The following is a 144,179-nucleotide window of genomic DNA, read 5'->3' as shown; positions in this document are numbered from 1 at the left end:
GAGTTGATCTGGGGGTGACCAGCAAAGGTCGGGGGTGGGGGTGGGGGGCGGTAAAAGGAAGGAGGGCCTCGTCCTCAGCGGGAGCGAGGCGCCCTAGTCCAGACCAACCCAAACCCACCAGCCTCCCCGCAAAGTGCTCGGCACACCCACCGCACCCCGGGGCCCACGCGGACACAGACACAATGATCTGCGGATGCCGAGCGGCACGGGGAAGTTCTCGCAGCCGGCCCCGGGAAAGGGACGGGAGAGCCGTGGGCAGGCAGCACCCCCAGGAGACCGACACCAAGTCGGGAGAGACGCGGCTTGCGGGGCGCGGGGCCGCGGGGCGCGCTCCTTACCCGGCCGGGCGGCGGCCGCGGTCCCTCGCGGGTCCCGGGCGCAGCGCAACTTGCTGTCTTTTTCTCCCCCGGGCGGGGACGGCGCGGCACCGAAGACCGTCCTTCTCGCCTCCGCCACTCTCCCGGAGGAGGTCGCGGCGACTGTGGGGAGTCGGGATGGAGGAGGAGGAGGAGGAGGAGGACGACCCGCCCGGAGAGTCCGCCGGCTATGGCCGTGCGGCCCGGGAGCGCCAGGGATGCCGGCTCCAGCTTTGGCAGGCGAGGCACGCGCCGCCTCCTCCCCGCCCTCCCCTCCCCGCCGTCCCCTCCCCTCGGCCCCGCCGCGCAGTCCCGGACGCGCGAGAGTGGGGGCGGCAGGCAGACGGAGAATTCCGGGAGAAAGTTGTTCGCCTCCTCCGTGGCTCCCCCGGGGGCGTCGAGGCCACGCCCGACCCCCGTTTGCTTTTCTGGGTCAAGCATTGGGGGGTCTGGGAGCGGCGGGGTTCGCGCAGGCTTTATGAGGACGGCGGCGGCGAGAAGTAGCCTCGCAGACGGGCGGGGTGATGTCTGGGAGCACTAAGGGGCTCTTGAGAAGTCGTCACTTTGGAGGACAGAGACCATGACGGGTGTGGACGTAGGGATGAGAAAGGCCGGGCACGCTCCGCGAGGCTGCTGGATTCAGGGAGGGCAACGCCAGGGAGAAGGCAGACGGATCCTCCAGCCAGCCTCTCGCTACAGCTGCAAACCTTTGGGAACCTCTTACAAGACATTTCTCTTCCTCTTCCCTGTGTTTCTCCACTCCCTCCCCCACTCCTCTCTCCTCTTTTCTCTACCCCCCTTTCTCTCTCCCCCAATGAAGGAGACCCTGCCTCTTACCCCCTCCACTCCCCAACCTATGAGCAGTCTTAAAATCTACACAACCTTTGGGTTTTCTCCCTGAAAATCAGCTCTTAGGAACCTGCCCCTTCCGAGCATTTAACCCTTCTGTGCTCTGTCAGGGCTGTGTTCTGCTGGTGACTGGCTGACCCCTGGAGTCTCCGCTGAGGAGAGTTATTTTAGGAAGCCACCATCTGGGAACCACAACTGTTGAAGCACATACTTTCCTAGATACAGTTTTTGTGATGTTCCTTTCCAAAGCAGTTGGAAGTCATAAATGCGTAGGAATATATTTCGTAATAAAAGTTCAAGAGCGCCATTTAATTGGGCAACACCAGCAAGAGACCGTTTGTTTCAAGATTGTTTGAACGGTTTTAAGTGATTGATGCCACGCTTTTCCTTTAACATGAATACAATATGGGTGATGAGTCTCCCAGGAAACAGTGCAATACACCTTAAACTTATCAGAATATTCTTGAGAAAGGAAGAGACTTTTGGCAGAGTCTGGAGAGGTTTTTGGTAAGCATGACGCATGACCGGGAAGGCCAGCTAGTCCACAAAGTGAGGGTCTGCTCAATAAATAAACAGGGCACACCCAGAGTGAGCTAGCTGGAAGTGTGAACAAGGCCAAGGCCAGGAAGGTGTGTTTCAGAATGTCACACGGTTCAAGCTGACCCACGAATCTCCGGTTTAGAGGTCTAGATTTGGAGTTGTCCTTTGTTAATTATGTTTTAATTCTTCTTGCGCAAATCAGCAGTTACTGAGTGTGGTGGCTATGTAATGACTGCTCTGACTTCTAGCTAAGTACCACTGCCTGGCTATCACAGATCTCATATCTGTGTAATGTGGAGGTAGCCGATACCAGCATAGACAAAATTATATAGTGGCAGCCAGACCCACCCACGCACATACACTCAAACCCTGCCCACTGGAGAACAGTTCCAGGACACTTTCTCAAGCCTGGAGCAGCTTTAGGTCGTGACATGGATTGTCAAGGAGGCACTAGCAGTGACCATGCCACCTGCAGATTCTTCCATGACTGTGTGCCAGTATACTAAGTTTATGAATGGATGGTTTTCGCTAATTCTTCAAAAAAAGGGAAGGGGGAAAAAACACATGAAGGTAATTACTCTCTTACAGAGAAACAGGTGATTTACCTGAAAGCATATGGTTAAAACATAGACTTATTTCTTTAAAGTCTCACTGTTTGCATTCTATTAAGTAATGTAAATGTTATCAGAGAGGCTTGGTTATTACGAAAAGAGAAGAAAAGAAGAAGTAAAGAACTTTGAATCCTAGCAGAATGAAATATTAATTATGTGTGGAATCATGGCTGCTGCACTTCCTGGGACTGGACATTCCAACTCAAATGAGTCTGTTACTTCCTTGTAAAACAGCTTGAAACCAATTACGTTTGTTTCTGAACTTCAGACTGTCAGTATGATGACAATATGGGTACTCCTACCCAAGAGGAGGGAGTTAGGGGTCTTCTAATCTTGTTCAAGTACCTGACTTCACAGACTCCTTCCCGTATCTCACTCAAAGGAGATACAGAATGAGCACATCTCATTCCTTTTTCAGTCCACCATATAATTATTTTCCCAAACTATAATATCTTCTGAATTACCCTCTGTATTCAGGCATGCATACTTTACAAGCACATGCATTATAATATCTTTTAAAACCTTTGCATTTGATTTACATCTTCAAAGGATTTTTAAGTTACTTCACAGCCAGGAGTTCCTACACAGCAGATGTTGCTGTACCTCCATTCCAGATTCTGGAGCAGAACGTTTGGCTAGCAGGCCTCCTGAGTGGGGAATGAGATCATGAAGGTGTGGAAGACTGTAGGCATATGGCAGACTGCAGGAATTCGTGACAACACTTTCAGTTAGCTACTCACTATTAACTCCCAATCCCACCCCCTTTGTTCAGCAGATGCTTGTCTCTGTGTCCCTTAAACTTGTTACTTGACTCCCTTGCAGCTAATGAGTCTACTAGGGAGGCCTTGGGAAAACTATTTTTTGCTCAAGCAGGAAAGCTTGTGAGAACATCTCTCCCACCTTCCTGGCTGTCTTTGCTTGGGTTCTTACACATGAAGTGTTTGGCATTACAACAACCATCTTGAATTCCATGAGGACGGGAAGGCCACAGAGAAGTGACATAGCATCTTCACGTTGTCAGCTCTTTACCTCCTTTTGAATTTTCTTTCTGCTGGAGTTATGGGTATGGGCCACCATGCCCAGCCCCTTGTGAATATTTTTAAGCAAACAACAAAAGCATTAATATGGTTTAAGTCACCGGAAGCTGAGAGGTAATTTTTTTTTCTGATAATTGTATCTCCAATTAAGCACTGTGCACTACATATGTTCAATGACAAGAAATACACATTAGTCAACTTGGTACTGTGGTGCTTGGCATTGTGGGTAGAGCAGAGCCTCAATAACTGAACATGAACGGAAGAATTAATAAGTAAATCAACATCATGTGATTGCTATACTTGCTGTAGTGCAAGCAGAGTTCCCTTTAAACAAGTAAGGTATGCTATGTGATGTCACTGATGTAGTGGTGACACAGGAAAGAGAATGAAGCGCTTCTGGCCACTAAGGAGGGAAACAAGAGATCACCATTCTCTAGCAGGTTCATCTTCACTTCCTGTTCCCTCTTTCCTATCTTAAGGGAGCAGCAGAGGCTAACATTTCCATTTCCTGCATTTCAGTCATGGGATGCCAGGTATGATGAGAAATTTCAATATGGTAGGAATGAGGACACCGGATATGGGAAGGAATCTTGATGCCTTCACTAGACCACTGGATTATGTCTGACTCTCTGGCAGACTTCAGTAAGTTTTTCCTGGCCCAGTAACTTTTACTTTGTTCTTTGAGGCAAGCAGTTGGCATTACAGTAAAGTGGGTTAGGCAGAGCACTAAGACAGAGAGAGGATGGAGCAGGGTAGGGAGTCATTTCTCAAGCAAATGGTGAAGGAGAATGGTAGATAGTCATTGTCCGCAGCACGTATTTGAAACACGCTTTTCTCGAAGCATTGCAATAGGAACAAGAACAGCCTTAAAAACATTTTATAAAAGTCAGACCTTCGAATAATGCCAAAAGGGAAGTTCTCGGTATTGTAAATTTATCTGATATAAAAAGTTTCCCTTGAAGTGCCGACAGAAAGACAGTAGGTACCAAAGAAAACTGTAGATGAGAGGTGCTGACAGGACCAAGGAAAAGAGGTCTTCATGGCTACTCGCTGCTCTAGTGCCCATCAGCTCTTCATCAGTGAGAAAACACACGTCTTCATTCCAGAGCTGTGCTGTGGGACCCCTCAGATGCTCCGCAGCTGCGCAACTGCAGCCATAGTTTCCAGTACTGCCACAGTGAACTGCCCCTTCTCCCTCATCCTGGACCAATCCTTCTGCTTCCCACATCCCATCTTGAGGCTGATTTGAAAAGCCACCGCGAAGGTATCCTGCTTTATTTTGTCAGTCTTGTACACAGGGAACAAGGTTTCTGTTTGAAATCATGTGGGAAATACTAATATGTCATGACTACCCTTACCATAGCTATTCTAACTGGGGTTGCCTGTCCCATTTCCCGTGACTTTCCTTTAACGTGTTTGTAGACCCAAGTTGCCTGACCCCACCGGAGTTGTATTTGTCTAGTTATGTACAATTTCTAGATATGGCAATTTGTATGACTGTATTCCCTAGACACTCACAGAAAGAATATGTATGCTGCCTCTGACCTGCTCCCAGCGGTGCTGTCTGCATTATTCATTTAAAGTTTGCAAATTACCTTGGAAATGTAAAATGTCATGTCATTTCTATGTATTATTCCTTTATACGTTGAAGTAGCACACAAATTTTAAATCAATAATTTATTCATAAGCTGGAACACATGAAGTATTAAATCACATTTAATATACTAAGGGCTTCACACTGAGCCATCAAAATGGGAAATGACCACAATACATAGTTCAGCTACTTGGCCAGTATGCACTGTACCTAGTTAGGTTTTTAATGAATTAGGGTTCTTGTACTACTTTAAAATTACTATTTTCTTTCCTTTTTTTTAACCATCATCTCAGCAGTTGTCTGTGTTTTCTGGTTTTGTTTCTTTTTTTCAGTATGTAAAGAGATGCATTTTGTGATGACAATTGCCAGTAGGTAAGAATTGTGGTTATATTTTGTGGGGTTTTAAGGCAGTGTATTGCTAAACTGAAAGGCTGGCTTTCAGTTCATGGCAGTTCTCCTGCCTCAGCCTGCCGGGTGCTGAGGTAACAGGGATATACCATCATTCCTTGAAAGAATTAATTTTTATGCAAAATAATATAGACTATCAATCAGTTGTAACTTCTGAGGATTTTGAAATCTCAGTTCTCCCAACAGTAAAGGACATTTTGTGGACTGATATGTTAATAGACTGATCTAACGAGAGAAAGTCACAGTTGAAACTTGATAGCATAATTTCCCAAAGGAAATGGTTTCCTATTTTAGCTGTAGTGAAATGGAAGGCTTCTCCCCAGCTCTCTGCTTTTCTACGAACCCTGGCCCCCACCCTCAAGCCAGTCGCCTGGACAACCTGAAGAGTCAGGAGAGGCAGGGACACAGCGACTCTCTCACACCAGCAGGAGACTCCAAACTGAGGAGTCCGAGTCCAGCTCTGATCACACAGCAGAGACCAAGAAGAGTGGCTATTCCTGCTGCTCTCAGGGTTCAAGTCAAAAGACATGTTTGCCCCTTACAGAGTGACGGCCTCGATTTGCTACCAGCAGTGAGATGGCAAGACTCTGGGCTCTCCCTGTGACTATATTTCCTCTCAATTTGTTCAGATTTCAGATGAAGAAGATTACTACTTGCTGTCCCCCTTCAGAGGCCGAGTGAGAGTGATCACACAATGAACATTAGCAAGTTCATTTAACTGTTACGTTTTGGTGACCAGTTTGCTGGAAGCTCCAGAGCAGGGCCAGGAAGACACACAGAAAACGATGAAACCAATTTTCCAAGTTGACATTGCGCTGAACTGCCAAAGATTTTATCTTAAATGCTATACTTGGTTGACTTGCCAACTAGAGTGAGCGAGTGAATGGAAATGGAATGGCATTTGGCTAGTTATGTCTCAGAAGATCAATATCTCTGCATGGTAAAAGCTAAAGAGTGTAGGCAATGTGACAAGAGCAGAAGACACAAGGATAAAAATAGAGTTAGGAGCAGGAAATAGCACTGAATGTGTCAGCAGCCAGACACAGGGTGGGCAAGAGGAAGCACAGACACACACATACACAGTCACACACACACACAGAGAGCAGATACCAAGAAGATGGACAAGAAAACAGAGGGGGCTGAGCAGTCCCCACAATCTTTTTTTCTGCCTGAATACATTTAGGACTCAGAGGGCTCAAAGGCCTAACTTCAAGAAAATTTATCTGAACCTCATACCTTTAGTGAGGGAGGTGCCTACACTGCTCTTTCTTGGAGGAAAACTCCCCCTGGGCTGTGAGTCTCAGATTTGTCTCATCCTGACTCACACTGACTCCAAAACGGGAAAAGAGTTCCTGGTCACAGGACCACAGAAGCCAATCATTTTACAAAATGACAAGGGTGAACTTCACACTTCATAACTTCAATACAGCTCCCTCAAAAGGAAGCCCAGGTCTCAGGAGCCTACAGCCCCACCTGCAGAATGTCCGTAGGGTCACCTAATTAGTGAGCTCTGCTGCCTTTGTAAATAGTCAGGCTGGTCGTCTTCCCAGACTCTCCTTTATCTTGTCCCTCTTGTCCAGCCCTTGGAAGCTAAGTCTATTCTCTGGTTATTTTCAGCTTTCCCCACTTTTATCACTGTTGTTCACTCTCATCCTTGGGGGAGAAGAGCATGGACCAAGGCACCATAAAAGTCTCTTCCCCTGCCACATCCCAAATAAGGAAACATTTCTTATGATAAGAGATGTGAATGTACTTTTTTCAAATATTAACTGACCCCAGGTTTATTTTCAGAATCATAAAATAGAGGCTGGAGAGATGGCTCAGTGGTTAAGAACACTGGCTGTCCTTCCAGAGGACACTGGTTCCATTCCCAGCACCCGCTTGGTGGCTCAACCATCTCTAACTCTGGTCCCAGGAGGTCTGATACCTGTGCTGCACAGACACGAATGCAAGTAAAACACCCTATATGTTAATTAGTTAATTAATTATGATACGAAATAAATGCGTTGAAATGCATTGCTAGACTCTATTCTAGGCTAGAAAAAAAGTGGCTTATTAGGTAAAGTGCTTACTGAGCAAGCTTGAGGACCTGTGTTCATATCCCTAGTGCCCGCTTAAAAGAGCAGTAAGCCAGGGCTTGGTGCTGTGTGGAGGCAGGGAGATTTCTAGAGCTTGTTGGCTGTAGTGCAGCCCCCAAAATAATGAGCTCCGAGTTGAGTAGGAGACCCTGTCTGAAAATGTTAGAGATGTAGAAAAAGACACCAAGCATTGACCTCTGATGCATGTACACTCACGCGCGCACACACACACACACAAATGACTATATTCCAAAGGATACTTCTTGGAAAGCAGTGCCTTTTCATCTATTTAGCATGCATCTTATCTCATCTTAGATATCTCGAGCAACATATTAAAAATAGGAAGTCCACATAATGGCATTTAAAGACAGAATGCATAGATCTGTTCTTTCCGAAAAGAACCGGAACCAGCTTCTGGCCACTGTAAGCGAAATGCATAGCGTTTGGGGAAAGAATATCCCATGGGGGGTCAAGACGAAGGGTCTGGACCTTAAACAAGCTGAAACGACTCAAAAGCTGGTTGTGATTTATTTATCTATGCTCTGGCCAGCACCTTTATGTCAGCACGTGTTTTCACTTGCCCAAGGAGAGATGGTCGAATCCTTGGTTAGTGATAAGGGCTTGAATGAATGCGGGCACTGGGATTGCACTGAGTTTCCTGCAAGGGTTTGTGCTTGGTTTTTGATACTAGAAGCCCCCTAGTGTCCAAAGAGCAGCAAAGGGGGATTGTCTTCCATAATCTTTCCTCTAGGGATGATAGCGCTTATTAGGCTGCAGCTAAACTGACTTTTCTGGTGATGATGGACCAGCTTCCTAACGCCCCTCTACTCAGAACACTTATTTGAGAGCATGTGTGGTTTAGTATAGATGTGTTGAAATACCAATAAACCAGTGAGCCTCAAATGCCATCTCTGCTATAAATGATTTTTTTTTTTTCAGAAAGTTTTCCTCTATGTAGCCCTGGCTGTCCCAGATCTCTTTACGTGGACCAGGCTGGCCGTGAACTCACAGATCCATCTGCCTATGCCTTCAGAATGCTGGGGTTAAAGGTGTGTGCCACCATACCAGTCTTACAAATGCACTGTTATTATTTTTGTCCTAATTTTTTTTCAGCCTTGCTGAGCTATTCTTTTAGAATTGTGATTTGCAGCCAGAAATCACACATATTATGCTTACTGGTAATTGTTACATTCTTTCATACAAGCTGCTGGGTTGTTTGGAAACCATAATGGGTCATATTTTAATATGGGTGTAGTTCAGAAAAGAATTGTGACACAGTGAGGGATAGAACCTGATTGTCTTGAATGACAAAGACATTGAATCTGGTGAAATGGAAGAGATGGAGGATGAGCATCTGCGGCTTGAGTGATGCCCTCTACCTTGCATTCTTAAGTGTAAAACATAAAAGAGGGAGACACAAAAACAAAACACACACACACACACACACAAAAAAAAAAAACAACTTGTAAGATTTAGGCATAGTTAGAAGGCAGGAACACCCAGTTCTGGACTTGATTTAGTTGCCAAATTGCTGTCTGACCTTGGACAAATAACACTGAAAAACAAGAAATCAGATTCTTCTGTTTCCTACTCCAAACACTTCAGCACGGCAACCTGAGATCCACTGCAGTGACAAAAATCTAAGACTCCTCAGGATGGCTTATCAGCAACTGAAATGTCTTTCTCATAGTTTTGTGAAGTTCTTCAGAAGATTCCATCTCTGCTGAGGCCAGCTTCATGGCTTATTGACAGCCTCCATCTTACCTCTCTCCAGATCACCTTATCTGGCAGAGGAGAGGAGCTCCCTAGCTCTATCTTCTTTCTCCTTCCTTCTATCCCTCCCCCCTTTGTGTGTGTGTGTGTACAAAGGGTAGAGAAGGCAAGGTTAGTTCTCTTGCCTTTTATTTTTTTTTAAAGCCCTAAATATAAAAGTACTTGCTTCATATTTGTTCATCTCCTAAACAACCCAAATGCCAGTGGGTCCAGGACAATCAGACTGTGTAATAAGACAGACAAGGTCATCACCAATGGCCAATCAGGCTAATATCAGAAGATTTCTTGCCATGGCATGTCAGTAAAATCACATTCCCTTAGAGTCATTTGTTAACAAATAACACAGCACATCCAAATCTATCTAATCTATCCTTGTAAGATGCATTGCTGTGTAGAATTAGTGATCATCCAATAATCTACTGTTTCCAGGATTAATTTTTTAATTATAATATTTATTGATGTTATGTGTGCATATGTGTGTGTGCATGTGAAACATGACATACCACCATGTGTGGAGAGTAGAGAAGAACTCACAGGGGTCAGCTCTCTCCTTCCCTCCTGTGGGTCCTGGGGACCAAACTTAGGCAGTCAGATTGGAAGCAAGTGCTTTTCCAGGCTGAGACATCTCACTGGCCAGCCAGGGTTTAAGAGAGACACATTCAGGCAGGGGACAGAGCTCCTTCAGTAGATTTCATGCAGAGGCCTGGATGTGATTTCCAGTACCACACAAACCAGGAATGATTGTGCACACCTGTAACCCCAATCTGAGGAAGATAAAGGCAATTTGACGGTGTGATCAGAAATTCAAGGGAAGCCTGGGATATTTGAGATCCTTTTCTAAATACTAAATAAATTCCAGCCACATGAATAATCAGAATGCATCCTAATTCTAATGTATTATTGAGTTTGCAGTACTCAAATAATGATCAGGGGGGAAAAAGATCCCTGTAATTGCTCTTTGATGACCTGGTATATCTTAAAGATTATTGGGTGTGGGAAGTGGTAGGAATAAATGTTTGCCCTGAGCTCATGAAGTCTGAACGTGAAAGCTTCAGAAGGCTGTCCTCTAATGAGGCTTTCATTTCTCCCACACTATCTCTGAACCCATCTTGTCAATCCAGTTTAGCAGCCACCTAAAGCATCCTCCTTTGTAATGTGAGAACCAGATGGTCCTGAAATAGCCTAGAAATGTGCACTTTGGGTCCACAAAGAAAACACTCATTATGATCTGCAAAGTCCTTATTAAATGGTACTAGGTCAAAAACACAATGCCCCTTACCTATTTTTATCAATTCTCATGATAATTCTTGAAAATTATTGCTAGGTCAGATACAAAAATTGTCTGCACAAAGTATCCATGATCTTCAAATCCTTTGGTTTTTTTTTATATATAATTTTAAAATTTACTATAAAAGAATTATAAAAGCCCACACACTGAAATTAATCAGACCCAGTACCATAAACTCAACGGACTTCTACGTATTTAGAGAAGACATTCAGAACAAAAGCTGTGAAGCTTCACATTATATTTTGTAATTTCACCATCAAATATATTTTATGCACTTACCATTTTATTGTCCACTTTTACTATTTCAAGAGTAGAGACAGATCTGAATACTAAACAGGAGGAAGCCTGCTAAAACAATATTAACTTTGAAATTGGTATAGAAACACACATACACCACTTCGTGTTGATCATGTTTGAGAAACTGAATGTTTGGGTTTTTTTTTTTTCGTATTTACTTATAAAAGAAATCATTCCTGGAAGGATAATGGATAAGGTACTTTCTGTTGAAGAGTTCTCAGCACTGACACCTGCTGGGGCTGGAGGGGGATAGTTTGGCATTTTGAGGAGCTCCTCTGACCGGCTTGGCTGGAGGGAATGAACTCCAAGTCTCACCTGCCTTCTGCTTGAGATTTAAAGGTTACATTTCTCATTATTACAAAAAATATGAGGAAAATATAAGAAAACAGAAAGAAGAAACTCAAATCCATCAACCTTCTTCCCATTATCTGATGGCTTTAAAATATACGAATTGAAGAATTCCAATTACAAACAAACACCTACAGCTGTGTGTTCTCTTCTCTTCCCCCTGGGTATAACGTTATCCCTCTGGTCCTTGAAGATGGGCTGGACTGAGTGTATGGAAAGGAAAACAGAATAACTGCAGTGGAGAAGAATACAGATATGACCTCACCTAGGTGAACAAGTGAACATCGTCATTGATCTTGTATAGGTAAAAGGTACCCTCGATGCCCTCATGTCACCTCAAACCAAGGCTAACCACGGTGGATCAACGAAGACTGGGGCCCAATTTACTAACTACCTGCAAAAGTCTGCACCCGTCAATCCAGGAAAAGTAAAAGGAAATTGAGAGAAATGGGCTGTGCTGGCTAGTTTCCCTGGAGTCATCAGACAGGAGGGAACCTCAACAAAGAAAACGCCTCCCTAAGATCAGGCCTGTAGGCAAGGCAGTAGGGCATTTTCTGAACTAGTGATTGACAGGGGAGGGCCCAGCCCACTGTGGGGTTGGTGCGCTCAGCTGGCAGTCCCAGGGTCTATAGGAAACAGGCTGAGCAAAGCATGGGAGCAAGCCAGGAGTAAGAAGGCAGCCCAGGGCCCAACCACAGGCTTCTTGCACGTCATCAAGAGTTGTGCTCTACCCTCAGGGATCTTACGGGTCATCACTATAAGATCTTCTGCAGTCACAGGGCTCCTACCCGTCAGCATGAGTTCTAGCAGAAGCGATTGTACTGGAAAAGTCCGACCCTGCCACGGGCCCGCTGGATTTCATGGACCTTCATGACTTCACTTCTTCATGTGAGGATTCAAGTGCTGAAAAGAGAATGGATGTCGAGAGAGAAAAACATGAAACGGAAAAAAAAAGTCGAATCTTGAGCATTTATTCTCAGACTTCACCGTGAAATCATCGAGTTCTCCCTGGCAAGGAAAAAAAAAGTCTCCCCCATTCTTCTAAGCCAAATTGAAATGTCTTCGTGAGTTTTTCCTCCCTGTTCAGATAGCATCCCTCCATCTCTGCATGTCCGTAGCAGTTTTGAGTCATTTATTCCCATGAGTCATGGAAGTAAAGACTGAACATAAACAAGTCATCTTTAATTGCATATAAAATTCCTCTCCTTAACAATTGCTTTTTCTATTCAAATTTAAATCTAATTTTCAAACATATTTCAGCACAAATGTCTCGGGGTGAATGAGTGTGTTAAATTACTTAGACGAGATTGGGAGCACTCAGGGCACTATGGCTGTACACATTACATTTCTTAGGAGGCTCAAATTATAGTGCTCTCCTAGACCAGCTAAGGGGCGCGTAAAGGAGCCCCAAGCACAGGGAAGTCAAGATGTCTCCTTTGTCTTGCTTTCTCAATTCCAGAATCATGACATTTTCAGATCATAAGAACTGGACTTTTTTTTTACTACTATGGGTAAAGACAGGGACAGGTGACAATGGCCTTGATGTTTGTCCTTTCTGCGTGGGCAGCATATTCAGTGATTTCTGTTGGCTAACAGGAGCATAGGCAGATTGCCTGGGATAGCCTCACAGCAGCACATCCTCAGGGCACAGGGCCAGCAGGCCAGTGTGGGTGGACTGACCCTGACTACTCCGGGGACAATCTGAGCATTAAAAGAGCACATCGTAGGTGCTCCACTTCCCTGGTACACCCCATACCCTAGTTCTGCAGCTTGCACCATTTCCTGGGACCCACCCTGATCTGCAGCCCAGGACACCAGCAAAGATCAGGGAGCAGCAGGAAAGCTAGAGAGCTGCTGCCATCAGAGACCACCAGCTGTACCACAACCCCAGAGACCTACTATCATCAGAGACTGAGACCCAGGCCTGCTAATATCAGAGTCAACCAGATGGCTAGAAGTCAGGGTAATAACACCAGCAACAAACCAGGGCCGTATGACACCACTGAAACCCAACTATCTACCACAGCAAGCCCTGAGGATACTATCACACCCGAAGCACAAGAAAACGCTCTTAATTCTGAGATTATGAAAGTGATAGAGGCCTTAAAAGAGGAAAATAAATCCCTTAAAGTAATGCAGGAAAATACACTCAAACAGGTGAAGGAATTGAACACATCCATTTAAAAAATACAGGAAAATATAATCAAACAGGAGAAGAAAATGAATACAACTGTTCAAGACCTAAAAATGGAAATGGAAGCAATAAAGAAAACACAATCTAAGGCAATCTTGGAGATGGAAAACCTAGGAAAAAGAACAGGTACCACAGACAAAAGCATCACCAAGATACAAGAATACAAGAAATGCAAGAAAGCATCTCGGGTGTAGAAGATACAATTGAGGAAACGAATACATCAGTCAAAGAAAATGTTAAATCTAAAAAAGTTCCTGAGACAAAACAGCCAAGAAATATGAGACAATATAAAAGATCAAACCTAAGAGGAATAGGGATAGAAGACTCCAAGCTCCAAGGCCCAGAAAATATTTTCAACAAAATTATAGAAGAAAACCTCTCCAACCTAAAGAGATGCATACAAGAAGCCTACAGAACACCAAATAGATTAGACGAGAAAACAAAATCCTCCCATCACATAATACTCAAAACACTAAATGTACAGAACAAAGAAAGAATATTAAAAGATACAAGGAAAAAAGATGAAGCCACATATAAAGGCAGACCTATCAGAATTAAACATAACTTCTCACCAAAAACTTTAAAAGCAAGAAGGACTTGGGGAGATATCTTACAGACACTAAGAGACATAGATGTCAGCCCTGACAACTATACCCAGCAAAAAAAATTTAATCATCATAGATGGAGAAAACAAGATATTTCATGAGAAAAACTAATTTAAACAATATATATCCACAAACCAAGACTTACAGAAGATACTAGAGGGGAAAATTACAACCCCAGGGGGGTAATCACTCCCAGGATAACACAGGAAATAGATAACCCCACAACAGCAAAACCAAAAGAACGGAGGCACACAGCTCATGCATGCATGCGCATGCACACACACACACACACACACACACACACACACGCACACACACACACACACACACAAACACCAAAACATAAAAATAACAGGAATTAACAACCACTGATCATTAATAGCTCTCAATACCAATGGCCTCAACTCCCCAATAAAAAGACACAGACTAACAGAATGGATGCATGAACAGGACCCATCATTCTGTTGCACACAAGAAACACACCTTAGCAACAATGATAGATACCTCAGAATAAAGGGCTAGAAAAAGATTTTCCAAACAAATGGATACAAGAAGCAAGCTGGAGTAGCTATTCTACTACCTAATAAAATAGACTTTCAACCAAAATTAATCAAAAGTGATGGGGAAGGGCTCTTCATACTCATCAAAGGAAAAATCAACCAAGATGATATCTCAATTCTGAACATATATACTCCAAATGTGAGGACGCCCACATTTGTAAAAGAAACATTACTAAACTTTAAATCATACATCAAAGTCCACATGTTAATAGTAAGGGACTTCAATACACCTCTCTCATGAATGGACAGATCAAGACAGAAACTAAATAGAGAAATAATGAAACTAACAGTGTTAGGAGTCACTTGGACCTAACAGATACCTACAGAACATTTCATCCAAACACAGGAGAATATACATTCTTCTCAGCACCTCATAGAACTTTTTCCAAATTTGACCACATATGCAGACACAAAACAATCCCCAACAAACACAAGAAAATTGAAATAACACTTTGTATTCTATCGGACCGCTATAGTTTAAAGCTAGACTTTAACAACAACAGAAACAACAGAATGCCTACAAACTCATGGAAACTGAACAACTCTACTTAAGGACCACTGGGTCACGTAGAAAATAAAAAGAGACATTAAATACTTTCTAGAATTCGATGAAAATAAAGGCACAACATACCCAAACTTATGGGACACAATGAAAGCAGTGCTAAGAGGAAAGTTCATAGTACTGAGCACCTTCATAAAGAAATTAGAGAGAGCTCATACTGGTAACTTAACAGCTCACCTGAAAACTCTAGGAAAAAAAAAGGTAGCAAACACACCAAGAATAGTTGATGGCAGGAAATAACCAAACTCAGGGCTGAAATCAATAACTTAGAAACAAAGGAAACAATACAAAAAAATCAACAAAACCAAGAGCTGGTTCCTTGAGAAAATCAACAAGATAGACAAATCCTTAGTCAAAATAACTAAAAGACAGAGGGAGAGTATCTGAATTAATAAAATCAGAAATGAAAAGGGAGATATAACAACAGACTTTGAAGAAATCCAAAGAATGATTAGATTGTACTTCAAAAACATGTATGCCACAAAATTGGAAATTCTAAATTAAATGGATGGTTTTCCTGATAGATATCACTAACCAAAGTTAAATGAAGATCAGGTTAATACAATTTAAATAGGTCTATAACCCCTAAGGAAATACAAATAGATATCAAAAGCTTCCCAACCAAAAGGAGCCCTGGGCCAGATGGTTTTAGCATAAAATTCTACCAGACTTTCAAAGAAGAACTTATACATCAATACTCTTCAAACTATTCCACAAAATAGAAATAAAGGGAACATTGCCAAACTCATTCTATGAGGCCACAGTTACCCTGATACCTAAACCACACAAAGACTCAACAAAGAAAGAGAATTTCAGACCAATCTCCCTTATGAACATTAATGCAAAAATACTCAATAAAATACTAGCAAACTGAATCCAGGAACAAATCAAAAATAAACCCACACTCCTAAAGGCACTTGTTTTTTGACAAAAAAGCCAAAACCATACAATGCAAAAAAAAAGAAAGAGTCTTCAATCAGTGGTGCTGGTCTAACTGGGTGTCTGAATGTAAAAAAAATGCAAATAGATCTGTATTTATCACCCTGCAGAAAACTCAAGTTCAAATGGATTAAAGACCTTGACATAAAACCTGGTACTCTAATTCTATTAGAAGACAAAGTGTGGGGAAAGTCTGGAAATCATTAGTGTAGGCTTAGATTTTTCACTAAAGGTACTTTATTTAGGGTTCTTAAACACCTTTACCTCTCTTCCACCCCCTCCCCTACCTTAGATAGGAGATTAGTAGGGAAAGGGGCTATAGACCTCTATTATCTACTTCCTGCTGATTAGGGTCAATAAGTCTTTAGGAGATTTCAAAACTCAGTCATCAGGATACCAGCAGTCCAGTCCAAAGGCCACCACCAAGCAGCAACATGAATCAGCACAAGCCAGAGAAAGCCTCAAGATTCAGTTGGATTGCTCCAAGATGTTCTTTGGAATGTTTCTCTCTGTGAAGTCAAGTGTCAGAGTACAAAGATCAGCACGGTGATGTCAATCCAAAAAGCAAAGCCTCACTGTGTGTGGGCTTCTATATCTCCTCTCCTCAAAGTCCACAAACAGCTGTTCTCAACTGGCCAAAGTGATGACCCTCACAAGAAAGAGCTCACAGCAACACATCACATGCCCTCTCACAAGCCAGGTTCCAACAAAACATCACATGACAAAACTGAGTCTTCAAAGAAACCAGAAACTTCCACTTCACATTGGCATAGAAGACAACTTCTTGACAGAACACCAACAGCTCAGGCTCTGAGATCAGCAATTAATAAACGGGATCTCATGAAACTGAAAAGCTTCTGTAAGTCAAAGGAAACTGGCAATAGAACAAAACAACAGCCTACAAATTGGGAAAAGATCTTCACCTACATCAGACAGAGGGTTAATATTCAAAATGTACAAAGAACTTAAATTAAATGCCAACAAGCCAAATAAGCTGACAATTCACAACAGAGGAATCTTGAATAGCTGAGAAGCACTCAAAGAACTTCTCAGTGTCCTTAGTCATCAGAGAAATGCAAGTCAACATGACTCTAAGATTCCATCTTACACCAGTCAGAATGGTTAAGATCAAAAACTCCAGTGACAGCATATGTGGGCAAGGATGTGGAGAAGGGGAACCCTCCTCCATTGCTGGTGGGAGTGTAAAGGTGTACAGCCTCTCTGGAAATCAATCTGGCGCTTTCTCAGAAAATTGGGAATAGTTCTATCACAAGATGCAGCTCTACTACTCCTATGCATATACCCATTCTACCATACAAGGACATTTGCTCAACTATGTTCATAGCAGCTTTATTCATAATATCCAGAAACTGGAAACAACCTAGATGTCCCTCAACCGAAGAATAGATAAAGAAATTTATCCATTTACACAATGGAGTATTACTCACCTATTAAAAACAAGGAAATCATGAAATTTGTGGGCAAATGGATAGAACTAGAAAATATCCTGAGTGAGATAACCCAGACTCAGAAAGCCACACATGGTATGCACTCACTTATAAGCAGATATTAGACTTATAGTACAGGATAACCATACTACAATCCAGAGACACAAAGAAGTAAAGTAACAAGGAGGGCCCAAGCAAGGGTGCTGCAATGTTACTTAGAAGAGAGGGACATGGACAGGAGAGGGAATGGGTATGGAAATGAGGTGGAGATCAGATGTGGGGAGAAGGGGGTTAGGAGATGAGATGGCTAGAAACAAGAACAGAAACTGAATAGGGGTACATCGCTTTGATAATTTAGAGCCCTTCCACAGGGTAGGCTCCTTGGAGGATATGGGTGTGACTCAGCTGAGACTCCTAGTTGGCTGGGGTGAGGGTGGGGGCGGGAACATGGAGACTGAAGTGGCCACCTCCAAGCCAGGCAGGACTCATGGAGGGAGGGGAACAACAACCCACCCACAAAACCTTTGATCCAAAAATTACCCTGCCTACAAAAAGTGCAAGATAAAGAAGGAACCGAGATTGAGGGAATGTCCAACCAATGATTGGTCCAACCTGAGACCTACCCATGGCAGAGAGCCAGCCCCTGACACTATTAATGATGCACTTGCTATGCTTGCAGACAGGAGCCTAACTTGACTGTCCTCTGGAAGGCTCCACACAGCAGGGGATGAAGACAGATGCTGGGACTTGCAGCCAAGCATGAGGCAGAGCTCTGGGTGTCTTGTGGAAATGTTGGGGGAAAGATGGAAGGACCTGGAGGTGACAGAAACCCCACAAGAAGACCAACAGAGACAACTAACCCAGACCCACAGGGGCTCATAGAGACTGAGACATCCACTAAGGAGCATGCATGGTTGGAACCTAGGCCCCCTGCACATATATGGCTGATGGGCAGCTTGGTCTTCATGTGGGTCACCTGAGGGTGCGGGGGGCGGGGGCGATGTTTCTAAGATGGACTTTATTGCCTGCTTTTGGATCACTTCCTCCTGGCAGGGCTGCCTTGCCTAGCCTTTGGAGATGAGATATGCTCAGTCCTGATGTGGCTTGATGTGCTGAGGAGAGTTGATGTGCTGAGGAGAGTGGAGGAATAAGGGGTGGGGAGGGCACTCCCTTTTCTGAAAAGAAAGGGAGAAGGGAAGGGGAGACAGGAGGGAGAAGAGGACTGGGTGGAGAGGAGGGAGGGGGCACCCTTTGATGTAAAGTAAATAAATTTAAATAAAATTTTAAAAAATTAAAAAAAGTGCACTGTAGAAGACTGTGAGATGCCAATAAAGCAGAGATCCACAAATCCCAAATGATGTAACCTAGAGGGTACATAAAAACAGGCTATTACATAGTTTCAAATTACCTGCATATGTAATGCAAAGGGTGAACTTCATCAAATCAAAGAGAACTGCGTGTGTGTGGTGCCACACAGTGGATGTGAGCACTCCTCCAGCTGAAGCACAACCTTAAAAGGCTCTAAGCCTTGTTCCACCCCTAGCTGTGGAGCTATACATAGGCAGTTGATAGCCTATATATAGGTTGTCCGGATATGTATATATATCCGATGTCCTCTGCTGGGCACACCTTCAGCTCTGACTGATGGAATTCTTACTTTAACCCCTGTGCATTTCCAACCTTCATGTGGCTTTCCACTGGAGTGATCTGGACCTACCAGGGACAGCACATTTAAAGAAACCTACTCCCTCTCCCAGCAGCTATCAACTGCCTATATATAGCTCCATAGCTAGGGGTGGAAGAAGGATGCAGAGCCTTCTAAGGCTGTTGCTATTAAGTCTTTATCTAACAAGTCTGTGATCACAGACACTTGTGGGCTGCCACGTGAGTGTAGGGAATCAGACCTGGGCCTTCCAGAAAAGCAGCCAGCGCTCTTAACCACTAAGCCATCTCTCCAGCTGTATTTTGAAATTTGTTTGCTAACTAGTGGGTCTCTGTATTAGCCTGGATTCTCTAGAGGAACAGAACTGATAGGATGACTCCATACATAAAATAAGACTTAAGGGCTGTAGAGATGACTCAGCTATTAAAGGCTAGGCTCACAACCATAAATAAAAGAGGATTTATTAGAGTAGATTACAGGCTGTGGTCCAGCTAGTCCAACAATGGCTTCCTCTGTGGAAAGTCTGAGAATCCAGTAGATGTTCTGTCCAAGAGGCTGACTGTCTCAGCTGGTCTTCAGAAAATGCCGGAATCCCAAAGAGAAGTACTAACTTCAGTGAATCAAGGGTGAAGACAATCAGGCAAAGAACAAAGCTGCTTTCTTCCTTGTCCTTTCTGTAGGCCACCCTGAGAAGGTGTGGCCCAGATTTGGGGTGGGTCTTCTGACCAAAATCCCTCACAGGGATTTTTTTTTTTTTTATTTAATTCCAGATGTAGTTAAGTTGACAACCAAGAATAGACATCGTTTCCATAAGTTTTTTTTTTTTCTTTTAGTAGGTCTTTAGTTTTGGTTAATCCACTCACTACCTCCTCCTCTCTCTCCCATTCCCTTATCCCACCCCTACTCAGTCCTTTAGCCCTGTTTTCACACTTCATCTTTCATTTCACCTGTGATCTACTAGCCTTCCACTGTTTAAGTGTTGGGCTGGGAGACAGTGGTTTTCTGTATCTTCTTCCTTTGGGTTCACCATCCCTTCACCCAGACCTTCACCACCAGATTTTCACCTAACTACTTTTGTTTTACCTACTATGTATTACTCCCCTTCACATAACCACCAAAGGCCCTTTCTAGTCTACTGGCTTCCACTTGGCCTCTAACTTAAACATACAAAACAAAACAAAAAATCAAAGGTATCTGAGACAGAACACCAAAGGGTTGTGTTTCTGAGTTACATTTTCCTCCTCCCAGATACACCTACTTACATACATCAAACTGCATGATTTCACTTCCCCCACAGCTGATCCTTGTGTATCCTGTTGTTACTATCCAGTTATCTATTGATGGACACTTAGGTTGACTCCATATCCTAACTGGTGAGTGGAGCAATAGAAAACATGGCTGTGTAAGTGTCTCTGTGTTAAGAGATAAAGTCCATAGGTACATGCTGTATTAGTCAGGGTTCTCCAAAGGAACAGAGCGTGTGTGTGTGTGTGTGTGTGTGTGTGTTATGATTTATTAGAATGGTTTATAGGAAGTGGAACAGGTAGACCAACACTACATGTCCCACAACAGAGAGGCTGATAATACAGTAGTTGTCCAGTCCATGAGGCTGGTATGGCTGCAGTCCTGTTCTGGTATATGGACTGAGAATTCCCAGAGAGCTGCTGGTTTCCCTCTATAACCTTTTAGTCTAAAATCTGAAGAAGCAGTGAAGACTATCAGCAAAGAAATGCTACAGCATCAGGAAGGACTTACTAGCAAGAATGAGGGCAAGTGGGCAAAACACCGTTTCCTTCTTTTGTATCCTTATTCTGTGGGCTGCCCTCAGGAGATGTGGCCTGGATTTAGGGTGGGCATGACTAACTCAGATAATCTGATTAAGACAATTCTTCCTGGGTTTCCAGGGGCTTGGGCTTCCCTTGATTCAGGTGTAGTCAGGTTTACAATCAAGATCAATCATCACATAGCTTAGACGTTACAGCATAGCTATGTCATAAGGCATTTCTAGTTCTAGTTTTTGAGGAACTGATTTCTCCAGTGTCTGCACTTGTTTACATTTCTGCCAACAGTATATAAGAGCTGCATTTTGACCCAGCCACACCAGTATGAGTTGTCATTTGTATTCTTGATGCTGGCCATTCTGGCTGAGATGAGAGAAAATATTACAGTGGTTTTAATCTGCGTTCTCTAAGGATGTTGAGAACTCTTTCAAGCATTTCCTTGCTACAGCTAGGGAGCTGGTCCAGATCACAAACCATGGACAAAAGCAGGATCTTTGTTCTTCGTGTTTCTAAGACACAGAGAGCTTTGGAATCTTCTCATATTGCTTAAAATCACTCTCCTACATTTGGAGAAAAGCAAATGTCCTCTACTACAGTGTTAGATAACTTGGTTTCACTCTGTGTGCTCTAGAGAGTAGGCCTGTCCTTGGCAACATGCAGTGTCTCTTTGATCCCACCTCTCAGGAGGCTCACAAAGGCTGTCCATCTATGGTTACTCTTTTCCTAGACTCTTCCCTGTGCCCATCTCTCTACCAGCTGGATTGAGTGACTGTGCTCATGGCCCAAAGACTGAATTGATTACCCATAATGTACAAGTCGTTCTTAGACTTAGACCGAGCAGTTTTTAAGCAGACTGGTCCCAGACTGCAAACCAAATGAGCCCAGAATTAGCTACTTACAATTCGTGGGTAAATCCTTCACTGTTACCTAAAGTGACTGGCATTTGCTAACCAGTCACTGTTGAAGCTTTGCTCTCAAATCTGAGAGTCTCAATAGACTTAGGTCTTGCTGTTTCTGGACAATTATTTCCTTAAGCTGACAGAATTGTACCACATTAATATTTAAAATTAAAATCAATGATTGCTCTAGCACAGTGACAGAATGCTGCTGTTGAATGTCATTGAATTGCTCGTTAATATTAATTTGCAGTTGTGGAGAAATGGCTTAACAACTGAGCTACACATATATAATTTAAATATTGATTAACCTAGGCCATAAATTTGTGCTTATGAAACAAATTGCTTTTAGCTATCTGTGTTTGATTTTTGTGGCCCTACTTAGCATTTTTCAAAATTCATATTTTAGTAACAAGTTGTACATTTTTAGTAGCTTCATTGTTAGCAAATATTTGCCAGTTTTCTGGCCAACCTAACTTTTCTTTAGATTGGCAAGTGTCATAAAATTCTCCACTAAATTCCTTAGCTAAAATATAGCACACATTAATATCCTTACATCCTTATCATTTATAGTTTATTGAATATGTTTTAGGAACCTGAGGTTGACCTAAGAATTTGATTTTCCTTCAGACTGAATAATGAAGTTAACCAAGCCCAGATTATTAGTAGGATGCCTAAGGTGAAATGCTTTTCCCTTGATCACAGTCAACACCTCACAGTGTGTTTAAAATATTAATGCACATAGCATATCATGTTTCTAACACCACAGGAACATGTAACACAGAGCAATACCTATGTTGAAATCCTAAGAACAGTGAAGTAAAGCTACAGCAATGGGACAGATGGACCTGCCAGGGAGAGTGAGGACAAGAAAACAAAGAGCAAACCCTTTCTTCTTCCATCTCATTTGATGTGGGTTACCACCAGAAGGCATGGGCCAGATTTAGGCTGATTAAGCAAATCTTTCACTGATGTGTCCAGCAGCTTGGGCTTTAGTTGACTATAGGTGTGGTTAAGTTGACAACCAAGATTAGCCATCACAGGTTTCTTGAATATGTGTCAGTCAAAGAATGAAGTCCGTAATTGTAGAGAAAAACAAACAAACAAACAAACAAAAAAAAAAACCAAAAAACAAAAAAAGGCATAGGTAGTGTTTTGTACTATCCATAATTTCAGATATCTATCAGGGATTTTAGAAGCTACCCTTTGCAGATAAAGTGGGGCTACCATACTGTCAAAATGTGCTTGTTAATGCTGTACTTTTAAAAATTAAAACCATGGCCAGGCAGTGGTGGTGCATGCCTTTAATCCCAGCACTTGGGAGGCAGAGGTAGGAGGTTCTCACTGGGTTTGAGGCCAGCCTGATCTACAGAGTGAATTCCAGGACTGCCAAGGGCACACAGAGAAATGCTGCCTCAAAAGATCAAATAGATAGATAGATAGATAGATAGATAGACAGACAGACAAGTAAAACTTTAAAATTAAAATTAAAACATCAATTTAAGTGCTGAAATAACAAGATCAGTGTGCCAAATTTAAGAACAAAACTATTCACGTTATTAAGATGTACAGAGATATACTGTTAAGACCTCTTCTTTTCATTCTTATGCATTTTTCTGTGTTGTGTGACCTGGTTTTGCCTTTTCCATTCTAAATTTGGTACAAGAAGATTTAGATTCCAGGATTTGACTCAATCATTGTCTTCATCTATGCATATCTTCACACCATCCTAAGATTGCTAAGTCTTTTATCTTCCAGCTGTTCAAAACATTTGATGCAGTTCTTAGGGATTCTGGACAAAGACCTCGAGCCTAATTTCTCCAGAAAGTTTAACTTAGGTTGCACGTTACACATTGAGCCCATTAATGTAGAAAAGAGGCTTTTCAAGTTCTTTTCTTTTCTTGCAAATTGCTTCATCTGGCTATTTTATTTTTACTACAACTCCCAACACTGGTCTCCCTCTAACCCCCTTCATAAATCTAATTGCCTAATTTGGGTCCCTGACATCTTATTGCTCAACCGCCTCCCTCCCAGTTGCAATCAATCTCCACTGACTGCTAAAGTTAATTGGTTCTTACCCTTCTACTTCCCTGTGCTAGTGCTGTGACTAATATCTTTACTACCTAGTTGGATTTTGCACCTTTCTTATATGGATTACTTTCTTACCTGTCTCACAAACCACAAATTTATAGTTATTACATTGACTGGAAATAACTCTCCTGAGTTGTATGCTGTCAGGTTGGGTCTGTAAATCACATTGTCTTGATCAATAGATGGGCAAGCAGCCAAAGGGAGCTTGTGTCCAGACTTTGAATGTTGTGTAAAAGCAGAAACATGGCCAGTAGTTCTAAAATCTGTCTTGCGGCTCCGCCCCCAAGACTCTACACTCCTGGTTGATTTGTTCTCATCATTCCTGCAGTTCAAAACCTGCCTTCAAATCTTGCCAATAAATCAGCCTAGGGATCAGAACACACACACACACACACACACACACATTCATACACACACACACTTTTTGAGTCCTGTGAAAGGCCATGCTACAATGTTTGCTCTTGGTAACCAGATTAACATGTTACCAATTCTTTGTGTGAATTGGTACCAATCCTGGTCAGCCATTTGGGCCCAAGAGCAAAGTAAAATAGGCTATGGATTCAACAACAGGTATTTCCTTACACCTGGAACCCACTATTGAGCATCCAGTTTACCAAGGACAGCCAAAGCAGAGCCTCTGAATATTCACATATTCCAGGAGAGCTGGCTGCATAGAATTGTCTTCTTCCTTTAGGAAGGGGGAAATATTTTAACCTTTTCAGCTAAAGTCATGCTTGATTTTTCTTCCACTTGCCAATTACTGAAAACTTTTATATCATCATAACTTCACATACAATGTGCTTCTTACATAAACAAATTTCTTTACATGGAAAGAAATAATAAACCTGTGGAATTTATTAGTCTTAATATACATTTAACTTTGAAAAAGGAACTGCCCTGTAATGCAGATGCTATCAATAACCTGTTACAACAACAACCAGGAGGTGGCTCCTCATTAGTTTAGGGCTCATGCTGTTCTTAGCTGGAGTTCTTTTTTTTTTTTTTTTTTTTTTTTTTTGTCAATACCTTTCATAGTCAGAATATATAAACTAGAAACAAAGCACAGAAGTTGTGTGTGTGTGCATGATGTGTAGAATGGGACTTTAAACTGCAACTTAAACCTGTGACATCTTGGTGTTTGCAACTGACAGAAACAAGGTCTTGCCCTGAAAGATATTAGGACCTTAGGATGGGTGGTCAGCAGGGACTGACTGAACTGGAGACTGAGAACTCCTTATGATGCTGAGTGGACACACCAGAAGAGTGTCAGCTGGTTGTATGACAGACCCTAAGGGGGAACTGGAGTTAGCTGTGAAGTGTGGAAGAAGGATGGGGCCTACAGAATCACCAGATCATTTCTTAAAAATGCTGTGCTCTGAGGGAAAATGAAAAACAAACTATGGAAACTTCCTACAGGCAGAACCACGAAAAGGCTCTGGTTCTCTTCTGTGACAGTTTAAGTCACCTCACCAGATGTCAAACTTTGACCAGCTAACGTTCTGGAAAAGACAGTCTTGCATTCCAGCAACAGCTTTGTGACAGTTGTGGGAACAAGAATTGTACCATTTACCCCCTGTTTTATTCTCTATTCTTTCTTGAGGCACAGTTTCTATAGGTTTGTTTATTGATGGTTGCTTTACTGATAGACCACAGCATATGCTACTGAGGCTAGACTGAATCAAAAGTCAGAGCAAAGCAAAAGCTTGACTTGAGTGAGGTACAAAACCAGATTGGCCAAGGGTCCTCTGTTATGGTTAATTTAAAGGTATATCCTAATAATGTTTATTATTAGTCCTAAAATTATTACAGTGGCATTATCTAATCCGCCATTATAATAAAAGACAGAGACACCTGATATGTTTTAGAATAGCCTTATCTCACCTGGGGCAGGACAGACATTAACCCTCTAAACTACCTTTACCTCCCAGCTCCATCCCAGGCTACCTCCCGTCCATAATTCCATAATTACTTCATTATTCTCTCATCTAGGCTGTTTTCTCCATCCATGCTGGCCATGTGCTTCACCCCACGCTAAGCCATGCAAGGTGTTTCTTCCTCCTCCTGTTTCTCTCTCTCATGATCATTTTGTCCCCAAAGCTCGTGAACCTTAGCTACACCTGCCTCGTTATGCCCTGTCCAGGTACAAGCCTTTAACCTGCCAATCAGGAATAACTGGAGATCATTCCTTCTCATCATATGGGTACAGGAGATAGTTCAACATTAATAACAATGCCCATGGCAGGGCAGTAACCAGATCCCAAGGCACTGAAATCAGCATTTGAAAACATGGCACCAGACCAGCCCTCAACAGTCCTTCTCATGCAAATACTGAACAAAAACATAAACAATGTCTTCTATAAATCATGAGTATTGGAAACAAGCAAAAACAAACAAACAAACAAACAACCTGTCCTAAGTACTGCCATTTTGCCTTCAGTCTACATTTTAGTCACAGGATGAAACTAAGTTCTAGTTCCCAGGTCCAGAGAGAGCTGGACACTCCCCAATAACTGACCAGCTTCTGTTACTCATGATGACTGTTCTTAACCACTTGTCATTCATTTTTTGTTTCCCAAATATAGTGACTGACTGTGTTTCCGACCAGAAAAGAACAAACGGATTTGATTGGTTAGATAGATCACATAAGAAAGCCCTTATCCCTAAATCCTGATTCTTGGAAAAATTTAATGCTAACTTGGCTCAGATGCTTACAGTTTTCAAGCTTAAAAGCTCTGTAACATTTTGGCTGGGGGGTGTTGTAGGAGTGAGGGGTGGAAATTGGGGGTAGGGCGAGGGAGTTCAAAGTTCAGCTCACAAGTCTCTTCTGTGATCCTGATCAATTCCATAAACTTTTGTCATCTGCATTAACCTGGTGTTTGAGTTGTGTTGGCTCTAAGCCCCCACATAACAATGAGGAACTTACAATAGGAATTATGCTTTTATTGCTATGGACTTCACATGGGGGATTAATCAATTCTTTTTAAGAAGTGGTGGGAAGAGAGTTATTTGGGAGGACTTTAAAGGACATATAGAAGTTGATAAGGTTCACAAGGTCTGACATCCCTGGAAAAGTGGTGCTATGGTTCAAATGCTCGTGTTTCGCTAAAATTTAGACACTGAGTTCCTGGCCTCTAATGTTTGGAGGCTGAAGCTTGAGATGTGAGTAGAACATGAGGGCAAAGTTATTTGTGGTCTTAGAAAAGAGCCAGCTCATCCCTCCCTTCTATCAGATGAGGTCAGCAGCACAAGCCCATCAGTCTATGAACACAGAAAGGGACCCCAGCAGACACCAGAGCTGTTAATACCTTGATCCTGAACCTCTCATCTGCCAGAACAATGAGCAATAAATTTCTGTTGTTCATAAGCTACCAAGTCTAGAGTAGTTTGCGATAGCAGCTGAAAAGGACTAAAGCAGGTTTTAGGGATTAGAATATAGAGGTTTGAAATTTTCCATGTTTGTGCCCAGTAACATATCATGGTGAGGGTGTTGCTGCCAAGGCCAGGGCAATAACGTGAATCTGAACATGTAAAAGGATAAAGGGAATTTAATTAGAATCAGTTCTGTTGACGATTTTTTTTTTTTTCATATAACCACTTCGTGAGTCCGGCATTCCTGAAGTCTCTTTTACGTCCTCCAATTTCTTCTCTTCGGAGCGTGTGCTCTCCCCTGGCTGCCAGGACTTAAAGTACACCTCACGGTGGTGCGTGACAGACCCCGTCGCGCAAGCGCGGCCAGACTGCGCATGCGCAGGAGATGCACATGCGCAGTGCTCCGGTTGCTTCGGGTCTACTCGCCATGGCGGACGCCAACGCCGAGGTGGTTGCGGTCCCCGCGTCCGGGGCCGCCAATGGCCTCAGCAGCAATGGGGCAGGCGCCACTCCGGCGCAGCCCAACAACCCGCTGTCCCGCAAGCTGCACAAGATCCTGGAGACGCGGCTGGACAATGACAAGGTAACGGCGGGGGGCGGGGCCGCGGAGTGGGGACTTCCTTCCCGGCTCGGCGCTGCTGTCCCGGGAGCAGGGACACTCCTACCTGCCTTAACCGGCCTTAGCTCTTAGCCGTGCACCGGCTGTGGGCTCTTGCTGTGTTCTTTTCAATTGCACGGCCCACACGCCCTCCCCAACACGTCTAGGACAGGACTTCCGCAGCCCTGTCAGAGCTGTCACCTCTGCAGCATTGAGGAGCCAGGTAGGGTGGCCGTGCCAACGTGGCACAGAGGAAAAATAAATAAATAAAGTAATGTGAGAGTTGTAACGCTACCGGTATATATGGTTAAGTGAAAATAAGGTGTCAACGAGAATTTGACCCCGACGTGTTAAAAGCAAAACATTAAAATGTGGAGTAAGAAACAAGGCCCAGGACTGGATAGGTTTGTGACGTGCTACAAAACGTGGGTTGGCTAGAACAGCTTGGGATAACAAGCTCAGGGTTTGCATCGAGAAGAAGCTCTCAGAACCATCCACCGCCCCACGAAACAAAACAAAAACGTGTTGGTCGCCGATTTGTGTGATTTGCCGTGGGACTGATCAATAACAACTTTCTGAATCCCAGAAGAGGGAGGGGATGTAAAATAAATAAAATTAAACTTTTAAAAAAATGAAAAAGGAAGAATTGTTTTCTTTAAAAACAGTATACATTCAAACTCAAAGCACCTCTGCTGTGTATCACCTTGTATATCTATGGTTATACGCTACGAGTAAGTATACTGTTACTGTGTCCTGGAAGTACGTTTACTGCTTAGTAATTTGAAAGTCAGGCATTACTTTTTGAGTTATTTAATGGGGATAAGCCAATCGAAAATAATTTCATTGGATTTTGGCTGGATATGAGGAAACCACTTGAGAGTCAACCCCAGTGATTTCCTTCTGCTGTCGCTTGTGTAGGAGATGTTGGAAGCTCTCAAGGCTCTTTCGGCTTTTTTTGTTGAAAATAGTTTGCGGACTCGAAGAAACTTACGCGGCGATATTGAGCGTAGGAGCTTGGCCATCAATGAGGAATTTGTAAGCATTTTCAAAGAAGTGAAGGAGGTATGTAACTTCATTTAGCGTTCATGAAGAGCCGTGTTTGGTGTTTTGATAAGTATTTTTTCAAAATTAAATTGCAGTGTTATCTGATAATGTACAGTGGTCAGATAAAAACCAGCTTAACTCTGTTTTTATTTGAGTTATTGTCATTTCTGGATTTTTTTTTTTACCTCTGTTAAAGTTAAAATGTTTATGTCTTAAGAATTGTAATTTCTTAATAAAAATAACATTTCTTTCAATGGTTTTCCAAAGGAAATATTTTCTCATTTAATGCACTCCCTTTGTTGATCACTTCCTTATTGGAAATTGATTAGTATTGAGTTAACTCTTCTCATCTCCTAAAATACGTAATTTCCAGATCAAGATGATTATTTTAACATGAATAATAGTTCAGCATACTTGACTGTGGTTTATTAAAACATAAGATGAAAATAAATGATCTTTATTGTGTTGTGATTTATTTATTGTATGTTTCGTTTATTGTATATTTCATTAATAATGTGATATTGTTAGTATTGCTATATACTGACCAGGTGGAAGTGATCTACATTGTTTTAGCAAAGACTTGATATAACAGTTTTCAAGTGCTTAGTAGGATTTCATTGAGTGAGGGCTAATAATGTCAGAGACTGATGTAGGATTGTGAATTTAAGGCCAGGTTGGGTACAAAAAGACAAGAAAAAAGATGGTTGTTAAATCTGAGTGACAGTCTGCTTTTTAGTCTCTTCAGAACCACATAAAGGTGAGTTCATGGGTAAAGTCACATTTGGAGTTGCCTGAGAATAATTCAGCTGATAGGGAGAGAGGAAGCAAGGATGGGAGAAGTGGGCAGGCAGAAGAGGCAAGAATGGCCCCGAGCTGATGAGTGCTGAACAGTAATGAGCATTCATAGCATCGAAAGTCTGTAACACATACTTATTGTGTACCTGTCATATTTGGTAGCCATAGTTTTGTTCAATGAGTAGAATTATGTAATTCAGCAAATATTAAAAAGAGGAGCTGGTGAGATGGCTCAGTGGTTTAGAGCACTGGCTGCCCTTCAGAGGTCCCGAGTTCAAGTCCCAGCAACCACATGGTGGCTCACAACCATCTGTAAAGGGATCTGATGCCCTCTTCTGGCCTGCAGGTGTACATGCAGACAGAGCACCCATACATTAAAAAGAAGAGAAGAAATGGAAACTTTAAATAGGGCTATGTGTGTAGCTCAGTTGGTAGAGTACTTCGTAGGGGTGATGTAACACCACCATGTTGTTTTGAGTTGCCTTCCCATACTTTGAAAGTAAAAGTATTTTTTTAAAGGAAGTGATGCGGTACTGTGTGTGCTTTTATGAGTCTTTGGCTTTCCGAGGGTGTCTTTGGAAAGCAGTGGCGTAGCACAGTTGCTGACCTGCACACCCTTCCCATTGTGTGCTGAAGTGTTTCGTTTCCCTCTGTTTAGAGAACCCCTGACTGTGCTGCGCATGTTGCTGCACATTTACTATTTTGTTCTACAATTTTTTATATTTAAAATTATGTCTGTGAATACACATATATTGTATATATACAGTTTTACATATAAATTTGGAATAGTTATTGTCTAGCTAATTATACATACATAATTATATGTAATAATATATTTACTACCTATGTAGTTATTCTTATGTTCTTAAGCCATGTAAACAGATATCCATCTGTTGAAGAAATGGCCATCTAAAAGAAATGGCCCAGTTCCTTTATACCTTAGTAACACTCTCAAGTATTACTCTTTTTAATAATTTCCAATTTGAAATATGGATTCTCTTGTCTTTAATTGACAGCTATTTATTGTATATAATAATGAATCTTACAAAAATCTTTTGTTGCACCTTGACAAAACAACAAAAACTGGGATTTGGCCTAAGAAGGAAAATTTTCTTTATGCTAAATACAGTAGTTGATTTTTTTTCTCCTATTTCAGGAACTTGAAAGCATCAATGAAGATGTCCAAGCAATGAGCAGCTGTTGTCAGGACATGACAAGTCGCTTACAGGTACCCCAGAGTGGCTGGATTTTAATGTAGTAGCATCTGGTAGAGGTGAGGTTTCAGAAATGTATACACATTTGACGCATAATGCTGTGTAGGAAGTCTGTATGCAAATGTTATGTTTATGAAAGAGTCCAAGCACAGGATTGCCCTGTTTTTCTTTTTGTGATTGCTTCTTAATACTAGATAACTGCAAGAGCCTTGTTTCGTCTGAGAAGTGCAGAGGTGGCTGTAGAATGCGGGTGAGTCTCTGCTGCCAGAATCCTCTAGGAACGAGTTCTTCAGGGACAAGTATCAGATAATTAGAGGAAAATAGCAAATGCTTCAAAACTATGAATTTCTCTACACAGAATTTACCATATAATTAAAGTACCAATTTTCCTCAGGTTCTGTTTTTAATTGGGGATGAGCTTTTAATTGGGGATTAAGCTGGGTCTTTACAAGATAAATTTTCTTAGTATTAGAATACAAAAGGGTGGCAGTTAAACTTTAAAAGCAAAACATCACGTGGTACAGGCATTTGAGACTCAGTGTGTTGAGCTGCCCCACTCAGCAGTACTTTTAAGAGCTGGTGACATGGAACCATCTCCACTCAAGTCCGTCTTAAAAATATCACTGGAGGGTCAGGGCAGTTGTTCTCCACAACAGGATGCTTGGGAAGGAGAATGACAGAATTTCCACTGAGAGTTGGATTTGCAGGAAGGAGGCAGGGCCGTAGTTGCCTTCAGTCTTAGAGACCCTGACCAACCAGGCTGGGCTCATCGGAGTAATGTTCCAACGTGAAAAGGACCCATTCTCTTGAGGTCTTTGATCTTGTTTCTCCTTTAGTGACTGACTCGCTTCTGCTCCATGTGTTGCTGTCTGTTAAGGTGTACTGTACAGCGATCACTTACTAATGACTTCAATTGTTGATAACTCTGGCTCAGTGTCTTTTCAGGGCATGGACCCACCCTTGCCATTTGTGTCTCCTTTCATTGATGTTGCCTTAAATCTTTTATTACATTTGTCTATTATTCTGTGTGTGTGTGTACACCGTGGTGTCTGTGTTTAGGCTGGAGAACAATTATGTGAGTTGTTTCTCTCCATTTACGGTGTAGGTTCTAGAGATCAAACACAGGTCACCAGGGTTAGCCTTTCCACTGAGCCATCTCACAGCTGCTGTTGTCTTACCTTTCTCATGTTCTGTAGTTTGGGGTTTTGGAGTCTTGTTGGGCTCACTTGTGCCTTGTTGGAATCTGCTTCATAGGTGGCTGCCTCATCTTTGGATAGTGTTGCTGCCCACGCATTGCTGGGGCTGAAACTCATGTGGGAGCAACCAGGTCTGTCTCTGGGGCCTGTTCTTCAAGTCGTGTATTTTCTGGCTATGAGATGTGATTCCCATCACCTGCACTGTTGAACTTTGTATGGCTATATTCCAGTGACATAATTTGCAGTCTCATTTAGTGGTCTCCTTTTGTGCAGCTCACCACACCACAGCTGAAGCCGTGTTCTTTACCTTAGCTTGCTCTCGCAGTGTTTCTGCTTCACGAGAAAGCATTCGGGTCTTCTGAGTTCCAGCACCCTGTGTGTTGAGAACTCTGAGAGAGTGCCTGCTGGAAAGATAGTTCATAAACATGAAACTTCTGTGCCAATTACTTGGGCCTTTTGAGCTCTTTGCCATTTGTCTGAACTCCAGAAAGTGGTAATATTACTCTTACAAAATATAATGAAGTTGGAATTTTCTAATGTTCGGTTTATTTATAATTTTAGGCGGCAAAAGAACAGACTCAAGATTTAATAGTAAAGACTACTAAGCTTCAGGCAGAAAGGTAAGTTTGTCTTTGAACCATCACCTCCTCATTAATGCAGAGTAAGTAGAAAGTTATAAATAGTGCTAAGTTAAAATGGAAATAATGTAGAGTGTGATTCAAGGCTCACGGAGGACATAAGCTCCCAAGCTATACTAACAGCAACTTTAACATGAAAACAGTCATTTGGAACATTATGCCTCATTCTTGGTTTGAGAGATCATTTTGGTTTTGGAATAGAGGTTATCCGGTATTTGGAATCAATTGTTATGGTAGGGTATATGACCAGTTAAGATGGCAGGAGCACCACTTCAGTTAATGAAACCACAGGGAGATCGATTCTGCTTTGTGCCTGATAATTAATACTGAAAATAAGTCTAAAAATAGCTCAAAAAACAGTTGTTAGTAAAATAGTTAATTTCTATTGTTTCAAGGATTTTTATGACACTTTGTAATTACTTTTAAACCTGTGTGGTGAGGGTTGCCCCTCTATCTAAAAGTTAAAATCCATTAACTGACACCTTTGAGGTCTGTGTAGAATTAATTAGAAATTACGTTATTGTTTGAATTAAATACCTGGATATTGTTTCCCTTTTAAAATTTTGTGTTGTTCATCACATAGACTTTGACTTGGTAAATTTAAAGTCTTTCAACTTAATACAAGGAACAGAACGTAGACATGTTCTGCATGAAGATTATGCTCATCTTTGTTAATTCTCAACAGAATCTTTTAATATAGGATGTTGCTTATGTGCTGGCCAAGGGATCCACCACAGACACACTCCAGCCTCAAATTTGCAGTCTTCCTCTCTCTCTGCCTGTCAAGTGTTAAAGTCACAGCTGTGTGCCACTGTGCCCAGCTGTGTGCCCATTATGCAGCTGCAGATCCAAGGTTCAGACAGACACCAAAGTGTTGAGTTGCTGCTTAGGGAGCTCAGGCAGTGACTGGCCTTTAAATGGAAACCCTTGCCAGTCCCTTGGTCACTGCAGACTGCCTTCTGCTCTGGAGTGTGCCTTTTCCTAATTGCCAGTAGCCCTCTTGTGTTACATCCAGATTGTATAGTTTACAATATTGTCTTTATTGTCAAGTAGAGAGAGTAGGATAGTAGGGTTCTGTATTGTAACAGCACTTATGGGATACATCTCTCTGTGCAGATAAGGGTTTATTAGAATGACTTACGGTTAATCCAGAAATGGCTGCCTATGAATGGAAAGTCCAAGAACCCAGTAGTTGTTCAGTCCACGAGACTGTCTGTCTCAGCCGGTCTTCAGTATACACTAGGATCTGAATAAGTAGTCTGCTAGTGAAGGGTGGAACCATCAGGCAAAGAGAGAGCTTCCTTCTTCTATGTCCTTTATATGAGCTGCCAGCAGAAGGCATGGTCCAGATTAAAGGTGTATCTTCCTGCCTCAAAAATCCAGATTAGAAGTGAGTCTTTCCACTTCAGATGATTTAATTAAAAAAAAAAAAATCCCTCACAGGTATGGTCAGTTATCTGGGTTTTAGTTAATTTTTAGTTAAGTTGACAAACAGTTACAGCTATCAAAAGTGGGGAAGGCCTGAGTAGAAATTCATCTTTTTGACTTAACGAGTGTTTGCCCTGCCATGCTAAAATACAAACACACAACTGATTTTTGTTTGCTGTGTGTTTTACTTGAAAACATAGATGTTAGTGTTATGCCAGGTTCACGGGACCCTCAGAGACCACCAGGAGACGACTCGATACAATTACAAGAGAGCTTTATTACGAGAGCGATCGAACTCGGGACCCGAGTCTCACTGGTGCAGCAGTAGAGAAGTGGGACCCGAGTTCTGAGTGAACAGGATTTTTAAAGGGAAAGTCTGTGAGCCGGGGGTTTCCATGGCAGCAAGCAGGGGGGCACAAGCCTTGGCGTTACAGAATTGGGTAAAGTTTAGCAGGGCGGGGTGACCTTTTCTGAGGCACATAATCACAATAGCTAAGGCATATAATCACAATGGCTATTTTTCTAAACCATATCTGAAACATTGGGGAGAATTTTCCCACCCGATTCTCAACTGATTCCCATTGATTATTGCCAGGGAGTTTGTCTCTATTTTCTATGAAGCATTTATTCTGTTATATTTCCTGGAGGCTTTTGCTAGGAGAGTTAACTTTGTTTTCTGCCAGGTGTACATTCTGTGATATTTCCTGGTACCTGAATTCAGTTCCCATCAAGATCTTTATTTCAAAATGGAGTTATATTCAGGCTATCTTAAGCTCTTCATCAGGATATTATAAATAAGAGAAATTGTTTAAAATCAAGAGCGTATTTATGTTTCAGAAAATAGACTCTGAAAGAGACTGTAAATCGGTACAGGCGCCATTTGTTAATGTATTTCTTGCTTTACATGATGAACAGTACCTTTTAGTATATGCAGATAAGCAGGGCGGAGCAGTTGAAGCTAGTTATGTCACCTGCGTGCCTGGTAGCGTTGAATGATTTCATCCCATGCCTGCTGATGACCCTGCAGTATCTGCAGTGGAAACAAGGCTGTCTTGTTGAGAGTCTCTCACAGCTTTGTCTTGTTCTGTAAGATACTCTGTCAGGGATGTTGTTGGCCTTGTAGCAGTGTAAAGCAGTGTAATATACTTCGTTTTTCTTGTTGTTACAGCCAAAGATTAGAAATTAGAGCACAAGTTGCAGATGCCTTTTTATCCAAGTTCCAGCTGACTTCTGATGAAATGAGTCTTCTCCGGGGCACAAGAGGAGGCCCCGTTACTGAGGTACATGTCTGTCAGGGTCACCTAGAGTGTAGTAATTATAAGTGCTACAGGGATGATGCAATTTTAAAAGCTTAACTTTCCCATCTAAAAAAAATTCAATGTGGAGACATTTCTACATACGAAATTAAGGCATATATTTTAATTAGTTTGGAGGGGTTATTTCAAAGTTACACATGTATTTTTGTTTTGTTTTAAGTTAGAGCACAACATAACTACCACCTGGTCTTTCCACCTCTGATACTTCATGAACTTGTTTTACTTGTTAACTGCTCCTTGTGCAAACTGTATTTTTAGTTCTATATTTAAAATAATTTTTTCTGATTATCAGTCTGATGTGGTAGCACACACCTGCCTTTAATTCCAGCATGTAGAAAACAAAGGTTGGCAGATCTCTGAAGTTTGAGGCCAGCCTAATCTACATAGGATATTTCTGACCTGGAAATGCAAGGATTTAGCTTCTTAAATCGCCGTTTTGAGTGTAAAGGCTGCATATACATGCGCTCTTTATTCCCGTTTTCATTAGGATAATGAGACATTGTGTATGTTTTCTTTCATAACTTTATCTTTTTTAAGTTGGAGTTTTCTTGTTTTTTCCTCTGTTTTAATGCCTAGCAACACTTTGCAGACTGAATGACAGAGCTAAACCTCTCAAAGGCTGTTGTCTTCTTTTTCCTTAAAGTCCTGCAATTTGTCCAGAAAGGACTCTTTCTGTCTCCTAACTCCCAAGCCTTTCCAGCTGAGTCTTGTCTGTTTAGTGAGCGTCTTACGTTCTTTGTTCCTTGGTGAGGGAGCAGGAATGTATCTGTGGCAGAGACATAAGTGACTGCAGGGCTAGGCTGTTCCTGGGTATCCTCTCACTCGACTGTGTGCTTGCTGAGGACAGGGGCCTAGTCTTCACAGATTATCTATCGCTGGTAACTAGCACACTGTTTGTTACATGGTAATTAGTGTCAGCCTTAAAATGCGCAGAAGTAGGTACGCATCATGCCTTCTATAAAACCACAGTCAAAAGCTGTGAAAGACTCATTAGGTAGGGTTTTGTTTCGTCTTTGTAGTGATTTTTTAATTTAGACTAGTATAGTTTTTCCTGAAAACACAGTTTTTTTAATGACATTTTTAATTTTAAAGGACTTTTTCAAGGCGTTGGGAAGAGTGAAACAGATTCATAATGATGTCAAAGTTCTTCTGCGAACCAACCAACAGACAGCAGGGTGAGTAGGTGCTGGGTAAACCAGTTGCACTGCTGCTTGCATTTGTAAACTTTTAGAGCATTCTAGGTTCTTTTTGAAACTATGTTCTTTGAAATAGGAATTCAATCTTCATTTGTCTTTGGGAAAGGTGGAAATTTATAATATGCTTGACTGAAAGAACAGTGGGAATTAACTGATGGAATTAAAATTTGGCATTTACTGAACTGTAAAAAAAAAAATTATTGAAAAATTCCATAAAATGACAAAAAGTTAATAAGGGCCAAACTGTTATGTGATTAAATATAAATAATTAAATCCTTAGATACAACTGTTAACTAAAGTTTACATTGTAATAACTCTTTAATTTTCACTTAAGTTTGGAGATTATGGAACAGATGGCCTTGCTTCAGGAAACAGCTTATGAAAGACTTTATCGATGGGCTCAAAGTAAGTGTTTTGTTTTGTTTTTTTGTTTGTTTGTTTGTTTGTTTTTTATGTATATTGGTATTTAATTCTTAAAATTTCACTTGGCCTTCCTTTGGTTTTTTGAAAAGTGTTTTTATTTGTGTAGAGTATGCACATGAGTTCATGTGCCCACAGAGGCCAGAACAGGGTATTGGTTCCCCTGGAGCTCCAGTCATACATGGTGTTGAGCCTCCCACATGGTACTAGGAACTGAACTCTGCCAGAGCATCGTGTGCTCTCGGTCTCTAACTGATAGTTCTTACAAAGCAGAGCAAACTTTACATGTTCACATACAGTCATTGTTTTTATCAGGAATGTCGCTGAAGAGGGAGAGAAGTGAAAAGTGTTTCTGCTCTAAAGGAAAACAGTAAAGGCAGTGTTTGATTGGGCAGCTCTTGCTATTTATGTAGCTGTAATGTTGTAAGTGATGAATTAATTTTCTAGTCCACTGTGAGAAGTCACCACAGACTGAGATACAGTGATTACTATGTCATCTTAGCAGTCAGTCAGAAGTTAGGCCTGGCTCTCGCCATGGTACCATTACCGTGCTGGGCTGGCCTGTTCAGGTGCTTCTGTCCCTCTGTAGTTCACTTGTTAGACCAGTTGGTTTGGCTGCGGCTGTAAGAACGAAGTCTTGAGCTTGCCTTGCTCGCTGTCACTGGGGCTTTCACTAGCTTGCTTTCTTATGTGATCCATCTTCATCAGTGTCTTCTCCCATCTTCACAGCCCACATGTCTGCCCAAGTCACTTCCATTTTTCTTCTCCCCATTTCCTATTTCTGATAGTTCATGGCCTCTTTTCTATTTAGGGGCTATGTGATTACCTTTTACTAGGCAGTGTGAGAACACACCCCAGTGTCAAGGCCTTTTATTTTCAGTCCATCTGCATGTTCCTCTTGCCACCTAAAGCAGTAACACTCACAGCTGCCAGAAACCTGAGTGTGGGTATCTTCAGAGGTTATTTCCTAGATACGAGAGTCCTGTGCTATGTCTCCAATGTTGATTTAAGCCATGGAAGTCCTACAAGATAGACTAAAACACTTTGCTTTTTAAATGTTTTAGTTTAATGTTTGCAAAATAGTGTGTTAAATCGGGGAAGACAGTTACATTAATTGATAATGGAGTGTGAGTGTGCAGTGTTAGTAGGTTAGTAGTTAGCACAGCCGACTGGTGTGAAGGCTGGAGTTTCTCTCGTTATCTGGATGTATCTGTATAACACTGGACTGCACTCTAGTCCTTTGCTTTGTTGGTGTAAGGTCTAGATTCCTTGTGTTCTACCTCTTCCTGTGTATACGGTCTGCTCCCATGTGGACTGCTCTTTCCCTCTCTGTGTCCAGGTCTTAGTCTTCAAGACAGTGTGAGGTTCCAAGTGCCCCTGAAGTACAGGCCCACTGTGATGCAGTGGCCGTCACTGAGAGGCAGCCAGTGGGATTATTAGCATGCATTGACTTGCTGCTGTTTTGTGATGCAACTTTTTCCATGTTTGTCATATCCTTGTGGCTGGAATCCACTTCCTCAAAGGTGGGACATTACCTTAGATTTCTTTGTGCTCCCTTAGTATCCAAGCTAGCATTGGCCAGCTGTGCAGCCTTGGTTCCCGGGGATAGTGGAGCCATGTTAAGGTGCCTCAGCATCTCTCAGTCAATAAGTTTTCAGTTCTTTGAACATGGTAGGGATTTGCAAGCACTGTATAGTTAAAACAGGCACAAAATAAAGTAGTGATTGCTCCTGAAGAAAAGCGCTGGCAGTGTGAACAGACAGCAGGAGTTATAATGCTGATTATTTTCCAGGTGAATGCAGAGCATTGACTCAAGAGTCCTGTGATGTGTCTGTAGTTTTAACCCAGGCCATGGAAGCCCTGCAGGACAGGCCTGTCTTGTACAAGTAAGACATGCTGCTTTGCCTTTAATCATTACCTCAATTGTGGTAGTATCAAATTCGTGTCTAACAGTGATGCTCGGTGATACTTCACTTCTCAGTGTGTGTCTGTGGAGCACCAGGTTCTGTGAATGCTGAATGTAGTAAAGGAAGACCAAGGTGTCCCTGCAGTATGATTGTCTTTAGTTAGGTGGCAGCCAGGTGGCTTAGCCAGTTTGCCATATCATTAACTCTTTTGGAATCGTTCATTACTAAAACCCCTGGAGCAGCACAGCCCTGAGAGAAGACAGTCATGTATTGTATGATATGATATAGATACTCTGAGAAGAAAAAAGAATATTCATAGTCAGGGTTTTATCAGTGGGCCATTTTTTAATGTCCAGGTCTTTGATTTTGTAACTTTGCCAGCCAAGATCTTCAGACTAATGCTTTGGTTGGGAGCCCTGTGCATTGATTTTTAAATTCTGTATCTTAATAGTACTCATAAAACCAAAGTCAGTGCATTTTTAAAGCTCTGGAGCAGAGTAAAAGCCAGCCGTAAGGACAGCAAGTGTTGATGCTCTGGGAGATGGCCATGGTTCATGCAGAGCCACCCCTTGGAGGGTCCCCTTCCGTGGATGTTTACATGGTTACATCACAGAACATGGATGCTGTGCCAGGGTGCTGTTTGAAATGTCAGCATTGTCCCATAACTTACAAGTTCATGTTACCGGGTAGGCCCTGTTTGGAGTAAAAGGGTAGAGCATCAATCAATGCTTCCCTCATACTCCTGTAACTCCACAATGTCACCTAAACAAATCGATTTTAATAGCAGTCTGAATGCCATGTTCCAGGTGTATGTGCCATGTGTCCTGAGATAAGAGAGGGCAATGACCATCAGGATGCTCTTCCTAAGGGAAATAGTGTTGAAGAGGTGGCTCCTGGGAGAAGCAGGTTATTCCACTTGGATAGATAGTGGGTGTGAAGGTGGTGAGACCTGGCTGCGAGCTGGTGTGCATCTGTGACAAGCTGGTGCTGACTTTTAATCCGTAGCTTTGTAGCCTTGCTGTTCCCTTCCACCTGATCGTCCTGGCAGTGCTCAGCACAGTCTTGAGTCCTTGCACATTTGTGCTTGGGTTAAGCAAGTGCTGCATCGGCTGCAGGTTTATCCTGGTTCAGAGGTAATGTTTTCAGTGCCTTCACTGATCATTTCCATACAGGCACCCCGTGTGTGTTGGTAACATCTACTTGGCTCTCTTCCCCTGCCTACCTTCTGTTCCTGGTAGGCCTTGCTTCAGAGCAGGGGTTTTTAGAGGTAGGGATTGTTTTCACAATTTGCTAAACTTGGCTATCTGTCTGGCTTACTTTGCTTAAAATGACATCTTTTGTGCAAAGGGAAGATTTCGTGCTTCTTTGTGGTTGTTAATGCTCTGGGCTATGTATGTACCACATTTTCAATGCATTCATCTGTTGATGGGCACCTAGACTACCTGTATCTTAGGTCAGTATTCAGTGTCTTGCCAGTGAACATCATCATAGTCATTATTATTATTATTGCTGCTATAATTGTTGTTTTTTATTTTGTGAGGTGGGATCCCTCACTTAAGCCAGAGCTCACACATTCTGAATGACCAGTTGGCCAGCGAGCTGCAGGGATCCTCTGTTTCTACTCCCTCAGTATTGTGATTTCAAGTGTGCATCGTCATGCCTGGCTTTTTCCTGGATGCTGGATACTTGAATCTAGATCCTCATGGTTGTGTGGCAGGTCCTCTATCGATGAACTGTCTCCTCAGACCTCAGGCACTGAGCTCTTAGGGTGGATTTTTGGGTCAGATATCCTGGCTGAGCTCTTGAGCCTCTGTGTGCTTTAGTTCCTAGTTGGTGGAATGAGGATAGTAATGGTGCCTGTTTTCCAAGGCTGTAGAGGGCTCCTTTCAGTAGGTGCCTAATTAGTGCTGAGCACGTCACTGAGTGTCAGACATTTCTAACTAATGTGAAGGCGGGCAGAAAGCTGTGGCTAAGCAAGGACGCAAAGATTTGTTCTTCTCAAAGCATGGACCAACAGGGTAGTGATAAACTCTGGAAGGTGGTGAGAGATGTTGGAGGTTGAGTTGAGTAGGAAAGTAGGCCACTCGTTAGGCTGTGGTAAATGCTAAGAAAGGGAAAAGTCATGCCAGCGTCAGCTGTGGGGTGTTTCCTGTTTCTTCACAGCAGGGGGCAGTGTATGAACTTCACCATCTGAGCAGTATGTGGTCCTCTGGAGAATAGGCATCGCTCACAAGAAAATGTCAGTTGAAGTCCTTGAGCATGCTGCCTAGCTTGTGTTTCTTCGTTGTGACTGTAATGGTGATGTGTTATATTACTAAACCACTGTACCTGTCAGTTTTCATTGTTAACACGGGACCACCTGGAAAGAGAGCCCCAAGAAGGAATAATCCTCATCTGGCTGGACATCCTCATCTCGATGGACATGCCAGGGTGGGGCAGGCTTGGCCTGACTATTAATTGATAAGGAAGACTAACCTGGATGTGGTGGCACCATTTCATAGACTGGGTGTGAGCTGTGCAGGAAGGAAGGAGGCTTGTGAAGCTAAAGCATCAGATGAGGCTGCAAGCATGCAGTAGGTACCTCTTCTCACTCCACTGTGGGTGTGCTGTGACCTGCTTCCAGTTCCTGCCTTGAAGACAGACCGTGAACTACAATAAACTCCTTCCTCTCCACAGTTGTGGGTCAGTGTGGTGGCGGTGTTTATCGCAGCAGCAGAAATGAACCCAGAGCAGCCATGTACACATACTGCTTTTAAGGCTGAGTATAAATGGAAGTTTTTAAAACTAATTGCTACCTTTTTATCTTTAGTAAGCCTGAAGAGTACAAGTTACCCCAGAGGGTGGTGGCCTGTACGAAGCTGATTCTTCTTTAGTTCTTATGAATTTGTGTTGTATTCCAAAAAGGAGATTCGACAGTATTCTTTTCTTTTAATTTGCTTTTTGGCCAGAAGGTTATAGTATTTATGTATTTTTAATATTCACTCTTATAAAAGCTACATTGTGAAGTTTTGATCTTTGTTGGGAAAGTCCTATTTTGTTTTTATCTGTCTCTGAGATGGATGCTCCATGTATAAAGACTCATTGAAGGTTCTTTCTGCCTCCTGCTGTTTTTCAGAAATTATATTTATCCTGTAGTAGGGTTGACTTCAATGTTAAATGAGACTTCATGTAATTATACAGGTTAAATCCCAGTATTTACCAGGCCTGATAAACATACTCCCTTTAGAATACTGAGTGGTTTCAATGCGTGATTGAAGAGCACAAGAAAGAACACAAAAGTGGATTTTTTGGTTCTAATTTAGTTTAAAGTGTAGAAAGTAAATGTAAGAAAGACATTGTATGGTGTAGCAGAGCTTTGTCTGATCCGTGCATTCTCCCTCTCTCTGCTATGATGTACTACAGTGATCTCAGAACTAGGGTGAGCAGTCCTCAGAAGCTGTCCATGTTCCCAAAAACTCTAGCTATCTGTCAGTTCACTCCCTGTTCAGTTGGAAATTATGTCAGTAATAAGTGCATCCAACAGCGTTCTTATGTTTAACAAAACATGGAGTTTTTGTTACATCTACAACATCATACAGAAAGCAATGTAGCATAAAAAAGTAGTTCTCCTGGACATCTTGGGGAAACTGGTAAATTTTGTTTGCTATTGAATTCATTCCCAATATTTTCACCATCAGAATACTCTTTAGGGATTTAAAAAATTGTGCTATGGAATATGCTGACTTTACATTATTAAAATTTTTGCTGTGTATAGAATATAAAGAAGAGCATAAAGAATGGCAGTTATATTAGGAAACAGGAGCTGATTCTAGCCATCTCTACAGATTTATCCTAGATCACCTTTTTTGTAGCTTTCCTTCTCCTGTCAGTTCATCCACAATGGAAAAATTTTCTCCCATTTTCAGCAATAATTGGGTGACTTTTAATGTAAGAAAAAAGATCGTTGCTGTTCATACATAGCCAGCATCGAACAACTGATATGTCTTGTTTGAGTCAAAATAAGCTTTTAAAATTAGCAATTTTGGGCTCATTTTTTAGGCTAAGTAATAGTAACATAATGAGAATTTTTGTAATATTAAAAAAATAAAAACAAAAGGTCTTTATGTTTTGCTGCAAAATTCTAACCAGCTAGAACTATGGCTTTCTGTAATCTCTAGGGCATCATGTTTTAGCTGCCATGGAACAAGCCAGCTGTTCCTGTTGCTGCTGCTGCTGCTGCTGCTGCTGCTGCTGCTGCTGCTGCTCTTCGTCCAGAGCATTCTTTTGTTAAGGAGTAAAATGTGTACATCTTGATTGAAATCCCAGCATGCTAAAATGATTTGTAACTTTTAGTTTGCAAGCTGGTACTGCTTGAGGAGGGTATACCTGACCAAGCTTCCTGTCTTGCTGATCTTCAGCATCGAGTGCAGAGTGTTGGTGGGAAGCAGCTACTTCTCACATCATGTGTTTCTTCTAGGTACACGTTAGATGAATTTGGAACGGCCAGGCGAAGTACCGTTGTTCGTGGGTTTATTGATGCTCTCACAAGAGGAGGGCCAGGAGGTACCCCTAGACCCATTGAAATGCACTCGCATGACCCTTTAAGGTATAGTGATTGATACTAAGAGGATTTTACGCTTTTCCCTGGGCATCTTCGCTAACAGGTGGTTCTCTTTAGGTATGTGGGAGATATGCTGGCCTGGCTCCATCAAGCTACTGCCTCTGAGAAGGAACATCTGGAAGCTCTCTTAAAGCAAGTAACTGCACAGGGTGAGTGTGCTGACAGTTAGAGCACAATAGAGACAGGGTGCACGGCTTCTGTGCTTCCCTTTCTGTCCTCATTGAGATAAACACTTCACACTTAGCTGGCATATAAACATCTTGTTGTCCTTAGACAACCCACCACACACATGCGCACGCACACACACACGCGCCTAATAGATTTCTGTTTGTCATCTGTTGCGCAGCCATTCAAGGTTAGGGTCCACTTGCCTTCCACTGCCCTGCTGTTTTCAGGTAAGACATGGTCAGAGTGCCCCGCATACATTCCTCAGACCCTCAGCATCAGGCTGAGAGGTGAGCATGCAGTGAACAGCCTGAGTGTTGCTTATGTCACTAAGCTGTAATTGTTCATTTGTATCACCCCGACTCTTTTCTTTCTTAAAGGACTGTTCTAAAGTTCTTTGTTTTTTGTTCTTTCTTCTCTTGATAATTACCACAGGTGCTTAAAATGTTTGTTTGAGATTGAAGAGAGAGCAATGACTATATTCCAGAGTTGTTGATTCCTATAAAATTTGTAATTTTCTTAGTTATAACTTTTGGGTTTTGTTTGGTTGGTTGGTTTTTTGTTTTTTGAGACAGTGTTTCTCTGTATAGCTCTGGCTGTCCTAGATTCGCTTTGTAGGCCAGGCAGGCCTTGAACTCACAGCGATCTGCCTGCCTCTGCCTTCCCGACTGCTGGGATTACAGGCGTGTGCCACTGCGCTTGGCTTTTATTTGTAACTTTCTTAAGAGGTATATTAGCTACTTCTTTTGGTTGCTGTGATAAAATTTCTGACTGAAGGAAAGGGTTCCATTGTGGTAGGGAAGACATGAGAACAGGGGTGAGAGGTGGTCGGTCATAGTGGTCCACAGTCAGAAGCCAAGAGTTGACCTGGTCCTCCATCATAGTGGTCCACAGTCAGAAGCAGAGTTAACCTGGTCCTCCATCATAGTGTTCCATCACAGTGGTCCACAGTCAGAAGCAGAGTTGACCTGGTCCTCCATCATAGTGGTTCACAGTCAGAAGCAGAGAGAGATGATGCTGGTATTCTATTGTAATGAACCACAGTCAGCAGCAGAGAGATAAACTGGTGGCCTTAGGCACTCTTGTTCCTATTCCCGTTTGAATCAATTTGGGCCCAGTCCACACTTCTGCCTCATTTAAACCACATTAGAAATGCCCGCATATATATATATATATATATATATATATATATATATATATATATATATATATATATATATATATCCAAGTATTTGTGCAATTCTGAAATCTATTCAAGTAGCTGAGAGCAATCATTATAAGAGATTTATTTTATTTTAGAGCTGGGGTTTTAGTGTGTAAGTTAACGATGTTCTGGTTTTGATAGGAAGTAGAGGAAAATACTATTCCTGGTATCATCTGACTGGGTTTGTAATGTGGCCATACATCACTGTGGCTCCTGAGGTGGTTTGTGGGGGAAGCCATGCACAAATTGGTGACACTTGATGTCACAGACTCAGCTCTGTAGTACTGAGATTGGATGCAGCATGTGTTAGATTGGTACAAAGTTTGCATTGTTTGTCTGTGTGAGACATGGTTTTCCATGCTGTGCATCTCAGACTGGCCTTCTCCTGTCGCTCCTGCTTCATATAGCATGGAACACCACACCAGCCACGCTCTGTATCTTTTCTTCTTTTGTTACCATCCTATTACCCAGTTTTAAAAGAATGCATTTCCAGACTGAGCATAGTGGTACGCACCTTTAATCCCAGCACTCAGGAAGCAGAGGCTGGTGGATCTCCATGAGTTTGAGGCTGGCCTGGTCTACACATAGTGAGCTCTTGGCCAGTCAGGGCAACATAGTTAGGCCAAGACCCTTCCTCAAAGGAAAAAAAGAAAGAGAGAAGGGATGTGTTTCTTTGAAAATGCCTGTAGAGAAGTTCATATGAGAGAATGTTTAGAAGCTTGAAGATAAGTTAGAGTTGGGGGAATTCCGAGCCTTGCTCTGAAAATGAAGGTAGTTGCCTGTCTGCCTCACCTTACAAATTGGTAGTGTTTGGCAGTAATCAGTTCACAGCAATGTCGGCTTTTCCTTGGGTTGCGCTGTCAGGTTTCAGCCTGTTCTCGGTGCCACACTGGGCCTCAAGCAAGGCGTATGTGGAGTCCTGTGGCGCCTTCTCTTCCCTCTTCCTGCTCTGGGGTCTCATGGGGGTTTGTTTTGCATCATACTCAGCTTCGTCACAAAAATGGTTCATCCTCTTAACCATCACTTGCACGAACTGTCAGCACTTTGTAGACACAGGCTGGTTACTACTAACATCGCTAGAAACATGTCAAATTACAACTTGTAATATCCCAAAGACACTGAACTTAAATGCTGCTCTTTATTTTAAAGGCCATTTATGACATTAATTAATACCTGTAATAGTTCTTAAAACTTACAGAGTCAGATATAACGTGGTAAGATATAATTATGTTCTATTTAATTTTAGGTGTTGAAGAAAATATTCAAGAAGTCGTTGGGCATATCACTGAGGGCGTGTGCCGGCCTCTAAAGGTAAAGGGTTTTGTCTTCATTGTGTTTTCCAGCATCTGACCAAAGTATTGATGTGTTTTCAGAAGTTCAGAGAAATTGATACGTAATAACTTTAAATCAAGCTATATTTTGTCAAATTAACCCATCAATTTAGTTTAACCAAAGTGGGAATTCCCTAGTTTACAGTTGTGACTGACTTCATAGGTTATGGTTTCTGTGCCAGTGATAAGCAGGCAAGGAAAAGGATTCAGCTGAAACAGCAAATGAGTGATGCTTTTGTTTTGCTTTGTTTTGTTTTTGTTTTTCGAGATAGGGTTTCCCTGTGTAGCCTTGGCTGTCCTGGACTTGCTTTGTAGACCAGGCTGGCCCAGAGCTCACCTGCCTCTGCCTCCCCAAGTGCTGAGATTACAGGTGTGTGCCACCACGCCCAGCTATGAATGCTACATTTAATAGTAATCATACTAATAAATGATTAATCCAAATATGAACATCCTTACCTGTTGCTATTGCTACCAAACTACTTGCCCTGCAGAGTCAGGATTTGGAGTCAGCAGGTTCAGAACTCATTCTGCCCTTGTTGCAGAGCATGTCTGTGCTGTAACTCACTCACATGGTCCAGCTCTCACGGGCCTCCAGTGCACAGTGGTGGCACTAAAGTGAGGCAGACGCAGTGCGTGGTTCCCAGAGCTTGCACCTGCCACAGACGTCTTTCCATTTACAGAAAGTGGGAGTCACAGAGAGCTTGGTAGTGACTGACTTCTCATCAGTATGTGGAAATTAAGTTTTATATCATTTATCATGAGCTAAACATTGTTTATTTCAAAGATTTTCTTTGGTGTTTTGATGCAGGCAAACAACCTCAGATGACCTGCCTTTTCACAATTTATTATGTTTGTGAACCCAAATATCATCATAACGTGATAACAAAAGTATTTTGAAATTATTTTATGTCTTTCATCAAATGAATACTTCCTGCCAGTGCAATGTTCAGACATTCACAATCATATACATTTATTTGTTTTGTATACTGCTAGAGATTAAAAGAGTGAAATTAAGTTCTTGCCAAATGTGGTGGCACATACCTATAATCCCAGCATTCTAGGGGGCTAATACAGGAAGATACTGAGTTTGAGACCAACCTGAATGGCACAGAAAGTTTGGGGCCAGTCTGGGCAACACAGAGACACCCTGTCTCAACACCCATCCCCCAATTTTATTTTCCTATAACTCTCCTTAATAGCCAAAACATCTATTATCATGTTATTAGAAGTTTAGCTGCTTGAAAATCAAGAAGAATGAATTTTATATTAGTGAGATAGACCAAGTAGATCACTAAAAAAAAATACTCATTAAGATGAAAGTTGTCTTGGTTAAGGGTTCTGTTGTTAAGATAGAACACCATGACCATAAGCAACTTGGTAAAGAAATGGTTTATTTTGCTTATATTTCCACATCATAGTCTATTCCTGAGGGAATTCAGGACAGGAACTCAAACAGGGCAGGAACCTGGAGGCAGGAGTTGAGGGAGAGGCCACAGAGGGATGCTGCTTATTAGCTTGCTCACTCATGGCTCAGTCTGCTTCGTTATATATTCCAGAGCCACCTGTCTATTGGTGGCACCTGTCTATAGTGAGCTGGGCCTTTCCATGTCAGTCATCAACCAAAAAATGTACCACAGGTTTGTCCACAAGCCAATCTGGTAGCTAGGTTCCCTTTTCCAAAATTACTCCAGCATCTGTCAAGTTAATCAAAACCTAGGTAGCACGGAAGTCTCTCCCTCTCCCCTCTCCTTTTCATCTCCTCCTCCTCCCTATCTCTGGTCCTCTCTGTCCCACGTTAGTGCTTGCTCTGGCACTAACGGAACGACCCTGCCCCATTTCCTATGTCCTGGCTTTGCTGCTGTTACATTTCCTGTAGCCCATCGGTGTTTCAAGCATCTGCCTGAGCCTCCCTTGTCCCTCTGAGGACCATGATTCACTGAATACTTAGAAGTCAGAGCTGTACCAGGAGTTCCCTATCTATTCTCAAGCTTTGCCAAGGTCTTGTCCTCCCTGACCCTTCCCATTCTAACTTCCCTTGCTGTTGCTGTCACAGTTTTAGTTTCTTTTGTTTGTTTTATTTTTCTCTTTTAACAAAAATTGTGTATTCCCTAAGACTTTCAGTTTTGCTGAATGTCTGGCATCTTCTGTGGCCTTTGTGAGAAAGGGCATTTCCTTGTGTGCCATTTGTCATTCTCCACTTTTCCAGCTGTTTATTCTGTCTCTGCTGTGACTTCACCCAGAGTGTCTTTCTCCCTCAAGAGCTCCGGGCTCCAAGAGGTGGGCTTTTGTCATTGTCCTGTCTTCCCTACTTCACTCTTTATTTCCTCCTATGTCCATTCCTTCTATTCTCCTTTCTTACTGAAGGGACTAGAAATGAGAATTTTCTTATGTCTATAGATTCTCTAAGACAGATTGCCAGATAACTGAGCTGGAGTTATACATCCATCTTCCCAGAAAAGCACATCCACGTTTAATGCCCGTATAGTGTAATAGTTGTGTTAAGATGTTAAAACACCATGTTTACATTCTTAGTGATGTTGTATACAATTCGAATTCTGGGCTTGCTGAGCATCTGTCTAGTCAGCCAGCTCCAAGTAAGGTTGACAGTGATAAAAAGAAGACTGCTTATGTAGATTGCTGGCTCTACAGGCATGCAAGGGTCCTCATACCTGCATGCAACATGCATATGTGCACACACACACACACACCAAGAGAGGTGTTCATATGGAAATTGATGATTATTAAGTGTAAATGTTGTTTCTTGTTGCCTCATGCCAAAGAAGATTCACTTTCATAAACATGCAGATGTGAAGATAAATTAATGCCCATAACTAAATGTTACACATACAGTCATATTTGCTAACAGTATCTATATCCTGAAATCAAAGAACAGAGAAACCTCAACTTTCAGAGGGCTTATTGAACATCTGCTGTGTGCGCTGTTGTACCAGATGCTGCAGAGATTGGAGGATGCAGGAAACATTGTCTGTGTTTAGAAAGCAGGAAGATAATCATATGAGTAGCCGCTCAAGAACAGACAGAATAGATAGTCTGAGCATCATTGGTAACAGACTAAAGGAGAGAGTAGCTGAGTGGTGGGAGTTAATTAGAAGATTCCTGGAAAGAGTAAGTTCCTCTTCAGCTAAATCTGACTTGGTCCCCTTAGCCTTACAGTTGGACAGTTGGACACTGTTCTTAGTATCTGCTAACAGGAACAGTGTGATACAAGGCCGAATTCTCTATCTTCCCTTTCTTCCTTTCTCTCCTCCTTTCCTTCCTTCCTCTCCCCCAAACTCTGTCTTTCTTTCCTTCTTTCTTTAATGAGTGTTACTGTTAAATCATCTGTTTTTAGGAATGCTGCAGTTGCTTCTACAGTTTAGTCTTAGCTCTATTTAGACAGTGGTGCTGAACCTCAGAGTGACCCTGCTGTGGCTTTTGTTGTTAATCACGGAGGCTGAATGTTGCAGAGACTGAGGCACTTTTTTTAAGAGTTTATGTTAAAATGTGTATCTCATGACTTAATATGTGGCATTTAGAAAGCATTTTGTGATTGCTACAATAATGAAATTGTATATAGAGTATGTATATGTTATTTATATCCCATCATTAATGAGGAAAAGGTATACTTCTATGAAATGTTAAGGAAATTTTTTCTTCATGTTTTCATAGGTTCGAATCGAACAAGTAATCCTTGCTGAACCTGGGGCTGTTTTGTTATATAAAATTTCTAACCTCCTCAAGTTTTACCACCATACAATCAGGTAACTGAAACAGCAAATGTGCTTGTCTCCCCTGTTTACCTGTAGTCAGGACATAGTCTTGTTTTTAGTGTCCGTATCACTAACCATGTGTGCTTGCTCAGTGTACCTGTGTTCCGTAGCGGATGTCATTTATTCTCCCCTTTCTTCTCCATGAATGACCACAGAGAGAGAGAGAGAAAACACACACACACACACACACACACACACACAAGGATGCACACAGACACACACACACACCCAAAACTCGCATAACAAGGTAGACCTTCAGAGTAAGCCTTTGTGCATCAGTAAATGAGATCTGTGACAACTAGAGCCCTGCACATCATAGCTAGAACACAATGACTGAGCTGTGTCATCTGGACACCAGTGTTCTCAGTTCTTTATTAGTGTTTAGTTTTGCATGAGTGATAACATAGACATAGCTTTATCTTTGCTCCAGAAAAATAAGTTTATAGAATTGTAAACCATGTGTCTTATCTAAAAATATTAAAATTAAAATCCCCTTCAGTGTATCAGTGAAGAAAATAAGTATTCATACTTATCTATTTGCAAAAAAAGTGAGAAGACACTTTGGATGGATCTAAGAATCTTCTTTTTTAATAGAAAATTTAATAGTACCAAATATGCTAATATAATTTTTCAAAATAGAGTTTCATAATGAGTGTAAATACACTGCTTTCTAGGCAGCTGTATAGACTTGAGTAGCTATAGTTTGTAGATCTGTTGTTGATAAGATATGCTAGTTTTAATTACAAGAACTCAACATTATGCAACCTAGTTATCAAATCACTAAGAACTCTTGACTTTCTTCAACTTAAAACCAGATTTTGCTATGTAAGCAATATGCATGTCCATTATGCTAGATAAGAAAGTGTTTGCACATCACAAATGTCAGTTCTGACTAACAGCCTTGCTAAAGTATGAAATATTGAGCACAGTGCAGGTTGACCAAACCTTACCCAGAATGCTTGGGACCAGAACTGTGGAATAGTTATATAAGCCTTTACCAGTTCAACATCTCACTCATCTGCATACCCAAATCCTGAGACCTCAGAATCTGAAGCTTCTTAACAATTATGTACACAGTTTCACATTTCAGATCTCATGCTATGGGCTCAAACTTTAGTTTGCTTCTTTCCCTTCTTAATCTCCTTACTCAAATGAAAAGACAACTGATGTTTTCATATGAAAATAGAGTGATTGTTTTTATTTATAGATCACACACACATGCATATGTATTCCTATTTAAATCTGTTTTTGTTTTTGTTACAAGTTCTCACTGTTGTAGCCTAAGTCATTCAGTCAATATCTCCACTCCTCTCTCCACCCTCCTTCTACTCTTCCCTCCCTCCCTCCTCTCTCTCTCCCCCCTTTTTTCTCTCTGTGGTATATATGCTTATGTTTATGTGTGTGACATACACCCAAACTGTATGAGGAGCCAGGGGAGAGTGTGATAGATACTTCCTCTATCACTGTCTGCCTCATTCCCTTGAGAACCTGTTTCCCTTTTAGGTTGGTCAAAGGGCTCCTGGGACCCCCAGTGCTGGGGTTTCAGGCACATGCAGCCATACATGGCTTTTATGTGCGTACTAGAGGTTCAAACTCAGACCCTCAAGCTTGAAAACAATCAGTCTTATGAATTTTGCATCTTTCCAGCCTCCGGGTCTGGATCTTTTTAAAGCACTGTGCTCAGTGAACAGAACTATGCTGGCCTTTTTTTTTTTCAACCTGAAATGAATATGCTTTGTTTTTAGTGGCATTGTTGGAAATAGTGCAGCTACTCTACTGACGACAATTGAAGAAATGCACTTGCTAAGCAAAAAAATATTCTTCAGTAGCCTGAGTCTCCACGCAAGTAAACTGATGGACAAGGTGGGTGTGCACAGCATCCCTGGGCCGCAGCCATTGAATGGGGGGTTTCATGTTTTGACTTCAGTAATTACTTTTTCCCTTTTCAAATTCATATTGCGGAAGTTTAGTGGACCTCAAGTCATAGTTCGTATTCTTGGATTTGCATAACTTCACTCTAATTTGAGAAAAATCTCAAGGTGATTTTCACTACCTTGTTTCTAAAGATTTCAATTTTAAACACTTTTCAGTACAAAGTTTTACAAATATGTGTGGCTAAGGCATGCTTAGAACTATGTTTAAGTGAGAGCTGATGTGACACAGTGAAACCTGGAGCTCTTACAAGATGTATCAGTTCCATAGTTTCGCCTAATGGTGCAGCTTTGTCTGCTGTGTCATACACATCAATGCTTATGAAAGTGAGTAAACAAACTATGTAATAGAAGCTAACATGTAAAAGTAACTTTTATTCACTTGATGTAATTGTTGTCTTGGAGGCTTACTGCTTCCGTTTTCTGACCTAGGCCTAGTCCTGGAAGCTTCTAGCCTCTATATAGTCTAATCTAGGCCTAGAATGTTTTTAGCCTCTGAAACTTACTGCTGAATAAGCTCAACCTTTCTAGTTCTTTCTGAACTCTGGCTGGCTGGTTCAACTCAGCTGTTTTGGCTCAAACCCCTCTCCAAGCTGACTGATTCAAACTGGTTTCTCTCAGCTTCTGACTTTTTGCTCTACTTGGCTTCAAACTCTACCAATCTAATCTTCTGACTCCTTCTTATTCTCTGGCTCGCTCAGCTGTCTTCACATGCTTGTAGCTTCTTGTCTTTTCAACCTGTCTCTATAAAACTCTCCTGGTACTGCCTCTGAATTCCATGAACAGAACTGCCTCTCAACTCACTGACTCAGCTGAACTACCTGAACAAAACTGACTAGAACTCAGAGATCTGCATGCCTCTATCTATCCTGTGCTGGGATTAAAGGCGTGTATCAGCACGTCTGGATTTAGGGTTTTTTGTTTGTTTGTTTGTTTTTAAACCTGAAACTTGCTCTATACGAGGCTGGTCTTGAACTCAAAGATCTGCTTATCTCTGTCTTTTGGGATTAAAGATGTGTCTCTATTTCAGCCAGAGTAGCCATATTGCTGGATTAAAATTCCTCTATACGAACAACAAAACCTGAGAGACCTGTATGATCTAGTGTTGAACAGAGTTCTGTAGCAGGAATAATTATCCTTTGTCAGCTTTGTATTCAGGTTCTGTTGATAGATGCAACAGAGGTAACTGTTGTATAGTCTCACACTAATCTTTTTACTGTCAGTAAATGGCCTTTATTTCTAATGATACTTTTACCTTACTGAGTTTTGTCTGGTATTAATGTGGCTATGCCAGCTTTCATTTGATTTTTTGCAAAGTATATCATTTTTTAATGTCCGTTTACTTTCAGCTTGTTAGAAGATAACATGCAGTTTGACCATGGTTTTGTAAGAAATTTATCCTCAGTCTTTTCCTTTTGATTAGTATATTTAACCCATTTACATTTGGATGACTTTCTTATAGTCGAATTTGTTTGGTTTGCTCTTGTTTTCTATATGTCTGAGTTTTTATTCACCTTTATCTCCATTACTTCCTTTACTTTCTTTCTTATATACAGCTCTGTTCTTTCTTATGCTGCTGTTATCAAAGACAGCATCATACTACCAACATAATTTAGAATTATAGCTTCATACAGTTATTTTTTTCATTCACTGAGGAAAAGAAAATATAATCAAAAACTACTGAAAAATATTTTTGGTTTTTTTGTTTTGTTTGTTTGTTTTAATAGTTTCAATTTCTCCTGCGTTCGTAAAGAATACATTTCCCAGAAATGGAATTCTTGGCTGACATTTTACGTCTTCCAACCCTTAAGTATATGTCATCTTGTGCATTCTGGTTATGCCAACACTGTTAACAACACTGGTTGTTAATCTTAATGAGTTACAGACAGTTAAGAGCTATATCATGGTACTGGGAATTTAATTCAGGTCCTATGGAAAGAGCAGCCTGTGCTCTTCACCACTGAGCCATCTCCACAGCCTCTCACTTTATCTTTTGAGCTATGCTCTGTCTCCATAGAGACCAGAGTAGATTTATGTTGGGATGCAGTCACCTGCTTGACCATTCAGATCAGTGTACATCAGATTTGGGATGTCGTCTGCTACTGTTTCTTCACATACTTGCTGCTTCTTCGCTTGTTTCTTCTGGACTTGCATTGTGCTGATGTTGTTGGAATCCCATGTGGTGCTGTTTATTTTCATTTCATCCCATTTTTGTCTGCTGCATAGATCAGGATAATCTCAGTTGGCCCCTCTTCAAGTTCGGTAGCCATTCTTTTGTACCTCCTCACATTTGTTGCTGAACCCCTGTAGTAAAGTTTTCATTTCCGTTATTGTATCCACCTTAGCATTTTTATTTAGTCATGGTTGTCTGTTGCAGCCGTTGTTTTCATTCTTTCCTTTGGTTCTTCAACTTGACCAGTAAGAGCTTCTGTTTTTCTGTTGGACCATATTTTCTTGTTTGCTCATGGATCTCATAGCATTTTCTTGTTGTTGTTATTACTTTCATAAAAGAGAGAGGAGTTTCACAGGTACTCTGCTTTTTCTACTGATGATAATTATTCATTAACTTTTATGCATGAAAAGTTCTTAAATCCTAACATTGAAAAAGTTTTGCTCTTTGCCTACCTAACACAAGGCTATAGTTTCTTAAAAAGACCTCTAATTGCCAAAATTTGTTTAATTTATAGTACTTATCTGTTAAAGTTAAAAGCACTTTGATATTCTTTTAAAATTTTATAGGCAGAATCTCATATTTGCATGAGTTCTTTTTCTATTAAAAATAATTTTAAGTAAGCTCACAGGAGCCCTCTGGTGGTCCATCTGAGCAGCGCACCAGGGATATGTTAGGCCCAGCTTCTCTCCCCTAGGCGCTGTTCAGCAGCTGATGCAGGGACTCCGCCCAGCCCTTCAGAGTCCTCTGAAACACTAAGAACTTAGCCCTCCTGGTAACTTAATTGCTAGATCCAGGGCTTAAACTTAGCTTTCAAAATTTTAGTGGTACGTATTTTTTGTGAATTGCTTCTCAAAATGAATAGTGTTATGAATCAACCTCCTGGAATTTTCCTGAATAAGAATAGAGTCAAGAGCCCAACCTAGAAACTGAGACCTGAGAATGAGTGGTATTCTCAGGGATACTGCCATTGGGGTTGTGCTGCTGTGTGGATTTCTTTAGTCTCATGACCTGCGCTAAAAACAGAATTAAACCAGGTTATTTTCAATATGTAAAAAGTGTAATTCTACAATTCCAGTGAACATCAGTCTTCTTAGTTCTTCAGCTTTAACATAGAAAGTTGTAATCGTAACTTCGGGGTAGGCTAACAAAATCCTGTCACTCTTAGTTCTTCAGTTTTTAGTTCTTCAGTTCTTAGTTCTTCAGCTTTAACATAGAAAGTTGTAATCGTAACTTCGGGGTAGGCTAACAAAATCCTGTCACTCTGAATGGCATACATCAAAATCAACTGTTGGTAGGTTGTACTTGTAATATATTAGACATGGTGCTATGTTACATTTGCATTTTTATCATGAACCCTCCATGTGTTTTAAACTTCATAAGAAAAACACAGGCAGCAGGTAAACTATTGTTTTTGTCCAGGTTGAGCTCCCTCCGCCTGACCTTGGACCGAGTTCTGCCCTGAGTCAGACACTCACCTTGCTGCGGGATGTCCTGGCATCACACGATTCTTCAGTCATCCCCCTGGATGCTCGGCAGGCTGACTTTGTGCAGGTCGTTTGTAAATTCATTGACTGTGTGCTCCCACTCTTACACATTGTCAAATGCTGGCATATGTAGCCATATACTTTTGACAGTCCCCTTATTGTTGATTCGTCTTCAATGTTAAATCACTTCCTGATTTTAAAGGGTAACTCAATGATGTTCATTTTTAAGCTGCTTTTGTTATTAAATCTTTTCTTCGTCCACTTTTATCAGTTGACCTGCTATGTTCCAGTTAGTTTGACATTTCATTCTGAAGGGTTGTAAATCCAGGACCATATCCTGATAAACTCATTTCCTTTTTATTTACAGGTTTTGTCGTGCGTCTTAGACCCTCTCCTCCAGATGTGTACAGTATCAGCCAGCAATTTAGGCACAGCTGACATGGCCACATTCATGGTCAACTCACTATACATGATGAAGACAACATTGGCTCTGTTTGAATTCACAGACAGGCGCCTGGAAATGCTTCAGTTTCAGGTACACTTTGCTAGAAAGTAGCTTCTCTGCGATTTTGCTGTTTCAATGTGATAGCTTAAAGTTACTAGCTTTTAACAAATACCAATGACCTGACTCCATAAATTTCTTAAGATAGTCTGTTCGAAGAATGTACACACACAGACACACACACAATTTTGGTTTTCAGCTTTAGAGAAGCCAGAATGTGAAATGGTTATGGAATTTGATCAGGTTATAGTGTGAGATGGTATCAGGAAGCTCTCTGGTTCATTTGCATGCTCAGTGCTGTGTGCAGATGTGTTATGTGTTTCTCAGGCCATGTAACACAGGTAGCCTATGTTGACAGAGGACAGAAGCAGTATTAGATGAAACACTCTGGTTTGTTTAACAGTCTCTATTCCCATAAGTCAGCTGGTGTCACTCAGAGTCTATTTGATGGCTAAGTCAGAGCCACTTATAAGGTACCTAATGCTCATTTGGTCAGGCTCCCACATGGATGTAATGACTGGCAGATGCAGGTTCAAGGGAACAAGGATAGAGCAAAAGGCTCCAGATGTTCTGATACCAAAAGCATGGATACTTTGGTAGTGGATTTAGTGAGCTTGATTTGTTGCTTTTGATACACATGAGTTTTCTAATTTTAATTCATTTAAGAATATTTGAGAGTGATCAATAATCATAAAGTCTTAATAATATTGAAGTTTGTTGTAAAAAGGCACAGTTGTGAACTAGCGTCTCCTATTCACGCATCTGTACACTCATTTCTTTTAGAATTTGCCTTGAGCGCTCTAAATGCTGGCATGTATGCCACTTAAGGTTTGGGGGAGGCTTGAGTCTTTAAGTTTTTAGTTTAGCACATGAATAATGGGTTTTATGATGGTATCCCATACATGGGGATTTGCTGTGCTCTTTCTCTTCCTCCATGACTCCCATGCTCTCTGCAGCTGCTTACTTTCTTTCTCTCTCAGTCCCTCAGTTCCCCCTTCTGCTTATGTATATCTTCTATTCCTCTCTTCCATGACCCGCTTTCCTCACGACCTTGTCCCTCTGTCTCATGGCCTCTTTGGCTTCCCTACCTATGCGTACAGTCTGAAGCAAAAGATACCTTCCACAGAATCTGTCCTCCCTCCAGTGCAGTTAAACTCTCACCCAGACTGCTGCTGTGCTGAAGTGTGTGACTCAAAATACTGCTGATAGCTGAGCTGTACAAGGGAGAATGGTTAATGTTCTGTCTTGAGTAACTTTTTATTTCCATGGACTTAATATGCTTCATAATGTTTTCTTATTTGTCACCAGTTCATACACAAATCTCTGCCATTTGTCCCAGATGTATTTTCTTAAATGTTCATTATTTTACATTTGTCCTCAGTGTTCTGTGCATTTTCTGCATGGCACAACGTTCTTCTGTATCTGTTAAAGAGACTTCATTAGTTTGTCCAGGGACTCTGTATTCTCCCCACCCACATTTTATGTCAGCTAGACTCTGCACACAAACTTCCAGAGACATACCCGGGTGTTGGTCCATTGGGATCCTCCAAAGACAATTCATGTTGCTGGGCTGAGGTTCCAGATTCCCGTGTTGGCTCATGATCTCCCGCTCTCACTTAGCTTTTCCCAGCATTGCTGCTAAGACAGGGATTGAATCTCCGGTTTGGAGTAGTCATGCCTCTGTACCTAGAAACCTGTAAGGATTTTCCTTTGGGTTCAGACAGGATCTCAGAATAGGTTAGGTATTCTTCTTTTCCTAGTATTCCCGTCTTAGACATTTGAGAGCCATTTCAGCTTGAAGATTCAAACTTTTTATTTACTCACTTATTTTATTTATCATTTCTCTGTGTTGCTGTCTTACTAGAGATCCTTTCTTTGTTTATTTTTATATCCTGGATCTGTTCTCCAATTTATTCTGTCTCTTTAACCTGCTTCTTTGATATTTTCTCTATCTTCTGTTTTTCTTCAGGTCACTGACTCATTTGATTGTTAGCATTGACTATTTTATTTTTCACTTGCACTAAATGCTTATATTTAAACAAATAAATTTTCTTTGGTTTTCAGTAAATTGTAGTAGTAAGGGCTCTTAGTTGTACTCTCTTGGGTATTTACATTAAAGAGAATGTAATAGGCTTCTGAGTACGAGGAATTAGTTGGAGTTGCTTGAACGAGGCAGATTTTCACATGGGACAGAAATGAGAGTTGGCAGCTACTCTGCCGCTGGCAAACACTGCTAAAACTGGGGACAGTTTGTGGTGTGGAAGAGCAGGGAAAGCCTGGCAAGTGGGAAGAACAGCTTTTTTTATTGGGGTACTTTCTTTCAGGGGTCCCATTCCTCAGCTACTGTGCCATTTCCCACCAGGTTCTTCGGAGACTGGCCTTGTACAGAACAGAGGGAAGGCTCAAGATGTTGGCCTCGCGCCCTCATTGTCCCTGAATAATTTATTTTACACACTGTGACTTTTGTTTGCGCTCTGCTGAGAAGCACCCCATATTCCTTAGCTAGAGGCCAGTCCTAGAATCCACTTTAGTTGTAACATATTAAGAAGCAGGGGCCTTGTCTCCAAGGAACAAAACAGCTGTTAGGGAGTTGCCGTGGGTCCACAATCTGGGCCACAAGTCAAATCATGATGTCAACCCCAGTGCACTCTGCTCTTACTGCTGTCACTGCTAGTTCTCATTGAAAATGTTTTTTATTTTTTTCTGCTGCGTTTTATTTTAGATTGAAGCTCATTTGGACACTCTTATAAATGAGCAAGCCTCTTACGTTTTAACTAGAGTTGGCTTGAGCTACATCTACAATACTGTACAGCAGCATAGACCTGACCAGGTGAGTACCACTTGGCCTGGCAGAGGGGGAGTCTTCAGGAGATGGACTCTAGATTTTTATCTCGGCTCTGCCACCGATTAGCTGTCTTCTATGTTCATGTCTTCTAATGACAAGTCTAAGCCCTCCTAACTGTCAGGGTTAGGAGAGTGCCTGAAAAATGCAAATAATTCTTGGTTAGAATTAATGAAAATATTTTTGAATTAGAATCACAAAATGTAAATACACATAAATAGTATTTTACAGAATACAAGATGGTCATACTGTTGAATTTTTAAAGTCCCATTTGTTTTCAGCTGAGTGAATAAATGGATTGCTATACAAGTAATATTATCCTCCGTCTAACTTAGCAGATAGCTCAGTAAAGGAAGATGATCTGAACTGAAATGATATTACAGAACCCCAGTAGTACTAGATCCTAGGGTACTGGGGATCACAAGGTAGCTGTCCTGCCTTAAAAAGCAGATCAAAGCATCTGCAGCTTTACCCTTGCATTTTGCTGAAGCCCGATGACGGGGGAACCGATTCCTCACTGTTCTCTGTTCCGCAAGAAGGCCATGGCTGCTGTTCCTCATCAGCATCCTCCAAGTGTTTGTCACTTTCCTCTTCTTGGTTTGAGTAAGTCTCAATGTGATGCTATCTCGTTGCTGATAATTTGTGATTTAACTCCTCTTTTACTACAATTAAGAGAAAACACTTTTCTTTGGAAACAACTATGTAATTTTTTCCAAACTGGCAATCTTTTAATAGACCATTTTTATAACTTTTTTGTAGGGTTCTTTAGCCAGTTTGCCCAACCTAGATTCGGTGGCACTGAAGGCTGCAATGGTAAGTGCATAACAAAGTAGTCAAGGTGGGTTCCCTTAGGCAGTGCTGGCTGTGGCTATATGGTGCGGGTGTCCACGGTGACGATTTTTCTCTCTTGATTTACTGAGTTCAATTTGAGCCCAATAACAGCTCCTACATATGTGCTCCTCTTACCAGCTCTCACCAGGATTTACCGCTTACTGGAATCTTCCATCAGGCCTTGACCATGTCACCAGTGCAATTTAATATTTCTTCATTTATAGAGTTTGGTTCCTAATCTGGTGGAGAAACAGGAGTGGTGAAAGATGTGAAGTTAGGCTGTGAATTACAGACTCTATATTGCCATGATTCCTGGTTCAAACCTCCGGTTTTTTCTGAGATGATAATGAACTTGGATTTCTGTCTTTAGAATAGTGTATTACTCTTCAGCAGGAGACTCGTGAAACCCTCAGTCTTACTTTTCAAGTGAACAGCTCCAGTTGCAGTAGTAGAATGCTTGCCTGGCATGCACGGAGCCCTGTGTTCAGTCCCCAGCATTGTACAACATGCACACACACACACACACACACACACACACACATTCACATGTATACTCAGACACAGTCACACACATGAGCACACTCATACATAAACTCACAAACAGACACATACATATTCACACAGGCATACACACACTCAAGCACATTCATACTGATATACATGCTCACACTCAGTCATACGTACATTCAAGCATATGCACTTAAGCGTTCATTTACAGTCTCATGTATGTACAAATAAACACACAATGCATATATACTAATACATACTCAAGTTCACACATTCAGCCATTGACCCACCTGTACATTCTTGCACACTTCCAAAACACACATACACACAGTCAGGCCTCACTAATACACATGTACACAGTCTCAAACACAAACTCATTCCTTTTGGGATGAGCACCGCTTTGGGCAGCATGCTCTTCTGACCTCAGCTTGTTCTAGGCATGTGTCGTAAGTGTGTCTATATGTTCTGTGCATATCTCCCCATGGCATTACTCGTAAGTCATGTAGCCCTGTCACTCGTAAGTGAAACTCTGCAAGTTCACAGCAGCACTGCTGCTCTAACTCTTTAATTCCATTCACCCAGGAAGTCAGCTGTTCAGAGCCTGGAGGCTTGCCTGCTGCAGGTGACATCCGTGCTGAGCTCTTCAGATGAGCCCTAACAAAGTGGATGTCTGCGAATCATTCTGCTGTCAGAGATGCCCTGCATATTACTGTCCTAGGGTCTTTTCCTGTTGCTCTGATAGACTTGCTCTCACAAAGTCAAGTTAAGGGGGAAAGGGTTTGTTTTAACTCACAGTTAAAGGGACTGTGCCTTGGTGGGGCTTTGAAGCAGCTGGCTACATGCAGTCCGTAGCCAGGAGGAGAGCTCTGCTGCTGGTCATTTGGCCCCACCCGTGAAATGTTGTTGTCCAGAGTCAGGTTCGTTCTGCTCACAGTTAATCCAGTTAGGAAGACTTCTAACAGGCATGCCCACAGCCCAACCTAATTTAGACAGTCCATCATTGAGATTCCTTCCCAGGTCATTCCAGGTCCTGCCCAACAGGCAGTTGACATTAACCAGTGCAGCCATACTCCAGGACTGAAACTAACTAAATGCTGTGATAGCAGCTATGCAGAAGAGGCAGCAGAACTGGCAGAGTTGCTGTTAGACAGCCTGCAGTTTAGAACCCTAAATGAGACAGATAGGGTATATTACATTATGATAAAGACTCCACCTAGAGGGAGCAATCATACCGTATACACAGAGTAAGACTGTGCTAGCAAACTGAAATTTCAGAGAAAATTTTTATGTTTAAAAATTCCAGTGACAATGAATGAATTTCAGATTCACTTAAAAAGACCTAAGTTTCTTACAAATTTATTTCTAAGGGTTGGGGACAGCTCAGTCAGTAAAAAGTGCTTGCCACAGAAGCCTGAGAGCCTGAGCTTGGTCCCCAGAACCCACTTAAAAAGCCAGGTGTGGTGGTGCATGCCTGTGATCCCAGTGCTGGGAGGAGGAGGGAGGAAGATGGGATCCCAGGGCTCACTGACCAGCCCAGTCCACCTGGCAAACTCTAGGCTGCCAGAGACCCTGCACTGGAGGGAGAAAAGCTGGACACCTGAGGAGCAGGGCCCAAAGTCATTCTCTGTCTTCTGTATACACATGCGCCCACAAACACATGTGCACACAAAGTAGCATACGCATACACAAAATGAGACTTGCATGTAAACTCTTATACTGTCTAGTCACTGTACCCCGCCAGCCTTTTCAAACCCCGGTCCATGGAAGTTTTATATAGGCATTTTAGGGTGTTTCAGTTATAATGCTTTAAGAAGTGCTCATTTGAACAAAGATCCCTAGACAGCTGTAATGGGGGGTTTTCTGAAGTTGTAACCTTCCCCAGGAGTGGATGTTTGGTAGCTACTTAGCCATCCCTACATTTCATGTCTTATTCTTTCTCAGGTGCAGTTTGACCGCTACCTCTCAGCCCCAGACCACCTGCTGATGCCACAGCTGAACTCTCTGCTCAGTGCCACGGTGAAGTAAGTGTCTGCTCCTAGGATGTGGAGGGAGTCATAAATTTTTAAACATCAGATATTTTTCTTGAAAATAAGTTATTATTAAGACTGAGACATTTGCCTTTGAAGAACTCTAGTCTTCAGTGGTTTTCCTGCTTTAGTACCCCAAGGAATTAACCTTGTCCATACTTACTCCTTTCCTATTTCCCTTCAGGATCTCTCATTAATATATAATTGTTTTAAAAGAATGAAAATCCCAGACGTTTGATTTTACCAGTGAAGACTCAGGAACCAGGGGCTGGAGTGAAAACCTGCTAGCTCAGAGTGGCAGAGAAAGTACCAAGCTTTCTACTCAGTCCACGCCCTGAAGGAAAAAAAACAAAAGCCTGCTAGCTCAGCTGATGGCCCAGAAGGAAAAAGCCAAAGAGCCCAAAAAGCTAAAGAACCAAAGAACTAAAGAGCTTTTTCTTGGGCTGGAGAGATGGCTCAGAGGTTAAGAGCACTCACTGGCAGAACATTAGTTCAATTCCCAGCAACCACATGGTGGCTCACAACAATCTATAATGAGATCTGGTGCCCTCTTCTGGCATGCAGGTCTACATACAGACAGAACATTATATACGTAATAATTAGTTAATTAAAAAAAAAATTTCTTCTTCATGCTGTCTTAAATACCCCTCTCTCAAACCCCTCCTTTCTACTGAATTTCTGTCAGCTGGTATCTTGCTCTGCATCTTGAACTGGGGCCACCTGTTTACAATAAACAGAAAGTTCTTGGATTAAAGGTGTGTGTTAGGGCTGAGCTATACCAAATAATAAATACGTTTTACAGTTCATAATCTTGGGGTTCACAATGGGATCAAATAACCTGCAACATATAGTCCTATTTTGCTAATGATTTTAAATTGTTCTGGCTACTGTTGGAGTTAAACCAAATTCTTTTATATTGTAAACACATCAAGGCAATGTTGATAGTATGGATTATGTCATACATATTTTGCAGTGTGGATGACTAGCTTATAGTCTACTTTGCATCTTGGTTTTATGTAGCTTTAGACTTAAAACTATTAAGTATTGTATGTGCTCCTTGACTTAGAGTGGGGATAGATGCTTGTAAACTCATCTCAGTTAGTGGACCTGAACATCATAGTTCAGATCATGGTACACTAGTATGGCTGCCAAGGCACATGAGTCCACACTAGCATGGCTCCAGGCACAGCTTGGCGCTGCCCACCAAGAGAGAAAACACAAAGAATTCTGTCACCAACTTCTAAAAGTTCAAAGTTGAAAACTTGCCGTGTGGTTTCCACTGAGCATGCTGTTTTCTCATCAGGACAAAGTGGAAAACTGTTTGTCAAATCATCATGCTTATTGCAAATGTGTTCAAGACAAATGATTCGTTAAATTCTTCTAATACCCTAAGACACTGTAATAGTACAGTTACAAGTAGCAAGGGATTCTATAACTTGGCATCCTTGGTTTTAAAAAATATATATTCATAAAATCTTTTATAAGTAGAAGATTAGACAATACTTAATTTGCACAGTGCACCAGACTAGTGATTAAGGGTTAAACCACATCCTTCTGTTTTTGTGGAAATGACAGTATGAAATGTCACTAATGTAGAGCAACATTTTTGTTAAAAATGGAGGCAATTGCTACTGAACTTGAATAAAACAGTGCAAACTCCTGAAAAGATGCAGTGTCAAAGTGAGCACAGAGATGATCTATGTTCTGAGGCTGGAGCAGGAGCAAGGAGTGCAGAAGGCGGCCGCAGCCACGGCAGTGGGTAGAAACAGACCCACAGACGATGTTTATAGAATTAGCAAGTATTTTTAGCAGGTATTAGAAATGTGTCCAGGGATGAAAGGAAAGCATCAGTATTCTAAGAGATAAGGAAGGAAACTTTGCAAACAAGCTGCTACAGTTAACTTGAAAAGTACAGTATCTAAAATGAAACATTCATCTCACCTGAAGTAAGGACCAGCCAGTCTAAGGAGGGAAGCACATGTGGGGTAACGTGTGTACATCATGTGTGTGTGTGTGTGTGTGTGTGTGTGTGTGTGTATGTATATGTGTACATCATGTGTGTGTATGTATACATAATTGGAATAGCATGTTACTGGAACAAAAAAAATTTAATGCAAAAAGAACTTTCTTCAGATATGATGTGAATCTACCTACCCAGTAAGCTAAATAAACCCCAACAGAAAAGTTGCAAAAGGGCATTCCATCCTTGTCAGATTATCAAAAGCCACTTATAAAGAGAAGCATGAAGAGCAGCCAGAGGGAAGAGTGGGCGCTGACCTTGGATTGGAAACAGTACTACTAAAAGACAATGTGATGTTGCCTGTAGCCAGCTGAATGAGTATTAACATGACTTGTATGGTCCTCATACAAGTGATAGAGATCTTACCTAGAGTATAGGCAACCCTGGGTTCAACTTCTAGCCCTAGTAAAGCAAAAATCGTACCAATAAAACCCTTCAAAGCTAATAGCAAAATTAAAATATTTTACCATCTTTAAAAACACCAGCATACTGCACTGTAGGAGATAATACAGGAAATTTTTCAGAATGAAGGAAAATAACCTCAGAGTAATGAAGGGTTCTTCAGCCTGAAGACAGGCTGAACCTGGAAGACCATTTAAGGGAACGTTTAGAGGGATGTAGAAATGTGCTGTCGTGGTGATGTAGGCTCCTGAATTCACTGTGGGTTGTATAGCACTTTAAGGGCAGACAGGAAACCTTACCAGCCTCTGAAGCAAACAAGGAACAAAGGAGAAAAGTGTAAATGTAACAGGAAGAGGCAGACAGCAGGACAGTAGCCTGGCAGGTCACCGTTGAATGTAGAAGACAGTACACTTCAATGGAAAGGCAGGGATTCCTCAGATGGAATGAAAAAGCGTGGCCCAGGTGCCTGCTATCTGTAACACATGTACTCTGAGTGCAAATGACAATTTATAATTAAAAGGATGGTAGAAGCCAGGATGTACCAGGACTAATCACAGTAAAGCTGGAATTTAGACCAGATGTTAACATGAGAACTAGAGGAATGCTCCACAAAGGTAATAGGTCAGTTCATGAGGGTGCTGCTGCGCATAGCAGAGCCTGAGGAGGATGCAGCATGATCTGGAGGACATTTGTTAACAGTTTTGGAGCAGGGTGTGGTGACACAGGGGCCGAGCCAGCCAGGTATCTGCAGGCTTGAGGCTCCCCTGATCTCTATAACAAGTTCCAGGCTGGCTGGAGCTGAATAGAGACCCACTCAAAACAAAACCAGCAACACTAAAGCTACACACATCAGCATTCTCATTATCCCTCAATGTATTGTCCTCACAGGCCTTACTGTTCAAGCCTTTTTCCTGGGGTGCATTTGATTGAGTGAGCTAAGAACCTGAATGTGGAAAGAAGCTATTTTTAGAGACAGTAGGTTTATGGTAATGCTGAAGTTGTACTGGGTTGTTAGGCAACGAGAATCCTAAGTACTGATTAACAAGCTCCCTGATTCTAGAAGCAAGCAATTCGTTTGGTAGCTTGCTGCTTTAAATAACTGTTTAAAATACAACCAGTCTACATGAACGTATTTTAATAAGAACGATTTCTCTCTGCCCCTCCATAGTGAGTTTGAGAGTTATTAAGAGTTTTGAGAGTTTGACATTGTAACTGGATAAACAGTTTCTTAGTGTTCAGCATTTTGAAGTACAAGGAATCAAATGATCCTGCCCTTTGGTAAAATGTGAAGGTGATTCCTCCGTTCACTCGTTTTTTTTCTGGTAAATTAGCATCATGATTATTCTCCTTGATGTGTGATCCATAGTGTGAATCATTTCTAAAGTGAGATATGTTGGGGAGTTTCCAAATCTTGGAGAAGAGCCTGAGCTTTTGTTGTTATACTGACCACTTACCTGACCACATTGGAGAGACGTGGAGAGATGCACCTTTGCTTGACTCTGCTCTTTGGAGAGTAAAGGCCTCAAGTTGTATAGATAGGTTAAGTGGCAGAGCCTGTGTGCTTGAAGATTGTCCATAAGGCCGTGGTTTTCCTTACACTACAACACATTAGCCTACTTGGACCTAACTTGTTTTATTTGAGCCTTTCTTTTCAAATACTGTAAATGGCCTCAGGCCGCACCACCCTGGGTGTGTGTTGACTGGTTCTAAAAAGCGTTTTGTGACCAGCTTTACCACCTAGGATTTTCCTTGTTGACATGAATTTAGGACTGTGACATGTTCTGTTTGTATTCACAAAAAGAGGTGAGATTTTCTTTTTAGAAAATTATCTTGGATGGAATTAGAGTACCATTTAGTAAACTGATGCCAAGATTTTATGGTAGCAGAGACACCAGGCTAGTTAGTAGTCTGACTTTATAAATGACCATACCTTTTATTAAAATAACATTTTCCTCCTTTTTTATAATGCTTTAAAAGTGAGAGCTTCATATCTGCACATGTGTTTTGATCAAATCCGCTCCCTTTCCAAATTTCCTCACTTTGCTTCCTCCCCACCCCCGACTTTTCCTCCCAGCTTCATGTGTTCTTTTTAAATCTGCTGAGTCCTCCTTGTGCTGCCTCCATGTGCCTGGGTGTGGGGCTGTTTGCTAGAGTGTGGGCAGCCTCTGAGAGGCTACATCCGTGAAGAGAGCTGACTCTCCTTCCCCGGTGGTCATCAGTTGCCAGGAGTTCCTCGGGAGTTTGACTTGTGTGCTGCTCTTCTATCCACGCTGGGTGGCTGGCCTGGCCTTGTGCATGCAGTCCCTGTCACTCTGAGTTCATACAAGCAGCTACCCTATTATGTCTGAAAAATACTATTTCACTGTAGGAGTCCACTCTGTCTGGCCCCTAGAATCTTTATCCTTATGAAAATCGTACTAGAGAAACCATTCTGAACATAGCTTTTCATCCATCGGTTGGCAGCTGGGCTGCGGCTGATCTGAGTGCAGGCTGGTGGGTGCCCAGGCTAGCCTAGTTCTCCACAGCACTGCTGAGAGGCTCACCTGCAAAGGCTTACAAGCTCAAGCATACAGATGGACTTAGGTGATTTCTAGAACACTTTGGATTTAGTTACACAGTCCCTCAAGCTTTTTCATTTTAGACATCAATAATCTGTCAATATAATGATTCTCATTATTTGAAACTATCTCATATGTGATATTGCTATTTAGCAAGATAACTTGACACCAGGCAGAAAGACAAGCAGTATGGTGCATAGTCAGACAGAAACTTGCATGCAGCATAGACAGACACATAAGCATTCCAAGATAAAGGTTGAGTTTACAGGGTAATTTCTACTAGAAATTAAAAGGGAGGATAGTAGAGATTTCAGAATGGAAGGGGTAACGTGGTTTGAGTACTGCAGAAGTAGACACTAATGTGCAAATAGTCAGCAGCTTATTTAGGGACTACGTTTCTTCTAAGTACTACTATGTGTTTGTATGTGCTAAGATGCATAAATAGCTTTAAAAAGACAAGCTCATTAAAAATGCTGTCATCTGTCAGTTAAATAGTTTAAATGCTGAAGGTTCTGCAAGGATTTATCTAATCAATGCTTTAGAGAGAACATATAAAATACAGTCCGTAACCATAGTGAGTCCCACAGCCTTCAGTCCAGCCTTTGGAATTCCTGTTGGTGTTTGTTTTGTTTTGTTTTTTCTCTACTGTGCCATGTAGAATTCACTGGGAAACACTTAGTGAAGGTGAGTGTGTGGACTTGGTGGTTATGATTCACATCCTGCACTGTCAGAGTTCTTGCTTCCTATATGAGGATTGTAATCACAGGTGGGCTCACTGCAGTGAATCCCCACTCCCCTCTAGCTCTCCTGGCTGGGGCTGAGCTGAGGGAGAGGGAACCCTGCTTTCTTCCCTCCTCTGACTGCTTCCAAGACTGGTGCTGATCCACCGCCTCTATTCTCTCTATCTCCTCAGTTCCATGTTCAGTTTTAGTTCTTTGTCTATCTCAGTGGATTCTTAATCCAAGGAGCAGCATGGAAAATCCCATGCTATCATATACAAGCACTCAGAACAAATTACAGAGTCTTGCTGGGGATTTTTGACCTGAGTTTATTTAATTATCTGTGTTTTAGCTTTGTTCTGGTTTTCTCCTTTGAAGACATGTAGTAGTTTTTCAACTGTATTGTGAATTATTGACATTTGTAAGCCAATTTAGCTTGGAAACGTGGCCCAAGTTACAATTCAGTTTCACTATTTTTATTTTATAATGAGGATTTAAAAACAACTATGTGAGATTTTTCAGTATGCTAAATTTGCCAATTACTTGGTATTTTAAAAATAATGTTTAATATGCATTATTGTGCCTTATTCTGAGTTTAAACCTTATGTATAGCAGCTTTATTCTGTATTCCATTTATTTCCTTATGATGTAGTCAGATTGAAGGCAAACTGAAGTATAAGGTTTGGGTAATAAGTGTTGAGGCCACCACAATACCTATCATCCTGCTCTGAATGATGAGCTAGAATTTTTTTTCTAAAGCCTTACTTCAGACTTGTTGCAAAAAAAAAAAAAAAAAAAAAAAAAAAAAGTTTTCAAATGCTTATGTAACAGTTGTTAAATGCCTTCTCATAATGGTTTTTTGGTTATTTCATTTATGAAAAATAATTTTGACATTGCTTTGGTATAGTTGTTGTGAAGCTCCAGGAAAACTCACCAGTCAGTAGAACACATGAACCTCAGTGACTAAGTAGATTCTCAACCAGCTTCTTTCTTATTTTTTAATATTTGTTTTGTTTGTCTGCATCTGGGTGCAAACGTGAAGTTGAGCATCTTCTTTTATCACTCTCTGCTTATTCCTTTGAGGCATCATCTCTCCCTGAACCTGGGGCTCGCATGTTCATGGCTAAGCTTGAAGCCAGTTCCCCAAGTCCTCTGTCTCAAGGGTTAGATGATTGGCATACTTTTTAAAAAACTTTTGTTTACATTTTTAAATATCTTTCTCTCTAGTCCACCCCAATTCCTTCCAACAAGCCATTACCAGGTAGGAGAGAGAAAGGGTTAGTGGGAGAGGGGCACAGTTCTCATGCCTGCTTCCTGCAGGTTAGGGTCGTCAGTCCAGTCCTCATTTCCGGAGATCTCCAACTTCTTGTCTCACTGCATCACAAGTGCAAGAAGCTGCAGGGGTGGGAAGCAGCCTTGCTCTTCCCGGAGCTCCTCCTCTCTGGGCTCTGGCATTCATTCTCTCTCTAGGGTCCCCAGATTTAAACTGTCTGCAGCTGGCAAAGAGCTTCTTTCAGAGCTGGCATGAGGCAAATAGTTTGCTGCTGTGGACCATCTGAATCAGTCCCACATCCCACTCCTGGGATTAAAACAAAAACATGTTTATAGCCACAACACTAGACTGCTACATGGGTGCTGGTATCTGATGTCTTATCCTCATGATGCTGGAAGAAACGCTGTTAACTGCTGAGCCGTGTTTGCACTCCCTCAACCTTCTAACATCCTCCTCCTCAGTAGAAAGTCAGCACCACTGCACTGAGCTCAGACCGTTGACTCAACTTGTCTTCTTCTCGCCTCCCTTATTTTGCAATTCTATAGGAATCTTTGAAAATTTGTCATGTTGCTTTAACTCAGTAAGGTTAGATGAGAACCAGGTACTGTAGACCTGTCGTCATGTAGACTTCTCTCCTGCTTCTCTCCACCTATTGTACTTCGTAAACCACAGACTCGTGTCTGCAGATAGTCTTACAAATGTATTATTTTTTGCCATTATTATAAAGAACATAGATCCTGGAAAGACAGCTTAAATAAATATGATCTGTTGTTGATGAATTCATTGCATATATATATGACAACTAAAATAATTTATTATTGCCTTTGTCAGATGATCTCACTCAACTTTAAGCTAATGTTAAATGCTCTAAACACATTTAAAGTACTCTGGGTTACAGTGTTTGGTAGGTTAGGTATGTTAAATGCATCTTTCTCCTCCCATGATTTTTAGCTTTTTCCTTCAGGATGTTAGCCCATCCTAAATCAAGGAGCATCTATCTGTGAGGCACTGTTTTAGTCCTGATGACCAAGCAGTGATTGAAAAGGAGCATCTTGTGTCGGGAGGCTACACATTATGAGGAAGACTTTAGTAAACAATAAATACTCTCGATCAGTAGGACCTGGTCAGCGTGGAGATGAAGCATGACATCGTTCAGGTGTGTTCTTACAGTTCTTGGGCTCATGTCATGTTCTGGTTTTGTGTGCTTATCAATAGGGAGCAGATTGTGAAACAGTCTACCGAGCTGGTCTGCAGAGCCTATGGGGAGGTGTATGCAGCCGTGATGAATCCAGTCAACGCATACAAAGACCCAGAGAGCATCCTACACAGGTCCCCTGAGCAAGTGAAGACACTGCTCTCCTGATGATCTTGATGGCTTTGCAGATAATTGCTGCCTGCCAACACCAACGGTGGTTTGGGTTTTTAATCTATGAGTCTTAATTTGAAGATTGAGAATTACAGTTTCCTTTTTATGAGACTGTAGGTCAATTTCATTCTCAGCTAACTTGGAGATAACTCAATATTGACTTGAGTCTGTACTGCTGTATCTCCTCTCTTGCTCATTAGCTGCCTCTGCATAGCAGCTTAAAGGCCCTTTTTATTTGGGATTATAAATCGAGACAAAAAGTCAGATTATTTCAGGCTTAAGTACAATGAGTTAGTTCTAAGTAGTGCCATGTAACATCTAACCTGTGTCTGCTGTCAGTAATTAATGTCCCATCATGGAAGATCCCTCCGCTTTCCCTGTAATGAATACCTTCTTGAACCTAGCCCATGTCTCTGTCCCCCAAATAAGTATGAAATGAGTTATGAGGGGACAGCACAGTTCAGGCTGTTGTCCCTTTCTGCTTATGTTTACACCCGGTGCCTCGTGCCTTGCAGGTTTGTACATGTTTAAATGTACATCCAACTGAAAGGTTATTCCGAATGGGTGCTGCCGTACAGCGTGCGCTCAGTGTAGCTACAGACAAACTCTGTTCTGTATTCAAACCAGTAAGGGTTGCTCAGAACAAAAGTAACTACATGTGGCCCGGTGTGTCAATTTGTCATGCTAGTCTTTTCAATGAATATATATGGCATATTTTATCAAAACAGCATAATTCAAGAAAGGAACTTACATTGTACATAATTTATTTCTACTGTGAAAAAAGATTGATGCACTTAGCATTTTGTTTGCTAAGAGAAAAATATATTTTTTTCTTGTTATTTGGTTTTCTTAATATATATTAAACTATTTCTGGAGCAACATTCTTTGTAGTACTTTTTGTAATCCTCATAGTTGCATTTTGGAAAAAACACCGAGAAAAAGGAAGTACAGCAGAGGGATAATATTCAGGTGAGATGTGGTACGGTATTAAGCTGAGAAGCATGGAAAATGGAAGGTTATAAAGGCCAACATTAGAACAACACGTAGGCCTTAGGCTTGCTGAATGGCAAGCTTTTCATTTGGGCTGTACTGATTTGCATAAATGTGGCCTAATTAAAGATGACTTGGTGCATGAGAATACGTCATGTGGGCAGAACTGAACATTGAAGGTGGCAGTACTCCCCAATAGCCAGTGCAGTCCCTATGAAAATTCCATCTGCCTTTTTTTTTCTTTGAAAATAGACAGGCAGCTCCTAATATTTATATAGATACATACAAGACTGTAAATAGCTCAGATGTCTCAATTTAAAAATCAACCACAGTGCAGCAGTACTCAGAACAGTGTAGCGTATTGCCACCAGCTGGGCCTGGACAGGCTCTGTTCAGCTTTCTATGGGGATACATTCTGATAAGCCCAGAGAAAGGTGACAGTGCCCCGTGGAAATGAATCTACCTAACCATGAACAGCAGAGCTTAACCACACAGCATGAGTGTGGAGCCTCACTGATAGTGCTGGGGGTTATGGGCTGGCTTGGCTTGCTGCTACTGTCAACACCGACAGGCGCAGAATGTCAGAAGCCCAGGAGGAACGTCAGATACAAAATGGGAAGTGTGAGCTTTAGCGTGCTTATAACTCTCCCGCTATCATAAGCAGCAAATTATAAGTGTTAACTGTTACACACCGGGACTGTGGTTGAAATGGAATTAGAGTGCAGAAGTAAATCTATATGTCGAGGTAACATTTAAAAAGCAAATAAGGCTGCCAGGACTCTTCAGTAGATCCTTTCACAAATGGCAACAGTTGTAAGTCCACCTCACCTCAAACTGTATTTTAAAATGAATTTAGAGTGGATGGAAGAGTGAAAGGTACTTGTTACACATCTTTGTGGTCTTGCATTAAGCAAGAGCCCCACCACCACCCCCAGGCCCTGCCAAACACACACACTTTTTATTAAGGGTTTCTTTTCAGTGACACACAATGGGAACAGGGATGGATTTCAACAAAGGTTTTTAAGTGTGTTAAAGGTCAAGGCTTGTGTAAGTTAAGCCAGAGGAAACCCAGTGTAGAAGGAGAGATGAGCACTTGGCCTTTAGCTGATGAACTGTTGGCCTTTGAGGGGAAGGCAAAGGCAGTGTTCTTTAATGCTGTGACTTCTGGTATTTCTACCACACTCAAGGGCAGATCCCATACCCAGGATTAATTGGCCAACACAACACAAGGCAAGTGACTTGAGTGAGAGAGAGAGAACATGAAGTTGGGTTGGTGTGGAGGTCAATCTGGGAGGAGTTGGGAAAGGAGAATAAATATGTCAAAACACTATGAAATTTTCAAAGAATTAATAGGAAAAAATAAAATGAAAAGCAAGTTGGGCATGGTGCACACCTTTAATGCCTGTACTCAAGGAGGCAGAGGTAGGAAGGTCTCTTTTTGAGGCCAACCTTGTCCATATAGCAAGTTCTAGGACAGCCAGGACTACACAGAGAAACCCTACATTGGAGTGGGAAGGAGGGGAAAAAAGGAAAGGAAAAACAATGGAGAAAACCCTTTGCAAACCATGAGTTTGACAAGGGCTTGTGGTGCAGACTATGTGACTTCAAGAGTATAATATACAACTGCAATACGTGTTTTTACATATGCAGCCTGCCTAAGCATCTCCCCAAAGATACAAAAAATGACTAATAGGCCCATGTAAAGAAGGTACAGAAATGGCCAGCAGGCTGGTGGATGGATATTCTGTTATTAGTCATTAGGGAAATACAAGTCAAAGTCACAGTGAGACCCCACTTCACACATACTAGGGTAACTATAACATTCACAGTGTTTAAAGGGCAATAAGTTAATGAGGGAGTGGAAAAGCTGAAATGTCATTCATGCTTGTGAGTATAAAATGGGTGTGGAAAACAGTTTGGTGGCTTTTAAAAAAAAATTAAAAAGGATCACCGTATGACTTAGGCATTCAGTATGTCAAGAATTAGAACACCACACCTACACACAAGTTTTATAGAAATATCTATGGCCACATTTGTAACCCACACCCCAAGAGGATATAGAACACAAAATACCAACACAATTCTTTACAGACCATGAAAGAAAAATTCTCAACTTCATATGAAATAACAAAAAACCCAGAATAGCTAAAGCAATTCTCTACAATAAAAGATCTTCTGGAGGTATCTCCATCCCTGATCTCAAGCTGTACTATAGAGCAACAGTAATAAAAACTGCATGGTACTGGCATAGAAACAAACTGGTGGATCAATGGAATCAAACCAAACCCAGAAATAAGCCCATATACCTATGAACACCTGATTTTTGACAAAGATGCCAAACCATACAATGGAAAAAAAGACAGCATCTTCAACAAATGGTGCTGGTCTAACTGGATGTCTGCATGTAGAAAAATGCCAATAGATCTATATCTATCACTCTGCACAAAATTAAAGTCCAAGTGGATCAAAGATCTCAACATAAAACCAGACACACTAAATCTGTTGGAAGAAAAAGGGGGGAAGAACCTCGAACTCATTGGCACAGGAGGGCCAATGAACAGAACTTCCTGAACACCAACAGCACAGGCTCTAAGAAACTGAAAAGTTTCTGTGAAACAAAGGACACTGTCAACAGAACAAAAGGATAGCCTACAGACTAGGAAAAGATCTTCAACCTTACATCCGATAGAGGGCTAATATCCAGAATATATAAAGAATGCAAGAAATTCGACACCATCAAACCCAAAAATGCAGTACAGAGCTAAGCAGAGAATTCTCAACAGAGGAATATCAAATGGCAGAAAAACACTTAAATGCTCAACATCTTTAGTCATCAGGGAAATACAAATCAAAACAATTTTGAGATTCCATCTTACACCCATCAGAATGGCTAAGACAAAACATGTTGGAGAGGTTGTGGAGAAAGGGGAACCCTCCTCCATTGCTGGTGTGAGTGCAAACTTGTACAACCACTTTAGATATCAATCTGGTTCTTTCTAAAAAAAAAATTGGGAATAGCACTACCTCAAGATCCAGCTATACCACCCCTGGGCATATACCCAAAAGATGCCCCACCATTCAACAAGGACATTTGCTCAACTATGTTTGTTGCAGCTTTGTAATAGCCAGAATCTGGAAACAACCTAGATGCCCCTCAATGGAGGAATGATTACAGAAATGTGTGGCACATTTACACAGTGGAATACTACTCAGTTATTAAAAGCAAGGAAATCATGAAATTGGCAGACAGATGGATGGAACTAGAAAAGATCATCCTGAGTGAGGTAACCCAGAAACAGAAAGAGAGGCAGAGTATACACTCACAAGTGGATATTAGCGGTATAATTTAGGACAGCCATCTACAGACCTAAAGAAGCTAAACATTAAGGACTCTAGGGAGGATGCTTAAACCTAATTAAGAATGGCAAATAGGATAGATACCAGAAGCGGCGAAGAGAGGAAACAGGATGGGAGCCTACTAGAGAGGGTTCTGTGAAAAGCTCCACCCAACAGGGGATCAAAGCAGATGCTGAGACTCAGCCAAACTTTGGGCCGAGGGCAGGGAGTCTTATGGAAGAAGAAGTGTGGGTGTGGTGGATAGAAGGACATGGAAGGAACAGGAGCCTCACAAGGAGACCAACAAAACAATTCTGATCCCAGGGGGTCCTGCAGAGACACATGCACCAACCAAGGACCATGCATGGAGAGGACCTAGACCCCCTGCTCAGATGGGCAGCTCAGTCTCTGTAAGGGTTCTCAAGTAAGGGGAACAGGAGCTGCCTCTGTCATGAGCTCGGTTGCCTGCTCTTTGATCACTTGCCCCTAGTAACGTGGCCTTCCTAGGCCACAGAGGAAGAGGATCCAGGCAGTCCTGATGAGACTTGATAAGCTATGGGCAGATGGCAGGGGAGGAGGATCCCCCTTTCAGTGGACTAGGGGAAAGGGACTAGGAGGGATGAGGGAGGAAGGGTAGGATTTGGAGGAGTTGAGGGAGGGGGCTTCAGTCGGGATATATAATGACTAAACTGTGAAAAAAAATAAAAATAAAAAATAATTAAAAAAAATAGGAGTGAAGTTGTGATACACACCACAGTATGGACGAGTCTTGACTGAAGGAAGCCAGCAGGAAAGGCCTCAGCCAGCTTGACTGTGCACACGGCATGCAGGAGGGCCCACTCGGAGATGTTCACATATCAGCAGCTCTCAGGAGCTAAGGGACACAATGGGAGCTGACTGCTGATAGGTACCTTTGGAGGAAGAAAGAAATATTCTGGAATTAGGGGTGATGGCTCCACAGTATTGAATCTATTATCAAACTAATACATTTTACTCTTTGAATTTACTATTTGATAAATTTAAACCTTTGATACATTTTAATTAAAAAAAAAAAAGAATTGCAGAAAGTGAGCCTGCAACATGCCAGTTTGCACATCTGAAATTCAAATACTGAGATCGTATGTGATTTTTGTGAGAGAGACACCACCACCTGGCACCCTATTTTGAAAACAGAAGGTAAGGCAAATTTTTCTGAAAGCTGTCAGCTGGAGTGATATTAATTTTTCAAGTTGGGAATATTTATCTATCTAAAGCTTTATCTTTTCTATACAATGGACATTGGAGTCTTGAGTAGAATGTAGAGTCAATGATACTGAAAGGTTTTTTTGTTTGTTTGTTTGTCCTTAAATATTTTTAGATTTAATTTTATTTATATATTTATTTATTACAATTTATTCACTTTGTATCCCCGCTGCAGCCCCCTCCCTGTTCTCCTCCCAGTCCCACCCACCCACTCTCTTCTCCCCTATGCCCTTTCTCTAGTGCCCTGATAGGGAAGGACCTCCTCCCCTTCTATCTGACCCAAGCTTATCAGGTCTCATCAAAGCTGGTTGCACCATCTTCCTCTCTTTCTTGCAGCAGGTTATGTTCTTGTGTGGGGGAGGGGACAGGGGTGCGAGGATAAGCCTTCCAAAGCCAGAGCTGAACGGCTTCTATGGCTCTCCATTTTAGTTGTTCACGGGGTCTCTCACAGCTTGGGGCTCACGAGTAGCAAGACCCTCATGACTCCCCTCCAGCACCAGGATTGCCGGCACATGCCACTGGCTTTTTACATGGATGACTGGGATCCAAATTCAATTCCTCATGCTTGCTTCAGAAGCACTTTTAACAACGAAGCCATCTTCCCAGGCTTTTGTTTGTTTGTTTGTTTGTTTGTTTGTTTAAGTTGAGGAGGCTGTTTAGATACTATAGCCAGAGCTACATATGTTCATTTTGGGATCATAATTACATTAAGTATGATTATCAGTCATATAATTATGAAAATACTTTTTGTTCAAATTACTTGTGAAAATAGATAAGTCCAAATATGAAATTGGCATGTTAGCTGAGAATCTAATGTAAAAATTGCATTAATAGCAGCATACCAGTCTATCAAATCTACCTAATGTTAATGCCAACGAATACTGAAAATAAAAACATTTTGCACTTAAAATAGGTAAAAACACATCATAATACAAAGCTCATAAACATGAGCTGAACTGGAGGAAATTTAGGAGCAAAAGATATGAAATATTTGCTTGCTTCAGTGGAATATAATTTTCTGGCAAAGAGTTTAGAATTGTATATTTAAAAAGAGTAAAATCTGAGCCATTGTCAAATTCTCAGAGATTTTATATTTTATATAAGTGTTATAGCTTTGGCACCAGGAAAGTAATTTACTTATGTTATAGTACAAATCATTTACTTGTATATTGTGAATTATTTATTTCTGATAATCAAAATCATGGCATATTAATATTTCCTAATCAGGGTAGTTTTACTGTCTTCCAAACAATTTTTGAGAACTCTGCCCTTCTATTTCTATGCTACAGTTCTTTAGTACAGATATCATGAACTTAAATTACATTTTTAAATTTGTGTGCTGCTCTCCGCGGAAAGGGAATTATTTTGTGTTTGCCAATTACACTGCATCCAGGCACCTTTCTTCCTGACATTGTTTCCTCTGACTGGGGTTTTCTACATACACATTTCTACACATTTATAGTATCTGATGTTGCAGTTTATATACTCTTCCCTTCCCTTCTTATTTAGACCACCTAAGCTTGCTTTCTTTTTGTGTCCATTTTGGTAAGCTTCATTTCAAGGTAGGGGTCCATTCATCCCAACTTTGGCTGTTCGCTGCATTGTTATCTTGTGATGACAGTCTATCTGTAGACGCTTTTGGTTCACCATTCTAAGGAAAAAACTTAAAATGTTTATTTTCTTTATTTTTTTGTTTCATTTGCTGTCTTCATTTTTTCCTTCTTTCTGCTTTGTATTTTACTTGATCATTTTTTCCACCTCGTCAAAATGGAACTTTATATATAATTATTTCAACCTGTTAGTCTATACTTCCATCTGCATTTACTTATACATAGGATAGTTACACATAGATCTTTATAGGTTTTGTGTTATTGTACTTTTTATTCCATTTACTTTTTAATTTTTTTAGAATATATTTTGAATTATAATAGAATTACCCCACTTCCCTCCTCCATTTTATTCCTGGGCCGCCTGCCCAGCTACTGTCCCTTGAATGCCTCCCACATCCTCCATATTCTCAAGCTGGTAGCCTCTTTTTATCATTGTTACATGTGCATGTGCACGCACACAAAAACATATATAAATACAGCCAGCTGAGTCTGTTTTTGCTGTTTGTGTGTATCTGATTTCAAGGCTGGCCACTGAGTTGGATAACCAATAAGGGGACGTTTCTTGGGAAGAGACCAAATTCTCAATCTCCCTGGAGTCATTAGTTTCCTGTAGTTCTTTGTCTAGGGTAGCAAAATCCTCCCACCTTCACACTAGTATGTCCATTAATATTGTCATTTGTTCAGGTCTTGCTCAAGCAGCCATTCATAGGAGAGACTTCCTGGTATTCTGGCTCTTACACTCTTTCCACCCCATCCTGAGATGTTCTTTGAGCCACAGAGGTGGGGGACTGTGGTGCAGTGTATCTGTGATTGGGATGAATCTGGGATGAGGGTGTCATGGTGCAGGTGTATCTGGGATGCGGAACTGTGGTGCAGGTATATCCTTTGGTGTTGGGCTCCCCACCATTGTTTGATCTCACTTTAAGCACTTATTAATTTCCATAGTGTCCTTTTATGTTTCTTGGATTAATTAGATGTATCTTTATGAATATAAACATTTCAGTTACCTTTTTATTCTATTACATGAAAGTGCATCATGTATTTCAGTTCTTTGACGTTTTTATGCTTACTTTTATGTTCTAGCATACAATCTATTCCAGTAAGTCGTCCTCTTTAGAATTAAGCCTTTCCTGGAGCTACTGTGTGCAGTGTTCCACGTGTTAAGACAACAATCACCCTGTTCATGCCATCTCTAATCATCTGTAGCCTTTCTGAGGTTTGATATGTGAGCTATATAAGCTTTCACAGCAATTATGAATGTATATGTTTTTAGGCTGTTCGTTTGATTTATATGATTTAGTTGGTTTCTAGATATTTGAATTTGACTTATTTTTATTTCTCTGAGGTGTGATCCATTTGGTAACACACTGTTTACACTTTTGCTGCCAATGCTCTCAACAAAGAAGTATGGAGATGACATGTCCTAACAAAGAATGGTCAGTGGGGATAGTTTTCTTTGTCATGACCTTGATGTTCCTCTCGCTGCCTCTAATTCTGAAGCTTTTAGGTGGTGCACTTGCCGGTGAAGCCAGTCACTGCTCAGTGAACTGCCGGTGGCACCAATCAGGCCAAATCCTCACAGCATATTGAGGTTCTGGGCATATTTGGTTGTTTCCCCTTCTTCCATCCATGATCCAGTGACTTGGGCTCTTCTGGCTTTGACTGTGTTTTATACTAGTATGTCACTCTAATCTCTAAAGGGTTCTAGTATCTTATACACTGGAGCTGAGCTATTCCATTTTAGAGCTGTGGTTCTGCCTATGCCATGTTGCTTTCCAGCTTCTGGGTCTATCTGAGATAAAATGTGAATCCCAGTTATGACTGGGTGTGCCATTTTCCTTCTGGGCATTTTGTTTTGTTTTGTTTCGTTTTTAACAAATAGGAAAGCACTTTTCTCGTGTGGTGAATATCTTGCATTAAAACCGTCTCTAATCCTGAGCCTGCGCTTAGGGTAGGACTCCGAGTTTGAGTCATAGCCAATAGCCTCAGGGGAACTTTCATAGAACTTTGGTGGTTAGCAGAGGAGTGAGTGGAGCCCAGACTTCAAAGCTTCACTGCTGTGCGCAGATACTTACCGAACAGGATGCAGGGATCACTCTCTGCTGAGCGCATATTTGAGCAATTAGCCAGGTGCCAATGCCGTGGAGGCTCAAAGGCCAAGTCGCTGTGACCAGGGTTCTGCTATAGGATCTAGAAGACAACTCTTACCAACCCTTGCCTCCACTTACCAGAGGAGGCGCCTAGGATAGCTAATAGCTATGGCAGCCCAGCTGAGACCCAGCAGCTGCTGCCTGGCCACTGCTGCCACCACACTCTGTGCCTCCTCACCTCTGCCATCCTTGTCCATCTTCTTGTTCCTTGCTTGGAGCTTGATCTGTGGGGTCAGTTTAGCAGTTGAGTCATGACTCCAAGTCGACACATCACTCACCTTTCCTGTCCCTCCAGCATCAAGACCCTTCACCTCTTCTCTTCTCTGGAAGCCCGTAAAGAGCGGATTGCCAACTCATTCTTTAACATTTCAGGACCTCCATTCAGTGGCTTCTGGGGTGTTCTGACACTCAAGAAAAGGCCAGCATAGGAACCCGGTTAGAACCGTTCAAAGGGCTGTACCATCTAGCCCACCCTGGCCTGGACCAGAAAAACCTGGGGGACAAGAGTAGCCTTTGTAACTCCCACATTCCATCAAGATGGACTGAAATTGGGTTCTGCCAGCTCGCCACACTACCCTCATCTCCCCCTGCTTCAGAACCAAAGCAATTGAATGTCTCAACAGACTTTTATTCAGAACCAAGGCTTTGTTAGTGCTAAGTGTTTGATCCAAGATTCTCTTTCTGTGGGAACTCACATGGGCAGCCCCTCCCTAACTGCCACAGCAGAAGCAGATGGCCATCTTGGAGAGGGTCAGAAGTCTGGGACTTGGACAGGTTGAGAGTTCTCTTTGCCAGGCTGAAATGCTTGTAATTAAAATGCTTCTCCCTCCTCCTCTGCACTCCTGAGCTTATCCAAGGAATCAGCAGCATTGAATCATGTGTAGAAACAGATCAGTCCATGAAAGCAACAGCCGCCTGTACAATCAGGAGCGCCCAGTATAGAGATGTCAAGAAAGCAAGTGAGCCTGGGGTGAGCAATTAACCTTCCCCAGGGCCTAGTGTTTCCTGTTTTTCAGGGCAAATGGCCACAGTGAGTGCTGCATGTGAGTTGGAGCTGGCATATATGCGTTCTCTCTCGTTTCTCACCTTTTTGGTTTTTCTTTTCTGCATCCCCTGCCTAAGCCGTGCCTACAATAAACATTCTACATGTTTCAGTCTTGTTAGTGACACTCAATGACACCAGTTTGTTAGCATTTATCTGCTTTTTTAATGCGGAAAAGAAAATAACTCATTAGGCGACACTTGAATGCGTGATGGCTCTGAGACACAAACTAACTTTTCTCATTCCTCTCTAGGTTGTGGTAATTGTCAGACCGCTCTCCATTTAGAGAAATGATAACAAAGGGAGGCCTAGCCATTTGAGCATCTTGAGGCAGGCAGGAAGTGCTGCAGGAGTATTGTCCGGAATCATGATTTATTTCAGAGCCTTCCAAAAGAGGCAAGCAACTGAGATTTTCCTCTTTGCGGAGTTCCTAGTAGGAGCAATGGTAGTTTCTGGGATTGAGCATAGAATTATCTGTATAGAAGGTGATGATGGGACCTTTGGCAATGCCTGTGCAAACCTCCAGTGGAGGAAGAGAGGCTGTCACTTTCATCAGTCATTTTACAGAGTGGCAAGTGCAGTTCTGCTGGAGTAGCCACGCTCCAATCCTTCGTAGTTCCAGTTCCGAATTCTGCCACCCTCAATGCCACAGCTGGCTTAGTTAGCCATGCCTGGGCGAACCGTGGAAATAAGGAAGATAGAGCAAGGGTCCCTTGAACAAGAGCTGAGGTTCCCCAAATGCAGACCTCCTTGTAGCAGAGGAGATCTGAGTTTTCACACACTGTCTGAGAGGAGCCAGGGTCTCTTGTTCCCACCAGGTCCTCTCAGATGCCTCCAGCTCACAGTCATTTAGTGTAGTTCTTCTTGCTCTTTCGCAAGTGTCTGTGTCCTTCACACTCGGAGACAATGAGGTTTAGTAGTCCATTTTAATGAGGCAGTTATGTTTTAGCTCTACTTTGAGCAGTTATGCACTCTCTTGAGTTGTTTCAGCTAGAACACATGGGTGTTGACCTGGCGGTGGGCTTTGCTGGCACACTGGGCCCAGTGGCTAGTCACACACTCACACTGATGCCACCCCTGCTGTGGTTCTGCTAGTGGTTTAGCCCTGATACCGAGCGGGGACAATTGTCATTTCCGGGCCCACCCACAGGAACTCCTGATTGCTGTGTGGGTGGCCTACATCTTCCTCATCTGCTTTCTGTGCTGGCAAGATTATTTATCCAGGCCCCAGAGCCCTAGGTAGTCCTTTAGTTTGCTGGGGTCAGAAAAACAGGACTGGCTAATCAGAGCTTTGCACCTGGGACTGGCAGGCTTTCCTTGTACGTGTGTAGGTGTCCATGCCTGGGGGATGGCGTGAGGATGCTCCTGGAGCAGACATCTAGCTTTGCAGCTAAGTCTCAATGTTAGCTTTAGAAAAATCAAAATATTTCCATAAAATATTTCCTGTCTCGGAAAACTGAAGCAAACGAAACCAACCAAACAAACAAAGAAAGACAATAAAATCATATAAAAATATGTATATTCATTTTTATTTTATATGTATGGGTGTTTGCCTGCTTGACATAAGCACACCACACACATGCCTGGTGCCTGCAGAGGCCAGAAGAGGGCGTGAGAGGCCCTGGCACCAGAGTGCTGCCTGGTTGTGAGCTGAGCTGCAACTTCTTTTAACCATCTAGCCCCATCAATGGATAGCCCCATCAATGAATCTTTTTAAAGGATAGTTTAAATTATGCAGATATTTGCTCCATTCAAAATATCATATCTAACTTACACCAGGTGAACCACAAAGCCTGACAAAGCAGTGGCCCGTGCTCTTGACCACCCGACTTAATAAATGTCCTCAGGAGTCGCATCTTCCCGTGTCTGTCCTACCGGCCTAGCCACAAAGGAAACTGCTAGGGCTTCATTCTTTTAACCTTTTCTATGGAGAGACGCCCCCTACTGCTCAGTTTGCTTGCATGGATTCTCAAGGTGGTGTCTTTCTTGAGGTAACTTACTGTAACTTTTGCTGTCATGTGTAAAGGTCCACATTCGCATCACGGCATCACAAGTTATTTGCCTGTCCTGGCAAATGTATTCTGGGGCATTTTGTCTATGTGTTTGTTTTGCTGTATGGACAAAACCTCCAAAATAGTACTGCACACACATACTTGGGTAAACGCTTGAGGACTTTCTCTACTTTGGAGTAGAATTTCCAGGCCACAGAGTAGAGAGATACTGAGATTGTTTGCCGAAGCGATTGAACCAGCTCCTGCTCTCTCCAGACAGGCAGTGGCACTTGCAATTTTCCAGAGCCCCATGGTGTTCATCATCCATCATGATGCAGTGATTGTTTTACTTGTTTGAATTTGAAGCCCCGCTGTTGGCTATGGCGCCTCTGGAAAGCTAGTCAGTCTCTCAAAATATCACTTTCCTTCTTTGTAAACTGGGGCTAATCGGTTATAGTAAGGTGTGACAGGTTTGTTGGGAGATTTAAAACAATCTGTGCGTAGCCACATAGTCTATACCACTGTCAGACACAAGTGATGACTGTTAGCTCCATGTTAGGCCCAGGGTTGTGAGTGGAGGGGAGACGTGAATGCAGTTTTCTAATGCTTTGTGTGTTCATTCGCCACCCCCATCTACATGCAGAAGTCGACCCCTGAAGGTGATGGGATTTAGAGGGCAGCCTTCTGCATATGATTATATAATGAGAAGGGTACCTCTCACAGGAGATTAATGTCCTTATAAAAAGGCCAGGGAGGCTTGTTCACCGTATCCATCTTGTGAGTAACAATGAGACCAGAATGGCCCTCAGGGGCCTCTAATCCCTGACGCCTTAATCTAAGGATTCTTAGCAGTGACAACTGTGGACAGTAAGCTTCTTTTGTAAGTCTCCATTCTACAATATCTGTTATTCTGATAAAAAAAAATTGATTAAAGCAAAGTCTGTAGGTCTGTAGTGCTCATTTGGGCAGCACATAAAACTGGAACCATACAGAGATCAGTGTGGTTGCTGCACAAGGATGACAGGCACATTCACGAAGGTTCATGTTGAAGACACTACTCCGCAGTTTAGAGCGCTTGTTGCTCTGGCAGAGGACCCAGGTTTGCTGCCCAGCACTCACACGATGGCTCTCAGTCATCTATTGAAAGGGTTAGGCTAACTTTGTAACCTATAGTTTACTAAAGGTTATAGTTTTATAACCTAAACTTTATAAACTAAAGCCTATAGTTTTGAGTTTTAGGTCCAGGTTAAGCTAAAGCCTCTTAGTACCTTTCCAGCAAATGGAGAAATGTGACCCTATCTGTGAGGACAGATATAAAAAAAAAAGCAAGCAAGCAATGACCTTCACTCAGCAAAAAGAATGACCAGACCCTTGTCTTCAAGATAGTGTTTCTTAGCAACAAACCCAGATGACCTCAATCCTTCTTCTGAGTAACTCCTGACCTCCAGCCAAATCTTCAAGGATGAGCTAACCACCCCACCTTCAATTACAGCTGCATCCATACTTGGCAGGACTGGCCAAGTTTGAGCACCTAAGACTAACCAATTATCTTACTTTATAGGTTCCTCATCCAATCCTAAATTGCCAAAACTGCAACTTCAAATTTCCCGCAACTTTTCTTTTAAAAACCTAAAGCCTTTGTCTCCCGGGGGCCACTCTTTGCTGACCGGCAGGGGTGGCCCCAATGCGCAATGGTTAAATTAAACCTCTTGCTTTTGCAATGAGTTGCGTGGTCTGTGAGAGTTTCTGGGAAGGGCGCGATCTTACACTCCTGAGCTGTGAGACCCCCAGGTCTTACACTATAACTCCGGTTCCTGGGGATCTGCAGTGTCTTCTGGCCACAGGTCATCCAATACCCTCTTCTGGCCTTTCTAGCACTAGGTGCACATAGTACACATACATACATGCAAGCAAAACACTCATACACAAAAAAAATAAAATCAAACTTTTTCTTTGAAAGGAAAAAGAGTATAACATTTACTGGTCACATTGGTGAACTCCTTACATAATGAAAATGTATTGGTTACTGCTTATATAACCTCAGGAGAAGGCCTTGTGAATCTTGTTTCAGGAACATCTTCAGCCTTGTTAGCTTTGTTTACTTCCTGAGCCTTGTAAATTTCCTCTACTTCCCGAGTCTGTCAGCCCCTCTCTTCCCTCCAGGAAGGAATATTTCAACTCAGAAAATAGCTCCAGAAGAGACAGATTTAACTGATGAGCAGACCCAGTATCGGAAAACATAAGCAACAGACCAATAAACGCAGGATAGCAATTACTCACGTGAAGAGCTCTCTCACCAGCTGAGCCCCCTACAAGCCATGTTAAGGCATTCCAGGAAGGCAGCTCAAGAGGCCACCACGCTGGGTTGGGCTTTCTCAGGCTGCAGCTGCCTCTGAGTCACTCCCCCTCCTGGAAGTAACCCTAACATGCTTCTTCTCGCTTCACCAAGCTAGACTTGAATGGATGAATTTCTTTGGGCTATCTTCAGTGCCTTGTCTTGGGTCGACAGGCATTTGTTCATATTTCCCCGGGAAAAGTCACACAGCACTATCCTAACAAATAGAGACCGATCATCACACAGGATAAATAGCTTCTGGTTTGTTATGATAGGCGGCAGTGGGGTGATTCACTTAAGTGGCGTCGACCACTGTCCCTGCTGTCTTCAGCATATTAGTTGGGTTTCCCTTGGGGCTGTCAGGTAGCATCAGACCCTTCAGCACCCACAAGGCAGCCCGTGTTACACTAAGGCTCTGTGATGGCACGGAGCTGTCCTGCTGGAGCGCCGAGAGCAGCACCCTCTTCTCTGGGCCTTTGGGAAGCAGCCACATGGAGCCTTTTCTTAGCCTCTTCACTGGGGTCCTTAAAGTTATGTGTTACTTCTACTCTTTTACACATAACGAGCAAGCATGAAGAGGCCTTGTCTGACGGGATAAGCCTGGGGAAGCAGGGTGTTTTATCACTGGGTCGGTGATTTCTCTGCTTTTCTCTCTGCTTTTACCTTTCTGCTCCTTAGCATTTGTTTATTCTTTTATTTAGCTTAACCCATCTTAACCATATTAAAAAGGGAAGGAATTCCATCTGTGTCTCCAGTTGGCACAGTCATTAGTCAATCACTGAACAAAGTTCACTGTCAAATTTGCTTAAGAGGAAAGGCTCAAGATTTAACCCTGAGAAGCTCCTTTGTCACGCATCACATCAAGTTTTAATTACTGAAGTTTGGTAACAACTGACTGTACTATGTTCTTTATTGCTGAGGAGCAGCCCTTTGTCATTAGTGTCCTGCATAGCAGTAGATTGGAGCCCTGAAAACAGCAGCTATGACACCGCTGTGCACCACCCCACCACGGCCTGGTCCTCTCGAGACTGACAGGACAACTATCCCATGCCCAGCAACTCAGGACCAGTCTCCTGGGCAGCACTCTGCAGGTAACAGTTTCGACCACCCTATTCCCTGCCTCCCGCAGGGATTTAGCTCTACTCTGAGATTTCCAAGCCTTGCTTCGCACACAAGCTTCATATCAGAGCAGGGCTACCCGAGGTACTCAGGCGGAGTTAAAGTGTGGGCTGACCAGGACCGGAGCCCCTGCCCTACCCTGGCCTGTCATTTAGTGACCCCAGTGGGCTTGGTGAAGCCCCAGGGCAGTCCTGGGGATGCCTGGATCCAGAATACAGTCTTAGGAATGTCATTCCTATGAGAGTCACCTTATGGAAGTCACCCCACAGCAGCTGCTAACTTGGAAAAGCACGCATAATCCTGCTGCTCCCTTACTTACGTGCCTGAGGAGGACACTATAGCCGTCCGTTCACTTCAAGTGGTTTTAGTGTTCAAGTGTTTTTGTTTTGGGGGGCTTTTGTTTGTTTTGTTTTGGTTTTGGTTATTAAAGATAGTCGCGGGTCCTTCTTTTCTCCTGCCCGCAAAGCTCGCTCTCTTATTTATCCTAGTGGCACATTTTCAATGCCCACCAGATCCTGCTACAGTGGTCAGTGTGGAGGAAGATGGCATCAGACAAGAACAGGGTGAAGGAGGCTACAGGCTAGAATACGGGAAATAATAAAATTTTTGCTTTCCTATGTTAATGCTGCCTCCAAAATGAAGTCCCACAGACCACCTTTCTCCCCAGGTGTTACTGGCGAAAGCCTCCCCATATCATCCCTCATCACATACTGCTTCTCACAGCAAGCTTGGCCTGACAAGACCTCTGTGTGTAGGTCTGAAGACACTTGTTCTCCCCACCTGTACCAAGACGCCTCTGTGCTGTCTGATGGGATATCGTGCCTTGCCCTAATTTGCTTAAAATCACAAGGCATTTCATTTGATTTCCCCTGTGAACCTGTTAGTTGGCCCTTCCACCTGTGAGACTTCGGAGTATATTTCATACCTACTTTACCTAACAATTCTCTATACACTTTACTTAAAACAAAAACAAAAACAAAAACAAAAACGATCTCTGTGTCACATTTTAGGTAGGTATCTGACATTGCACCAAGCATTCTATTCTAACCAAAACAGACATGGCTCATGTCAGGGACCTTCTGGTTGTTATTTCTTAGCTCTCTCTCGTTTACAGGCTGGGACTGGGGTTGGGGTTACGTCTGGGGTCTACTTGGCTTGTGTTCTGGGTAGGGATAACAGTCCTGAACTGTCAGTGAGCTGCCATCATCACCAAAGGTCACTGGAGTTCTTAAGAAACACCTGAAATGCACTTTCCCAAGGTTAGCCCCTGGCACCACACTGTCACCTCCTGGCTTAGAGTTCTGCTCAAATTTCCGTGCCTGGCCTGAGAGCTCCAGTCTTTACTCTTAAGCGTGGTTCAAGTGACAAGTGCTTGGTTCAGCATAGCTCTTCAGAAGGCAGGCATCCCTCTTCCAACTTCAGCCCTTCGGCTCCAGTTGAGGAACCAAAGAATTTACGAAGCATTCTGTCACTTCTACTCTAAGAGCAATGCAATTGTCTAAGACCCTTTGCTGCATGGTCCCAAGGACTGTCTTTGTTCTACACTCCTTCCATTTTGGATTGCCAGTTGAATCCAGGTCCATTGTGTTTTTGATGGCTGTTCTCACGCTAACTTGAGAAGGGAGATACGTGTCTTGGCAGGAACCAGAAGGGTCCAAGGTGTGGAAGGACTTGTGAGCAGTGGTACAGCAGGCATCAAAGCCATGTCAATACTCTTCTTTTCCTCTCTACCCTCCATCCATCCCAATGCTAGGGGAAAAAAAGGAACATATCTGTTTCTAAAGCCATCAGAGAGTTGCCTTTAAAGGAACAAATTGCTTGCTTCTTCCAAGGAAGGAGTCTTGGACTAAGATGGAAGCAGTATTGTCTTTCCAAATTGACTTCCTGGCAGTTTGGGGAGAGGACCTCATATGATTTACGCTTCCATCACAGTGAGTTCATCAAGCACAGGAAATTGTTTCTGGAGCTTCTGATAGACAAAGGAAAACAAAACTTATGCCCCCCCCCCCTTTTAATTTTCTCCATTATAGTTAGGTTCTGAAAATGTACCATCCTTACTGGCTTATATTTTGAACATTTGTTCCCTGGACTGCGTGGACGTTTTGGGAGGCTTTGAAGGTGACACCTGCCTCTAGTTCTGGCCACTCTGCCTCCGGGTTCATCATGACGAATCTCAGCCTTCACGTGGCAGTCCTGCACATGAGAGCTACACACCAGGCCTGCCCACTGAGATCAACTGACTTAAAGTCTCAGAATTCATGTGCAAAAGTAGATTTCTCCCCCCCCCCCCACTTCAGTTGTCTGTGCCAGGTAATTTGGGCGTGGTGATATGAAAGTTACTATTTACTAATAGGCCCACTGACAACAGAGAAGCCAGGCTGCCAAGACAGTCGACTTCTAGGAGGTGATTACGTGTTTCTACCTCTGCTTCTATTAGAATACGAGGAAAACAAAGTAAAGACTGAGTTGAAGGTTGTGTGAGGGTGGATTGACGATGCCCAGTAACTTAGAGATACGGGCCCCTTTCATCTACCGTTTGTCCACTTAAGGCTGCCTCCCACCACATTCCAGAGAGCCTGCTGCTCTGTGTATGTGTGTTAACAGTTCTTTTCCATGACTTCAGTCCACCTGCCTTGAAATTAGTTTCTCGCTGCTTAAAAGTTTAAAGAGTTAGAAATGCTGAGCTTGACCAGTTTAAACGCTGTCACCCTAAACTCTTACTAGTCCAGATGGAAATGGAAATTATACATTTCTTGATTCCTTTTTGTTTGCATCCTCACCTTTTACCCCGTAGTGTCTAGATATTAATGACTTAAACATTTATCACACAAGGAAACATGAACATTGTCACAAGTGTGTACAATCACATTCACAAGTGTGTGGCCCCTGTGCCAGCTCAAAGCTACTCCGAGGCACACAAGGCAGGATGCTGTACTATAGGAACAGATCAATGCCACTTTTAACACTTTCAAGGTTAAGTGAGAGCGTGCCGGTGATAGATTCCTCATTAGTAGCCTCAAGTTTATGTCTTTAGAAAGAAACCTTAGTCATGGCTTTCATTGTCTTCCATAGCAGCTCTTGTTTCCTAAACTGCATGTGATCTTCAGGCTTTATGAAGCCTTCTCTCTGCCACTGGAAAGATGCTTCAGGCCAATTGTTTCTGTTGTTTAGAACAGAATATCAGATACCCATTAAATTGTATTTTGGGTGAAAAAGAGAACTATATTTAGGTTTGATACAATTTATATAATGCCCCACAGGTATGGTCAGTGAGTTGGGATATTATAAAATTTCTTTTCACTCCCATGTATTTTTATACAGTGTGGCAGCTGGTCTTGTTTATAATTATCACTAGTTTGAGGCAAACTTTTAATAGTTTTTTTATATCAAGATAGTCCGCAAAATAGTAAAATAGTGGCAATGTTCATATCTGTACATCATTATGAAAGTAATGTTATTGTATGGAGATAATTCCACGGGAGGGGGCTTGGAAATTCATTATTAATGAGATATCCTGATGATGCAAAGCTGTGACAATAATTTCAGAACATTAGCTCTCAGGCGTGGGGAGGTGGCATTTCTATACTCTCATTACCCAGGAGAGAAGCCCGATTTACAAGAGGCCATTTGTTATACTGCGTGGGTATCTGGGCTCTGGAGTCCCATGCCTGTCACCTGCCACTTCTTTTAGATTAGTTTGGAAGGGTAGCACAGCTCTCTGTTGGTGAGGCAGAGATAATGATGTTGTGACTCCAATTGATTAAGACATAAAAATTATTGAACAGCTCAGTTCACAAAACGAGGGCTCACTGGATGTTAGTTGTTCACATTTTTATTACTGTTACGTTGCTTGGAATGGATTAGAGAAAATAAAATACAACAGCTCTATTGTCTCTACTGGATTCTAGGAACGGTGGGAAAGGTTCTCTGTGGAGAATGAGCACATCTGGAGTAGACTTCTGCCTGACTCCACCCCCGGGACTTGGTTTCCTCATCAATACACCAGTCTTTCCTCAGGATGCCTTTTTCCTTTGTCTTCTCACATCCTGCATTCCTGCTCATGTGGTGTGCAAAACCCTAACCATTTACTCATTATTTTGCCATTACAGTATTTAGGACAACAGTAAGGCAATCTAAAGCACCCAGCAGGCAACTAAAGCAAGCAATACCAATATTCTAAAATCATCTTTCGAGAGGTATCTCTGAAGGATGTTTTCTAGGCAAAATTCAGAGAATTGGGGGAAATGGCTGTATTTTTAAAGCCTTTAAAAAAATCAACTACAGGAGAGCAGTAATATCAGCTCTTTTAGTGTTCGGCTTCAATTCTAGGAACTGTTAGTTGAACATAGGCAGAGGAGGGAGGAGGAAGAGGGGGCAGCAGGAGGCAAGGGGAACAAAGTACAGCTTGTATGCTGCGTGTGGCCGTTCTTTCAAGAAAATTTATTCCGACCAATTTTGTTCAAAGGACAAATCAACGCATAGCTGGAAGCATTCTGCCCTGTTTTCAAAATAGACCCAATAAAAACCATGAAGGCATGTCAAAAAGATGAGTTTCCAATAAAATGGCCTCCTCGGTCTTCCCAGTGTTGTTGGATACAAACCGCTCTGCTTTTGCAAAGTCACTGGCTTAGTAATTTTAGAACTGTAAAACGGATGCCATACACTTTGCCCTTGGTGGGGAGGGGCCGAAGAGAGCAAAGGGGGAGAGATGTAAGGGGTGTTTCGTGGATCTGCTATAATACTTTACGAAGCAGTCTGAGAAACCGAAGATTCAAGCTCCCAACCCAGGCAGGTCTGCCGGTTGGTCTTGCGTCTGTCTGGTGGGCTGTCTGGCCTAGTCTTTAGTGATGGATTCGAGGGACTTTGCCACTTTCTTAGCAAGGACTCCCTGGCTGCTGGGAAGGCTTGCCATATTTGCCTTGCTTTATTCAACTACAGACTAACAGCAGCAAAAGCCAAAAGCAAGTACTGTGTCAAGTGGTAGGAGAAGACACTGAAAACATGATTATGTGTGTGTGTGTGTGTGTGTGTGTGTGTGTTTATTAGCTCCTTGAGAGTTTCACGATGCATATGGTGTGTTTTGACTATACTCACTGTTACTCCTCCCCTAGCTCCTCCCACTACTATCCCCACCTCCACACTACTTCCCAACTTCATGTCCCCTCCTCTGTTAAATCACCCACCGAGTCCATCCTGTACAGCCCGTACAGAGTCCATCCTGTACGGCACGTACAGAGTGTGGGTGTGTGGCCATCCACAGAAACAGCCCACCAAGGTCCACACTGTTAGAGAGAACGTAGTCTCCCTCCCTCAGAAGCCATCGGCTAGCCACAGCCCCTCACCTGAGAGTTGAGGTTCAGGAGCCTCTCCTCGTCTGTGCCGGAATGTTGACTGGATTGTGCAGGCATTATGTAGCCAACGTCAGTTGTGACGTTATGAGTTCACTAGTGCAGCAGTCCTGGCCTGTCTAGAAGACACCATTTCATTGTCACTGTCCCCAGCCTCTGGCTCTTACAAGCTGCCCGTCCATCCTCCACAGTGGTCCTGAGCCTTGGAGGGAGGGGTGTCACACAGGTGTCCCACTTGAGGCTGATCGTCCTTACACCTTTCCTCTCTACCTTGACCAGTTATGAGTGCCTGCATTGACTGCGATCTATGGCACAGAGAAATGTGTCTGACGAGATCTATGAGTTTATGGCCTACAGGGTAAGGAAGCATTCAACTGAGGCTGCCAGACCAGCATGGACAGAGCATGTGCTGCTGTAGAATAATACTAGGGCATGCAATGACAAGGTCCAAGAGCAGAGAGGTGAGGCTAGGTATGAGGGATACACCAAATTGGGTGGCCGCTTAGCTGAATCCTTAAAGAGTAAGACTGACCAATGTAGAAGGGTTTGTGAAGCTGGAAGGGGTGTTTGTCAGGTGTTATCACAGTGGACACCGTGGAAGCTGTTGGGAGGTAAGCGAGGCCAGGGTGAGGGGTGAAAAGTGTTGTGTTACTTAGGGGACGCTAACTCTGCTCAGGGTGGAGGAGGAGCCACATGGCTGCGAGGGAGAGGTGACAAGTGAAGACTTGGTGGCGTCTGCCCTTCAGAAGATGAAACACGTTGAAATGTTAGCACCAAGTTAACACTTCCTCACTCTCTTTTGCATATCGTTAAGGTCAGTGGCCCCAGTTTAAATATGGAATTTCCCTGCTGGCTTACGTGCTAAAGGTTTGGTCTACAGTTGGTGGCCCTGTCTGAGGATGTGCCAGAAACTGTAGGAGGCCAGACCTAGCTGAGAATGTGCCCCTGAAGCTGTCCTTGCCCTGGCCTGAGCCTGGCCCTCTGTTCCCTAGCCACCATGGAGTGGGGAGCTTCTCTTTTCAACACATTTCAGCCATGATGTTCTTTTTACTTTACCACCCAGAAACAACACAACCATCCAACCATGGCCTATGACCACTGAAAACATGACTCACGTCAATCCCTCCTGCTTTAAAATGTTCGTCTTGAGTATTTGCCCCTGTGATGAAAATCTCAACATGCTCCCATTCTCCTTTGGCTCTAAGTACTTAGGAAGTATTTTACCATGGACTTTCTGAATCCCTGAACAGAATATGTATTAGGTATCTTGGAACCCAAGAAGTAGGTAATGAAGAAAGCATAGTTTATATAGTCTTTGGGATTGAGTCAAATAACGGTTACTTGTTGAAAAATTGTTTAAGACTTTCTAAGGAAGACTAAACACACTCCAAACTTCATGTGTAGGGGAGCGTCAAGTGCTAGCACTGATTCAGCCCAGTGCTGACATAAAAATCAATCCTATTAATAAGATGGCAGCAAATAAAGAAATACATACATACATACATACATAACATGGCCGCAGAGTCAACATTCTGAAAGCTGAGTCCTGACAATTCTCAAGGGGAATAGCCATTTGCCAGAGAAGTTCAGCCAAGGAGGTGAATTGTTTCTATGTTACTCCTAGCTCAAAAGTGAGAGATGATGTAAGGTAGTTCATATTTAAGGCCTGTAGGTTGACATTATATCCAATGTATTTAAGGCATCTGTGGTGCATCCTCAGGTCAGAACTGGCCCAGAAGAGAAGCTGATTAATGATGTCACAGCCCTACTTGGAGTTATGTGCTGTACATAATGGTAACGTTGTCTGGAGCCTTGAAAGGAAGGCTTAGGCTAAAGGTCTCAGCCAGCATTAATTCAACATCCGAGGAAAGGAGTGGTCCTGGCCAGCTGCTATGGATGTTGCTGTCAATGGACTGCTGGGGCTCTAGAAATAGATCATACTTTTCTGAAGCTTAGATGAAATATTTATCGAGTGTGCGCTGATTGTCAGAGCTGCGGATCCTAAGAGGATCTCCTCTGCTACCGGGAAGGGCAGGATGGTAGAAGGTAATGGTCTGCCTTCAAACCCTGTGTACTGGTGACTTGGATGCGGCACTTCAAAAGCTGTGTGCATCCCTGAAAGGGAGAAATCCATGACAGAGCCAGTTAACATGGGAGAAATGTCTTGAACTCCACCATCACTCAGGTGGTACTCTGCTCTTTCTTTTTTTGGTCTCTACCACTAGCTCAAAGACAGTAGAATTATACTTCAAGTTTGGAAGGTGTTTCCAAGCATTTGCATGCATATGAATCATCATGTTATTTGACCATTGTGATTCATTTTAATCTTGGAGCCATAGTTTTTCCACTTGTAAGACAGAAATGGCACTAACACCTGCCTTATAAAGAAAAAAAAAGAATTTACTGTCAGGACCTTAACATAATACAGGGCATATGTCTAAGTGATTAATAAATATTATCAGTTTTGCTGGTTATTAATTCTGTTCTGGACCTCTTATGTTGCCCTCTTTGACATGGAGGTGCAGACTGCTCGCCCCTATTACATAAGCAAGCTAATCTCCATGGGGTCCTTTTGGAGTTCCATGAACCAGAGCACTGTTCTTGCCTGGTCTGGGGAGTCGGGCCAGATAGCACACATTCTTCTTTGTAAATCTTGTTATTTTTCTTGCCCACTAGAGGAAGTAGACTGGCAAAGTGCCTCCAGGCTGTGACTTCTCAGATTCAACAGAGTGGAGGTGAGGGGCACAGATGGAGCCCAGGGGTCCTGCGGAAATCAGAGGTATGAATGTCAGCTGATGCCTCCAGGAGACTCCAGGAGCCCTGAATAGACTCTTTCAGATGCTTCCTGTGATTTCATCAGAGCAGAGCCTCTCTGGAAGTTTGACCTGAAGTCACCTTAAAGTGTGTCTCTGATGTCATTAAAAAGGGGGGGGGGCATTTTGGTTTAACTTCTAATAACTGAACTATCATGAATAAATATAGTAAGAATGTTCAAGAATCTAGTATGCAAATTATCTATATAGATCTCATCCTCCATTAAGTCAAATTAACAACCATTTACTCAGCAGGAGCCACGAAAAGTCTCACTATTTCCTGATTTGGAGTAAACCTTCAGGCGGCCGAGGTACATATAAGTTTATAACTGTGTCAGATCTCGGAGACACCGGTTCATCTCCTGTGGTAAAAGTGCATGCGATATTCCAGGAATATCGCAGTAAGCTGAATGATGAGAGCTTCTAATTTTGGACTTACAAAGGCAGCAAGTTCACACCAGAAATCCAAATGAGGATTTGTTTCTCCCAGATATAACCCTCGCATCAGCAAGTGGTCCTGCAAACACAAGACAGGGATTTCAGATACCCCACCCCACGTATCTAATCAAAAGAAATGTAAAAGAACATTGATTTGAGAGGCATAACAAGCAAGGAAAGCCAGGACCACGAGGGACCGTAAATGTCACCCGATAGCACGTGTGTCCTGGAAGATATGTTTCTTCCTGAAGGAAACATACCTTTTGTCTGAAATGAAGTAATTTACAGAAAGTAACATGGCAAGTGAAAATTACTATTACTCATCAGGCATCTGTATTAACACAGAAGAAACAAAAGAGACCTGCAGTTTCTTAGGGCATTAGACTTTCAGCCAGCTTTGAGATAGATGTTCGGGTGTTTCATGTTGTGTTCTGTTATTTAGGGAAACCTAAGAACATTCGCACATGAAAGATTACACCAAGTTATGGCACACATATTATTTTCCAGGCAAACTTTACTTTTCCAAATGGGTGGCAAAACATCCAACTTTTCCCCGTTTGCTCATACAAAAGAATGCCATGCAAGGAAGCAGGCGGGGAGACAAAGAGAGGAGTTTGTACATGCCCAGCACAAAGGTCTAGCAGAAAAGGCAGAGGCCTTCTGCACTGTGTCGAGATGATGCTGAGAACCACATGGCTTTCTTTTCTTCTTGGAAAATGGTCTCAAATGAGTGGAGGACAGAAATGAACTGCTACCGGCTAAGTAAAAAGTTCATTGCTGTCTGCAACAGTGAATGCCATTGAGTTATATCACTCGTTGAATTCCTTTTCCTCCAAGGGCTCCGTTTGGCCTCTAACACTTCCTCAGCCCTCCCCCTTTTCTTGAAAATGTTGCCTATTCATTGTGAGGCTCTTATCCAAGCAAAGTAGACAGAGGTGAAGGGGAGGGTGGGAGTGGGGACAGGAACCCAGAGGGGACCTGTTTTAGAGAAGGGAAGGAAGGGGGGACTCTCTCATAGAATAAATGGACACTTAAGAGCAGGCTGGCTGGAGAACTTTTTTTTATTATTAATCAAATTAGGTCTGAGAATTCATCTCTGTTCATTGGACTGTGCAAAATCAGTTGACAAGTTAGAGAAAGTTTTAAAAAAATTATGTTTCCCTGAGAATATGAAATGACTGTGGGCCATAGGACAAAGAACCACAGTAGTTAACGAAAAGGGCTTTTTTGGTCATATGAGAAACTGGCCGGCTAGAGGAGGGCAGTTTTGCACTTTTGGTGCAGTTCATGATGCTGAATAGCATTTACTGCTTCACACAATGTGGGCTTTCAACCCACGAAGAGCCGTAGCGAAGAGTCTGGGGCCATTTTGTCTTTTTTATTCATTCTCTAAGCTCCATCCCTCCCCTCCCCACTCCTCGATTTCCTCCATCTGGTTTTGAATAGCTAAAGCGTGCCCACAATGTGTGAGCGCTAGAGGAGCTATTATGTCCCTGATACCAAAAGCACCTGGCAGCCTCCCCGTGGGAGATGGACTTAACCCTGGCTGAAAAGAATCCACTTGTATTTTTTTCTGATAACTTTAACAAGAACCGTCCGGTATTAGGGATGTCTAACGAGTGATTTTAATAAGACATTTTCAAGTGGGGGGGGGGGGAGGGCAGCAACCCTGTAGCATATTTGCTGAGTTTTGCATTGTCTTTCTCCTCCTACTCGCTTGTGTCCCTTTTCCTGAGTTTGCAGCATCAACAGGTGAAGTTGTTTTTTCTCCGAATGGACCAGTGGGTGGAGATGGAATCTTCAACTGATTCTAAATCTCGTCCTGGAAAGAGACTTTGTGATTAGAAAACTAGCAGCCACAGATGTCAGTTAAGGGGGGATGGTTATCGGCTATTCTCTACAGAAAAGTGTAAGCGCTGGCAGCGTGTTGTGTGACTAGACACTCTGTCGGTCTTGACTCGTGGTTAAAGAAGAGCTCTGTCGATTTCTTTCCAAACCAGGACAGGGTCCAACTGCAGTTCTTTGTCTGAAACAAAAGAAACCCGAGAAGCTCCCTGAAACTATAATAGTCACAAGCTGCTTTGCCGCAGAGGCTTCAGGTAACCTAACAACAGCTGCAGAACTATTTTGGTTGGCAGTTACATTTCGGGCCGTATACAGAGGATCCCGACCGCTTGTTTGATGTGGGTGCAGAATGTTAGTTTCTGCCCAGAAGATGGAGGGAACCTGTCGGTACCTCACTCTCGTCTTGGTCAGACAAGACTCCTCCCTAAATACTGTGAGCCGTGGTTCCTCGAGAAATCCTTAGGGAATGCATCCAGGGAGGAAAAACTCAGGTGCTGTTCGGTTTTCGTAGGGATGAGTCCTATGGAACACCTCCTGTAATCGAAGATGAAGTTAGACCCAGACTGGAACAAAAGCCCAAGCTGAGAGTCTGAAGCCACAGCAGGGAGCCGTAGAAGGCTGACACTAACCCAAACCTGAAGCAGGTTTTTCAGGGGCAGCTCCCGGACCATGGTGCTGAGGGACAAAACCACATCCTACAGCCTCTCACCTACCTCTCACTGTCCTTTCTCCTGCGGTATGACTGATGGTTTGGTAAAGAATTAACGGTTTGGTTCTTTATTCAAAAGTAAGCGCAGAGCATGAGTTTCCCGAATGGTTTCATAGTCTAGCTGTGGGTGACAGTTACACAGCTGTGGCCATTTGTGGTCATTCATCAAGCTGTGCATTGATAGCTGGACATTTCTATATGTATAATAGACTTCAATTAAAGAGTTAAAAATAAGGAGCTGGAGAAATGGCTGGGTACTTACTACTTTTGCAGAGGACTAGGGGTCAGGTCCCAGCTTTCACAAAGCTGCTAACTAACAACTATCTACAAATCAGTTCCAGAAGATCCAGCGCCCTCTTCTGGGCTCCACTGGTACTACATGCACGTGTGCACAGACATACATGCAGGAAAATTCCCATACACAATTTTTTTTAAGTTATAAATGAAGCGCAATGGTTGACACCAATTAGATATTTCTTTTGACTAACCCTCCATTGATCCAATAATTACTTTATGATGGGAAAATGACTGAGTAAATTATGAGTTACTGATTATACTTCATTTATAACGAGTCTTTGAGGCTTTATGAATTACAACCAAGAAATAATTCTTTTCCTTCCTGCAGGTGGAGACAAAGCTGTATCATTCAGTAGCAGGCCCTTTGTTAAGAAATGCCTACTTCTTAAATGGAAGTAAATATCCAATCTTTGACAAAAATCCTGGTTACCACAAGGTCAGGATAATGACATTACCTAGAAATGTAATAAGTGAAAACGGTATTCTTAAATTCTTTCACTTTCTTCTTTGCTTCATATTAAGTTCTTGGAGTGAGAACCTGTGACTATTTTTGAAAGATGCTGCAGTTGGCAGTTTTCACTGTGACTCTGAACAGGACAAAACCCAGACTACATGCGAGTTCAAGCTAAGCTTCCTTGGCCAGACATTCGTCCTTGTTCGACACAGTCTTCAGCGGAGACAGGTGACTCCGTACCAGCCGAGAGCCTAGACTCTGTTGCATTTTAATCGCAGGACACCTGAATACCGCTTGTCTGTTGGCCTGCTTCATTTGTAAGCTGGGAGTCACCAGATCCAACTGTAAAACAAATGTCACAGACAAACCTGACTTCTGGCTTTACTGGGGGCATTTTCCGTTGTTTTGGGTGAAGTCGTTTTGAAAACACTGCACTTACGAAGGTGGCGTTACAGTCAGACTTACAGGAAGCAGAAAGCTGGGCTGGAGGTGGCCAAGAAAGTGTGGGCCGGGAGGCAAGCTTGGGGTAGCTGGCTGGACCTGGGGTCAGCTCAGTCTAGATGTAGTGTGGCTCCCTCGGGGTAGGGGAGGACAAGAGTGATGAAGAGTCCTCACTGCTGGCGGGGCTGTCACCGCCTGCGCGGTCAGCTGAGTGCCTCTGTTCACGTGACTCGGGAGCGTCCTGGAAGCAGGTCCCTGGCAGAGTCTGCCCACAGGGAGCCTCAGGTGCAGGAGTCACTTGTGTCACTTGCAGGGCTGGGTTTTGAGTGCTCCCTAAAGGCCTTCGTGGTGAGGAGGCGCTTACATGGTAGGCCTTTTAAACTGGGCCTAGCGGAAAGCCAGGCCCCCCGAGGATACTGGGGAGACACTGACCCCGGCCCCTTCCTGTTTCTTCTCGTCACTACCATGCAGTGGTGAGCTTTGCTGCCCTGCGTGTGTCTCCGCCATACTGCGTCACTTTATCCCGTGACTGAAAGCAAGCCACGATCAAATATCGACTGAAAACCTCTGAAGCCGTGAGTCGTATTAGAACCAGACTCCTCTGAAGTTGACCCATTCCTCTGTTGCCCGCGGACGGAAGCGTGAGTAACAGCCCATTCCAATTACTGCCGTGACTACGGCTCACAATGTGGGCCCGCAGCCTTTGGGAATCTTCTGCAGACCTAGGCAGGGCAAAGCCTGGGATGACTTGAAGGCATTGATTCACGACCATTCCGGGGGAGTCCAGGATACTGATGGAAGACTGCTAGGGGGTCCCTCTGCTCCCGGTCCGAGCCAGTCCCCTGGAGTCCTCCGCTGCCGCTGCCATGGGAGTGCTGATGGAGAGCGTCAGCCCCAGCGACGGGCTCACCTGTCTGGGCTCACAGACCTGCGTGGTGCACAACACGGGCATACCTGAAGATGGAAAGAACTCCAGTTCCTCCTGGGGTAGAAGCAGGCCCTTTTCGTTTATGTCAGGCCAGCAGGAGGCCATCTAGGGCTAGGAAGGATGGGTGGCCCCAGATGAATATGGGTCAGAGATCCAAGCTGCTGATCTCTCTAGAGTAGGCCTCGGGGCACCCAGGCCTCATCCTAACACATGCCACTACTGTCTTCAGTGCAGAGCGTCTAAACCTAGAATGCCCAAAGAGGCCTCTTCCCTTAGCTCCCTGCGCACAGCTCTGCCATGGAATGAGCTGGTGCCACCAGACTCAGGGACACAAATCCATTTGGAGCTTTTTCCGAGGTTTCACTGTGTCCCATGTATACTATCTACCCTACTGAATACATACTTTCATTCCAGCGGCTTTGAACACCTTCATCTTCTCTTCCCCTTTCTCGATTGCTTGATCTGAACCAGATGTCATGAACTTCAAGGTACTCATTTTGTCTTGGAGTGAAATTTCAGTTCCAGCCTTTTGGATCTAGGTTTTCAAGTAAGTGTTTTCTCGAGTGTTAATGTGCACATGAAGAGTTTGTTTTAGAATGTTGGATTTGGGGTTAGTTATAAGAATTTTTACTTTTAGGTGAATTTTATCTCTTTTATACAGTTAAGACATTTTGGCTGTAGTGCTGCAGGACTGTAATAGGTTCCGCAGTGTTGAGGGCTGTGTTTGCTATTCTTCAGTAGGAACTATGTCCTTTTAAATTTAAAGCCCTACCCAGACTGAACTGGAAAAACTCCAAGAGAGCCTTTGTCGTCCAGCACCTCTCACAGTCTGAAACCCTCTGACCTCTAAAACAGGCCCCTTCACTCCTGTGTTATACAGTACAGGAGTCTGTCACGAGACCAGCAGGGTCCTTTGAAGCCGTCTTTGTGACCTGGCTTAAGTTTCCCTTGTCCTATGCTTTCTCTGGTGGATTTTCAGGACTTTGCAATCTTGTAACTATCCAAGCTGTGTCCTTTAGGCATGTTAGGATTACGTTTGGAGGTACTGTTTGTTATGAGCCAATAAAAGCCAGGCTGTCAAGACAACCCCTGAGTGCTCTCTGAGAGGTGATGATGGCAGCTACAGCTTCAGCATCTCTGGGGTTCTGATTCTCGGTGACTGATCTCAGCTTCCTGGCTTTTTCTCCTTCTAGCTCCTCCTCTCCCTTTGCTTTCCTGTGAAGAGATGTGGTGAGAGAAATCATGCTTTTGTTTCCCGTTCCCTGAACCACATATAAGTTTCCAGTTTTATTATCGCAGTAAAAGTGTTTTATGCTGGCTTTCCTAAAATAAATAGATAATGCTGATAAAAATGTGAGCAGAAATGGTTAGACTCAGTCAGAACCATAAGAGGATGGGAATAAGAGCTGTTGGAAACTGCATGAATGCCCTTCCTTGGTACTCAGTGGCAAAGAACTTGACTATATTGTGTCTCTGCTGTGTAAGGCTGAATGCCATGGTGGAAGAAATATCAAGGCAGCAGGAAATCCAGGCTGCACACACACATTGATGCTAGCTGCTTTTAGTTAAGTAGATAGTAAAAGTGAAGAGGAAAAAGGCAAGTGGAGAGATCTGGAAACACTGCAGCTTAAATTAAACTTACTTAAACTATTTTAGTTTTGAGAGTCTCGGGTGCTTGGCATGCACCTGTAGAACCGTTTCCTGGAGATTCATTTCTCTTATGGTTAGCAGTTGAGGAATGTAGACCCTAGCGTAGCCATGGTGCAGGGGCTCTGGTATGACTCTTAGCATGGGCAGGCCTTAGGGTGTCCAGGTAATGCTGATTTTACTAGCACAAGCCACAGAGGCTTCTTCTGCAGTCCCAAAAGAAAAGTCTAGAATGCCGGTATGCCACGGGACAGAGTCTGAGGCTATGACAGGGAGACGTGCGGTGAACCTGTGAGGCTGAAGCCAAAGCTTCCCTGTCAACCTCAGGCACTTAGAGGTACCAGGATCGTGGAACAATGTGAGAGGCAGCTGTGGGGCCAGCCCCAGGGGTATCCGTGTAGGGACTGTAGGCAGCAGGCAGCAAAGGTCCCAAGCTCTTTGGAGCTCACACCATGTGTTTTTGACGGATGTGAGACACTGTCCTTCAGTGTTTTCCTCTTTCTTTGGGCTTCACTGCTATTCCCCACTTCTGGAATGGGGACATTTAAGCTGTGTCATAGGGGAAGTTTATAACCCGCCCTGTTGGTTTTTGTAGGGGCCAAGGCCTAAGGGCTTTCTTTGTTCCTCTGAGGAGACTTTGCACTCGGACTTTTGACAGTGTTTTAGCTGTTAAGACTCTAGGTACACTTATGGATGGACTGCCTTGGAGACAAACTTGGGACAGGGGGCAGAAGCAGTTTGCTAGGGAAATAACATTGAATATCTTCCCGTTTCCATGTGATGGTGGCTTACTTGCCACTCAGTGGTGCTTGGAAATGGTAGGCCTTGAAGTTGGGCCTACTAGAAGGAGTCAAATGTCTTTGGAGAGAGTCTAGGGACCTGGCTGCTCCCTCTGTCTATTACGTGCTTCCACCATGTGACCAAATGCCCAGAGCAAATGCCAGAGAACCATGCATGGAGACCTCTGAAAACACCAGCCAAAATAAGCCCTTCCTCCTTCCTTCCAGCTGAATTGCCTCAGGTGTTTGGAACCATGACAACTGACAGACAGAAGAGCTACGAGCATTAAGTGCAAGTCTATCAATAAAGGCTCGGATTAGTTTGGAAAATCCAACAGGGAGTTGGGGTAGACCGATGCCACCTTGAAAGAAAAGATGACGGAGGAGCACCAAATCCATCCAACGGCACCAGATGCCTTAAGCGTTGGATACAGCTGACAGCAGGATGCTCAAGGGGAGTTCGCAATGTAGAACAAGGAGGCTGTTTACTGAGGTGGAATTAATGGAAGGTTTTAATCTCTTGAGAGGGAATGAACAATTCACACGGCCAGTGTCTGCAAGGAGATTTCCAAGTCCTTTTTCTCTTCTACTCAAAGTTAAGGAAACCTGTTTGGATGGAGATGAGGTTCTTAGTAAAGATCCAGGGATAAGAAGGAAGATTGAGGCTGGCCAAATAAGTTCCTTAAGAGGATGGAACTGGGGCCTTAGAGTTGGTTCCTACTCCAAACATCTGTTAAAGGAAGCAGGTGGCTCCGGAGTTCCCAGTGTCTTCTTGAGGGTACTCTGGTGTCTATGGATGCGCAAGAATGAGAGTTGGTGTCAACACGTGGAACCCAGGCCATTCAATCACTGGAGCGCCTGAGTGGGCATTGCCTCATGAACCCGTGGGTTGAAATTGATGAGCTACACAGACTGAGCTGGGATGGAGGGAAGCCCACTCTCGGGCTGGCAGCATTGTTCGTGACCAAATGTAACTGCTTCACCCTCGTGACTCTGATGTGGCCAACAGAAATGACTCTGAACTGTCTGATGGGAACATGGGTGTTGTGCTGCGGTGATGAAGGTCGAGGAAGGGGCACTTCTGAGGCTCAGCTCCAATAGTAAGGCGGAAAAGCTGGGACTTACTCACCTCTGGGAGTTGTCAGGATGTTACACTGGCCCAACAGAACAAAAGATTGGAGTGTGCACTCTTAGGTGTTTCTACCGTCATTTATTTATTTATTTATTTATTTATTTATTTATTTATTTATTTAATTATTTATTTATTTTACTTATGCTCTGTTTTTAATAGGGTACTGGAGGAGATTTTAGTGGGATTAAACTTCATGAAACACTTTCTTTCTGAATTATTTGAACTTTATTTTAAAGAAATCCTTCCAATTAAAGTTGGAAACACACAAACATGAAAAGCTTATGAAATCAAAACAGGATTAAGGATAGGTAGATGGCAGAGGACCTTGCAGTTTATTCAGCCTAGGAGAACAAAGGAAATGATATATCAAAGTGAAGACAGAGGGACAGAGCTCATCACCCCGGGACATAAACATGATGTATTGCACATCGAGGAGAAGGACACCCGTGAGGTGTGGTCAGGATAGAGCCCAGCCGCCAGCCGTGCCTCCACCATATACATCTCCAGGCAGGAAATCCTGCATTGTGACAGCAGGAAATTCAAGAGCATGGGGAGGTCCGGGGCTCTGAAAAACTTCTCAGTGGTGCAAGGGAGCGACCACACCGAGCAAAGGAAGCTCTGTGCACTCCAGTGAGAAGAGGGAGGAAATTAGCTACCCAAAACAAGCAGGCTCAGAGGCCATGCTAGAGGGAGAAAAGCCCCCATATCCCACGAGATTTCAGGAAGCCGGTCCAGCCCTGTGCAGCAGCATGAATAGGCAGAGGAAGGAATGCAAAGGCAGATAAAGAGGGCTGCTGCAACCCCAGCCCAGCCTGTTTAAATATATCTAGTGTAGAGTGGAAGAATAGGGAGGGATGGAAAAGGCTCTGCACAATAGTGGGATCCTGCAGCCTTTCGGCCAAGTGGGTGGGGAGTAAGAAGTGCAGGGGTTACACCATCCCACCCTACCGGGATAATGATAGTGGAAGGTCCATTCACAATGGAACTGGGAATGTTCAACTTTGTGACAGTGACATACATTTTAAACAGTGAAAGTGCGGGTTGTTTCTTAACGTGCTCTCAGGAAGATCAACTCTGAGAGGCCACTTCTGCCGAAGCCTGCTGACTTCAGGCTCCGCATTCTGGAGGTGACGCTGTTATTTACCCACAGCAATGCTGTCAGTTTGCTGTTGGGACCAAGCAGAAGCCATTGCTAGTTGGCTAATTTCTACAATGCCTCTGAGATTCTAGTATACGTGCAAACAGAAGATTGGTGAAAACCATCTCCCATTCATAATTTGCCAACTGTATGTTCTCAAGAAACCATTTTATTTGGAAGGCACACAGCGACTGAGACATTTCACATCATCCATCACAATATGAACCCTAAGAGATCGTTTACTGGAAAGTGTTTTGAGAAATTTACAGATGGGAAGTGGCAGGCACCACAAGTCTGCTGGGTCTCTGCCCACTCTTTTCAAAGGTAGGAAATGTTCCTTTTCTTTGTGATATTGGCTCGCCACACTGTGAACCGAAGTGAGTAGACCGGGTCAAAGGTGAAGGGAGTGGAGCAAGCAAGCCAAAGTGTGTGGGTAATTACTGTACACAGGCCTAGTTCCAGGCAAGGTGGTTGGGTTGACCTAAGCAAAGTCCTCCCTTTGTCTGCCAAGAGGATGAGGTTAATTGGGCTGGAGGATTTGGGAGGAAAACTGATGTTAGCAGACCATCTAACCAAATGCTTGACTGTTCAGCTGGATTCTCCATCAAGTGCTGTGTGTCTATGCGTGCATGTAATTCTCACAACAAACTTGTAAGGATTAGCCCATTTTACAGAAGAGAAGCCTCCAAGTAATTTTGCTTGAGGGCACAGAGTTATTAAGAACCATAGGAAGAATTATAGCAAATGGTTGATTTGCTGCTCCACTCTCGGTTTTAAAATATATTTATTTAAGGTTAATCACACATGTGCATGCATTCATTTGAAAGATGGGATTGGCAGTCAGTAGCTAAACTTCCTGTGTAAGTTCTGGTATGTAGGAGGGAGCTGTGGAGAGAAGGCACATTGCTGTGGACTCTTCTTAAAGTGCTCCATCCAGCATTTCCTCCTGTCACAACCACTATTCTAAAAACAACAAGCACCGGAAATTTTTTTGCCCCTTTAGCCCCTATTTTTTCCCTTAAGATGTTCCTGAGTAAATCTGTGTGTCAGCTCTCACTTCGAATTCTCAGGAATGTGAACCATTCAGAGCGGGAATCTCACCATCAGGAACATTTAGCTTTGAATGTTAATGTTTGGGCCACCTCATGGCTGCTGCCTCCTCTGCCATTGTTGTCATCGTACTTGTCGTTGTCATCATCATCATCTTGTGACCTGTGCAGATCTTGTGCTTCTGGAGCCATTCCAGAGATCGGGGGTGATGATGATGATGATGATGATGATGATGATGATGATGATGATGTCTTGGAAAACTCTGGTCAGAAGCCTGGCTTATATAGAGTGTGGCCAGATGGCTCTGTCATTTGCCTTATCCACAAGTCTTCATTTGATAGAAATGCTGTGAAGTATAAGCCAAAGGGGAATTCAGATTAGCCCTTCGGATAATCACACACACACACACACACACACACACACACACACACAGAGAGAGAGAGAGAGAGAGAGAGAGACAGAGAGACAGAGAGACAGAGACAAGAGAGACAGAGAGAGTGGGGATGCTGTGAAGGTTAAGTAGATAAATGTACACACACCACTGAAATGGTGTCTGTCAGAATTATACATTAGCTCCTGTTATCACTGATGTTTTTGTGTGTTGCTTTCTGAAGATTTGACTGTAAATAATTAAAGGATGGAAGGTGATCTAAAATTTTTTTCTAAAGTTCCATTTACTGAACAATTTTTTCTCTGTCATTCTTTTCTTTTCTCTTACACTTCCTTATTCCCTCTGTCCTTACAAAGTTAGTTATTTCAGTCAGTGAAGATACTCTCATACAGAGGACAATTAAAGTGTCCATATTTGTGGTCACTGATTTTAAAATGTGTAATTATGAACAGGTAATGACATGTACACTATCAAATGTTCAAAGATACCAGGAAATAAATAGCAAAAGCAAGCCATTTGAAAGTGGTGTAGTTTAGAGGGACAAAGATGAAATACTTTAAAGAAGTAAACAGAATCAAAGAGACTTGGGAAATATCATACTGCAGTTGCATCTTATGAATTGAAATGATGAGAGGACACTGGGGTGTTTTTGAGAATGACAGTCTTTCCTGGCTCCTGGTGAGCTTAACTTGGGGTGTAGTGGGTTTCTGGTTTCTGGTTTCTAAGGTCCCAGAAACCAGACTAAACCAAAACCACTCTGAGCAAGCATCTTTTGGGTTCTTGTCTCACAAATTTGAAGAATGGAATTCACGGGCCACTGTGGGTGAGTTTCAGAAAAAAGTATCTTATCATAAGGATCTTAAAAGAAAGAAGAAAGGCAGAGCTACAGTATATAAGAGGGGTCTCTGGGAGTGGGTACCACGAAAGGGCCACTGTCTTGGTGTTAGCAAGGCATTACCTGATGGAATGGAGACTTTGATGAGCTGGTCTGTCCAGTTTCCACTCCAGGTGTTCAGGTCTTCAGGATGGCTTCCAGGAATGAGATGCCCAGTTAAGAAAGAAAGACAAGGAAAAGCCGAACCCTCTTCCTGGCATCTCCGGCCTCCAGCAAGTACGAAGCTACCAACACAGGTCCAAGGACTTTTCTTGATTTCGGTTAACAGAAAAAACTATTGCCTTTGGGGTCTTTACCCTAAAGCTGCCTGGCCAATTTTCATCTCTTCTTCTCAGTAAGAAGAGGGGCTAAAGAAACAGTGGCAAAGTCCTCTCAAGTTGAAGTTGCTACATATTTTCTCTCCTATTGCTCTACCACAACTTCTCTTAGCCCTTTTGTTTCTCCTTAACGCTCCTAATGCAGAGAAGTGTTTGACTTGAAGATTTAAAATTCACAGAGATGGGTTAAGCTAAAATGTTCATTCGTTTGCCTATCTCTTCAAATTTACATTACAATTCTCTACCTCCTTGGTGGTATCTTTAAAGGAGTTGATCTCGTGTGGGGGTGTGGAGGGAACAGCACCTTGTAAGAGAGTTGTGTGAAAGAGAGATCAATGCCATGTTTCAGTCTAGGAACTTTTCAATATTCAGGTTTGTGTGTACTGAGGAAGACTGTTTGATATTTATTTTAGATTTATAACCACCCTCTCTTGGAAGCTTGATTTTTACTTTTATTTTTTTTTTCCAGCTGCTCTGTAAAATTATACACTGTCCTTTTAGTTTTGCCACAGATGGGTCTTATACAACTGTCCCTTTCCTCTGGTATCCCACTCTGCCATTTTTCCTATAATACAATACTAGCAACATTCTACATAGTTGTTTTAAAAATCTTTTCTTAAATATATTTGCAATTAAAAATGGAGATTTTGTTTGTTTGTTTGTTTGTTTGTTGCTGTAGTTTTTAATCATAAAGAAAGGTCAAAGTTTTAAATTAAAGATTTGGAAGAGTCCATTTTAAGGAGAGTGGTTAAAAAAATAAAGAAAGAGCTAGGAGATAAGAGGAGCAGAGGGGATGGGAGGGGAGGAAAGGAGAGGAAAAGAAAAGACAAAAGGGGAGGGTACTGGAGGGGAAGGGGAGGTGAGCAAAGGAGAGAAGAGAAGAAGAGAAAAAGAGAAGAGAAGAGGAGAAGAGAGGAGAGGAGAGGAGAAGAGAAGAGGAGAGAAGAGAAGAGGAGAGGGGAGGGGAGGGGAGGGGAGGAAAGAAGAGAAGAGAAGAGAAGAGAAGAGAAGAGAAGAGAAGAGAAGAGAAGAGAAGAGAAGAGAAGAGAAGAGAAGAGAAGAGAAGAGAAGAGAAGAGAAGAGAGGCAAATCTCACCCCAGTTTGGTCATCAGTGAGTCTGTCTAAGAACAGTTGAACCACATCTGACAGCTGACACTGGGTCTGACTGATGTTAGTTTCTGTATTGTACTAGTTTTACTAGATTCTGCTATTTTGATACATATTTTGGACATTACTCATTTACCCATCACTTGCATAACTTGGTAATTGTGGCTAACCAATTTGGAAGACCTCTTGAATTTTCCACACAGCCAACTGGCCAAGTTATTTTCAGATATCCAAATTACTCTTGATGCTGGTGTTGCCCTTTAAATGCATGCCTTTTTTTTTTTTCTTCTAATTTGACTTTGTAGACAAATTGACTTTGTAGTGGCATTTCTTCTTACCCAAATAGTTTACTTATGAATGAAGCCCTCTGGCTCATACGTTCTCTATTATTGCTAAGCCAATGCTTATATACTAAGAGTAAATGGAGCTGTTGTACAGCATAGCTAGGCTGGTTTGTCATGATTTCAAGAGAGCTGAGATCTTTTCTTAAGACATGAACCCCTCTAGTGTAAGGACTCAAGAAACCATTTCAGAACTCAACAACGGCATACGAGAACCTCACCCACCCTCCCACCCACTTCCCTGGCCAAATCTACTGGTTTAGGTATTTTTTTCCCCATCAAGTATCAAGGAAATAAATACAAAATCAAAAGACACCCTTTTAATCTACCCTGAAGACTGTTGAGGCAATTTGTGCTAGGGCTGACACTTAGAGTTGCAATTGCCTTCACATTCATTTTATCTTCCTTCAAGGCCCATATCCAATGTCTCCACCCTACATTCCACCCCACAAGGCTTGCTTAATTCACATTTTTCCTACAGTGTTTAAGGTCAATATTAATGGAGTAGCTGATGAAGACTTAACATGTATGTTCCAAAACTGACCTCGCATAGTCCTCGTGTAACTCCATTAATATGTACCGTTATTACCCCAACTTAGAGCTACAGAAACTGAAGGGAAGTGAAGGTAGGTGTACTGTACCTTTTCAGACCACACAGCAAATTAGCATTACTTCCAGGTTGCTAATGTGAGTCATGAGACCCAGGACACACGTCTGTACTTCCTTCTGCATGGCTTCTGTGGCTTTTATCTGGCTTCTTTCACCCAGCGATTTCCAATCACCTGCATAAACAAGCTTTGGACACAATATTAACTTCCAGAGACACTGACACTCTAGGTTTTGCTGATGTTTATTTTCTGTAATTAATAATTAGTTAATTGATTAATTTCCTTTCACTTAGTTTATTTGGTTTTTGAGACAATGCCTTTTATCAGGATGGCTATATATTTCTTGGTCTGCTATCATCTGAAAAGGGCTGGTTCTCCAGGTTTTGGTCTATTGGAGCACTGATCAGTTTGTACTGAAATGTTTGGTTATGTATCAGTTGTCCAAGCTAGACTGTGATTCCCCAAAGCAAACACTATACCTTTAATTTTTCTTGCACCCTCAGCATTTACACCAGTGGTGGGCACATAGAAACTGCTCAGTAAATTCTGTCTCAGGCAACTCCGGCTGCTCTGGCATTCCATACTATGCCTGTGGTGGCTTTACCACCAGAACCTTATCTTCTCACAGAGTTGGAGGTTTGAAGGCTCAGTTAAACATGTTAGCAAATCTTGTGTCTAACAGGGGTTGCTCCCTGGAGGTAGGGAGCTTATCCTGAAGAGCACATGAGGGCCAGTCAGGAGGAAATGAAAACAGAACAAGAGCTCTGTTTTCTTGTAAGGACATTAGTTCAGACTTTGGCACCCTACCCTCATGACACCAACTAACCTACAGATAGAACATAAATTGGTGATGGATAGAAGATTGATGATAGATAGATAGATAGATAGATAGATAGATAGACAGATAGATGATAGATGGTAGACAATAAACAAATTTAAAATTATTTATTGTATGTGTAAGAATGAGGCTCACAATCATCCATAACTCCTGTCCCAGGGGATCCCACGCCTTTGTTTGGCCTCCACAGGCACAAGGTGTACTTACGGGCAAAACACACACATAAAATGAATCTAACAACAACAACACACACACACATCAGGAAAATGTGTAGAAGAGTGACAGAAAAGGACAAGAATATAACATTTACATCTCAAAATTATTTGTATTTGTTTGGGTGGCTCATCAGTGCCCCTTTTTTCTGGTGCCCTCCCACCCATGCCCCCCCCCTTTCCTTTGATCAGGATTGGTTAATCTCCAGGGATTTCCCCTCCCAGAGCTATTGTTGGAGCTCCTGCTTCCTTAATCTAGCTCTTGATTTATTCCCTTGTTTTTGCGGATAGCGTTCTCTAAGAAAAGGATGCCTGGGCATTAAATCTTGAGAACCTGGAATGTTTGGAGTGTCTATCCGGCCTTTCTTGCTATGGCATGGTTCTCCTGTGACCACCCAAAGCTCTCCTTTTCCTTCTGGCTTCCAACTTAGCACCTCAGTTCTCTCATCATGCTTGCTTGTATACACTGGCATCACAGGCGGCTTTTATCTTTTAGTTTTTACTGATGACGATTTCTAACTTGAAGATTGTCTTCTCCGTATGTTTCCATCACAGTAGCAGAGTAGCTGATGACTACTGCGCACTGATACTTTCTGTTTACCTCCCGTCTTTTCCTTCTTGTGTTCAGGGAACAATAAGTTGTCAATGGTCTAATGCCGTCTCTTGAAGTTAGATTTGCTATTTACTTTCCTTTAAAACAGAAATAAATGATAGCCCACATCTGTGATTCCAGTTACTTTAGGAGAATGAAGAGTATAGAGCCAGTTCTGGGCATCACAGACAGAGCTATGCTCTGCAACCCTATCTTGAAAACAAAACAAAACAAAACAAAATAAAATAAAACAAAACAAACAAAACAAACATCCTCAGAAAAGCAAACCAACTAAGATGATGGTTCTTAACCTGTGGGTCACAACTCCTTTGGCAAGCCTCTGTCTCCAAACATATTTACATTATGATTTATACCAGTAGCAAAATTACAGTTAAGAAGTAGCAATGAAATAATTTTAAGGTTGGGGCTCACCACAACATGAGGCACTGTAATAAAGGGTCTCAGCATCAAGAAGGTTGGGAACCAGTGAGCCATGATCTTGAAATTGAAATGGCAATTGTTAGCTACTATATATCGACTTTCTATTTTCATTGTAGACTCTTCTAACTAACCTAAAACGGCCATGGGTCAGGTCATGGATCTCACAGAAGGAACACTGGGAATTAAAAAGACCCCGTTCATATTTCATTTCACTTCTTTCTTTCCTTTCATTTTCTCTTGTTGACTTTGCACGGCTTCATGTTCCCATGTCAGCGATTTCAGTTTTAAAATGAGTACTTAAGACCCAGATCTATATTTGGCTGTGTGCATGATCAACGTCATGTGCAGTTAAATCTTCTGCATTTTCAAACTAATGGCAGAAATTGACCTTGATGTTTCCCAGGGGGACAGAGTCATAAATATAAAAACAGGGGGAAAAATTCCTCACCAAGGTAGCAAATGACTCAGTGCAGCTTCTGCAGCAAATGGGAGACAATTCACAAGGCTGGCTCATCACAAACGGTACAACAAATTACCCAGGAGCAGGAAGGAGCACGGTGCTCAGGTCTGCTGCTGCTGCTGCTCATGTCTATAATATCCTTCTGGAGAAACTAAAGACAAGTCTACCACTTAAAATCACGCTTTGTGATCAAAACAACACAGATATATGGCTGTCATGTAAAGATGGTGTCCAGAACATTAATAAAGGAAATCTACAGATAACTCCTCAAAACTGGGCAGTCGCTGCCCTGACTCTGTAAACCTTTTCAGTGATGAGCTATTAGACCAATGGGTCAGTTTGAAATTCAAAACACCTTACTTACACTTTGACACGGACAGAAAGGCCACCTTGATAAGGCAGAGGGAGGAGCAGGGGAGCAACGTGCTCTTCCTCGAGTGCTAACAGACAGGCGTGGTGCAGCACTTCTCTTGGGAGCTTGTACTGTGCCCTGGCTGTCAGCTTCAGCCTCTTCTGCCTTCTGTCCTTGAAGACGCCTCAGCATACTAGGCTCATAGTCACCTCTTTGTAGCTGCTCCCATCTGCATCCCAGGATAATTGTTTCTGTTGCCGGAGATTTTTAGGTAAAAGTCTGGGCTCCAGGCAAGGCTTAAACACTCATCCGCTTGTGCCCACTAAAAAGACAAATAATCTCGAAAATCAGAGAATGAGGATCTAACATGCACTCTTCCTGACATGCACGTGGCCATGTTCAGAAGAGAAACAAAGGGAGCCAGTGATCTTCAAGCCTGTGTTTGAGTTACTGACAAGAAGCTCAGAATTATGCCTGCCATCACGAAGCCTTCCTGATCCAGGTGTAATCCACCCCACCCATCTTTGCTTAGATCCAGTCTGTCCTGCAAGGTGGTCGAGCTTCCTGGGAAGCTCTTCCTGGGAAGCAGGCTCCCCTCTGGCTAACATAAGGCCCTTTGCCTTCTCCTCTCCCCCGCACAGGATCCCTGCAGAGATCTTAGGTTCTGGCAGGGCAGGTGCACTGCCTGCAACCCCCCTCAAGCTTCAACCTGCCCTATCTACCAGCTGTGCTAATGGTATTTGGAGTATAGGTGCTTTTGAAACAGGCTTGGAGCAAACAGGAAGGAGGCTGTGTAGGACAGGGGAGCTTTTGTAGGCAAGAGGACTGGGCCCTAGGTTCACTCTCCATCTGCATTCATTATACTGGAGTCACAATAGTCATAACACTTTATGTTTTTCATAGATTGGCTGTGAGCCTTAAGTAATAACAATATGAAGAGCTCGGGCTTGTTGCTGACATTAGAGAAGAAATCAGTGAAAGCCACCTACTGTTTGTGTACTGAAGCGATTCCTAATTGCTGGCCTCATCATTTTATTTGACATAGACGTGATAATGACACACAGCCGTTCTTCTCAGTTCATAGCCGTGGGTACCACCCTGCAATAATCAAGGGCTCATCTGGTGGTCGCTTTCTTCATCTCCAGATGGTGATTGGTTGGCTTGGGAGAGGACAGAAGAGCACACATTCTCAGGAGCTCACCACAAGGTACGTGATGAGGCTGGGTAGCCATCTTCTGGATCGGTGATGCCATCCTTGCAACATGCCATTTCCAGACCCGGAAGACTTCCTTCAAGCAGCTGCGATGTCAAGTGTTACCTCTGGTTGCTTGTCCTCTTTTACCTGTGAGGGTATTAAGTTCAGGAAATAACTTACTCTACTTCCTCCCTAAGTAAAAAGAAAGCAGAAGCACAAAACAAGCAGTTCAAGCGCTATGGTAGAAATTAACGTCGTTTTATGTTGTCTTTTTCTTTAATATCACATACTAATGGGCAGCATTCCCTTCTCACAGCTGTTTCTTTTCATCTGATCTTTTTCTTCTGAGCAAAATCTACTCACTTATTATTGATACCAACTGTGGAAGATTTTTTAGTAATTTCGGATGTGGTTGCTTATATTACCTTACTTTTGTTTTTGAGTGACATAAAATGTATTCTTTTTGTTTTTTGTTTTTGTTTTGTTTTGTTTCTCAAAACAGGGTTTCTCTGTGTAGCCCTGGCTATCCTGGTACTCGCTTTGTAGACCAGGCTAGCCTCAAATTCAGAGATCCTCCTGCCTCTGCCTCCGGAGTGCTGGGAATTAAAGGCGAGCACTACCACAGCTCGGCAAAAAATATCTTCTTTAAAGAATAATACTTCAGGGTGGAAATACACGACATTCCCTGGAAAGGGACTTGTCCTGCTTCGGTAGGAGGTGAGAGCAAGCCTGGAGTAGAAGATCACCAACTTCTGAAGTCCCTACCATACTTACACGGTAACTCATTTTTATAAGGTCAACTAATTCACATTTTTAACTGGTGACAACCAGCATGTAAACATTGGCCAATAACTAGAAAATTGTATTATAAAGAACATACATATGTGTGTATGTGTATGGAATCATCTCCATATAAGTGCATTTATGGACAAGCATAGATTCTCAAACTATAATAATACAAACAGCTCCAATACACTGATGCAATTATGAAATAGCTCTTTATGTTTAAGACAAATGTTCATGGTTTTTTGCATCTTTTTTTTTTTGAGACAGGGTTTCTCTGTGTAGCCTTGGTTGTCCTGGATTCACTTTGTAGAACAGGCTGGCCTCAAACTCACAGAGATCCACCTGCCTCTGCCTCTCCATGTGCTGGGATTACAGGTGTGCGCTACCGCGCCCAGCATTTTGTGATTGATTTCTTTCCTGTATTAGAGCACAGTGCTGTGCTTTCATGCATAGCATAGAAATTTTTATCTGTACATAGTCATTTTGATTGCTCCCTGCACAGCTCATAATTTTAAATGGTTTAAATTCATGGTACCATTCAGATATTGTTCAAAAATGCAAATATCCACAAAAGGAATGTCCGCCAAAATGATTTTTCTATATCAGATTGAAGAACAAAACCCGAAGCACAAGTAGGATAAAATAAATTGGCATAAGAACCAAAACACCTGCGGGTGATGGCCAAAGGTGAAAATGGGGCAGGAGAGACAGGAAAGATGGGGTTCTTATTGAAGGGCCCTACAAATTAATAGTCTAACCTCGAATGCTTCAAGCTGATTCTCATGTAAGCATAAACTGAGAGAAGACATTCAGTTAGATTCCTGGGTTCTGCTTGAACACTTTTAGAATATCCCCTGATGCTTCTGATTAGGGAGTCTTCCTCTTGACATACTTTGAGGCGGGCTATTTTTAAGCATCTGTACAGCATTTTGCTTCCCAGAGTTTCAAGACTCCTGATTTCTGCTCGTCAAAGTCAAGATTCCAGCTGATTAAACCATAGGCAGGGGGCAGAGATGGTCCAATTACTGGAGGCAACTGAGCCTGCAGGAGTTACAGGCGTAAAACTGCAGAGAAAGTGAAGAAAACAACAGAGGGCAACACGCTTCATGTCTGCCTACACGAGGTGAGGCGTCATGCAGGTGACTTTCCCAAAGTTGAAGTGACCCATTTTAGAGATTGTGAGAGTGATTCCTAGAGAGATTAGTCAGTTGCCCCCATCGCTCATTCTCTCACTCTTTCTTTCTGTCTCTATCTTCTCTGTCTTTGTCTCTCTCTCTCCTATGAATAAAAGAGAACAGGGTTTCTCAGCTTCAGTACCATTGACACTTGGGAACAGATACTTTTTTCCTGCATATTTTAGGATGTTTAGCATTTCTGGCTCCTATGTAGTTGATGTTAGTAGTTCCCTCTCAGCATGGCAAACAAGTGTCTGTAGTCAGTGTCTGTTGCCTACTGGTAGAAAAACTGCTGCTGGGAAAACATTGAAATATAATGCTGTTTGATGTGCATACTCAATAGGACACAATTTTCTCCCTCACTTGCTCAGTTCTGTTGTCTGCTCCTTTGTTGTTGTTTGGTTGGTTGATTGGTTGGTTGGTAGGTTTGGCTTGGTTTTTTGAGACAGGGTTTCTCTGTGTAGCCCTGGCTGTCCTGGAACTCCCTGTGTAGACCAGTCTAGCCTGGAATTCTGAGATCCATGTGCCTCTGCCTCTCTGCCTCCTGAGTGTTGGGATTAGACATGCACCACCACACCCAGCTTGTCCGCTGCTTTAAAACGTAAAGTGAGAGAGGATAGGAGATGGCAGATTACAGGCTGCCTCCTCCACTTCTCCAAGTGAGGAAGTCAGGCTAACAAAGATAGACTCTATTCCAAAGAGAAGATGAAGGTCAGCAATTCACAAGGGGAGGGAAGAAATTACAGAAACAAAACAAAACAAAAAAAAAAAAACAACTAGGAAAATGAGCAATATGCTTTAGGTTTTTTTTTTTTTTCATATTTCGTGTGTGTGTGTGTGTGTGTGTGTGTGTGTGTGTGTGTGTGCTTGAGTGCATGCACACAACAGTGTGTGTGAGGAGGTAATAGGACAACCTTGTGTGTCCTCTTAGAAAGCATGAAGACATCCTTGCCTTCTATTTTATTTTGACAGAGTCTCGCAAAGGAAGTCTGGGACTATTGTACTAGCTGCTTTATTCCACCAGACCTTTAAGGAAGCACTATCACCAGTGCTGTTCCATGCAATATAAAGGAAGGAACACTACCAAATTCACTTTATGGAGCTGGCATCAGTTACCATGATACCAAAACCACAACAGGAACAACCAGCGAAGAAAGCTACAGACCAGTTTCCCTGAGGAACATTGACAAAAAATGCCCAATAAAACAAACTGAATTCAAATGCACATTAAGAAGGTTAGATACAACCAGGTTGAATTTCATCTCAGGGACAAAAAGATGGTTCAACATGCGCAAATCAGTGAATGGAACACAGCATATAAGAAGAATTAAGAACAGAAATTATATGATCATATTAGTAGATGAAGAAGAAACATCTAGGAAGTTTAACATCTCTTGAAGAAACTAAAATATAAATAACATACTTCAACTCAGTATATATTATATATTATTATATATTATATAGTGTATACTTTATATAGCCAACATTATACTTTATGGGACAGGGGTGGGGACTAAAAGCATAGCCTTTAAAACCTGAAATGAGTCAGGAGGTGCCCCTCTCTCTGCTCTTATTCAGTATAGGGCTTGAAGTCTTAGCTAGAGCAAAAAAGTAAGAGAAAATAAACAGATTCAGCTCAGAAAGGAAGCAATCAGATTGTTTCTATTTGCCTTTTGCATGATCTTTCACCTAAAAGATGCCAAAATCTATACCAGAAACTATAATTAAAATAAATAATAAACTAAATTAAATTCTAACTAAAAGAACAAACAACTTAGATACAATAAACACCTTGGTGTTCACTCGGGCCTTTCCCCGTTCTGTCTCTCCCGCAAGTGCCTCGACTTTATGGATGCTGCCATCCACGTTCATTTTGAGTCTTCCCCATCTGATAACCTTCTCCATAATCACCTTGGGCAGAAAGTGTGTCTCCTATGGGATTATGAATCCCGTCAAATTGGCAACGAAGATCAACCATCATGGCAATACAAATGAAAAAACAAAAAACAAAAAACAAACAAACAAACAAAAAACCAGACTGAGAGTCTTTTTACCTCAGTCTGGACGGTTGTTATCAAGAAAACAAGAGACAGCAAATGCTGGTGAAAAAGATTTCTTACATACTGTTGAGTATGTAAACATAGCAGTCACTGGGAAAATCACTGAGGGTTTCTCAAAATCTAAAATTAGAACTAGTAAATGATCAAAGGACTCTAAGTCAGCACAAGAGAAAACTGAGCATCCTTGTTCGGTGCTGCGCTACTGACAATAGCCAAGATGTGGCACCATTCTGTGTGCCCAGCAACAAATGAACAGATAAACACACACACACACACACACACACACACACACACACACACACACACACGAGATTTCTTCATCTGTAATAGAACAAAATGTCATTTACAGGAAACTGGATAGACCTGGAAATCATGCTAAATGAAATAAGCTACACAGAGGGAGACAAACATGGTGTGTTTTCTCTCAGGTGGGGATAATGTATCTGATAAAAAATGGAGGAAAGGAACCAGCCAGCGTTGGGAAGAGGGATGGAGGAGAGTATAGAGTAATAGGGTTAGAAGCAGAACACCAGCCCAGTCTCTGACCTCCACAAACACAGTGTCACCAGACCTGTTGGAATCAGTGGCGCATCCAAAGGCTGCTGTGTGAGCCCTCTCTGAGAAGACACTGACTCTGCAAACAGTGCCGGGTGCTTGAAAATTCTGGTTCAAGAATTTCCAACGTTCAAGATTAGAGCCTCAGGGCCTTTCCTTCCTGTGGTCAGGAAGTGAAGCAGAACCAGTATACGGCAATTTTTATTCAAGTAAGTTTTTACCAAGATGTTCAGTGAACACACAGGGCCCTCATGCAAAAGCAAGAGTTGGTCATGGGGAGGGGTCTTTTAAGCAAAGGAATGGCATTCTTTCCTACTTCTCTAGTCCCTCCTTCAAGTTCTCTGGGACTTGGTGAATTTCTTTACTTATTCAGAGCAAGTCATTCCATGTTCCATCCTGTACTGATTAAAAAAAAAAAAACTTGAATGACATCATATACAAGATAAAATCCCAACTATATTTTACGAAGTCTAGATATCAATTGTAAGAAGTGCCATTGTCTAATTCACTATTAAGAAAAACAATGTGCTGCCAGTACAACGCTGTTATCCATCATAGGACAACGCAGATTCAGAGACATTGAAATGTGGAGACGTTTTAGAACAGACAGGGTTATGAATCTTGATTGGGTTAATGACACAGAGAGGCAGTTACCATCATCTTTTGAATACAGTTTCCAAGAGGCTCCTTTCTTCATGGGATCAAAGCACATGACATTGAAGAGATGAAGACATTGATATATTGGAATAAGGCGGGAGGACTTGAACTCAGGAGCTCTGGGAATTTCTTCCACAGTGAGGCTGCCTCCATCTCCAGGCATCTGTCTTAGGAAAATGACAACCAATTGCAGAAAGGACAAAATGACAGAAAACTCTGTGAGAAAGGAAAATGTATCCACAATAGGAATACTTGTGTGTACATGTCTGCTAATATATAATAACATTTAAAAAGCAATGTTTTCATGCAAGTTTAATCAACTTATGCCTCATTTTTAATTAGTTTCAAGCTGTTGATTATATATATATATATATATGTGTGTGTGTGCATGTATCTCATTTCAAGCTGTTGATTTATGCATGCGTACACGCAGGCATTTTATATTTTCTGAGTGGCATTGTAACCTCCATGCAATAAAAATGGCCATTGAAAGCAGATCTTCGTATACTGTTGCTCATTATGATGAAAGGCACCTGAGGAAACAAGCCACAGGATCCACTGAGATTCGATGAACGCTGTCATGCATGCCGTAAAGTGTTCGAGTGTCAGCCATCTGGATTTGCAAACATACTGTTTGAGATACACTCCAGAAATGATTTCTTCTGAATTCACACCCATGTCACCAACCCAGGCCATCACAAACCTATGTACATACACAATATATCCACAGTCTATATTGCAAAGCCTCGTTTTCATCTTGTAAAATCTCACAGCTGAAGCTCACTGGATGGATGGAAAGGAAAAGGCACTAAAATTTGCATGGACACTGCTCTCATGAGAGATGAGCTGCGGAGTCAAAGAAAGAAGTGCCTGGGTGGCCTTTCTCTGTTCACTTAGCTTCACCCTGTTTGGAGAACAGAGGGCAGGAGCTGTGTCAGCCTGCTGAGCTGTAGCCAAGTCCAGTTTGGTTTTTTTTCCTCTTCCTTTTCCTTCTCTTTCTCTTAATGGAGAGACAAAAAACATTTTTTAAAAGATATCTGTTCCATTATTTCTTAATTTTCATACAGCAGCTCATTATCTCAATCAGCACACCGCATCTAAATGCACTGATTTCTGAGGAAAATTCCAGCAGGTTCCTGAAGCTGTTGATGAGCTGTGGCTAATCGCCACAGTTAGAATTTTCTGTCATTACCCGAAATGGATTATATGAATTTGATTGGCAGGAGGGTTAAGAAAGAAATGGCATACAGACGAGGTGTGATGAGGGAGGGAGGAGGCAGATACCAGCACACACTAATCACCCAGGAACAATTAAAGAACAATTTTATTTAAACGAGTGGAATTCTAAAATATTAGTACATATTGAAGAAAGTGTGGCTGTGTGGGGCTTTGGAAAACCAGTATCTTCTAGTTGAAAAGGAGGGCATGTCTGGTCTACAAAGGAAGGTCCGCTTTAGGAACACACATTTAAGTGTTGTTAGCAGTGTGGTGTGTGTCTATCCACAGATGCCCAGTGAAGATCTTAGAAAGGATGAAAATGGGGAGAAAGAGCCACAAGTGAGGACAAGACGTTGAATCGCTACTCATCCCTAGCTCACTGCTCTACAACGATCTCTCTCACTATCCCTTCAGCTTCTCCATCTGAGAAACGAAAGAAGCAGAAACTAATTTGACTCCTAGGGTGTGTCCATTGCATAACAGATTTTAAAAAGGAGTTTAGAAGGGTAAAAAAAAAAAATTGTTGTATTTCATTTTCAGTTTGAGGGCACTTGGAGTTCTTCAGAGCTGTAGCGAAGCAGAAGGCACAAGTTCCACCCTCCCCTGCCTGGTGGCCATCTATAAACACCAAGTCGAAAACTTAGACACAGTCTGCTGCATGACTGGGCCTGCATCAGAACAGGGGACAGTCTTCAGCGCTGGGATATCCATGAGATGAGGCTTTGCATCCTAAACCAATAGGATGGGGAACTGTGAAAGTCGTGGCCTATGGGAGAAAGAGTGCAGGCAGTTCTCATGGTCAGGGATTTGAGGAACCACGGTCACATGCCTAATCAGTATGCCAGCCATTTTTAACTTTTTTGTATGCTGGCATCCCTTTCTATACAACTGTGCTGACTAGTTATATGTCAACTTAACACAAACTGAAGTTATCTGAAGGGAAGAATGCTCAGATAAGAAAATGCTTCCATAATATCTGCAGGTAAGGCATTTTCTTAATTAGTGATTAATGAGGAGGGCCCAGCTCACTGTGGGTGGTGTCATCTCCTGGGCTGGTGGTGCTGAGTTCTATAAGAAGGAAGGCTGAGCAAGCCAAGGGAAGCAAGCCAGTAAGCAGCAGCCTTCTATGGCCTCTGCATCAGCTGCTACCTCTAGGGTCCTGCCCTGTCCTGACTTCCTTCAATGATGAACAGCAAAATGGAAGTATAATCCAAATAAACGCTTTTCTTCTGGCTTGCTTTTTGGTCATGGTGTTTCACCACAGCAGCAATAGGAACCCAAACTAAGACACCATGAACATACGGCTTCAGTTTCACTGGTCTCTTGAATTTGTTCTTACAGAGCGAGAATCATACTTGCCAGGGAAGTGGCATGAAGCACTCTGAGGACATTTTGGGGCGGAGTTAAGATCAGGCTGCATGATTTGAGCATTTGAGGCTTCGAAGTGAGAAAATGCAAACTCCACAACTATAGTGACCCATACCAAAAGAAGGAAAGAAAATGAGAAAAAGGGGAGGGAGGGAGGAAGAAGGAAGGAGAGAGAGAGAGGAGGAGAGAGAATCTGAGAACATCTCTAGACCTACAAATCAGGGTAAAGGGTGTGGGGTATATAGACTAGATGCCAATTTGGTTTCTTGAAAAATGCTAAAACAACCTAAACCAAAACACATGAAGAACCCTGTAAGTCAGAATGGCAGTGAGGTGGCTTTTGCAGACATCATCTCAATTAGCTTTGGAGTACATAGGATGAGCTCCTAGGGAAGACCTGGTACAACTCAGGGAGTCATGGCTGAAGAGCATCCAACTTGGCTGTAGTGGGTTCTGGAGCCATGGGCCTGAGAGTTGATACTGGTCTCTGGGAAACAACCAGAGAGCTGGGGAGGAGCCAGCTCTGGTCTTCCTTTCCCTGGCTCCTTGGCAGTAATTGTGTGTGTGTGTGTGTGTGTGTGTGTGTGTGTGTGTGTCTGTGTGTGTGTGTGTCTGTGTGTCTGTGTGTCTGTGTGTATGTGTCTCTGTGTGTCTCTGTGTGTCTCTGTGTGTGTATGGTGTATATGTGTGTGTGTGTAGTGTGTGGTTTTGTTTTCTCTAAACAAAGCAATAGGACTGAGATTGCCTCCTTCCACCTGTGACAGCCCCCCACCTCCACCCCAGGGCCGAGCAACTCACAATTGCTCGCTGATTTGGAAATTGACCAACCCGAAACCCTCTTTTCAACGTACCATGAATGAAAAGTAAGCATTCAGCTTGGAGGCTGACGTTGTGATGGATTTCTGGTTCTTCTTGTTGCAGCACAAGATTACGTAGTGAAGGCAAAGGGAAGTGATAACCGAGTCAAGCTCCTGACCTGGTCAGACTTCCTTCGGGCTAGCACCTTGCCTGGCTTTCAGCCACACAAGAATGGTTTCTTTATTCCCTAGGAAGGGAACAAGGTTGTTGAAAACACACATGCACTGATTATTGAGTATTTTATTTGAAATGAGAAAGAGAGAGAGAACAGAAAGGAAAATAACCCCCTACCCTTCCTTCCTGTCACCTATCATTTTCTACCTGGATAATTCCATATCCTGAAGCCAGCAGAGGTCTACACTGTGCAGACAGGCAGATAAACCCAGTTCACCACTGCCCAGCTTGGCCCACCCCCGTTCCTTATGTCGGAAAGAAGAAAGCTTTGTTAGCAGTCGGCCTTGGATTGAGAGAATCAGAAATGGCAAAGTGTCCTGATTTACCTTCCTATCTCAGCAGAGAGTGAGCAGAAGTGGGCGGAGTGGGCACGAAGGCAGAGCCTGTCTAAGGGGCCAGTGCTCACAGCTCTGTCTCCCAGGATGCATCACCCTTCCGTCAACAAGCCAAATCTTGAGCTCTGGAAAGTAGTTTCAGGACACATCTTGTTACCTGTCACTGCAGGCTCATATCTTCCATGACCTACGGATATTAAGTTCTGCCAATAAATCTGCTAGGCAATGAAAGGGCTGTCTGTAAATCCAGGGACAAGTGGAAAGTTGTGGGGACTTTCAGAGTCCTCGCACTGAGAGAGACTGGGGTGTGTCTCCATTCTCTGGTGATTTAAGAGACCCAGTACAGCACCGACTCCCAGGAAAACAGCACTGACTGCCCGGTGAGCTACACCCCATGTCCCAGACATCTTACCCGCTTCTTCTCTTATCCTGCACGCAAGCTCTAAGACTTTGGTGCTGCATAAGAGGACTTAAAAAAAATAATTTTTATGAACTTTGAATCCTTGAATTGTTAAAAATCTGCTTACAAACAGACACACAGATGGTGGCATATATGACTCAAAGAACAAACCTTTCTTCAACATAGTCCCTGAAACAGCATTTGTAAATGATGAAATCCTGTATAAGGGAACAATTTCCTGTAAATCAATGTACCTTACTTTAGATTTCACCTTAATACCAGCCCTGATCCCTGTCCTTGAAAATCAAATAGCAGACAAATTGCTTATGGTCTTCACTGGAAAGGGGCAATGTGCTGTTTTGGGGTGAGTTATTTAGACTCTCATCCGCTGTTTATTGGAAACCTGTATTTCTCAATAATGTGCCAATTAAACTAATAGAGCAGAATACATCTGGCTCCCTGTGTGATAATAAACGAACATGGGCTTATTCCTCAGGCATTTTCTTTGTAGGACGCCTCCTGGTCAACGGATAATAGCAGATGGTTTTAATGGAGTCATTGCTGTGCTGTGGCTTGGTTCCCCAGTTTCAGACAGAGCTGTTTCAGCTCCTGGGGAGGAGAAGAATAGACATGGATGCCCATCCCTGCTCAGGACAAGCATGGTGGAGCCAGCTGACATGAAGCCGTTTTTAACCTCAGCCGTAATACCGGAAGCACAGAACTGATGCTACTCTTTTTTTAAATGTATTAAAACAACACATCTTAAAAATTCGTTCAGTAAGCATTTATAAAATTGCTGTGTGCATATGCTCATCTTTTCAAACAGATACGGGAACACCCACTCCCCCCCCCTTTCCTCTTTTGCTTGTGTGTGTGAGGCATGCATGTATATGGATACACTTGTGTGCTTGTTGAAGCCAGAAGTTGACAGTGGTTGTCTCCTTCAATTGCTCTCCACATTGTATATTGAGTCATGGTCTCTCACTCAAGCCCAGAGCTTGTCCATTCAGCTAGCCTAGTCACAATGGTGGATCCATTGTCTCCTCTTGCTAACCACCTGTGGATGGTAGAATGTCTTTAATCCCAGCACTCAGGAGCAGAGGCAGGTATCTCTGTGAGTTTGAAGCCAGCCTGGTGTACAAAATGAGTTCCACCCTAGCCAGGGCTACATAGCAACACTCTGTCTTGACAAATGAACAACAAAAAATGAAATAAATGGACATACATACTATGTTCAGAGATTGGAAACTTTGGTATAGTTAGGATGCCTGTACTCCCTAAATTGATCAATAGGTCAATGTAATTTCTTCTAAAATACCAGCAAAGCTCTTTAGACAAATGTATTATAAAGGCTGAATGTTAAGATGCAAACAGTAGAGAAGAACGCTGCAGTAAGAAGCAAGACTGGCATTAACGGGAAGAGAGCAGTGTAACCAGTGCGATGGGGTACGGTCCCATCAAGAAGCTCTTGAGGTGTGTAAGAAATGTAGGGTGATGAAGGACTGCCTACTTCCCTTTGTTCGCTGCCTCATCCTGTTGTCTCTCTTGAGTGCTTCATCATCATTCCATTTATCACTGTAGCTCTCACCTTCTTGCCTTCTTCGCATTAGAACGTTTGTGATCATATTAGACCTGACGAGACAATCTAGAATATTCTCTTCCCCCTCAGATCCTTAATTACACCCGAAGAGCACCCTTTGCTCTTCAACAAATGATTCCAGAGTAACTTGGACATCTACAGGGTAGGTAAAAAGCAGATCTTAAACTAAAGCACATATCTACCTCAAAAAATCCCTTTAGTGGATCACTGACTTAAAATCAATGATTAGGAAAAAGAAAAGTAAAACAGAATAGAATGTGATATCTAAAACTAAAGTGGGGACAGCACCCAAGCACAGAGGTGGAGGTGGATTGTTCAGATATTTCTAGTGGGAATGTACAGTCACTCTGGAAAATTATGGAAGTTTCTTATAAAGCGAGACATTCAGTTATCATAGGACCTAACAATTGCAACCTCTCTCATTCACCCCAGAGGAACAGAAACCTCTGTTCACATCCAAACCTGGATGGATATGAGTGCTTTTATCATCATTACACAGAAGAGTATAGAAGTGGAAACAAGACAAACATCCCTCAATAGGTGAAGGGTTAAACGTATTGTCTTATATTCACACGAGAGATTGCTGTTTAGCCAATGAAAGAAAGTATATTGACTCATATGGTGTCGATGATTATCAGTGGGATTATCTAAGATTGCCTACTTCCCTTCATTTGTGGCCTCATCCTGTTGTCTCTCCTAAATGTTTTATTACCATTTTATTTTTCACGGAAGCTCTTGCCTTCTTCACATTAGAATGTTTGTGATCATATTAGACATGACTAGATGATCTAGAATATTCTCTTCCCTTTCAGAGCCTTTTGGGTGAGGAATTAGTATTAGTACATGGATATTCTTCCTTGAACCTTGTTCAGCTTATCATAATGCTGCTTTTTCCATTTACAAACATGTTACAGATACAAATTATGGAAATGGAGACCAGACTAGCAGTAATAAGGAACAAGATAGATGTGTGTTCTAGATGGAATTCTGAATAAGAGTGGGAGAAACCTGAGACACTGCAGGCAGAAGCAGAAATAAAGATTTCCACCAGCAACCTTTCTCAGGCAATTAAGTATCACCAGGTTTTATTTGTTGCAAGGCAGTAAGGGACTCAGGAAACTTAATTTACTTTAATGTCTCATTAATATCTAATACTTTAACATTGATTATTTTGAGAAAGGTCACTTTGGCACATTGCTACTGATATTCTCTGAATGGGAGCCACTTGCAGAAAGTGTCTGGGTCGGGGGTCAATAGACGTACATGATTCTTGCCTAATGAAGAACAGTTTCATGGACGAGAGTGAGAAAAAGTGTTTGCATAGAACCTGTGCCAGTTAATGGTTATATACAGTTAAGAAGTGTTCTTCTGTTTTTTGGCTCTCTGAGAGTGAAACGTATTAGCTTTCTACCACAACAGTAAAGCATCCAAAACCATGAATTTTCAAAGGGAAAAGGAATACTGTGGCTGGCAGTTTTGGCTCATGATCTCTTGATCTCACTGTGTTTAGGCCTGTGGCAACTCAGTGTGCTTCATAATGAAGGTGTGAGGAGGAACAAACCACTCACCACTGATGGTGAAGAGAAAGAAGGGATCAGGGTCCCAAAATCCTCTTCAAGCGCCTCTCAGCAGGCTCAACTTCCTAAAGGTCCCACTCCCTCCCAAAAACGCCATTCTGGAGACCACACTTGAGCCTTTGCGAGACTTCAGAGCTGAACCATTGCCGGGAGGAATGGTCTCTCTCCCTCAGTGTGAAGTGGGCTTCTCAGTAGCTCTCAGGTGTGGGCACTTGGCATTTTAGAGAGCAACTGTCTCTAGGAAACAGCTCTAGTCTTTTCAGATATGTGGTGATTTGATTCCGAAAAACCTAATTTTCTGTCCTTATGACAATCCACTCCATTCCCTTTGCTTTCTCACACCTTTTAGAAGCCTAATTACCAGTCTGATCCTGAAAGACTAAAGGGCCTCTCAAGCCTTAGTGACCAGCACCATTTGATTCTCTATCTAACTCTCTTAGATCTGACTTCTACATCTTCAGACACAGACCATATTGAACCCTGCACACATCACACCCAATCACAACATACTAGGCTCTACAGTGAACCATTCATTAGGTAGTTAGAGAGGGCAAAGAATTTGGTGCTTTCTGTGTGTGCTTCCAGTTTCCTACAGGTGAGCAATTTACACAATGCAGGACTTAAGATTCTAACACTATTCTCCCCGGGGAATTAAGAAGCACTTGGGAACTATGCCAACATGACTCTCCCATGCCTAGCCTCTCATACCAAAGGATAAGGGCCAAGGTTATTCCTGTCCTGCTTATTGTTCATGTTCCTTTGGCTAGATCACAGCTTTCCTTTGGCCTAAGCGACTTAATGCAATATCACCCAGGCTCACTTCTCGACCACCTGGCCCTGAGACAGTGTAGATTCAAACCAGTGAAAAAATGGCTGTGGTCTGAATTGCTGGTGAATACAAGGATTGTGCCCCACCTGCCTGGCCTTTTACTGTGGGATTAATGTGTTGAACTGAGGAAGGAGCTCCTATGACAATGATCAAAGGTACCAGAAATACCAAAATTCCTTTCTCCCTGGAGACCTCTGGTTGGCAAGCACACTTGTTCTGGTGATTAATTACCTCAGCTAGAGAGGTGGAGAATGAACGGGCTTTAAGTGACATCTCAAACCATCAGCTAGACCTCACCCTAGCTTCTCGTGGGTAGTAAATGGCTTGGTTCGGTATCACAGTACCAGGAGCCTCCCTCCCCCACCAGTTCCTTCCCTTACACTCGGAAGTGCTTTTCTGATGGTTTTGCCAGACTTTCTTCACAAATGTCTTGTTCGAGTTGGAATCGCCATGTTCCAGGGTGCCAGGGGTCGGGAACACCAACTGAATGTATACAGAGTCACCCTTTGGGCAGAAAGACCTCAAGTGTGTGACAAGCACTATGTGCTTAGTGGCACATGCTTTGGAAACTGTTAATGATGCTTCTCTGGGACTCTCACTGACATTAGGCACAGGTTGCTGTCTGTCCTGGAAGATATACGGCACCAGCCTAGAGCATTGACTCCTGGGCAGAAACAAGCTGTTTCGTGTGGTCTGCTTGATAGGGACTTCCTCACACACACCCCCCAACTTCCCACTTTACATTTTCTCTTATATTATTTCATCTCCACCTTTACCCATTTACCAACTCAAATTATAAAACCTCTGATAGCAAGTGCCTTCTACTGTAAACACCCAGTTGAGGTTGCCTGGCACTCACAGGAAGCAAACAAATGAGTGAGAGAGAATGAGCGAAGTGGGAGAGTAATAGATAGAAGGAAGAGACATTTACCCTAAAATCTGAAAAATGAAGGGAGTGGGTATCCTTTGGAAATGAGATGGCACCTGGCAGAAGGAACGGCCTGGGATGGGCTCTGGCACATCCCTGAAAAGAGCTTTCTGTGGCTATGTATGGAGAAGCCACTCAAGAGAGATGGGGAATTGAGCGTGTGACACTCAGAAGATAGCCATGGAAATGAGAGGAAAAATATGGGCGGCCCTGATAGTAGGGAAAATGGGAAGAAGCAAGGATATGAGATGGGGTATACAGTGGGAGGGACCGAAGCAGAAAACCGAGGAGGGCTCAGTTCTAGGATTCTAACTTGAAACTCAGGAAGAAAGAATTTCCAGTGAATTCAGGGGTCCTGCTTGCCTCACAACTGTTACAGTTTGTCTCTGAAATATGCCCTCCAGATGGACGTTTTGAGAAGGCTTCATTTGCTGTGCTGTTTTGCAGGTAGTGGAGGCCTGAGGAGACAGGATCTGGTTGACAGAAGTAGGTTCCAAGGGGCGGGCTTTGAGGTCATACCTGCCCCTGTCCCAGTCTGCCTTACTCTGCTTCCAGGCTGACCATGCACAGGCCACTGCCTGGCGGTCTAGGCAGGAGGCTGCTCCACTGGGCTTTTCCCTACCAACAGGGCCTGGAATGCCTTGACAACACGAGCCAATCAAGTCTCTCTTCCCTTAAGGTGTTTTGTCAAATATTTTCGTCACGGTCATGTGGAAAGTAAGTCACACATTAACCTAGCACCACTCATCCAGAGAAAGCTCAGAAAGTATTTTTAGTGACACAGTTCACTGTATTCTTATTTACTTATTTTTTGAGACAGGGTCTCACTACATAGCCCCAGCTGGTCTGGAACTCATTATGTACATCAGACTGATCTTGGATTCAGAAATCCCACTGCCTCTGCCTTCCAGTTACAGAGAGCAAAGCCATGCCTAGATACGGTTTATTTTATATCCTCCTACTTGGAAGAAAGTTACATACAGCCCTTTGACGTTTCTGTTTTTAGATCAAGGATGCTAGATGTATGAATAGATCAAAAGTAAAAGCATCCAGTAAATCTCTCCTTCCTGTAATATTCTTCTTCTGATTAGATACACACATATTACCTAGGGTAACATTAACTTGGCATTCATTTCTAAGGAATCAGTGCTGCCGCGGTTATGTTCCATACTTACGATGTAAACCAGAGGGAAAGCAGCAAAACCACCTACAGAGAAACACCAAGGCTACACTGGAGCCACACGTCTCAAATGATGGGGCAAGCTGACAAGGAGAATTCTGGGTAGACCACGTGTTGCACATCTAATGAGAGGCAGGGATCTGAAGCTGCTTACCAGAAGTTGAGATGAGAAGAGGTGAAAGGAAGAAGCACAGTGACCCCATTTCCTGTTATCTGCGGTTTAGAGTTATGGGCGTAGCTCTCAGGTCCTAATGCACAATTGTGTGGAAGTCTAATCCGTGGGCTCTGAGAGGCTCCGGGTGACAGGTGAGCTTGAATGTGACTCAGCTGGAGTGTTCCAAAGCCCTCCCTTCAGAGATCAGTCCTGGGCCTTCGGATGCTCAAGCAGGAATGTTCAGAGGATCCCACCTGATATGCTGGGATAGATGAAAGTAGCCTCACCTCACCAGGAGAGAGGTGAGAAAGCCCAGCTGCACATCTCCCTTGTTCAGCAGAAAAATCCTTTCTTTTTTAATTTAAATGTATTTATTCACTTTACATCCTCATAGCTCCCTCCCTCCTCTCTTCCTGGTCCCTCTCCCACCCTTTTCCCCTACCCCTCTGAAAAAGAGAGCCCCCCCCCGGTACCACCAACCCACTCCAGCACATCAAGTCACATCAGGACTGAATGCAGCCTCTTCCACGGTGGCCTGGCAAGGCAGCTCTGCCACAGAGAAGTGACTAAAAAGCAGGCAACAGAGTTCATGTCAAAGACAGCCCCTGCTCCCCTTATTAAAGGACCCACGTGAAGACCAAGCTGCCCATTGGGTACATATGTGTAGGGAGCCTAGGTCCAGTCCATGCATGGTCCTTGGTTGGTGCTTCAGTCTCTGCAAGCCTCCCCACCCCACTTCCCCCAGAGCCCAGGTTAGTTGGATCTCTTGCTGTTCTTGTGGAGCTTGCAGAGAGAAGAGAAAATGTGAGCAGGGGCATCTCTGAGACAAGCTGGAGACCCACGACAGGGTGGGCTCCTGGGAGGAGATGGGGGGACTCTAGCTAAGACCTCTTGTAGTGGGGATCATGGAGACTGAAGAGGCCACCCTCTAACCAGCCAGGACTCCTAGTAGAGAGAAGGGAACACCAACCCACTCATAAGAATTTTGACCCAAAATTTACCCTGCCTACAAGATATGCAGAGATTGAGGGAATGTCCAACCAATGTCTGGCCCAACCTGAGACCCATCCCAAGGGAGAAAGCCACCCCTGTCACCATCAATGACACTCTGTTATGTTTGCAGACAGGAGCCTAGTGTAGCTGTCCTCTGAGAGGCTCCACCGAGCAGTGGATCAAAACAGATGTTGAGACTCACAACCAAACATTGGGGGGACCTTGTGGAAGAATGAGGGGAAGGATAGAAGGACTCGGAGGGGAAAGGGTAATCCTTTATTAAAGAAAAGGATGTAGGCTGGGAGTTTAATTCAGTGATAGTGTCTTGTATGTAAGAGACTCTGGGTTTCATCCCTGGCAGTAATGGTAATGATAATAAATAAACATACAAACAATCTAGTCTTTGTATAAATGCTTCTATTGTACAAACATGTCCAAAAGGTTATGAAATCAACTTAGTGGTTTAACTTTCTGCTATGACTAACACAGCAAAGCAACAAACACAGGTTATTCAGTTTTTCCACTCTGGGAAAAAAAGAAAATCTACCCAAGCCATAAATTTAACCCATGATCCCTAGCTTGTTTCTACACCAGAGCAATGATCTGGTGTGTTGGCCATCAGAGAGTGCTGCAGTCTGGTCCCTGCTGTGGGGATGACTGTCTTAATTACTATAGCTGAGTCAACTCACAAAAAAAAAAAAAAAAAATCCAGTGACTTTAATTAGTTGTGGCATGCTCTTTAAGGAAGTCACAAATTTGGGACACAAGTGCTGGTTGGCTCTACCACTTGCGTAGCACTGACAGATGTTTCACTGATTCCAGCCACTGCCCTTTGCTGTCTGTCTGGAGTGGAGTGGAAGACTTGTTCTCTTTGACTTTGCAAGGTAAATATTACAGAGCAAAAAGTACCCGCTGGGAGTGGGCAATCAGGAGAACCTAGGCACCACTGCCTAGTGTTGTCTGCGTGGAAAGGTTGCTTCTGGTGGGAGGTACTTCCTCCTTTCAGTAGCAGTTGACTGAATTTGCATTCACACACACACACACACACACACACACACACTCACACACTCATACACAGATACTCATTCATACACACACATAGTCACACACATTCATACACACACATTCACACACTCACGCACACACACTGGCACAGTTCCTTCTTCTGAGACTTTGCTCCCCGTCAGTGACACTCGGACTGGTTACTATTTCCAGGGTTAGGAGTTCCTAACAAAGGCACTCAGTTGTAATAGCAAATTCTGTTGCTGATTTATTTGTACAGTCCTATTAGGCCAAGCATCTAAAGCTGTGACTGCCAAAAAAAAAAAGACCTCGTCGGTGCACTTTGGTTTCGTGTTCTGTTTGAAGGGATTTTTGAATTCATGGTTTTTCCCTGCAGATAACCAAATGCTGACCACCTCGTTTGTTTCCAAAGGAGGTCCTTCTGCCTTCTCCTTGGTTTAGACTGGACTTCCAAGTTTGTCTGCACATGAATCTCCTGATTGATTTTTTTTTCTCCATTTCTCACAGGAACCGTGCAATCACCTACTCCAGATACTTATTTATCCATTTATATCACTCCAAGGTTGTGGCTATCACTTCACAGCAGCAAGTTGAAATCAATAGTTACTATGAAGCCAGATGATAGAACTTTTATCTACGCGCATATTTTTTTTCAGTTCAGGAATAGACTTCAGGACATGATCTGTAAGGCTCACTAAGGGACATTTTTATCCAAATAACCTATGGCAACTAAACTATGGTGCAGCATTGGCCAATAGCAATAGGAAATCCATAGGGCTTGCTGTTGAATAGTCCATTAACCTATAATTTCCTCCTAAGAACCAGGATGCTTAATTTAACTACTTGTAACAAGACTTTTGACTAGGCATGGACTAGTCAGTTATTGTGGGGTGCATTTCTATTAGAAATTTATTAAATCTGTTACAGACTTAAGGCTGGGAATATTGCTCATTTGACAGAGTGCTTGCCTAACGTGCCTGAAGGCCTGGGTCTGACCCCGGAACCACACAGAGATAGGCATGGTGGCAGACAACTGTCAGTAACCCCAGCACTCACAGGTGAAGAGGGGCAGGGCATCACCCTCCCTTCCCGAGTGAGTGTGAGGTCAGCCGGGGGTTCATGAGTTCCTGTCTCAAAACCAACCAACCAAAAAGTGTATTCAAGCTTCAAGAAGTAAAGGAAACGGCAAGAGGCTGTATCCTTTGTTGGGGTTACACACGTGTCAGAAATCATAACATGCCAGATGAAGGTCCTCAGACAGGTGTTGCTTTCTCCATCCCCCTGGAGCCTCACAACAAGACCTTCAGATGGCATTGTCCTTTGAAAGGAAATCCACATGTTTGCTTCCCTCCCTGCATTGGTAGGTTGAGAGAAAAAGTGAGACCTGACCGAGCTGAGCTCCATCAAGGCCATGGTTTACTTTGGAGACAGGTTAGGCTGTGTAACTTTTCTTGTGTTTACTTGGTTAAAAAATATAGCATGATAGTGCCCCCCCATCAAAGGGTTGACGAGAGAATGAGTATGTGCCTGCCGAGTAAGCTAGGTTTCTTAAGAAATCGGAATGTCTATATCTAAGTTTTAGAGTGCTGCTTGGTTTCTAGAAAGCAATGCTTGCTCCCTGCACCTGCTCTTAGGAGCTAAATATGTTAATGATGGGAGGAGAAGAGATGAAGGGTGTTGAAAACTGGTGCTCTTTGCTCTTCTTGCAGTCCCCTAAGTTCCTAACGTGTAGACATTTGCAGGATCTAGAGATTATTAGCATGGTGCCAGGTGGAATAAAGGGAAGGTCACAGATTTGGGGCAGTCCCTGCCTCTTTTTGAATTTGTATCATTAGTTGGGTGATTTAGGAACTCTGTTTTGTAAATAAAGCCTAGGTCCAGTAAGAAAGGAAAAAAATATGTATTATCCACGGTTCTTGCTGAAAGCTGTGAAGAAAGTGTACAGTATTTCAGAACATGTCCCCTCACTGGGGACGAGCTGCAGGTAGCACTGAGAGAACCGACTAGAGCTGAGCTCCACCTCTCCCCATACCACCCGTATCACCCCACGCTTCCGTAAGCGCTGTTAAAGAACGCAGACGTAGGCGTCTATCGCTCTTATTTAGTTTTCTCTCCTTCTAAATAACCTATTTCTTTCTGGGCATCTTCTCTACCCGTCGCTTCGAGAATATAAGACGATGAAAGAGAAGGCACCCGCCGAAGATTAAAAACACCATTTATTATGAAATCTGCTTTTCCACGATTAAGGACAGCTCAGGCTAGAGGTAGCACCACCAGTTATTTTGCTGATGTTTTGGGAGGCCGGAGCTGGAGGAAGCTGAGAGGGGCTCGGCATGAGCTGCGAGAGGATGTGGGTTAAGGGACTCCGTGTTTGGACAGATGGCTCCACACGGCATGTCCAGCCAGAGAAAGCAAGACTTTGCCTGGAGCTCTGGGTCAGGGGGGATAAAGCAGAGACTTTTGCACCGACCGTGTGAGGTCATCGGGAGAGCCAAGTCAGAAGACAGGCCTGTCAGTCATTGTCGACCACAGAGGGTCAAGAGGAAAGGAGAGTGGTTCCAGTCATTCGTTGGATAAATGGCTTCTTTCTCTTAAAGACAAGTATTTATGAGAATGAAGTCATGTTTAAAAGGTGTCAAAATACGAAGCAGCCGTGACAGATGAGTGGGAGGAAGTGGTGAGGGCTGTTTAGCCACGTCTTTCCTCTCTATCTCCTGACCGTTGGGTGTTCTCAGTCTAGACCTGGTTTGGCTCAGTGTGCCAAACAGCGTGGTGATGGCTCACCGACGCCTGGCACGGGATCAGAAAGAGAAACAGCAGTGTTAGCGCTCTCTGGTGTAGAATTAACTGCCCCGGGCCCCACTTTCTTCATCTTGAGAACAATGCCAGCCAGAGGTATGTGAGTTATTCTAGGTCTCGGGTGGGACAGATGAGAGTATTGTTTCAGCGTTAGTGGGTACACTAAGTTCACTGGCACATAAGACCGTTCTTGGAATTCAATGAAATGAAAGCGGTCACCTTTCTCCATTATTCGGCACAGCAGCCATTGTGCGTTGGTATCTGGGATTATATTATTGTGTTTCATTTACACAATGCATGCCATCTGATGCTGTCTTATGGAAGAGAGGCTTTCATTACCGGAAGTTTCATAGTTGAGTCTCAAACACAAAAACTGCATAACCTATAGAACAGGAAAAAAAAATACACTTGAAGATGTCTTGAATACGTGTGTCTCTAGATCTATATCTAGTTTTTAGTATGGAAAACGAGATGTAGGACAGCCGATGGCCACATTTTAAGCAGATGCATCATACCACAAAGAGAGAGAGAGAGAGAAAAGAAAAACCTGAAAAAGTCTTCACAGTAAGGGGCTGGCAGACTCTTTGAGAGTCATCTAACTTCTCAACTGCCCCTCTCATCCTCAGATCCTCCTGTGGATAACTTGCAGCCTTGTTTTGCCCAGTTTGTTCTTAAATTCTCCAACACAGCTTCAGTCCCACACATGATTTCTCAAGGGCAGGGAAGTTTTATGGGAACTGACACTTAGAAATTAGAGGCTTCCTTTTACAGAAAATAGACTTTCAAAGCCTCCTTATTTTTCAAATTTTACATAAGCCTAGATATATAACACCATATGAAAGCCTTCACTGAAGTTCTGGAAAGAATTTGTAAAAAGGAAGAATCCAGAAATGTCAATTTTGCTATTTTCTTCTTTTCAGCAGTCAGGTGTTTTAACTCCCTTTTAAATCCTGTTAGGGAAGCAGCTGCTGTCTGTTTGTGACCTCAGGTCAGAAAGAAAGGTAGCAAAGCTTGGCTTCAGGGTAAGAATCCAAATACCAAAATCATATGTGTGCTTAAATGTTTAAAGGTTGTATTCAAAACAGTACACATTCACCTGTGGAATAGACCCTTATAAACGAATGTGTTGACAAGAATAATAGAAAGCGATCAGTGATCAGAAGTCCCCAAGTCTGGAAATGCTAAACTGTATCATTTTTCTTTCCTCTTGTCCACTCCTCTTTCCCCTCCTCCTTCCTCCTTCCTCCTTCCTCTTCGCTCTCCTACTCAATTTTCTCTTTACTCTTCTTTTTCAGGCTTTTCCTGCCCCCAGTGCAGATTACTTCCCATTTCTTCTGCTTTCTACTATTTTCTAGTCTTTCTCCTTCTGGCCATTTATTAAAATTTCCAATATATCAAATTACTTAGGTCCATTACTTCTGCAAATCCCATTCTTACAATAGTCATACTTTCTATTATTTGTTTGTATTTTATGTGTATAAATGTTTGTGTACCACATGTGTGCAGTGCCCAATAAAGACCAGAAGAGGGCATTAGATCCCTGGGACTAGAGTTTACAGATGATTCTAAGCTGCCATGTAGATGCTGGAAACCAAAGCTGGTTCCTCTATAAGAGAAGCAAATGCTTTTAACGGCTGAGCCATCTCTCCAGCTCCTGATATTTAACAATTTTTAAAGACTACTGGGCAAATTTGTATCTACTGACATCATAAAAGGCCACGAGGGCCAAGAAATTACTCTAGAAGAAACAGACAAACTAAAAATAAGGTAGTAGCTAAATTCCCAAACACACATACTGAGTGTGGACATGCTTGACAATATCCAAAACTCCAGGCCAGGCAGGGGTCACTGAAGCACACAGAGGGGTTACAAGTTCTGTTTTTAATTTTCTTCTGGAAAGATAGTCTGTTTCAGTTTTTCTCAAACTGGGTATGCAAACAGGTTTTCAAGCTTTGGGATTTTTTTCCCCTCCCATTAAAAGTCATCTTCCAATCATGGAAATTTAGAAACATTGTTTTGCTAAAATTTTTAAACCTGAAATACTTCAAGTCTCAGGAAACTGTCTACCAGGCACCCAGAGAGTTCTGTCAATCAAACTTCACAGATTTGCTGGGTTGTTTCTAGTCTCTAATCGTGTTAAAGGAATAGAATGGCTTCTATAAATAGGTAAAGCCCTGCTGAAGACTCCCTTCCTATTTTTCCTCTGTACTGTAGAATTCAAGTTCTTGTTGAATTCATTTTGTGGCTTCATGGTTGTTTTCTGTGGTTGCATTTATTCATTAAGTTTTACCCTTCTTTCACCAGAAGCAAATGGATTAAATGCCTACTCCTTGCCTGTTTCAGATGCAAATGTGAAGAGGATTCCAGGTTACAGAGGAAACTCACAAAAAAGAGATCCATGATGAATGTGATTAATCAATTAACTGTATGTACATCTCCAAAAGGTTTACTACATACAAAGTTTTTATTTCTTCAGCAATATGTGGTGGAAGATGGGTGATGGGTTTCACAGTCCTGATTCATCTGACAGTCTTTTAAAAAATATTACATTTATTATGGGGGGGGGTGCTGTGTGCTCTATGACGCTCATGGAGACTACAACTTTTAGGAGTTCTGCAGTGTAGTTCCTGAGGATTGAAGCTGAATTATCAGGCTCAAAACCAGCTAACTTTACCAGCTGAACACAGTCTTGCTCTTTTGTTAAACAACAGAATAAATGGGAACTGGGATTGAAAGCCCCTGCCTCCCGCTACTTGGCTACTTGGAGAAGCCAGCCACCCTTCGTCCCCTGCAAGCATTGGAAACTGTGAAATGAAATATTGTCTTCATGCAGAGATGGAACAGAAACCAAGGCTGACTAAGGAGCAGCAGAGAAAGCGGGAGTGTGAATACTGAAGATAGGAGATAATAACTACTTATTGCTTTAATATGGTTGTATATAGCATATATCACCTAAACATGAAGAGAAAAAGCCATAAATACACATTGATGCAATTTTAGACCTTTGAGTCCTAGTGATATTTCAGCTTTTAAAAAATATTTTAACGGGATGCTGGAGAGACAGCTCAGTGCTTAAGAGCACTGGCAGTTTCTCCAAAGGACCCAGGTTCAAACCCCAGCACCTATGCGGCGGTTCACATCTGTCTGTGATTCCAGTTCCAGGGGATCTGACATGCTCACGTAGACATACTTGGAGGCAGAACACCAACACAAATAAAATAAAAGAATGATTAAAAATATATATATTTTAAAAAAAAAAAAAGCAGAGTGCAGTGGCATATGCCTGTAGTCCCAGCACTAGGGTAGGCAGAGGCAGGCAGATCTCTGTGAATTTGAGGCCAGCCTGGTCTACAAAGCGAGTCCAGGACAGCCAAGGCTACACAGAGAAACCCTGTCTTGAAAACAAAACAATACAAAAAATACTAATGTCCACGGGCTTTTGAAGGATGAATAAAATAAAAGTGTGGTCATAAAAATTGACATGACACCACCCATGAATAAATGTGCTATTTCACCTTTACTGACCTTTAAGATACTACTCTAAGGTGCCATTGTCGCCTCCCACCCCTTACCCCCTGCACTCCACTCAGCATCTGATAGGCCGGCTACCCTTGTAAACTTCACAGCACCTGGGAGGAGGGAACCTCAGCGTGGAATCCAGACTGGCCTGTGGGGGTATGTTTGAGATCGCTCTCTGATGTAGGAGGGCCTGGGACACTGAGGGTGGTCCTGTGTAGCATGAAAAAGTAGCTGAGGAAACACTGGAAGCCAGGCAGCAGGCGGTGCTCCTCCTTGCTGCCTCAGCTCCTCCCCCTCATTCCTTCCTTGAGCGCCAGCCTCGTTTCCATCGATAATGGGCTGAAACCCGTGAGCCAAATAAACCGCTTGCTCCGCTCCCCCACCCCCACCCCCCAGCTGCTTTTGGTGAGTGTTTCATCACAGCAACAGGAAACCTAACTAGGACAGCATCTATAGGCACCACGAACGCATTCGTATAAAAGACAGTTAACCAAAACGTGGGATGAGAATGGCCTTCACCGCTATTTCCTGATGACACGCCTGATTTTTAGAAAACATCCTTTACGATGCTTGAGAGTCAGTTTGCGACTTAGAATACAGAGCGAATTTCTTTCTTTCTTGTTTATTTATTCTGCTAAGACTCTGCCAGGAAGAGTTTGTTTCATGTCTGGTAATTAAGACCTGACTGAAGAATTTTAACCTCCCCACAAGGATACTGAGTTGCTGCTCGTGATTTGCCTTTTAAGATTACAATCTTTGGCTCATTGTCTATCAGGAGTGGGTCAGAAAGTCAGGTTGTGGACTTCTCTTCAGCTGTGTAGACGTGCTTCTGAGATCCCCAGCTCAAATGAGATAGACTCAGTTAAAGTACAGAACTGTTGAAAGAGACACGTTCTCACAGGTAATCTTCAGAAACCCCCATCCTCAGATACTCCTTTTAACAAGCTGTTCTACATAATAACAAGGGTTAGTGGGCGACTGTGTTATGCAAATTTATATATTGGTTGCCCAAAGGACAGAGGTATAAAGTGAATTACTACAGTAACAACCGATAATTAGTAAGCATTTCATGTGCAGACTTTGCTTAAGCCTCAGTCTATCTAATACATCAATCCCATTTCTTGGATATTGCCATTCATGTTTTACTGATGAGAATTGGAGAGAGGAAGCCATTTTCCCAGGAACAACCATCGAGTGAAAAGTCTGAGCTGGAATTGACTCCTGTTTACCGATTTCACAGTTTATACACCAAATCATCCCAGGTCATGAGACTATTGACTGACTCTGCCTTGAGGGCTTCATTTCTGTGAGATAAAATATCCTGACAGAGTAACTTGGGGGAATAGGGTTTGCTTTAGTAAACAATTCCAGGTATACTTACAAAACAAAATATTCAGAAATGTAAATGTCTTTTGTTGAGGTTGTCAGAATGAGAAACATTTTATTTGACCAATCATTCAAGTTGAAACATCACAAGGCTCAGTGTTATATCATGGAGGCCTCTGGACCCCTCTCCCCCATATCAGTTACACGGTGGAAATGTAATACAAACGTGTTAATATTCAATCATTAGTATATTGTAGTTTATGATTGGGAATCTCTGTTTAGAATATTCCAATGGAGGAGTAGCATGGAAAGTATTACTCTAGGCAAGTGATTTTATCTTCCGTTCTTCTTGTCTCCACTGTTAAACCAATGTTTACATTGTAGATTTGTTTGGGCATTTAGTCAGTTGATACATGTAAAGCTCTTGATCGGGACTCTGTATACCTAGCATCCGGGATTACCTCTGATTATGAATGTAAGCAGCGATGACAGACTGCTCAGGTTCTTTTCTCCAGTTTTAAAGCTCTCAAGTCTTAGAATACATCTTTACCTCCAGCTAGGATATTAGGTATAAAACTCTTAACCTCACTTTGCTCTTAGAAGGGTATGATTATGTCAGTGGGGAGAATAAAAATGTAAGTACAGTTTCAGTGAAAAAGTTGATCGACTGTCTTTTGGCAAGTGGAACCTCTCTCTAATTCTTACACTTTAAAAATGTGTTAACCACACTATTACAGCACCCACAGACACTAGCTTCATTACCTAGGAAAGGAGCTGATGGAGATTAAGATGGGAAGACAATGAAGATAATGCTTAGACGAGAATCCCTGGAAGAAAAGGAGGAAGTTGACTCTCACTGTGGGTAATTTGAGAAGAGATGAAGGGGGTGCAGATGGTCCTAACTTCAGATGGTCCAACCTGCACTATTTTCACATTACTGTGTTGTGGAAGAAATATAAATGCAATAGAAATCATACTCTGGGGCTGGACTGATGGCTCAGCTGTTAAAGACTAGGCTCACAACCAAAAATGTAAGAAATCATACTCTGGATTTTTATCATTTTCCAGGTCAGGAAATTGCTGTCCCATTTGTCTGGGGCTTGTAGGAAGCCCAATCGTCTGGAAGGGAAACAATGACCATTATCTGCACTGTCTTTGCTGCTAAGGCCTGATGCTGGTCTGGGCAGAGATGGACAGATCGCTGGGACTTCCCCCTAGCCTAGCCTGCTTGGCAAGCTCCAGGCCAGAGACACTGTAGCAATAAACAAAGTGGGAGGGCTCAGCAGATAAGAATTCCAGCTGCTCTTGCAGAGGACTGAGGTTCAGTTCCCGCCACCTACGTGGAGGGTCACAGCTGCCTACAACTCCAGTTCTAGCAGATCAAGGCCCTCTGTTGGTGATGCAGGCGCACACATACGCATCTATACATTAGTGAGTGAATCTTAAGGATGCTAAGAAGCAGACAGTGCTGGTGATGACACATATGATGTATTATGCCTCACATACTTACACAGACATACACACACACACACAGGCACAGAGAAAAAGAAGCTGGCTACAGCTCTTGCATTTTAATTATATTAATGATGTCATGTCCAAGTTTTCTCCCGTATCTTTTACTTAGCTTTCGATCATAAAAATAAATAGCAGACAATTGGCCCATTCCAGACACCAATTTTAGCAAGCTGGAGTATGTGGTTTTTTTTTTCTCTTAAGAATGTCAGGATCTTGAGTCATTTTATCATAAAATTATTATAGCTGCACATATTTCTGAAAAAAAAATAGTTTGCTCAAGAATATAAACAATGGTGGAAATGTTTAGTTACTTATTAACCAATACTTATCATTTTAAGTACATTGTGCAAACATATGGTGCCTACTCTTTTTTTCCAAAGGCATGGTATAATAGATTCTGACTTTATTTTGTCTCTATGGTAAATTGTTGGTAAACTGGTAAAATATGAGTATATTTTTCTGCTCTTACCTGTCTTGTAGAATAATTCTGAGCAAGTTCAACAAATAGGTTTCAACAAATAATTAAAAACCCCTGTTTTCACTAAGGTTCATAGAACATAAATATTGTATTATTATGTTTATTTAATCTTTGGGAAAATCACAGCTGAAGTTGGTAAGGCTTTAAATAAGTGACGACAATCTCCTCATTCACTGAGAATGTTATTTTGTGGTTGAGTATAAATGTACTCCCTTAATAGCTATAAAACAAAAGATGTTCAGTGAAAACATTGTCATCCGTTAACTCATCCTTACTGGGACTTTTGTCCTGAGCCCAGCAGGCTTGGAAAGGAGATCAACAGAGCATTAAGAATAGGTCCTTCTCTTGAATGGATACCTTGACTGGATGTTCAATTGCTGGTGTATAATATCCAATATATATATCAAGGCAACAGACCAGGCCCTATTTGTTCATAAATTGCTTTACACATAAAGCTACAAGAAAGATCAAAATTTGATGATTTGAGAGTAAAGACAGGGGACTGAGTTGGATCATTTTTAAAGATGCTGGCAATTAGTCAGTCATTTCTTCTAGAGAATGTGCCTGCCATCTGGCTAGGAACCTCTGAAACCTGGAACTACTCATTGATATGGAAATATCAACTGGCGATTTCTCATTTCTTTTCTCTACACACTTCTTAGACCAGCCCAGTACAACCAGGTCTGTTACTGGAAAAAAAAAAAAAAAAACCCTGTCTCAAAACCAAAATGAAACAAAACACAAAAACTCTACTTTATTTGGGGTTTCTAAAGCCTCTACCTTCTTTTCACCCCCCAGCCCTAGGTAGGAGAGAAAATAGGTTAGAATGGACAGGGACAGGGGCCTCTTTAGTTACTTCTAGCTGTTTAGCGTTAGATTCCTTGGGAGAACACCAGTCTCGGGATATCTGGCAGTCCAGCACCAGCAGATGGCAAATAGCAGCAGCGGAATGAACAAGCAGCCTTCTTCCTCCTCTCTTTGTTTTCTGGAATTCCTCCTTCTCTCTCTCTCTGGGCCCTCATATTTATATTCTCCCAGAGACACCAGAATTCCACTAACTCCAGCTAGCAAAGACCACACCCCTCATGAGGCAAATTATCAGCTATGGATAGACTAAGGCAGTCCCATATCCCACACTTGGGACTAAAACCAAACCACATCTACATAACATAACTGAGTTTTTAAAGAGCCCAAAACTTCCACTACATTTTACTTCAAGTAGGTCATTCTTACCTTAGAAATAAAGTAAATTTTGGTTCAGACTTAGAATTGAAATCATTATGAGTATATAACAAAATATTTAAAAAGAAAAAAATCCTGAGTCACAGCCTGCTAGGGCATTGAAGAAGCACACTGTCCCAGAGGCATCCATACTCCCCTAACCCCAGTAAGAGTAAGCCTTTGTTGTCCAGTTTTGGGGTGACCATGCTTGACTAACAGTTTCTTGGCCCCTTAACTTGGTTGGGGGCTGCCTGTGTCCTTGATATATCATTTGCGCACAAGGACCTTTTCATCTCAGCCCTCAGGATGCAACACCTTTAGTCTGCTTTGTCCAGCCAATGTGAGTCTCACCCAGACAAGGATCTCTTCTTAATGTTCAGGTTGATCTCCTTTCTAAGCCTGCTGGCCTCAGGAGAGAGGCCCTGTAGTGATGAGGTGAGGGAAGGAGTCGTGGTGACCTTGAGGTAGGCCATGGGGTGACCTTGCGACCTTCGCTGTTCTGTTCAAACCAGAGCGGAGAGTCTGACGGAACTACGCACGGGTAGTTACAAACCTACCCGTGAGTCACATCACTGGTCCCTTCAGTACCAAATGTGACATCTGCATCTCCTCTCCTCTTCTCGGGGATCATTGAAGAAGATGAACAAGAAACACTGTAAGAGCCGGAGGCGGTGGTTGACTACAGCAAAACAGTGTTTTCTGGAGAAGGCAGGGCAGTTGCAGAAGTGAACTAACAGTGGATGCAGAAGATGTGCACCGGATCAGGGTGATCGCGCATGTGACCTCACAGTGGATGTGCTGCATTTAGAAGACAGCACAAGACAGAGCCAGGAGAAAGCCTAGCAATGTGGGGAGGGGCTCACTATCCAGAGCTGAGGATTCTGGCAGCTGATGGCTGCTGCGGAAGGGAGAGTCAGTTTCCTTCAGTGACATGACCCCTGAGAGGCAGCCACGGTCCAGCAGAGGAACCTTCACCCCCATACATACCTAGACTAGGAAAAGTAACTCATGGGAGAAAGGGGCTTGTTGGTTCACAGTTACAGGTCATGGCTCATCATTGCAGGGAAGTCAAGGAGGAAGGGACTTGAAGCAGGTGCTTGCATCACATCTACAGCCAAGAGTGGGAAGCAATGCACACACACTAGTAATCAGCTCCCTGGCTCTCTGCTATACAATCCAGGACGCACTACCTAGAGAACGGTGCCTCCCGCAGGGAGCAGGCCTTCCCCCCAATCCAAACAATCCTCAGTAGGCATGCCCACAGGCCAGCCTAATCTAGATAATTCCTCATTGAGACTCCTGCCCAGGTGATTCTAGAATGGGTCGAGCTGACAATTAAAATGAGTGATCGCACCAGCTGAGGACGGGTGGTGTCAACTTCCTGCCTCCACATGATAGAGTAGCCTCTCAAGCTGTAGTCCAGTGTTTGGACACAGCAATAAGAAAAGTAGCTAAGATGTTTACTAATTTGTATATTTCCTAAAAGAAGTGTATGGTAATTTACAACAAAATGTACGGACAGAGTAAAAGATAAACCAAGTGATGTAAGTGTAAACTGTTAATTAGAGAAATCACATGCGCCTCACTTTAAATATCAGCAAAGTCTTGTTGTTGAGAAAGCTTTTGTAAGATACACAAAATCGGAGCGCACTTGGTATTTTCCCATCTTCCATGTTCAGTAGGTTATCATTTTGCTTCAGCGAAGTGGGGAGGGGCCTAGTGGGCAGTCCCTGTATTGACTGGTTGCTTTCCCTCTGGACTTCGGATCATGACATGTTGAGTGGTTCCTGACAGCCATGGAAACTAGAGCAGAACAGTACCATGACAGCTGGGTCTATGATCATGGTGGCAGAACTATTGCCTCCTTTGAGGGCAGAGGAAGGAAGGGTTAAAAGACCCTCACTTTGAAAGCTCGTCTCCAGACGCAAGTGATCTTGAGAGATGCTAGCGTATGTGGGAATTGAAAGGGTGGTTGAAATCTGGACTCTGTGAGGCCACTGTCCATGGCTGAGAGGGCGCTGGTGAGGCAACTCTTTGGGGGTCACTCATGCTCCTGTAAGTAACCCCTCACCAACATTTTGTAAGCAAGCCCAATAAAGCCCATCACTGTCACCTTTGATCTG

The 144,179-nt window shown here is 42.6% G+C and overlaps 2 protein-coding genes across 5 annotated transcripts in view; one reads left to right on the top strand and one right to left on the bottom strand.

Moving 5' to 3' along the window:
* The window catches only part of Lhfpl6 (LHFPL tetraspan subfamily member 6), a 187,213-nt gene extending 186,609 nt beyond the window's left edge, over positions 1-604 (bottom strand). The window contains exon 1 of the mRNA XM_055596915.1: positions 339-604. The gene's annotated coding sequence lies outside the window, so the exon portion shown is untranslated. The remainder of the gene's footprint in view (positions 1-338) is intronic.
* Positions 605-27,699: 27,095 nt separating this feature from the next.
* On the top strand, positions 27,700-114,311 carry Cog6 (component of oligomeric golgi complex 6). 4 transcript variants are annotated; one of them, XM_055596803.1, is made up of 20 exons: positions 27,700-27,870; positions 28,804-28,947; positions 30,881-30,952; positions 32,696-32,754; positions 35,369-35,480; positions 36,609-36,691; positions 37,047-37,117; positions 38,925-39,018; positions 43,496-43,624; positions 43,697-43,788; positions 46,255-46,319; positions 50,009-50,100; positions 51,855-51,972; positions 55,633-55,764; positions 56,065-56,232; positions 58,922-59,029; positions 59,801-59,854; positions 62,321-62,400; positions 94,584-94,686; positions 113,279-114,311. In XM_055596803.1, the coding sequence occupies exons 1-20, from the start codon at positions 27,715-27,717 to the stop codon at positions 113,378-113,380; spliced, it is 2,034 nt and encodes a 677-aa protein (XP_055452778.1). In that variant the 5' UTR covers positions 27,700-27,714; the 3' UTR covers positions 113,381-114,311. The 4 variants fall into 4 exon arrangements, with proteins under 4 accessions (XP_055452778.1, XP_055452781.1, XP_055452780.1 ...); XM_055596806.1 differs by lacking the exon at positions 94,584-94,686 and having other exon boundaries at positions 113,279-113,357; XM_055596805.1 differs by lacking the exon at positions 113,279-114,311 and having other exon boundaries at positions 94,584-94,889.
* The last annotated feature ends 29,868 nt before the right edge of the window (positions 114,312-144,179 follow it).

The sequence above is a fragment of the Psammomys obesus genome, unplaced genomic scaffold (genome assembly GCF_907164565.1).
Source record: "Psammomys obesus unplaced genomic scaffold, mPsaObe1.curated_primary_1811, whole genome shotgun sequence".
Classification (NCBI taxonomy): domain Eukaryota; kingdom Metazoa; phylum Chordata; class Mammalia; order Rodentia; family Muridae; genus Psammomys; species Psammomys obesus.
This window is presented reverse-complemented; position numbering and strand designations above follow the sequence as displayed.

Bases quoted from the DNA above. Each gene is read 5' to 3' on its own strand.
- Cog6 (XM_055596803.1), top strand. From the start codon at position 27,715: ATGGCGGACGCCAACGCCGAGGTGGTTGCGGTCCCCGCGTCCGGGGCC. The intron at 28,948-30,880 runs GTATGTAACTTC...CTCCTATTTCAG, and splicing joins TTTTCAAAGAAGTGAAGGAG to GAACTTGAAAGCATCAATGA. The intron at 55,765-56,064 runs GTCGTTTGTAAA...TTTTATTTACAG, and splicing joins GGCAGGCTGACTTTGTGCAG to GTTTTGTCGTGCGTCTTAGA.